General features: G+C 36.2%; 4 protein-coding genes and 1 long non-coding RNA gene across 7 annotated transcripts in view; 4 read left to right on the top strand and 1 right to left on the bottom strand.

Annotated features, from left to right (window-relative positions):
* hop (tyrosine-protein kinase hopscotch) overlaps window positions 1-26,616 on the top strand; it is a 27,729-nt gene extending 1,113 nt beyond the window's left edge. The window contains exons 3-22 of the mRNA XM_074097356.1: window positions 6,068-6,226; window positions 8,596-8,773; window positions 9,726-9,880; window positions 10,154-10,246; window positions 10,333-10,452; window positions 11,471-11,619; window positions 12,135-12,269; window positions 12,436-12,563; window positions 12,841-12,977; window positions 13,439-13,636; window positions 14,155-14,305; window positions 14,635-14,773; window positions 15,592-15,666; window positions 15,808-15,923; window positions 16,410-16,625; window positions 17,095-17,247; window positions 17,711-17,884; window positions 19,063-19,235; window positions 19,605-19,754; window positions 20,191-26,616. Of these exons, the coding sequence (XP_073953457.1) occupies window positions 6,068-6,226; window positions 8,596-8,773; window positions 9,726-9,880; window positions 10,154-10,246; window positions 10,333-10,452; window positions 11,471-11,619; window positions 12,135-12,269; window positions 12,436-12,563; window positions 12,841-12,977; window positions 13,439-13,636; window positions 14,155-14,305; window positions 14,635-14,773; window positions 15,592-15,666; window positions 15,808-15,923; window positions 16,410-16,625; window positions 17,095-17,247; window positions 17,711-17,884; window positions 19,063-19,235; window positions 19,605-19,754; window positions 20,191-20,329 (2,938 nt within the window). The 3' untranslated portion in view covers window positions 20,330-26,616. The remainder of the gene's footprint in view (window positions 1-6,067; window positions 6,227-8,595; window positions 8,774-9,725; window positions 9,881-10,153; window positions 10,247-10,332; window positions 10,453-11,470; window positions 11,620-12,134; window positions 12,270-12,435; window positions 12,564-12,840; window positions 12,978-13,438; window positions 13,637-14,154; window positions 14,306-14,634; window positions 14,774-15,591; window positions 15,667-15,807; window positions 15,924-16,409; window positions 16,626-17,094; window positions 17,248-17,710; window positions 17,885-19,062; window positions 19,236-19,604; window positions 19,755-20,190) is intronic.
* A 25,290-nt stretch (window positions 26,617-51,906) lies between these two features.
* On the top strand, window positions 51,907-71,663 carry LOC141434889 (uncharacterized). Its single transcript, XR_012452104.1, has 3 exons — window positions 51,907-52,074; window positions 52,150-52,213; window positions 71,652-71,663. It is a non-coding gene; the product is annotated as an uncharacterized lncRNA (long non-coding RNA).
* Window positions 57,460-62,682, top strand: LOC141434887 (serine protease SP24D-like). Its single transcript, XM_074097377.1, has 5 exons — window positions 57,460-57,722; window positions 58,469-58,681; window positions 58,869-59,031; window positions 59,793-59,971; window positions 61,972-62,682. The coding sequence occupies exons 1-5, from the start codon at window positions 57,494-57,496 to the stop codon at window positions 62,370-62,372; spliced, it is 1,185 nt and encodes a 394-aa protein (XP_073953478.1). The 5' UTR covers window positions 57,460-57,493; the 3' UTR covers window positions 62,373-62,682.
* Window positions 71,664-72,289: 626 nt separating the features above from the next.
* Window positions 72,290-110,766, bottom strand: LOC141434885 (G-protein coupled receptor dmsr-1-like). 3 transcript variants are annotated; one of them, XM_074097373.1, is made up of 8 exons: window positions 110,607-110,766; window positions 92,662-93,065; window positions 85,343-85,501; window positions 84,015-84,151; window positions 83,693-83,795; window positions 83,028-83,608; window positions 81,334-81,381; window positions 72,290-79,250 (listed from the first exon to the last, which is right to left on the bottom strand). In XM_074097373.1, the coding sequence occupies exons 2-7, from the start codon at window positions 92,941-92,943 to the stop codon at window positions 81,357-81,359; spliced, it is 1,287 nt and encodes a 428-aa protein (XP_073953474.1). In that variant the 5' UTR covers window positions 92,944-93,065; window positions 110,607-110,766; the 3' UTR covers window positions 72,290-79,250; window positions 81,334-81,356. The 3 variants fall into 3 exon arrangements, with proteins under 3 accessions (XP_073953474.1, XP_073953473.1, XP_073953475.1); XM_074097372.1 differs by having other exon boundaries at window positions 110,611-110,766; XM_074097374.1 differs by lacking the exon at window positions 81,334-81,381 and having other exon boundaries at window positions 110,611-110,766.
* A 14,451-nt stretch (window positions 110,767-125,217) lies between these two features.
* Window positions 125,218-128,910, top strand: LOC141434888 (factor V activator RVV-V alpha-like). Its single transcript, XM_074097378.1, has 5 exons — window positions 125,218-125,538; window positions 125,707-125,898; window positions 126,353-126,512; window positions 127,003-127,181; window positions 128,359-128,910. The coding sequence occupies exons 1-5, from the start codon at window positions 125,316-125,318 to the stop codon at window positions 128,754-128,756; spliced, it is 1,152 nt and encodes a 383-aa protein (XP_073953479.1). The 5' UTR covers window positions 125,218-125,315; the 3' UTR covers window positions 128,757-128,910.
* The last annotated feature ends 15,269 nt before the right edge of the window (window positions 128,911-144,179 follow it).

Below are 144,179 nucleotides of genomic sequence, written 5' to 3'. Positions count from 1 at the left end.
TAAATTACTCTTTCAAGGTGTATTTAATTCCTCTATTTATTACCAACGTAAACAAGTAATCATACTTTTTATATTCATAAACCTTAGTCATTAAAGAAGTATTTATATATTTGTCTTTGTATAACCTCTATGACATTGAAGTGGTACTTATGAATAACAGGACTGCTGATGTTATTATTTGGTCAGTCTTACAACATTTCATTCCTGCTAGGAAAATATCTAGGTATATTTATAATCTAAGAAATTGGTATTATTTTGGATCAACATTACTAGAATGTATGTTTATTTTTTATTCCCATGGTAAATAATAAATAACAGCTTAAAATAAATGTAACAAAGCTTGGTAAACACTTGATAAATAAACATCAAAGAATCCCCTATTTTAATTAGAACTAAATTTATTTTGTGCAGAACACATGTAAAGTTCGATTACTAAAGGAATTTTCACAATGGATGTGTTCTGCATCCTGAACTCTGCTCAAAGTGAATCTGTGAACACCACTCGCATCTATTTTATGTATATTTTGTAACAAGTAGGATGACTGCAAGGAGCCTCAGATCGGCAAGAGCAGCATAGGGTGTCCTATCGAGATGAACAGATGACATGGTTAAAGCTGTGGGTTCACAGTGGATGCAGGCCGCTTCCAATCGAAGCAACTGCAAGTCTATGGTCCTATGGTTGATATAATGATGATCAGGTTGAGAGAACAAGCTGTGTTCAATTTGGTATTTGACTATTTTTTATATGTTTTATAAATTAAAACTTCACAGTGCAGTTTTTAAGCTACCTTTACAAATAACAATGTTATAAAGGTTTGAAATTCAAGATAAGACAGAGAAAGACATACTTGCATGTGATGTTACACGCAAGTAGCACCATACTTGCTGCATAGAGAAAAGCGTTTGAGAAAGAGACAGGAATACTTATTGATTTTTGAAAAAATCACTATAAATCCAATTTTCAACTGATTTAGGTTTTTTCTTCGTTAAACACTGTCTGTATGTCTATATTTTCATAATAATATAGAAGAAATGGCAAATTCAGGAGTTTTCAAATACCATATTTGACAAGCTAGCTGGAATAGAATAGAACATAAACAGTGTTACAAATTGTTGTGCATGGGTTCCTAAACTTATTCCAGCTGTGGCGCACCTATAGGTTACTTACATTAAAATGTCATTGAATAACTCTTTCAGTGGAGATAACTAAACATTTCTATACTTAGTCACACCTTTGACTAAGTATCATTATTTTTTTGACTAAGTATGTGTTGAGCTAATCATGTTAGTTTAACATATTCAGCACATAATCCATAAGTTCTCTGTTTGTAGAGGCAGTCACATTTAATATGCGCTACCCAGACAGGAGGATGCAAAATGCATTGTGTGACAAGGCCATAAACCTAAATTTGTCCTTTATTTCGAATGATTTAAATAAATTTACAATCATGAAAAGGAATAAGTATTTTTTGAACATGGCTCCATGCTCATAAAATATGTACTTATTGTGGGATTTGTATAAATACCTGTAAAGTAAATTATCTTAAAAAAAATGAAACAGTTTATTTAGATGTTGTCTTTTATAATTCAAAAGATAATTAAATTCCAACACACAAGGTCCATCTGAAATGTTGCATGTTAAAAACATTTTATGATCTTTGAAACAGATAAAATACTAATATATGTTTACACATGTCAGTTAAAATAAATGTCGAATGAGTATTATGTCACAGAGATATTTAATTTGCAGAGTGATGCCTTCATTACACATGCCATCACTAATGTTTGTATATGTATTACAGCTTCATACTACAAAACTAAAATATAAGACAGAACAATAAAATGTTTACTCATTTACAGTCTTCCTTGCTTTTTGATAAGATGTTTTATTTAGGATTTAATGATAGCAAATGAATGGCTAATGATATTAAGCATAATTTTGCATAAACACTACAAACTAATGAGAAATAATAAGTGCAGCGACTAAAGTTTTATTTAGCATCCGCAACGGAACATCTGTTTTTGTATGTAATGTAGTTGGTTCTATTTTTGTTATATTTTTTTTTCTTTCTTACAAACTTTGTTGTGTTGCTGGAAAAACAGAAACATAAAAAAGTTGTAAAATTCCACATTTTATTTTATGTAGGTAATTTTGGAATCAGCATGAGACAAGGTGCGGCCGTTTACGACTTATAATATTATAAAACATTATTTTTTAAGTTTAGGACTGTGATACATTATTTTCATGTTAATTTAGTTAGGTTAATGTTTATAAAACGTCTAGTTGATTTAAAGAAAGGAAGGGCCTCTAATGGAATTTAATTGAGCCTAGAATCAAAAGGTTTAGGAACCAAGCATAAAAATCAGCCTACAACAGATCATCATCATCATCATCATCCCAGCCTATATGTATACGTCCCACTGCTGGGCACTGGCCTTCTCTCAGAGTGAGAGGGCTTGGGCCGCAGTGCCCACGCGGGCCCAGTGCGGATTGTGAACTTCACACACGCCATTGAATTGCTTCGCAGGTTTGTGGAGGCTTCCTCACGATGTTTTCCTCCACTATATATTCCCAAATATAGCCCAGCCTGGGATAGCACTAGCGACGCGTTCCGCTTCATGTCGCTCACGCAAGGTGTCCTTTACCCACTGGGTTAATAACAAACGCAATGAGAGACATTACGACCGAGAAAATTGCATGTCTGCTAAGCGTTCACATATACTTCCTATGATGTACACTCGAACCAACTGAATCGTGATCATGACCCACTGTGAAACCTTTTTGTAGAAAAAGACATAGTGACATTGCATTGATTGACAAGGGATTTTTTTCTGAAACTTACTGTGAGAACGTTCTATGGTGGGTCAGGAATGAAATGGATCGACTGTACTTCTGGATAATACATTTTCATATTTATATTATTATTTTTTTGAAGTCGGTTTATAAAAGCCAAAATTGCTATAGGTGTGCCTTTAAAATTTGAGGTTTGCCCTCGATTTCCCTAGGATCCCATCATCAGATCTTCATTTGGGACAATGGGACCGCCTCAGAAGAATACTGTTTCGAATAATGAAAGAATTTTGAAAATCGGTCCACAATTGACTGAGTAATCGCTGAACATACATAAAAAATACAAACATTGGAACATAGAACCTCCTCCTTTTTTGAAGTCGGTTAAAAATGAATAGCAGAAAAATAGCCATTGATTGATAGATTGCACGATGAAAACGGATATATGGTATAGATAGTAACATATGTTGTTAATTATTATTGTGTGCGAAAATAGAGAGCCGCACGCAAATTTACGTCGATAGAGCCGTAAGTTGCCGTCCCCTGATTTGAGACAGTTAGAATAGGCTTCAAAAGTATTATTAATTTATTAGCCGAGTTAGATGACCATAAAAAAGTCATCAAATGATTGCGACATCAAATATGAAACGGTAAGCAGATATTAATGATAATTATGCGCGTTAATTAAAAACCACTTGGTGAATATTAGCAAACATTCTCATTATGAGTAATTAGTTAATTTGTATGCAATAATTCTTGGTTAATTGTGTACTTAATAAAATATGTTATTGAATTTTTCGATAGTAACATAAGTATATCCTGTTCAGTGGCTCTAGAGCGATATAATGATGCCCTATAAAGTTTAATTGCTGCTAGAAGGAAACAATGCAACGCCTTAATCATACGCATTACCGACCAGTCTTCATTGTTCATTTGTAATTTGTGAACGGCTTGTGAAAACAAAATAGTACTTAACGTGCACTTCAATGCAAAAAAAACATTTGCTCCATAAACAAACACTACAAATTTAACATACTGTCTTTCTCTTTCAACGTAAAATAACCCCACCCTTACTGACGTAAAAAAGTTGAAAAAACCCCGACATTATTTTAAAGTTAAATTATCTTAAAAATGGCTGAACTGAATTTAATGAAACTTAGCTAGCTAGGGTTAGGACCTATCTCGATCAGACTACCTTTCGATTAAAAAAACCGCAACAAAATCGGTCTATACGTTTCAGAGCTATGATTTCACAGACGCACACACGCAGCGGTCAAACTTGTAACACCCCTCTTATTGCCGCGGGGAATAATAGTAGATTGTTCAACAAGGGACTAAAACAAGCCATAATGACGCGAGATGTTTAGCCACCCGAACAGAGCGAGGCGGGTTTTCTTTTCTTTTATTGTTTGTGAAGTGACGCTTTAAAAGCTTGCATATTTAGCCAACAGTTTCAAAATTTAAAACTATTTTAAAACTAATATGCACAATAAAATGGGCTATGTACAATAAAATGAAATTTTTTAATATAATTGAATACATTCATATTCGTAATCACTAATTGTGTTTCACGAAATTAAATCGTGTTTTTTAATATTTTTTGCACAGTTGTCATTTTGAGGTTATTTCCTCGCCTAAAAATCCCCCATTCACAAACACCGTGTTGGCTGTTTAGGGGTTTCCAACGTAAATTAAAAAATATATACTTTAATCCCTAGAGAATAAAAAGGAGCTTTAGTCCCGATATGCAGAGACTAAAGTAGCATTTTAAGAGCATGAAGAAGAAAAAATATTATGGGACAAGCTACACCAATTGACCTAATCTCAAGCTTTATTCTAACTATTAATTATTTTTAATGTTTAATGCTCAAATCAGGCCCTTATTGCATATGTCACCAGCGATATTATTCACGGTCTACATCCCGTAGCAAATATATCGAGTACATGTCTCCATGTTTCCATGTTTATCTTTCGATTGATATTTTGATTTGCGATCGTATTTTTAAAATTGATTTCGGTGCAGCAAGATGGTTTTAATTCAGCCAATGTTTTTGTTATGATGATACTTTAGTACATTGTGTCTTAAGGGCGGTAAATAAGGAATTACGAACGAGAGTCTTTTAGAAGAAGTCTGCTGCTGCTGCACGATCCGCAGGAGGACCTCGCGCACGCACGTCAGGCACATGCTGCGGAGGGGGAGGGGGGGAGCTGGCGCTGTCAAGAGCTACGCTAGAGCATCGGCAATTTTTGTAAAAATAATAGTTTTTCTTTTACAAATATAAAATATTACTCGCAAATGTGACGATTGTACGCATCAATGGGCGGTACTAAAATTACGAACATCGACTCATTAAAGCCCTGTCTTCGACTTCTAGTAGACTCGTTGGTAATTCCTTATTTACCGCCCTTAACCGCCATGTACTATTAATACTTTTTTTTGTGATGATGGTTTTAAACACATGTACAGACATAGCTATCTTGAGTGTGTGTTATTGGAGCAGCAAGATAAAAGGTTGTAGTTCAATTAACACTAAAGGTAAACGTCCACTTGTCGGTATCGTACGCATCGGACGCATCGCACGCAACGGATCGTAGTATTCTTTGTATAGAAACTCATATAAGTGCGTCCACCTGTCCGCATCGTAAGCATCGCACATTTCTATACAAAGCAACAAATCCGATACGTCCGAAGCGTACGATGCGTATAAGTGGACGCCTACCTTAACAGATTAATTCACTCTTTAGAGCTTAAGACTTGATTAGAAATTAAATCTTCCTAAAATTATCTTGATTGCGAACGTCTTGGCCGAAACGATGAGGTAATTTAAGCAATATTTAAGTGATGAATGAAGTCATGAAAATTGCGAAAGAATGAAAACGGTATGTTTGATTGAAGGCGATTTATATTTACTTCGTTTTTTTCAGAAATAGCAATGTTTTCACAATCTTGCTTGACCTGTCATTTAAATCAAAAATGCTTTTTAATGGTTAATTACTGGTACAGTCACCTGCATTAACATCTGCCACAGCGGAGCATGCAAACATTTGTGACACGTCCTACTGTACTGGCACTAGAAATAGAGTCATATCCGTATCAGACAGATATAATTTATGCACGCTTTTTTGTGTCAGGTATCGATGCTCGTGACTATACATAATATTGTCACGTCATAATTAATTGTTGTTTGCTGTTAAATATATGTAGATATGTACAAGAATATTTTTGTTTTGTTTGTAATTATGCGTTTCCACTAACTTTTTGTTTTTTGTTTACAGGACCCGAGCAGTCTTAGAGAACAAAAAGTCACAGAGCGAGGTGATAAGGAATTATAAGAAACATATTCCTAAAGTAATAGTGAGGAAGCACGGTTCACATCCTAAAAAGTACGCGTACGACTCGCTGCCGAATTTGATCTCAGTCGGGAACAGCGTCAAGTGAGTTCCTAAATGTTGTTTGTTTTTAAATTTATGTTTAAACTATTTAAGTTTCATAAATTAAGGATAACAGGAAAAAGTTTTTTCACTTCTCATGCTCGTAAAGTTGATGTTTATGTTGGATCTATGCGTCATAAAACTGTTTTTTATGCTCTAGTGCATATAGTAAAATCTTCGTCTGAGACCAAGGTAATCAGGTCTCAACAGCCACAAACAAAAAAGTTTCTATATATATTTTTAATAACTTATTTTATGTAAAACTAAAAATCAATCATATTAATTAAAAAAATGAATAAAACAAAAAATATATAATCATACCTATAACAATCATGAAAAATAAAAGTTACCTAAGTTAACTAAGAAAGCGAACTGCTATTTAATTTCCTCTCAATCGAAGTGAAAAGCAGTGTACAACTCGAGCATTAAATCCATTTTCCCCTCGAGGTGTCTATCCACCCTCGCCGTGCCGGCTCAGGTGGTTATATGAACGCCTCGGGTAAAATGGCTCGTTTTATGCTCTTGTTGTACAATCTACTATCTATGTGCATGTTTTCCGTAGAGAGTTTTTTTACTGTGGCCCATAAAGTCCTAAAGTTGGGTAGTTTTCTGGGTAAAAAAATATTATATGTAGTCCGTCAGTCAGATTATTCAAACAATATTAAACACTATTTTTTTCATTTGTCAATCAAACAAAAAAATTACAAAGATGAAGGCGCGTCAAAGTTTGGGAGTGGGAGCCCGCGACATCACGCCACGCCGTGCCAAATAGTGTCACGACACGACGTGACGCCACGCGGAACTTTAACTGGCTATTTATCTATTTTATTGAATCAGGCGTTACCTACTTTGCCCATATGGACCCCTTTTGGACCTCCCCATATCAATGAACTAAAACAATTACTTTGCTTACCCGCGATTTTTGTTTTGGTTCATGGCAATAATCTTCAGCATTTTTTGTTTAATTGACACGCAGTCCACATTTATTCTGACATTACCTACATATTTTTTTTAGGTGATAGAATGTCTCAAATAGTCTGAATAAAGTTTTGATGAAAAAAATTAACTACCTAATAAAGTTCACTGTGCTATTCAAGGTCATTTTGAACACGGAATCCCTTATATATTTTTTTTGTTTTTATAAACATACTTCATAGAAATTCAATTAATCTTGAACTTTACAAATAGTATTGCTATTGTACTAATCTTTTTCTGTACACGAAAGTTATCGGAGCATAAACTGTGAATGAACTGTCAACAATGGTTGTTTATTGCTACACACAGCGAATCGACTTGACGCTAAGTGTGGTATAAGTGGGCAAGCGTTATATTGCACCGGCGTCTCGATAGGGGGTATCAGTGCCTCCTCATAAGTGCTTGTGGCTAAATATAGTCTCATTTCCTGCCGTTAACTTTTCAAGTTGTATAGTCAAGTGCAAAGATATCGACACGGCCAAAGCTTCAAAAATATGTATGTGTAGACTTTATGCGCTTAACATTAAGGTCGTGTATACATATTTTTGTAACACATTTTAAAACATACTTTAAATCGATACGTAGTAATTCTGAACTTTATGTACAGTAAGATTTACCTTAGCTCTGACGGGTAACTTTGACCATTGAAATTAACTCATTCCAGGTTTTACTATTGAATTGCTATATGGTTGGTTACTTTTAGCTGACTGCGTGACTGCCTATGCAGTAGTCTTTTTTATTAGACCCTTCTATGTGTGGTATTCATATGGGCCAAAGCTACCCTTTATTGGGTCAAAGTACCTTCCCCTACTTTATGGTAATAAGTTAGGTAAAATAGGTAGGTGTAGGGAGCGGGGTGTAGGGGGGTAGGGGTTAGGTAGGCGTTAGGTTAGGTAAATTAGTAAGTCTACGCAAAAAAATTAGTCAAGTATGATATTTTTTTTAAGTCGCGAAATTTAAGTTTTAATTTAAGATAAACCAGATGTTCTAAAATGCCTGCTTTTTTATACGACTTTTGCTAGCTGTTTCACGCAACTGTGCTTGTGCTATGTTTGATTTTATACTTTTTGGGATAGAAAGTAGTCAATGTCACGTTGTAATTTACGACTCCACTAGAGATGTGCAAGGAATGAGTTTTATATAAAGCAATAGAAACATTTCATTGACATATCCAAGTGTATTATACAATAATCATTCCTAGCTTACATTCTTCCCACTACTGGACACAGGCCTCTGAGAGGGGTACGGAGCTACGGCTGTATTTCTTACGCATACCCCGTGCAGATCGGTATCTTCACACTCACCATTGGTTGAACTGCTTCGCTGTGTCGGTTTATCAGTGGTGTTTTCATGAGAATGAGTTGAAACGAGTGTTTAACGTACAAATATGTTTTCAGTTACGTGAAGAAAGTATACCTTCAGCATCTATACGGTTTGGCGCCAAATTATTTGGCCGAAGAGTTTGACAATGTGCTGTGGCAGAATGGCACTGACGTTGTCTCGGTGCAGATTGTCGTTACGCCTTTCCACCCCCACGAGCCTGGAATCAGGCTTTATAACAATGTCACGAGAAAGGTAAATTTATCAAATAACAATGACAGTTATCTAACGAATATCACGAAAATATTAGTCGCGGGCTGCGTGGCCAAACCTGATAAGTCAAATAATTTACTGTTGAAAAGTTTTTACGATTTAAATCTAGTTATTGGTTTAGACCACACAACCCTTTTGAGCTTTTTGTAATGTTTATTGACTAAGAGAACAAAACTTGTCATTGCCAAAATACATCGCCTTGGAATTATTATGTTTATGTTTTCCTCAAAATTGAATACTTAATTACTTCACTACACATAATAAGTGTGAAACTATATGCATCCCTGTTTGTTGTCGTGTCAACAGGAAAGACGAGATTCTAAAAACCGGTGCAGGAATAACCTAATCTAACTTATAATTAAAAAGAACCGAAAGCGGAAAAAGTTCATATGATATCATTTTTATATTTGGGATTTTTTTTTACCGCCGGTTACCTCGTAAATTAAAATAATTCGACTCCTAATTATTTGAATGGCGCTCATGCGATAAAGATGGCTTATTGTCTATGTGATGAAATAAATCGTGATGCAAAAAAAACGTAGCTAGTGTACTTTATACAATATACCCAAGAATGACCCAGGATAAAATGGGCACAACTTAATCTTTTCGTGGAATAAAACAATAGTAATCAAATAAGTTTATTCAAGTGTTATGCGATTGACGTCATTGGTTATAACCCGACTGCCCGAAGGAGGGTTTTTTTTATACATATCTTTGCAGCAACTGAATCAAGATTATTAATGTTGATGATTATGTTTTGCAATGTTTTGTATATGCCACACTATGATTGTGAACCCCTTTACATTATTATTAATCCAGTAAAGTTGCAAGTTAACCTTACGTATCTATCTGTTAGTTTAAATAGTGCGAGATAGATTTGAAACTAACGGTTTACACAATCATGGAAATTATTTAACCGAAATTTTATTTCCAGTGGTTCCACATGTGCACTATAGAAGAATTAATATATTTGACGCGAAATGGTGAAAATTCCTTAGAAGTTTCGAGAAGAGGCACGCCTTTGTTCTTCAAATTTAAATCCGAGGAACAGCTGTCTTCGTTTATCTCAGTATGTGATGGATACTACAGGTACTTACTTAAATTGTATTAAAATAAGTTAAATGTTTAAACTCAACCCCACAAAAAAAAATTTGAAAAATTATTTGCCTGGAAAGCAGCAGAAACTTTTTTAATAAATATATATAACCCCAAAGCTATCTAGCTTAATATCAGCTGCGTCGGTCGGGGATAAAAGTGTTTTAAAAAATTAAAAAAGTAAAACTACCCTGCAGTGGGAGCTATAAGCCAAGCTGACGATGATGATGAAAACTAACTTATTAATTTATGCTCGTGATTTTCTAGGTTGATGGTGAAGTGGACTTTTAACTTGTCCAAGGACGATGAAACGCCATCTTTGAAAGAATTGCAAAGGATAAAATGCCACGGACCTGTAGGGTAAGTATATTGACTGTTTTACTAGAAGCAATATGAGTGATAAATTTATACCTAATAAAAATCAATAATTTTGGTCTACTTTACAGCGGTGCGTTTTCGTATCGGAAACTCGAGGAAAAGCGAGCAAAGAAACATGGTTGTTATATTCTAAGACAATGCCAGGACGACTACAATCTTTATTATTTAGACGTTTGTACAAAAAATAGGTAAGATATTAATTTGATTTATGTTCGTAGTAAATCCTGACAAGTTCCTATTTAGCCCTCGCTATGTTGCGGATTTTCAGTGGAACTCATCCCAGCCTATATACGTCCCACTGCTGGGCACAGGCCTCCCCTCAGAACAAGAGGGCTTGGGCCATAGTTCCCACGCGGGCCCAGTGCGGATTGGGAACTTCACACGCACCATTGAATTGCTTCGCAATTTATTTTAATGGCAATGATTTTTTTTGACAACAAACGTTGGAAGTCATTGAATGTCACCAATGTAAACAAATCGATTTTGCAATCAAAATGCCCAAAAAAGTTCACCCTGATGCAAAAAATAATAATTTTAAATACATTCAAATGGTTGCGGCAGAAAAAAGACGCAAGATTCAGCAGCATTCCAATAAACAATGTTTTGAAATTAGTTGTTGACATGACGGGTACTGATATTCACAGTGCGGTTGTAATGAACTGGTTAGCTTGGTACTAAATATGTATATTATTTTTTTTTCTCATTCAAGGCGTCTGTAGTGCTACAATCAAAAATATATACAAAAAGAATGAGCCGTTACCGTCATTGCCACCGATACCAAAAAAAAAACTACCAAAAAAAAGAATATTTAGAATCGGATTTTGACGAATAGGTAATTATTCATATTTCAATTACCTTAAAACATAGTTTCACAATCTACAAGTACATAATTGTATATCTCACTCGTTCTTGCACGATGCACATACACACTGTCCCGGCTATTCATGACGTACACGTATTATTGCCATATGTAAGCTGTTTGTAGCGACACTATATCAGGGCTAAATAGGAACTTGTCAGGCTTTACCTTTATGCGGTTTTTCTGCAATGAGAACTATCTTTCATTTAGAGCTAACTGAACTAAAAAGGCCCTAATGCATCTTTAGGACTATAAACTCAATCTTCGCCAAAGTTTTACTGAAACTCTCACTTTTAACCTCGAAAATGTAAGAAGTAGAATACTTATTTATTTTCATAATTTTTCAGCACGACGGAAACGTACCGTATTGAGTACCATGGTCACTGTTATGTGTTCAATGAACAAGAGTTCACAAGTATTGAAAGAATAATTGATTACCATCAAAATCCTGACGGAAGAATATTTTTGAATGAATGTATACCACCTTCTGAGTATGGTAAGTCAGATGTAACAATATTTTCTCTTCTGCATTTAGACTCTTAACCCTTTGACCGCCACGGTCGGTAAAACACGACAGCTGAAAAAAGTGCCATAGTGGCCATGTCGGCATTTCGTGGCGCATATGGAACAATTTCAGAATTTTTTTGTTCCGTGGCGGTTAAAAGGTTGAAATGAGAGGCTCGGTCAATTACCTACCATATTAAACTAGAAAAAAAGAACAAAATATTCGTGTCGTAGAGTTGCTTTTATACCTTGATTGGTATTTAATTAAACAATTAGTTTGCCTCCAAGGTCTAGTATAATGCAGGCATTGAACACTGATGAAATCCCAGTATTAACCTCATTACATTCCTATCTGTGAAACGAAAATCTGATAACCGTTTGTCGGCGAAACATTAGCTATTCTTCAATGACTCTTGTACTTCTACACATACTATATGGTGTACTTCTACACATACTATATGGTTAGCAATATTCATCAATTTCATTTTTCCATTGTCCCATAAACAGACAAATCACAGTTGCTGCTTTGTGGCGAACCGCAGAAGAAGGGTGTGAGGATCGACCAGGCAGAGTTGCAGGAGATATTAAAGGACAACAAGAGCCCACGCTGTCTGCCCAGCAAAGATATACTGCTGTACACAGGTAACGAAACAAAATACATATTTAGCCGATAACCTGTCTAGCCTTGAATATCTCTTCAAAACACCTGGGAAGAGAAAGACGTCCTGCTACTTGGTGATCCAATTTCGAAAGGGCAGCATCCATTTTCATTTTAATCTTAAAGATCCATAATTTATTTTAATTTTAGGGTCTGAAAAAATCGGATCCGAGGGTTTAACAGCGACGTTCAAAGCGCTATGGAGACTGGACGAAACGAAGAAACTAGTTGTCGCATTCAAGACCCTACAGAGAGAAAAGACTAATGATTATTTAAAGGTAAGGCTTTCTGAAATATACAACGCATCTTGTAATCCTTATTTGATTACATAATTCTGTGATAAAGATATAAATAAAGAAAGGTTATTTTAATTTGTAATCATTTGCTGTATACGTAGAAAAAAAATAGCAGTAATTTGCTAAAGCACGATTTTGGTTAATGAATTCTCACTTTGGATTGTGTCATTGCAGTTTAAAATTATAATAATGTTTTGGAATAATTTTTGCAGTAGTTCTGATCACAACTTGCATCTGAGCTAAACTTCTTTCTTTGTAGGATTACATAGAGTTGGCCAGCAAATGGGCGTGTGTGCAATCCTGCGCCATAGTTCGGCTATACGGAATCACGCTCAGCTCGCCAACCGCAATGGTGCTCGAGTACTTACCGTATGGACCTTTCGATGACTACCTCAGGTAATTAAAACTTATAATCTTTGAAGAAAATATTTGAGTACTAACTAGCCTTAACCGCGGCTTCGCCCGCGTTTACTATTTGATCTGGCATTTGAAACATTCGTAAAAATTTTGTTGCATTAAAAAACACTCATGCCAAACTTGACGTCTCTTAACCAAGCGGTTGAGATTTCAGCATTATATACAAATCCCTGCCGTGAGAATGTCAGCTAAAAACGAATAGGCCATGGAGGAATAGTACTCTAAATAAATAATAATAAAAGTAAAGAAAACCTTTCCTTTACATTCAAAACAGTACAATGTTTGAGAAAAGCTCTATTTTGGTACACCTGGGTCGGAACGGCGATTGCCGGTTTCGTATCATAGACGGATTCTACTTCCTCGTCCAGCAATCGCCTACGTTGCAATAATGTACTATTGCGTCATATTTACTGGAGATGTGACGTGTTATGTTGTATCAGGGAGCACGGAGAGACGGTGCCGGTGCTGGCACTGAAGAAAGTATCTGCGACCCTGGCGCGCGCGCTGTGGGACCTTAGCGAGGCCGGCGTGGTGCACGGCTACATCCGGTGCTCGCGGCTGCTGCTCGCCGCGCGTGACGCCTCACGGCTCACCGTGAAGCTGGCCGGGCCCTCCCTGCATCGCTACACGCAGCGAGAGTAAGTTGTATACATCCCTGGGGTCAACCACTTTAGAGTAAGAACAATAACTTTGCTTGCCCGTGACCTTATGATAGCTACGTCTATGCAACAAATGTTCATGCAGCTTCCCACCTCCACACTGTAAGAACTTATACAAATCACACTAACATAAACTATTACCACCACCACTGACCGTTTCGAACTCGACCAGAGTTCATCCTTAGAGCAACACAACCGAGTCAGAGTTTGGACGCGCTGTGGGACCTTAGTGGAGTCGGCGTGGTGTACGGGCTACATCCAAGATTCTCATTGTCTGTTGTGTGCGACCTAGTGACGTGTTTACCTCAGCTAGGGCCAAGGGGCACTTACCCGGGGCGGGGCTAGTCGCTATGTATGAGTAACAGCCTAGCTTTACCCAGCTGCCTTTCTTCATCGTTACTTTTTAATTTAACCTTTCTAAAGGAAATAAAACTAGCTTAAGATACCTGTCTTTTATCGTTAAAAGAATATTAATAAAAAACTCTTGCACTGTGTAGTGTCCACTGGATGCCGGTGGAATTCTTCTCGGACATGAGCCTGGCGAAGAGGTCGGTGGTGGGAGACATATGGGCCTTCGCCACCACTTTGTGGGAGGTGTTCTCTTACGGGCAGTCCCCTACCGACACCAATCCCGTACTTACGGCGAGGGTAAGTGTTCTGGACTTTAAAAACATTGTGTATTTGAAAAACAAAAGGCTTACGCAATAAAAATCAAAGTATAATATTAGAGTAAACCCCTCGTATGCGGGAGCCGTTTCAGGATTTGACTCCTCGGTGCGGCTACTTTATGTCAGAACAAGAGTCTGTGTTACATATTTTTTAGTGTTGTTGGAAAAAAAATCATTTTTACCTCTTGGTCAATGGGACAGAATAACAAACTAGAAAATGTTGATTGACCCATTTAAATGTAACACTAGTAGGATGAGTAGGCTCTAGGTTCTAAGTCTCTGATATAACAACGATGACATGTTCCGCAGAGCTACGAAATGGGCGAACGTCTGCTGCGGCCGGTGCGATGCCCGAGCGAGGTGTGGGCGCTCCTGCGGCCGTGCTGGCAGCCCGACCCGCCGCGCCCGCAGGGCATCATGCGAGACATCAACCACATGCTGCACGCAGGTATTAAACGAAATTAAAAAAGTTTATTCGGGACACAGACAAATATTAGCACGCGACGACGCGACTCCTATGAAGAAGGGTTACAAAATTGCCCGAAACATGTCGAGCTAAACTCGATTTAAGACTTGAGTTGCAGCATGAGCATTTAATATGAGCGAGTCTCACGGTAGTTTCATGTTCAAAATATTTGTTTGTGTCCGAAATGGTCCCGCCTCAGAATAAAATGCGGACTAAATATTAATTGACTCTGTAATCTTCACAAGATCTTTTTGTCAATTTCAAACAAAAGCGACTCGACTTTCGAAGCGAATAGCAAGTTGTAAATTCGTAGTTCTTGAATTATACCACGTCATGTAAGATTTATCGGCTATCTCATATCTAAAAAATATTGCTTTTTTTGGAAGAAATAGTCTGTTTTGCCTTTAACCCGGTGCAATAGTCGTGCTTCTGACAAAGGTAAATCAAATTAATTCTTTTGTTTTCTCCATAAAAAAACCGGCCAACTGCGAGTCGGACTCGTGTACCGAGGCTTTTGTGCGTGCATCTGGATGATTAATTAATTTGCCAGGATGAATAGCAATAGCAGTACCAATTTGCACGTGAATAGCTGTAAACCAACTATGGAGACGTGTAATTACATTCATTTTCAATATATGTAAAATATGTATTTCCAAAAGTATTGTGCCTAAAATCAACATTTTTACCAACCAACTAACGTCAACATTTTGATCTTTTATGTGGACGCCTTTTGAACTTTTTCTATTTTTTGTGTTCATTTGATAGGGAAGTGTGGTTCTGATCATATAATTTTGTTACAGAATATTTGCCAGTGCACCAATACGAAGAACCAAAGATATCACTGAACAATATGGACCACGCAGAGACCGTTTCAAGTAAGTGATATTCTAAATAATTCTTAACTTTTCAAAAATACCTTCCAACAAAATTTTTAAACAACAGCAATAGAAACAACACAACAACAGCAATATGACTGTTTGTAATTTTTTTATCCAATATTGTATATTCCTTTGCAGGTGACAGGTTTATCCCGAGTGAGAGCGACGCGGGGAGCAATAAGTCGCTTATCTCGGTGGACAGCAGCGGCGTGCCTTCGATGAATGGCACCATGTCTGACCAGTACAATAATTCTGTGAGTTCAAATTATATATTGCATCAGGCGTTACTTTGCAAAGGTCCATATCAATGAACTAAAGCAACAATTACTTTGCTCACCCGCAACCTTATTATAGCTACATCTATGCAAAAATGTGTGTTCATGCAGCTCCTCCACTTCCACACTGTAAGAACACACAAATATACAAACAATTATTACCACCACACTACACTGACGCGTTCCGAACTCAACCAGAATTGATCCTCAGAGCAGCACAACCGTTCAACATGCTACCAGATGTTAGATGTGTGAGTCTACTCTACTAACTGTCGGTGTGACTGATCTGTATATTCATGCCAAATTACAGGTTTCTAGTACCAACGGTCTCTGAGCTTAGCAGCGGACGGAGAGACAGACAGACAGACGGACTGACATGGCGAAACTATTAGGGTTCCTAGTTGACTAAGGAACCCTAAAAATTGACATGTGCATCAGGAGGTTAGACCGTGTCGCATGTTCCAGTTCGGCGACAACCGCAGCTTGGCGTCTCTGGGCAGCATGGCGGGGCTGGCGGGGCTGGCGGGGCTGGCGGGGCTGGGGCTGCGCGCGGGCGGCTCGGCGCGCTCGCTGCCGGCCGCCGACGACGACGCGCTGCCGGGCGCCGCGCCGCGCCTCATGGAGTCCATCGTGTCGCAGGGGAAGACTTACCTCGTCACGCTCAACAGGAAGATAGGCAGCGTTAGTACTTTGTTATTATTACTGCGTATCAACAACTAGCTATTGACGGCGATTGCGAACAATTGAGAATATTAGGCAAAACTCTGCGCAGGAGGCGAGACTAGCACAAATCGTAAACAAACCGTCGTGACGACGTCAGTTCTCTTTATAGTTTTTGCCCATGAGGGATCATGACATATTTATTAGTTATTAAATTAATATGATAGTATGGCAACTTATAGACATTTCTGCACTCTGCCAGCAGAACATTGCAGTAATATTCCCTATTCGCTCATCTGCAGAATGCTGTTTATACACGTTACAAATATAACTTTTGGTATAATCCTGTATCATTAAACGAGCAGTTCTTGTATATCTATTTGTATCGAGGATCTCGAAAATTACAATTATAAACTTAAATAGTTTTACAAAGAGAGTGACCCCTTACCTGCAATCGTAACGGCGACACTTATGGGCGGTGTGTGCGCAGGGTAACTACGGACACGTGTATAAAGGCGTGATGGAGTGCGACCACCAGGAGTCGGACCGTAAAGAAGTGGCCGTGAAGAAACTCACCCGCAACGCTGCCGAGCGGAATTCCACGCTCTATGACGACTTCAAAAACGAGCTGGAAATCATGAAGGTATGAAAATACGTTTTTTTATTTACCAGCAACACAGGTAGATTCACAAGAGCTGGCACGAATGGATTGAATGAGTGAATGAAAGTATCTGCATGTTACTTATTTGAATACACTTCACATAAATATGAAAATGTCATGCAAAACTTTCGCTTAATCCATTCGTTCATTCGAAATCTAAAAAAATAATTCCTGCGCGTCAGATATTGAAAGGGGATGTTAAGTGAACCCTAAAAATGCTCCCATACAAAAGACTGACGATTCGGAAGTGGCTGAAGCTCGTAACATTTAAAAAAAATTGGCCGTATTTTATATGAACTTATGGTACGTGTACATGGTAGAGATACTCAGTAGGATGCCAGTATCCCTCTTTATGCTCATCTGACACGCTTGAGTAAATCCCAAAGTCCCCCCGGGCTCCTCTACCACAAAGCCGGCACTAGCTGATAGTATTTTACGTCCCCAGTCCCTAGTACACGTGAACATCGTAGAGATCCTCGGCTACTCGTGGGTGGGCGGCGGTGACGTGCTGATCGTCATGGAGTATCTCGAAGAGGGCTCGCTCAATTACTACCTCAAGTTCCAGGGCGACAAACTACGCACCGCACATCTCCTCAAATACTGTCTGGACATTGCCTCCGTGAGTATTATAACTGTAGTGCGATTGAAACTGTTTATTAAAACAACAAATGGATGTACTGAACTACTACCTAAACGTAATACGGGCTAATTAATAATTAACGTAAATGCCAAAACTAGGGTGGCTGAAGTACCCTGTATCTTAGGCAAATAATATGTAGGCTTAAAATACGACTATCAATTTATTACTTCGTGTTTTGCAAATAAAAAGGTAAAAATGAAGCTACAAACTCGAGTACTGCCTTTTCGCAACGTAACGTTTGGCAACCTGCTTCATTTCGCAACTTCTCATTTCGCAAACTCTAAAACTGTAAATATTTCAGGATTTATTTCAGGGCCATCGTGTAGAACCCTTTAGGTTAGGTTAGGTTCATCATCATCATCCCAGCCTATATACGTCCCACTGCTGGGCACAGGCCTCCTCTCAGAACAAGAGGGCATTTAGGCCTTTAGGTTAGGTTAGTTTTATAAAAATCCTGAAATATTTACAGTTTCAGAAATATTAAACAGATGGGAAATGAAAAGTTGCGAAATGAAACAGGTTGCCAAACGTTATTCGCCGAAACATTAGTAAACCCTAAAACTATATAAGCTATAAGCAGGTTTTCAGTTTTCTCGTAAGGCAAGTTTTTTAGCCACTCTATAGTTGGACCCATAGAAAGGGTATTTGTCACCACCGTAAACAATCTGAGATCTGACGTCACTTATTTACTTGATTCAATTAATTTGAAAGCAATGAGGGTTTCTTGACAGGCGAAAAATCGCTAGATGGCATTAGTATCGAGAGGCCTGTTTGACGTTACAGTCATGCTTGCGATTGGCTCATTTAGTATTTTGTTTAAATTAGTGGCTTCTGTCCAATGGGAGCTCATTTAGATATCCAAATCACAAACGTGACACAAAGGTTAAAGTTGTCAAACAGACCCTAAGATGCTAGCTAATTTTATAAGTAATGGAAAATGAATCTGATTTCCAGCGCTAGAATAAAATATCTAACTCACAAAACATATTTTTAAAGTTTGGAAATTATTATTATGACATTCTGAAGTTTAGTGATAAATATTAAAAAATCGTTATCGCATCACGCGGTGCACAAAATAAAAACAATTTTAAGTTAAGAAGAATCTATTATCCTGTCTATTCTAATCCACTAACTAAATATAACTTTTAAACCAACAGGGCATGGATCACGTGTCTTCTAAAGGCATAGTGCACCGTGATCTAGCGACACGAAACATCCTCGTAGTGAACAAATATCACGTAAAAATATCGGACTTTGGCCTCGCTCGGATCCTACCGCGGGAGGAGAATGAATACCGCCTGAAGACGCTGCGGCTTCTGCCTGTCAACTGGTCAGTATTAAATTAAACATGAATGGCGCGCGTTTTCAGTTCTCCATACGCATCGCATTAAACACTTCACTATTCCTTGTCTAAACTCATAACTGCTTCCACTATTTCACATCGCAATTGTTCGAAGAGACATGTTTTACGGCCGATGACGTCATCGAGTTCCACTCGTACTGTACGAAAAGTTGCGTCAGCATTCCATTCGTTGACTCGTGAGCAGTGTCAGCAGTTATTATTGAAATGTATATGTGCTAAAGAATAGCTATGCGACTAAATATAATAATATTTTATTACCTGTCTGCCAAAAAACTCGTTTCCAAATGTATAGTTCTACCCTGCAGTTCCTAACCTTGCATTTCTGTTCCATCGCAGGTACGCACCAGAGTCGGCGGTCGAGCCGTACCACTTCTCTATGAAGAGTGACGTGTGGTCGTACGGCGTCACGGCGTGGGAAATATTCACGCGCGCTAGCGTCGAAGTACCCAAGTTTGACTCCGAGAGACCGCAGGAAAGGGCGTCTTGGTATGTCCAATGGCATTATTGTTTTGTTGTATTATTAAAAATTACATTTTAATACAAGCTTCTTTACTGACTGTACTTGCATTGTCATCCAACTTATGTATACCAAATTTCAAGCCAATGCGACCACTGGAAGTGGTTCAAATTGAACTTACAAAAACAACAACAACAAACAGGGCAATTTAAATAAAAGCTTGTAAAACAACAGTAATATCTGCCATAACGGAGCAAGCAAAAATATCTGACACGCCCTACTGGCCCTAGAAATAGAGTCGTATCAGATATTTATGTACGCTTTGTTGTGTCAGATATTGGAGCTGGTGACTGTACGTGTCAACGATGGCGATGGGCAAGTAGTCTATTGTATGGATGGAGTGACAGCACTGGCCCTGCATTGCCTGACTCAAGGAATCATATTAAAATATTAAGTTTTTCACAGTTTCCCAAACCCGAAGGACTGCCATTGGGAGATATACGAGCACCTCATGAAAATCTGCTGGAAGCTCGACCCGAAGCAGCGCCCCTCGTTCATAAACCTTGTGCATACCTGCAAAAGATTCATGGAAGAGTACAAGTGAAAGAGCATTGCATCGCAACGGCCGTCACATCATGAACCGGCAATGTACGTGCGCCGCGGGCGACCTAAATATATTTAGGTAACATAAAGGATAACATAGTAGAGAATACGATTAAGAACAGCCTTCACTCATCTGTTTAATGGAAAAAAAATATTAAATGCATTTTGTTGTAAAATTTTGTACGAAGAGAAAAATGTATCGAGAGCTTCATACTTTTGATTACTAAAAAAAATATTCCTTAAATTCTTAAGTGGGATATTTAATTATTTTTTAAAATATTTTTTATTAAATTATAATTTCGCCAGATTTTTTTTAGCGAACCCACTTGCGATATATTTTTCACCCCTTAAACAGATGGATGCAGATCCTCTCTAATTCGGATCTTAGACTAATAGTAGGTAAATGCATTTACAGCGTTACCATCATTAAGTAGATCCGCGGCACACTTAAACAGGCCTTAGCAAATACGGTGTCTAGATCAAATTTGCCAGACTTGCCCTAATATTAGCAGTGTATAGCGCGCATTGGTTTGGTCTCATTTTAAAATCAATTGGCGCTGATACGCGAGATTTTGAGTAAATCAAGTTCCGGCTTTTTGATGCCGTGTTTTAGTTAAAAATGACACCGGCTCGTCACGTTTGCGGGCAACGGATTTTAAAAACAATTATGAATATACATCAACGGGTAAATTATTTATTAACTTATACACATTAATTTTGAATACAATTTTGAGAACAAATTCACATGAATCATGTATTTAATTTGCCGTTGCATGTTTTAAGTTACTATTTAATTGTATATTTATCATTTTATGGTTCCTCAAAGCATTTCATTGTGTATTATTTTCATTGATCATTTATTATATAATGTATTTTTAAGTAATTTACTCATAGTGTTTCTTGACATGATTTAAGTGAAAGAATTGTTGCAATATAGTTTTAATTTATAATGAGATCTAATTGTTAATATAGTTACAGTTAAGTATTTGTATAGGATGAATGGCTTAACAGATGTCATTTCAAATAATTTATTGAATCAGGCGTTATTTATCGGAGGTCCATATCAATGAACTAAAACACTTACTTTGCTCACCCGCGACTTTATTTATGTGTGTTCATGCAGTTCCTCCACCTCCGCATTGTAAGAACACACAAATCAAATCTCACAAACCTATGTATTACCACCGCCACACTACACTGACGCGTTTCGAACGCAACCGGAGCTCATCTTCAGAGGAACACAACCGTTCACCATGCTACCAGAGGTTAGACTGCACGCACTGCATGAACACACATTTCTTGCATAAACGTAGCTATCATAAGGTCGCGGGTGAGCAAAGTAATTGTTTCAGTTCAAAGATGTAATTTCATTATACGGGCGTTACAGCGTCAGCGTCGGTCGCGTGAGTCAAGACTGTTCAATAGATAGAAGCATGCCCATCTAATTAGTAGAGGCTACGTTAAGTCGTTCACCCAATATTTTATTATTAATCAATACTATATTATACTATTGAATTTTAAATCTGACACCTGCATTTTATTAATATATTAGATGTGCAATTGTTATCGGTGTCCATATATTATGTGTTGTATTGACGACAAGTACCTACTTGAAAATATTTTACTAAAGAATTTTAAAGTTGTACAAATTACGTTATCTTGAATGATTAAAATTTAAGACGAAATTAATTAAGCTTAAGTATGTTTTGGAGGAGACTTTTCTCATAGACTAGTAGTGTGTTACACACCCGTGTGGCGCCGTGAAGGTACCTGCACGTGACATATGTCAGTTAATTACGACAGAGTTTGAAAGTGCTTAAGATTTTTAAGGTTCCGTACCTCAAAAGGAAAAATCACTAAACCGAGAAAAATACTTTGTTTTTCATACAAATAATGTGATGTACAAATTATGTTTTGCTGGCAATCAATAATGTACGGAATCCTCAGTGCACGAATTCGACTAGCACTTGTCCGGTTTTTTAAAGTTTTGGACCAAGAATCCGTTCCGGTCTTCCGCTGGCCAAGAATTAAAAAGATTATAATTAAAACATTGCACTGTACAACATCACAAAGTAGAACATCGGGATAGAGTTGGTGCTAGTTTATGATGAGAGTTCCGGTGCGGCTAGTATGAGAATGGCTCAGACTCGTTTTCGAAAAAGATTCACGACAGCCGCAACACGGCCCATCATACTAGCTGTTCTGAGCTGTGTTTGTTTACTAATTAAATTACACTAGTCCAACTGTACTAGAAAAATCTCTGCAGTCAACGTAAGAATTGATTTACAACACTTAGGGCTGTTTCACCATCCATTGATTAGCGTTAACCAACGGTTAAATGTGATGCCGTCTCCGTCTATTCGAACAAAACAAATAGAGACGGCATCACACCTAACCGCCAGTTAACACTAATCAATGGATGGTGAAACAGCCCCTTAAAAGTAATAGTGTAACCCTCCTGACCTTTGTATGACATTAACATTAGTAAAGAAAGAAAGAAAGAAAGAAAGAAAATGCGTTTATTGGCAACAATTAGGTAGGTATATAATATGACACAAGAAGTACATACATAAGTAGTACATTGTATAGTGCTAATTCGAAGTCTCACCTACGTGTGCCCTGATTCGTCCAAATTATCTTACCTGACGAATAATTCCACTCATATGTATGAAGCACAATCATCGATTTAGAATACCCTAGATACCCTGCTAACGCTTATAACGTGTCTCGCTACAACTGTGCTCACAAGGGTCGATCAACTTTTCCCTGTACCGCGTTGCCAAGGTTACGTCCCCTGGACAACTCTTTAAACTCATTAAAACATTATTGTTTTAAATTAACTTCAATAAGTACCTATCTTCATTTGAACGTCAAAACCGTCAATTTGTTACTATTGTCACGCGGCGTAAACTGAATTCAACTTTTGATTGACTCAAGGTATACTATTGTTTAAAATAATCTTGCCTAACGACCGAAAGCGTGATGGTCTTATTTTGTAATGTCATAACCGCCAATCGCGCGCATTCGAAATAACATCTTAATTTTCGTGACATAAGTGTGAATATTGAAATTTTCTTAAGAACATTATGTGTTTTTGATTTGCCTTAGTAGTAGACGCACGCACTTGTCGATGGGACATTTTTGTGACTTGATATTTCTAGGTGATAGCGTATCTAGTATTCTAAATCGATGAGCACAATGCCCTTATCCGATCGCGGCGTACGCTACGCTGTCTTCATTCAACAATAATACGAATAGGGTTGGTTTGTCATTTGCTAATAGCGTCCAGTTTCTTGAAATGTAGCAGCCACGTAGTTGCGAATGAAAAATACGCTTAGAAATACCGCTGGCTTGAAAACTTAACAACACATGACGCTGCGGTGGCCTAGGCAAGCTAAGGTCACCTAAGGTTGGGATGGTTACACGAACTAATCATACCAAAGATGATATTAAATGATCGTTTAGTTACGAATATAGAACAAATTATTTTTTAAATGATATTAAGTGTATATTATTCATGTTGTAATATTGATCAATTCTGCAATTTGCTATTGTGAGAGTTTCATGTAGGTAAGCTTTTAAAGTAATTAATTATAGGTGTGTTTTGTGACAAAACATGTATTGTTACAATTTGTTCGCAGTTTTAAAACGGTTAAGATCGGCTTAAGGTAAAAAAATGATGAGGTGGTTTTTAAAAATGCAGACTGAAAAATTAAAACGAATAACGGTGCTAATGTTTGGAAATTGGGACTTAAAATTATATTTTACTGTTGAAGAGATACAGAGGGGGATAGACAGACATTACGCGGTGATTGTTGTAATGCACGAAATATGAAACCATCGGAATAATTTGTCGATCAGACATGAAAGTTGAGATCAATAAAGTTGAAAATGGTGTATAATTTCTTAAATTACTTGTTCACGGTCCAATTGTTTCATAAGCTTTTAAATTTTTGTTGTATAATTTCCACGCTTTACTTTGGAGATATTTTGGGGCTTAAGAAAGGCCTTTCGTTTAGGTTATCGTCGGTGAATGAAAGAGATAAATGTACATTGTGATCCCCATCTGTACAGTTGCTGGGTCAATTTTAGGCCATGCCTTAAGAAAATTTAGTGTGATGACCCCGCTTTAACTTTATCGCAATGGATTTAAGCTTTATTATAAAAAACTAATTTATATTTGAGATTTGTAATTTCTCAAGTTCGAGAAAACTTGTTCATAGTTTGTACATTTTAGATTAAATTCGAAACTTGTGGACGTACAAGTTTTTCAATTGTCAACAGTTAATTAAGTTGAGAGTTTATATTAGCTTATTTAATGGCATACGAACAAACTCAATAAAACAATGCTAGAAATTCTTTTGAACCACAGTAATGGTGTTGTTAAGCAGCTAGCAGACTTAACAAAGCCTTGGAAAAGTGACTTAGTTTCATCAATTCATAGAAATCCCAATTGTGCTGCTTATTACTTAGGTACCGCGACGACAAACAAGCAATAAATCTCGCTTGATGGCTTACTATCGCATCTTAGATATGTTAAAGAGGGAGAGTGATAGTACTCTGCATTAATGGCCTTAGAAAGTAAATTGCGACAGAGAAGACTGGATAAATACAGATGGACCAATTAAAGGCCGGTATAACCAACGTAGATAGAGATAGAGCGTAGGAGTGATAGAGATGAAAAAATGTAATCGTTTTAATATTACCGTTTCTATTAGAAATGCTTTGAATGTGTCCTTTTTTCTATTATAAATTTTAATTGATCTAGCCGCAACCGTACCGACAATCTTTCGGTTAAGAGCGTTTATACCTGCTGAGCTGGCATCGTTGCATTTTTGTTAGTTTTTCTCGATTATTCCATAAAAATTGAAAGTCTATAACGAATAATTATTGGAGTAGACACATTAACTTATATATTAAGAAGTGTTCTATCAGACAACATTTTTAATTTTCATTCAATTTTTATGGAATAATCGAGAAAAACTAACAAAAATGCAACGTTGCCAGCTCAGCAGGTATAAACGCTCTTAAAACGTGGAGATAATGTTTAATTTTTAACTCGAGCAAATGTTAATTACTGAAAAAAATGACATTAATGGAACAGGAACAATATAATTTTGAGAATTTGGCAAGTGTCGTGATTCAGTCTAGTGTTTCATGGGAGTAGAAAATACTTCTGATTACAATGCTCCACAATTAATGTATTTGTAAATATTCAGTCCCCAAACTTTCAATGTTAGTCAATGCTACCACTCTAAAAAGTAGATTTACCTTTTGCTGTTAAATTATTACCTACCTAATGTTTGTGTAAAACCATTAATTGTAAGTGATAAGGCGGAGGAGTTTCCTTCAGTGTAAAACTCATTAAATTTCTTATCTTACTTTCAAGCGGCTTGGATTGCAATATTTAAATAAATACATAATACACACAACTGTAAAAAACATAATTGTAATTGCATATCGTCACTACATTGCCACGTTAGATTTAAATGACTTACACCTTTATTAAGAACAATTAATACGACACGGTATATAACTATGAACTAGGTAGGCTCTACAAAATAATGAGCGCAAATTGGAATAGTATTTTTTTAACAATCTTCCATTATTTAAAAACTCATATCATCTTAAATACTAGAAAGGAAATAATCCTGATCTGTATCTGTATAACAATTTCGATTCACATTATAAACCACAGGATTTTTTTCATGTTTCATCGTATCGCTCGCTTGCTTCAGGGCTGAAATGTTTCATAATGTAAATTCAATTTAATACTATATTGAAACCAAGTTTAATATAAAATAAAATATTTATTCTTTAGAGCAAACATAGGAAAATAAATATTTGCCTTGAAATATCGTCCTAGCATTGTCAAGTTTTCCTTAAAGTAAAGAAACAGTGGAGTCAAATAAGATGAAAGTGTTTTAAGTGTTTCTTAAATCAATCAATTATAACAAATCAAATTATGTATTTTTAAATACATTATAATTATAACAAATGTGACATGAGTGGATGTATTTAACTAATGCAATGCGTTTGTTTTGTCTGCAAGTAATAAATCAAGTTAATATGTTAATAATGATTATTGTATGCAGGAATGCAACAATTGACCCATTGGATGCAAATCTGTTACATCTTGCTTTATGATTGTTTACTGTACAAGTGTTCATGCCTTACACATGTGGCTTGATTATATTAGGTTTTGATTGTGTTTTACACTGAGCGAAATTGCACCATCTTTGTTATTTGCCATACATTTTAAAATAAATCTATTAATTATTAGTACAACCTGTTTTTTTTCTTGTGTTTGATAATTATAATCCACTATTCTGTACCCGCGGCTTCACTAACGTAAATCATTATTTCTAGCAGTCGAACTGAAATTAGTCCCGTGTTAATTCTCTAAATTTACATCGTGGTCTTCATTGACATTGTATCACAGAATAGATAATAGTAGGTACAGTCGAGTTCATAAACTTGTGAGCAAAAATTTGATCAAAAATATCTGAACACGACTCTATTGTTAAGGGCGTATATATTTTTGATCAAATTTTTGCTCACAAGTTTACGAAGTCGATTGTACAAGATGGTAAGTACAAGTATTTTATAAAGATTACCCATTCAAAATTTCATGTTTCTAGACTAGACCGTGGGAATCGGGATAAAAGTAGCCTATGTGCGTCTAGTGCGGGTCGTGCTCGGTCCTGCGGGGCTACTACGAAATTCGAAAATCGAAGTTCGTATCGTACCGTCAAGCGTCAGAGGACGGTCCGGTACTCGAATTTCGGAGTAGGCGCTCTGTTTCATGTCATCTAAGGACCTACGCTAGTTGACGCGGTTTGCACGGAGCGGGTGGACGCCTATTGAAAAGGACGCGTCGCGTGCGACGGATTCTACTTGTATAATAATACCCGCGCCAGCTAGAGCAGACCCTAATGGAGCAGCTCACCCGCCTCACGCAGCGCTGCTCTATTGAAACAGCACGCCACGTGGGCGCCCGCGCCGTGCACCCGCTTAGCGCAGCGGACGCACTATGTGTTGTTCCAGACGCTATCTAAGTTTTAAATTTCGTCCACAACTGTTCAGCAAGAAGGAGTAACAAACGCACGCATGGACATACGAACTTTCGCATTTAATTTTGGCCCACCTTTTAGTGCAAGCGGAGCGGACTTCGTACAGTCGCCATCAAATATTTCGGAGCGGCCAAGGTGATCAAAAATATCGTATAAATATATATACATAAACTCTAATACCTTAATAATAGAGTTCATGTGCCGATATTTTTGACCACCTTGGCCGCTCTGAAATATCTGATAGCGACTGTACCTACGAAGTCCATTTAACTCACAGTGGCGAACTGCATAGAATGTGTTTCAACTGATGTAATAACCTAACCAACATAAAGTTGGAAAACCCCCGACTTTGTCACTTCAAAGTTCAATATTTCAAAAACGGCTAACCCGAGTTTGATGAAACATGTCTAAGAACCATCGCTAGAAAACCTGATTTCAAATAAAAACACCTGCATCCAAATCGGTTCACCCGTTTAAGAGCTACGATGCCACAGGCAGACACAGACACACAGCGGTCAAACTTATAACACCCCTCTTTTTGCCTCGGGGGCTAAAAATGGGATGTTATAAGTTTGACTTCAATGTCTGTCTGTCTGTCTGTGGCATAGTAGCTCTCATACGGATAGACCGATTTCGATGCGGATAGACCGATTCAATGAGCATGATTGTGTTCTACCCACTACTCTACTGCTATTTTATTATTTACGTATAGTTGTTTAAACTCTATGTATATTTGAAGCTTTTGTTAACAAAAATGGTTATTTATTTTATTAGTTTCCCAATTTGCTGTTTGGAAACTTTTCTTTTTACGAACTAGCTGGAATATACTGACTGAAAACAGTCGTTAATCATTTTTATTTATGCCTCTGAACGATTTAAGTTCGTGCCAAAAAAGTAAACTGAATTGTGGTTTTAAAGAGCAGACTCGCTGACTTCAGTTTTCGTTATATTTACTTCTTTAAGCCACCTTTGGTTTTGGTGTTCTGTAACGCTACAAGTGTGAGGGAGCAACGAATCGATGTGAAATTACAAGTTTTTCTTAAGCTTGCTCTGTTTATTTATTTACTTATTTGTTTGTTTATTTGTTTGTGAATCATGGAAGCTAAATTTGACCCACTTTCAGCGGTCCGATTGACTTGAAATTTGACATAGGTACTTATGTAAATTTGGTGACAATATATTAATCCGGTAGTGACAATCTTGGTGGTCCTGCCAGGATCGTTTCTGCATGAGGGAACTCCTCAATGGTTTATAGTACCGGCTTGAAATTTGGCACGGATATGCAATTCAGATGACAATGCAAGTATAGTCAACACAAAGTATTTTTTTACATAGAGACGGTTGCAGATTTCTAAGTGCTACATAAATAAGTTCTACATAAATATCCATTCTAAAATAAGCTTTATTGCTGACGGTATTTTGTTTTGGCTGTACTCGCATTGTCATCAATTGTCATCCAATCTAAGCAGATTGGATTGAAATTTGTAGTTAAGCGTAGGTCTGCCTACGTACGCTATAATATATATCATATATCACATCTTTAATTATATAAAGATCCTAATAATGTAAGCTGATTCCACATCTACTTAATATATAAAATCCTTATGTCACAGTAGGTATTTGTGACCAAACTCCTCCGAAACTGCTTGACCAATTTTCTTGTTTTTTTTTTGTGTATATTCGGTAGGTCTGAGAATAGGACGTTAACTATTTTTCATACTTCTACGCGGACGGAGTCGCGGGCAACAGCTAGTGTAAGTATTATTATAGTTAGGTACCAAATTTCAAGTCACTCCGAGAGCCAGTGCTCGATTTTAAATATTTGTCACAAATAAGTTGTAAAGAATAGAAAGCAAAGGTGTAAGCCAAAATTAAAAATTATATCACTGGCTTAAAATTATTATTAATGAACTATGAACGATGCCTTTAGTACCTTGAGTTTTTTCGTGCCTAATTTCACTGACTAGCGAAAATAACGATATTTTCGTGGAATTAGGTGGCCATGATTCCTCTCAATGTTGGATACTCCCACAAATGGACATAAAATTAATGAGAAATGACCAGGATAAAGCGTTGACAAAATGATGCCAACATCTATTTGTATGGACGCTGGCGACAGAAAATGAACAAATCGATCCATTGTTACTAACGAAAATACGAGTTTTTCCTTAAAAGAACATTTCGTGGTAATCTTAATTGTGCAAAAAAAGATTTATATGTTATTTTGATTTATGACTCGCATCATTGAATAACTCCAATTCAAATCTAAGATTGCATTCTTAAATATGCATTAGGTAAACGATGGATTGTAGATGGCTTGATTTGTGAGGGAACTTGATTTGGTTTTTAGGAATTGTTAAGTACCTATTCTGGTTCTGATGACTTTAGCTAGTCATCAAGCAAATGATCAGGAAATGAATAAAAAATTTCGGATGGGAATAAGCGACCTGTTATTTTTGATTTTCACTGTAAGTATACTTAATAAAGATTATTTCGGGTTTAAATCAAGGTAGGTAGTTAAGGTAGCCAATGAATTAACCTAGAATTAACCCATCGTCTGCGGAAATTAAAAAAATACTGCATTTGTCTGTTTTATTTTATAAGTACAAATCCTATTGATTTCAATTAAAAAAAAAACAATAAGTACTTAGTCTTAAATTTGGTTCTGATCCTTATCAAACACAAGGGGGTAATTCTAATAGGTAGTATTTGCCGATTGGGAACCGAAATAATTTTCTACTAGGTAACTAGGTACACATTTAACTGCCCTAAGGTGAAATAAGTAAAAACTATTTGATGAAGTAGTAATTAATGTATCGTATCTGAATCGTGATTTACCGCGGCGAAGACCCCTTTCATAGAAAATGACATTTTGACATCATCGCATTGCCAGACAAGGAAAATCATTATACCATTTACTGTAAGAACGTTCTTCGTTCGGTGAGGAATTAAATAGTTAAACTTTACTAAGTAATTAATAAAACTAGTTATTTCCAGCCACAAAGTTTGCAGCAGATGAGTAAACGAAGATGAGAATGAATGGAATGCAAATACTTGTAGAAACGCAGCGCACATTTATTATTTTTTCCATCGTTAACTTTGTAGTTGTAAATTGCAGTGTAGAACAGTGGACGTGAAATATTATGACACCTACCCCGAGTTCACGCAAGATTTGTGGCTGTCCTAACAGGATTAGGTACCTGCTTCTGCTTTGATGCAGGTAGAGTCACTGCCCCCTGAATGTTTCCATTGCTATCAGTGATGGCGGCAAGAACAAGGGGTAAGTATGGTATGTTTGGTTTATTAAAATGAGCTACTAGGTTATATGTAGGTATCTACGTAATGTACTGTTAATTCACTGTGAAGTAAGAGAACAACTGATAGGTATGTATTTATGTCGCTATTGTTGTTTGGTCACCTTAACGCCCATAGTTAAAATTAGTGTGAAAGTTTTCCGTTGTGACATGATAAATAACCACATCATTGCATGAATCATTTTCGTATCACAACGGAACTTTTTCCAGTGGAAACTGAATGGAAATGCCATTTAACTTGGTCCAACTTTCTCGTCCGTTTCCACCTGTGAGCGTGCAACTTAGGTATTATGCTTCCTGCGAGGCGTAGTTTAAACGTAGGTAGATTATGCATTTTAAAATAGCTTTATAAAGTGTATCTAAACCGAAAATCATGCTTTGAAAACTTATTTTGCCTTTGATTTCGAGTCTTAGGTGTTTATAATAGATATGCATTCACAATATTATTATATGCAAAAAACAATAAATAAGTATACGTTAGTACAGAAGCAAAGAAAAATAAAACTAAAAGTAACATATTTTAAGCCTAAAACATGCCTAAAACGTATATTATTTACAAAACTTATTGATTTGTCAAGTAAATCTACGCATGCCGTTATCTAATGTTGAGTTAACTAAACTAACTAAATATTACAGTAGAGTAGTTCATCCGCTCATACATCGTGCAACGTATGTAAACAAAAAGTAACTGACATTTTAATAACCTGAAAACGTATAATCTATGAGTTAGAACACAAATATTATTATAACCTTGATTTAGCAGCATTAAATGCAGTTATTTGACGAAGAAGGCATCAGAACAGGTACCTACACAGCGAGTTACTCGAAGACGTTAACGTCATGAGTGTTTACTAGCGATCTAAATATGCCCGGCGGATGTAGAAGAGATAAATTGCAAAGCGGATTCACCTCGCATCGCCTGCACGTACAAAAGTTTGCTTTCAGGAAAGGATTAATTCATGCTGACAAGCATACAGCCTGTGCGTCACTCCAAACAATAGAGTACTGTCCACCGCTATCGCTGATGTAGTGATGCTATTCACGTTGGCAATAGCCACTCGAAAATGGGCTTTGGCTGGTACAGTCGGAAAAACTGATTCATGAACCATGGCGGAACATTTTGTTCTACTAATGTCATGTTGACATCCCATATTTTTGTCAAGGAAATCATAGTGAAATTGATTATTAAAAGTCATCATTATCATCATATCAGCCATAGGACGTCCACTGTTAGACATAGGCCTCCCCCATAAACCTCCAGTTGCCTTGGTTGGAAGCGGCTTGCATCCACCGTGAACCCACCACTTTAACCAGGTCATCCGTCCATCTCGTTGGTGGACGTCCTATGCTACGCTTGCCAATCCGCGGTCTCCACTCGAGAACTCTTCAGCTCCAGCGACCATCTGTTCTTCGTGCCATATGGCCTGCCCATTGCCACTTCAACGAGCTAATTTGCTTGGCTATGTCGGTGACCCTTGTTCTTCTACGTATCCCTCATTTCTGATTCGATCCCGTGGAGAAACCCCGAGCATAGTCTCTCCATAGCTCGCCAAAAAAAAAGGTTATTAAAAGATTATTAGGACGTATATAGGCTGAGATTTTTTATTCATCAATAATCAAATTACAAGAATAAAGTCCACATTTTACCCGGCATCAACATCTTTACATGACGCGTGAGAAGGAACTGGCAATATCACAAGTTGTCTTTATGTAAATGTCACTTCACGCATGAGTGCTGACGTGTTCTTCAAGGGTGTGTTCTTGGAATCTCTATTGTTTCAGGCAATTTCGCCTACTTTGCATCGCATCGCATTGAATATATCACAAGTTTTTCTTTCTCTAAATCCATATTAAATATTTTCTCTTCTATATTTTCCAGTTTCAAAAAAATACATGCCTAAAGTGTCTTGGGATCCATCACATAGAGCGTACGCGAATGATCGTATACATTTTTAAAAATATTTTTTTTGTCTATGTCGGCGGCCGATAGTTAAATCCGCTAGATCACGAAATTCCTAGGCATATCGAGAAATGGCGCCATTTCATGAATTGGCTAAGGGACATCTGCCATATCGTTCAAAACTCACCGTTTAACGATTTGCTTAGTGACGTTTAGGCGGATTATGAAATTCCTAGGCATATTATCATGAAACGCCGCCATTTTATGATTTGGCCAGTTTAGGCAGATCATATAGTTCCTAGGATTATCGTGAAACGCCACCATTAAATATAGGTTTTGGCACTTCGCCGGCCGATGCCGCGGCACGCTCGCTTCGCTCGCTCGGCTCATGGGTTGTGGTCACATTTCATACTAGCCACTCCTAGCTTCGCTCGTCGTACATTGTTTTTTCTTTTTTTCGGCATCTCACGATGTGCCTGGTATAGAGCTGGGAATATCGACGAATGCGTTGCTCTAATCGATCTGCCGTTTTGTTTCTCAGGCACAGGCGCCATTTCATGATATGCCTAGGGATTTCGTGATCTGGCCGATTTTACGATCGGCCGCCGACATCTATACTTCCAGAAGAAGTTGCGTTGAATAATCAGTGACTTTTTTGAATTAAAATTAAAAATAAATGTCATATATGTATTAGTAGGTACGTACACGTTACAAGTGTCGGTCGACCTACACCGATCAAGTAGCCGAACGATTTTTTTTTTATCTATCTAATATCTTTAAACGAGCAATTCTTGTATATACAGGTATACGAAACGAAACGGGGAACGAATATATATAGAATATCGATCGATATATCGATATAATCAAATTCTCGGAAACGGCTCCAACGACTTTGATGAAATTTGGTATGTGGGGGTTTTCGGGGATGACAAATCGATTCAGCTTGGTTTTATGTCTGGGAAAACGCTTATTATCGAGTTTTAGCCCGAGCTATGCTCAGTCGCCCAGGTACTAAAATTTGTGAATGTTTTATGACGTTGCTACACACTAAACACACTCCTCGCAACGCATCCTCAAACATCTCTGGTGGATATACTAATATATAGAGATACAATTTGCGGTTTGTCTGTTTATAGAGTTGTACTCGTAACCTCTGGCACTACCGCGCCGACTCGAAAATCTTCACAAATAAAAGACTACACTAGATATCCCAGATTGCTTAATCCCGGAAAAACGCAGTCTCTGCAGGAGGCAGACGAAATTGCGGGCAACAGCTAGCGCAAAATAATCCGGAAATCGAGTGCGTGAGCACGGTGGAGGGCTGTCCTGTCGGTCCACTAATAATCATCAATCCTGTGAAGTGCTGACATGACAATAATTACGTTAGATAACAGCCTATTCACTCTAGCCTTGAGGAGCCCAGTATATAGTCTTCCTGAAAATGCAGTTTAAGTGGGTAATGTACTCATTTTATCTCGCAGTCGCAAACCCTTGAAATTAGTAATAATTATGTATACCTACCTAATTCGTATTATACATTGAATGAAGAACTCCCATACAAAAGATGTTTCTGGAATAAGTGGTTGAGAACTTGATATTTTGGAATTTTCCATGTTTTGAATGTTACTTACTACACCTCAATCTCCTGGGAGGATTGTCAAAAAACTTTTACTTAGTTACAAGGGTATTCGATTGAACTAACATTAACAAAAATATTCTGGATTCATTTATGATTATGACTAACTTTAGCTGGCGGCTTCGCCCGCGTGGTATTCGGTTATCGGCGCTGTTTCCTCGGGAACTGCATTTTTCCGGGATAAAAAGTAGCCTATGTCACTCTCTGCCGCTCCGTTTCAACGTGAGAGACGGACAAACATACAAACACACACACACTTTCGTATTTATAATATTAGTATGGATGGATATTTTGTGTAGATGCAAAGTTTTCTCGTTTGAGACAAATACGTTCCAATATTTAAGTTTATCCAATGCATAAGGTAAATGGAGCGAAACCGCGTAAGAAGGTAATACGTAAAACAGGGACAAGCATAAGCTTTTATAGACGTTTTTGAACGAACCCTAGAGACGCTTAAGTGCATAAGTAAGCGCAAAAGCGTCATCAAGGGATTATGTAACATTGCTAGGAAACCCTGTGGGTTATTGTAGGACGAAGAAGCGCATTGTTATCCAGAATTCATGGCCCATAAAAAGGACAGTTATCACTTCCATAAATTCCCATTTGCAACGTTCAGAAGCCTTCAACAGTTTAGCAAGTGCCGGCATCTTCATTATTAAATTTTTCCCTTTTAAACTGAAAAATTGTCAAGCTTCATTATTTACTTGGCAACTTTATAACTCTTGATTTTTGATAACTGGGGTTATCTGGAAATTTATATATATTTAGTAAGTTATGTACCTACCTCATGTTCGCACCATTGTATACAACCCAAAAGAAAGTAATTGTTTCATTGGTAAAGAGAAAATTAATTTTTAACAAAAAAATTAAACCACCGAAAAAACTAAATAGCAGAAAACAATAAACCTTTTGAGTGTTTCGTAGTCAACTAGGAACCCTTATAGTTTCGCCATGTCTGTCCGTCTGTCTGTCTGGCTGTCCGCGGCTAATCTCAGAGGTCAACCGAGTTCAAACTAGTTCCTAGATTAAGGTTAAAACAAGGTTTATTATTTTCCGCTTTTCAGTTTTATCGGCGGTTTAATTGTTTTGTTAAAAAGTCTTTTTCATACTTTATTGGGGTATTTTTTTTCCAAATTTATATACTACCAGCTTCAGGTATACCCTATCCTATCCAATAAAAAAAAGAATTATCAAAATCGGACCGCTCTGTAAAAGTTATGCCTGGTCATGCATTACAATCAGTGACTGATCAATCAGCCATCCCCTGTTTTCCTACCCTTAGTTAGGGTAGGATTGTTTTCCAAATTTATATGGGACCACCGTCGGGGTATACGGTATTCAATAAAAAAAGAATTATCAAAATCGGACTACCTTGTAAAAAGTTACGCGTGGTCATACATAATATATATATATATATACGCGTCGACTTGATAACCTCCTCCGCTTTTGTCGTCATTTAAAAATCCAACATAGAAAATACTCTCCGTTCAATTAAATGTATTCAGATAAGTACATACATTTTTGATTTCATTTTATCGATAAAACTCAAGTGGCCCTTATATCTTTTTGACTTATTAGGTACCTTTTATTATTGATGCATTGCTAATATAATTACAAATATTTAGTTTTATTTCATGTAATTTATATTTTATTTATTTAAACATTTAACAAATTTAATACAAGAATATGCATCATTCTACAATCAATTAATATAACAATTTCTCAATTAAATACAAAAAACAACTCTACAAAGAATCACAATTATCAAAACAAATTACAAAAAAATATTAAAATTACAATTTTTTTTTTTACTGTATATTTATGTGTTTTTTCACTTATATCCAACCGATGCATGATAAAGCGGCAATGAAAATTAAGCCAATATGACGGTGTAGTCATGGACGCTGGCAGAACTATTTTCAACAGGGTGCATTGCATTTGGTGGGTTGCATGCCTATCTATCCTTTATTTAGTTAAAGGTTTCATTCTATATTTTAGTCTGTTTTGTACAATTTATTTTTTAAGGTGCGTCGCCTGGCGCCTTTTATTTATCCCAACCTATATACGTCCCACTGTTGGGCACAGGCCTCCTCTCAGAATGAAAGGACTTCGGCCGTAGTTCCTACGCGGGCCCAGTGTGGATTGGGAACTTCACACTCACTATTGAATTGCTTCGTAGGTTTGTGCAAGTTTCCTCACGATGTTTTCCTTCACCGTAAAGCTCGGGGTAAATTTCAAATGTAATTTCGCACATGAATTTCGATAAACTCAGAGGTGCGAGCCGGGGTCGGAACCCACGATCCTCTGCTTGAGAGGCCATAACTAGGTCAAACCACTAGGCCACCACGGCTTCCCCTGGCACCTAAGTTTACATTTACTTAATTATTGTAGCTATCCTGTATTGTACTTACCTACACTCATTTTGTAATCTACTTTGAACGAAACTTTCCTCGTTACTCTGGAGCCGTAGGTACAGAGGCACAGTGGAGGGAGATACCTATACTTACGGCTGCCGTCGACTTTAGTAATCGAAGAAACAGCTCTTGATTCTCGAATTTATACCTACATACAGTGGTGCTGTGAAACGTCGATAGATACTGCGACAAACAAAAAAGTAAATACTCGTATTAATATCGCATACTAAATCCAGGAATGTTACAAAAGAATCCTAACCTAACAATACTATGATGGTCGACGAAAACAAATCCGTAATGATTACGCATTCTCTATATTACAAAACCAAGCACCTACTCGGTGAATTCTAAATGAACCCAAAGCGTCGTTTCAGGAGTAGAGAGTGCTTAATAATTTCCAGGAGTTGAAATCCCCAGTCTAGCTCGTAGGAACCTAAGGGATTGTCTCAGTAAAACAATAAGCACCCATTTAGTTTACAATTAATTGCTACTCATTACTAGGAACGATTCCCTGCCACACCTGCGCCAATTAGAAAGTGCCAGCGGAACGAACCTTTAATCAATAATTACTAAAATATGGTTGTATACATAGGCCCAGCTGATTGAATGGACTGTTCATTTAGCGGTAATAATACGAGCAGAACAGGAAGATCGTTCTATGAATCAACAGAGGATATTACTGATTTTACATGAAATTTATATTCAAACCAGTTTTTTGGTGGAGATCTGTATTATAAGAGAATACTTCCTGATGGCTGTCTACATAATGTTTATTTTTCGGGTGCCAGCAAAGCAGCAGGGCTACTACGAAACTCGAAACTCGAAGTTCGTATCGTACCGTCCCTCTCGCTCTCGTATTAAATAGTATAAGTGTCACAGGGACCGCACGACACGAACTTCGAGTTTCGAGTTTCGTAGTAGCCCTGCAGAGACGGAGCAAAAAGGAGATAGTGAAACAACTTGAACTACTTGTTGAATGCAATCTTTAGTTGGTCTCTGATTGACTGTGTACCCCTCGGGGAGCTAGCACGCGCGCCATTTTCTCACTGGTCGCTCATTAACTTATAAATTTCATCCATTTCGATATATTGGACATAATATAATTCCATACTGAATCCGAAGCTCGTACCGAAGTAATCATTGTTGAAGAGGTGGGTGGTGATAAGATCAACCTTCCCGCTATAGGCATCATGGTTTGGTTAGTTAGTTTTTTTAAATGTCTCTGAATTTTTCCAGTGTTTAAGTAGTGGGTTTTGTTCGGTAAAAAAATCTAGAAAACAAAATATGAGAGGTAATGCTGGATGAACGATGATTTTAATGTTAAGTATAGTTTAGTTTAAGAAACTACAAAGCTTGCTCCCTGGTAGAATCCATTCTTGTGAAAATTTGCCTACTAATTTTGGGATCTGATGGCCACTTCCTTGTGTTTGGACCTAATATAAGGTAAACGTACGAGTGGTCGTCACTGTCCCAATAGTTGGTATTTATAATTGTATGTCATTCATTAGCAATACATAGAGATAACAGCAGTGTGTCGTCTATTGGGTATTAGCGTGCCGAGCACTCGGACAGTTACCTCAATGGATGGCGTGACAAACGTCTTGTTTAAATAATATTGTGTGAGTATCTACCATATTTTTTAACTATAGGTAGATACTTAATAAAAGTGAGAATACGACTCTTGTCTTAAGTAATATAATAATGTCCATTGATTCTTGAGTTATTTCAAGTCAGTGTCCGTTACTGAGTCATTTAGAAAAACATTCGTTAATTAAAGTCCTACGAAACAGCCCCTAAGTAGGTATGTAATTAAGAATCTTCTTCTAACTCGTCCCTAAACAAATCCCTTGATCCCTATGAAACCTAATATTGTACTTTAATTTTGGCCCCAGGCCTCCTAAAGTGTAGTAGGTACGCGAATTAATTCGATCTTTACAAGCTTTTATACCTAGTGCCATCCACGAAGACGCGTGTTTTTGTCAAAATTAGCCATTAATGATATTGTATTACAACCACGGCAAGCGTCATCGTGAATGACTCTACCTATATTTAGTTTCATCTGTCGTCCGTAATGAAATCTTAGAAGTCGAGTTTGACTCACTTTCAGTGGTCAGATTGACATGATGTTTGGCATACTTATGAAAAAATCAGTATAGTAAAAAGTAAGTAGCACTAGTAAAAAGAAGTGGTAGCATAGTGGTACTTGTTCTTATAGGTACTATTACATTCTGGGCTAGTGGTTAGACCTATAGCCTCTCACGCAGCTGACCACCCTTTGAGGTTTTCGGAATCTAGGTACCTACTTATGTGTGTAATTTTCATTTTTATTACGGTGAAGGAAAACATCGCAAGGAAACCTGCACACATCTGCAAAACAGTTGAATGGTGTGCGTGTGATTTTTTTTAAATAAAAACTTTTTACATTTAGTGTGTATCTAATGCAGGAATTAACTGGTGTAAAAGTCCCTCCAGCGGTGTACGGCAGAATCGGTTTTCGCCAGAATTTTGATTGGACAGAATCGTCTTATGGCAAAAAATGTACACTTAAATTAAAAAAATATCGTCATGTAAAGGATTTTAATACTTATTTCATTGTAACTAACCTCAAGATAGCATAATTTACAAATAACAAATGGATAAAAAAATATTAATTAACATTCACTCAATTAAAAAAAAAAAAATTAACTGTTTATTATAAATCAGAATATCATTACAAACATTTTATAATTACTTAGCTAATAATCTTTATTATTCTATTTGTAAATTTCTGTGCGCTTCACAACAGCCAGTCGTCTTAAACAATCTAATATAGGAAAGTCACCATCTAATAAACCTGCTAATATAATTTTAATTTTTTCGTATTTTCTCATGACTGCTAATCTTTGTGACTGTTTCAAATTTTTTTTTCCTGAAATATGGCTTCTTTTTCCAATAATTTTATGAAATGATATATAGAAGGTTTTGGGGGAATCCTTGAATTAATTCTTCTATGCCACCCTTCGGCAGCATTCGAGGTCATTGTCGATGATAAACAAAGAGGTCTCATGCATTTGCACTTCAGTAAGTGGTGCATAAACAATAATAAAATGAATATACCTACCCATTAACATATACTTCAACTCAGTCCTTTTATATTTTGTGGAACTGTACTTCTGCCGTAAAACGATTCTGGCCAAAGCCGAATCTGTCCAATCAAGATTCTGGCGAAAACCGATTCTGCCGTACACCGCAGATGAATAATATCTACAGGTGTTCATCTAATTATTTCTACCTTCATATTCAACTTCTACTCATTGTGTTCTTGAGCGAGGAACGAAGATCTCAACTTTGAAAGGTGGAAAAGCCGCAAAACTGTTGTTTGCGAAATATAATTGGGTATGATTTTATTGATCACCCAAAAAATGCATTTTCGGCGACCTAATAAATAATTATGATTGTTTTTTTGGAGTCTTTTTGTATTTTTTATCAACTCTAAATTCTTTCTTTCTTCTTCTTCTTCTCTATATTTGTTACTTTTACCGGTATCCCGTGAAACCATATCGAAAATACAAACTGAGACATGGATGCACAGAAAAACCAGAAAAGAGACCTGCGCTGACCCAGGTCCTCAGCAATCCGTGCTGCGTGCTATAACCCCTACACCACCGCTGCACAGGAATCTAGACACGATTTTTTCCTATGCATACATATCTCAGGTTGCTTTTTATCTACTTTGCTACTTAAGCAGCAGCACTAGCGACATCTATGTTCCGCTCTCATCGAGAGACGTCACATTCTATCGGAACTAACCGCTCACCCAGACAAGAGATGTCGCTACTAAGCAATCAAATTATGATTGGTTTTTTGGAGTCTTTTTGTATTTGTTTTCTAATAAATAATATTTGTTCCTAAAATAGTAGATCTGTCACCTGAATTGAATCACCAAATAATATTAAAACGGTTTTGTGTCACTTTATATTCAGCCCCAGTCTTATGCTCTGTACAGCTCTTTTAGTTCAAAATATTGTGCCAGAAATTAAACAGGGAAAAACTTGGCCTATTCAAACAATGTTTACTTGTTAGGGAATAATGGACAAAACAGAAAACAGGTTACTTTGTACCGCTATCACGTTTCGACGACGATCGAGTTAATAGAAATGTTGGGTGCAAGACAACAACAGTGTGTATACAAAGTGTAATATTAATAAAATTGCAAAACAATGGCAATTAAATTTGTTAGTTGCAATTGTTATTTTAAAACGATTGAAGAGTAAAATAGAAACGTAAAATTGAGGGTACGTTGAGCTTTTGTTTTGCGCTCTGTGCGGGTGGAAATTCGTCGCTATGTTTTGAAATAGATTGTAAGCTCGATTCATAAAGCTCTCCATCCTACGGCCGTAGTGGGAGTGGGAGACATATTTTTGTACTTTCTTTGTGTTGTAGCGATAAATCATCTTCTATCTTAAACCATTATTAAAGTAACGAGTGTTTATTTTTCCAACGTGGATATAATTATAAAGTTTACGTTTTATAAATGGTTTTTTAATTAGCTTTTTTCGTTGTTCACCCTACAAACAATTGGCGAAGCAATCAGTGTGAATTTAGATTTTTTTCTCATATACGGATATCAAAAGGACTGTAAATAATAAAAATGTACAACGTCGTCAATATTTGGTGTAGGTTTGCGGATCAAAGGATTGTTTATATTTGTATCGGCTAGGGTTTGGATCAGTATCTCTCGTTACCATGTTGGCATCGCATTTATTTGATGGAGTTTTGTTTGATCGTGGATGGCCAGTGGTTTTGGTTTGGCAAACTAATGTAAAGCAAGTGCCCAACCAAAATTAGTTTCTTTAACTGTAATCGTATTGTTCTATTAGTCTGTCGAAACTTTTATCTTTTTTTTTGTACTATTTTGTATAAACTCGGTTTAAAAGATTGTAATATTAAAAATGGCTTTTATCCGGCGCGGTGCTCTCCGCGATAGATGTGCGATTCTTTAAGTATTACTGTATTAAAACACCGCGACGTCGTGTTCTAACTCAGTAAGGTTATGAGTTCCATGTTGTTTGGTGGTGCGTGGTGATTTTGCTAATAAAAATTACGTAGGCATATAAAATGGCGGCTTTCGTCAACAACAAAAAAGAGAACCTTCTGTACTTGTACTATTATCTATTATGTGCTTCTATGTAGATATACTAACTACTGCTTCCGGCTTCATCTGTGTTCCGTATAGAATATTTGCACTTTTCCAAGGAGATAGCACGGTAAATGTAGTAAAATATTTATAATAACTAGTAGACAAAGGTATTAACTACTACATCCAAATTTAGTAATTTATGGGACAATTACATTATTTGGTTGTCCTGAATGTCCTGATGCGTTCGTCAAATTTGTTTCAAACTACTATACGGCTAACGAACGTCTTTTTCACGTCAATCTATAGATTGATGTGAAAATGAATATATTCGCCTGCTGCGGCGGCCATAAGGTACTATTGTTCTATCGTGTTTTTTGGACTTTTGTGGTCACCGCACATTTTATATAGGTCGATCGATTTAATGTAATTGTCGCATTACCGACACTTAAATAAAAAAACCGGCCAAGAGCGTGTCGGAGGACACGCCCGAAATAGGGTTCCGTAGCCATTACGAAAAAAAAAGTGCCGAAACTATAAGAAAAAAAATAGACTTCGTACTTCGTAAATTACACAAGAAAACAAAACCAAACAAAAAAAAACATTAAGTAGTAGGTATTTGCGAAATCGCGAAGCGGTCTCAGCAGGGCTACTACGAAACTCGAAACTCGAAGTTCGTGTCGTGCGGTCCCTCTGACACTTATTCTATTTAATACGAGAGCGAGAGGGACGGAACGATACGAACTTCGAGTTTCGTAGTAGCCCTGCAGCTTAGCATAGTGTTGGTCGTAGAGGCCAACGCTGGTCTTCCGCTGTGACCGCTTGGCGACTTCACAAGGGTTCCGTTTTTGCCATTTTGGCTACGGAACCCTAATAAGGGACAAAGATTATCTCTAGATTAAATATCAGGTTGGATCTTGACTTCAAACCCAGACTCGCACCTATGTGTTTTTCAGAATTGAGTGCGAAATTTAATTTTAAATTTACTTATTTATTTGATTATAAATTTTGATTGTGATTTAATTTCTGGTTTTCACATGTTGTATCTATATCATTTAATTATGTTTAAATTGTAATTAAATTATAGAATAAGATAATGGTAAATAATATTTGGTATAGATTGAGTGTAAGATGTATTTAATTTCGTCAGGTAATTTACTATTAATTATGTTTTATGGTGTGAGCGACAAAAACGGCGGAGTATCAGGGCTGATCTGGAAAAGCTCAATTTCCTCGGTAAACTGATTAATATGCGAAGCTGCCTCCAGGGATTGTTGCCACCGACGGTAAGATGTTTACTCGGTATCGATTCAGCTATTTTTAATCACATATCTAGCCATATGTAAAACTGCTGTGTTCGTTCGCATTGAAGTGATTTCTGAAGAAAACTTTTGCCAACTACTCTTTATATGTTTATGTATATTTTTTCTTAGAATCAGAGAAAAATATTATTAGGACTATTAAAGTTTTTTTTTTATTCGACTGGATGGCAAACGAGCAAGTGGGTCTCCTGATGGTAAGAGATCACCACGGTCCATAAACATCTGCAACACCAGGGGTATTGCAGATGCGTTGCCAACCTAGAGGCCTAAGATGGAATACCGCAAGTGCCAGTAATTTTACCGGCTGTCTTACTCTCCACGCCGAAAAACAACAGTGCAAGCACTGCTGCTTCACGGCAGGATTAGCTAGCAAGATGGTGGTAGCAATCCGGGTGGACCTAGCACAAGGTCCTACCACCTGCAAAATCCTTAATGTTTTCGAAATAAGGGAGAAATAATGATGAATATTTTTTTCGCTCACAATTTTTTTTTCAAGAAAGTACTCTATTGTCACCGGAGCAGCAGAAATTGTACAAATTTAATATTATCTCGGTATTTCACGCCTTTGACCATGACCTTTCTGAGTACCTATATTTATTGTTTTTCAGTCACAATACGGATTCGAAAGATCATAACATAAATCTCAAAGCTATCCAGACGTCACATTACGTATAGGTTATAGACGTGCTGGTAGAGGCAGTAATAATCATAACATCAAATAAACGTCAAGTTTTATTGAATCCACCTCTCACTTTGATTTTACGTGAACGTAACGTGACGTGACATGAGAGCCTTCCTTTAGATTTCTTGCAAAGCTTGGAGATTTGGTTTTGAAAAACACAAAGGCGTTCGATTTGAGCTCCAGCTGATATCTGGTTCAATAGTTCTGTCACGTATCGTAATAAGTATCAACAATAGAGTCGTCCCATGAGCCCTCTTCAAGACGAAATTCACTTTCGATCGAAACAATGTTAGTAATTTGACGTCGCGTCGTAGTTGCTTCGCAGGCGTTGATTTGTCCTTCGGGTTCCCTTCGCCGGCTAAACTTAGTTTAAACTACTTATATTACTCCCGTCCGTCCATCGACAACTTGTTACAGTAAAGTTATCTGTAATTGGTACAAACGGGACCCATTCTGTGAACAGAAGACTTAAAACAGTTTTGAAATATATTTTGCCAAATCTACATTTTATTTTTGACTGAATTATGATTTAATCTAAAATCCGTCACAATTTCAGAGCTAACCCGACTACCATCGGAGTCAAAATGAATTTACAAAATTTAATTACAAACTATACCTACTTTTAATAACACTGGGACAGCTGAAACAAGTGCAAACTAAATAATACCTTGTAGAAGGGGTCGTAATGTCGGGATTTTTAGTTATTAAACGCGATCTTATTCAAATAGGAAGGTACATCTCTAATATAAAAATCAATCTTAGGTAATCACGAAAATACCTATCAGAACATAAACATGTCATTGTTGTAAATTAAATACTCACGTTGTCCTAATATATATAACCCCCACCATTGTATTAAAATAGCCCAGTAAATTCCCTTGTATTAAAATAGCCCAGTAATGTTCCTTAATTAATGAGTCTAACAAACCCGACCCTTGTTCGAAGTCTATTTATATTCTCGAAATACTGTAACGTGATTTATTTTCAAATAATTGGGTAATTGTAATTATGACAGGTTTATAATGTCTCTATCAGCACATTCAACGCGACAAATTTAATTTCAAATTTACGCGTTGAGATATAATGAATGCCTGACGAATTTGGATCTCTCGTTTCACAATGCAGCTATTTATATTTGTTGTAAATGTTTATTATTGTGTATTGTACCTACATTATGTATGGTTAGTTTTATGTATTTTGTTATTGCTTTAATCTAAAATTTTACCACTTTGTAAATTTATTCCATGTATATTGTTAAGGTTGCCTGGAAGAGAGCGCTCTGAAGCGATAAGGGAGCTTATTGCTTACTTTGATTTTTTTTCTTGTACCTCTGTATCTGTGATGCTGACTTTATTGTGATGGACAATAAAGAGCCATTGTATTGTTGTGCGTTATACGCATGGTGTACGGTTGTGTTGCTCTGAAGACGAGCTCTGGTTGAGTTCGAAACGCGTCAGTGTATTGTGGTGGTGGTGATAGATAGGTTTGTGTGATTTGTGTGTGTTCTTACAGTGTGGAGGTGGAGGAACACGCATATCTTGCATAAACTTAGCTATCATAAGGTCGCGGGTAAGCAAAGAAATTCTTTTAGTTCCTTGATTAATAATTTGGGTGCTAAAATAAAAAGATGTTTATGTCTTACTTTGCTATTTCGCGATGATTTGATTGAACATATTTAATCTATACAGAATTTGGTTATTGATATCCCGGTCTTAACATTAGGCTGTATTTAGGTACACCCGTTCAGTTTATTGCTACCTAAGTAGTTCTCGGTGAGGAACGTAAACATCGTCCGTGACGAGTATTGTTTTCGCAGGTGGAACGTTCACTCGACGTTAATTTTAATGGTGTGTGCTTTGGTTGGGGGTTCTCGATGTAGTCGTAGAGTAGATTCGTGGGTCCATGTATGCACAACAAAGATAAATATTACCCTAGGGACTGTACAGAGGCCGCCCTAGTTTTATGACATAGGAGCACTTTGACAGTTTCCTTCACTTCAGTTTTCAAAAGTTAGAAAGTGTTGGTAACTTTATTTTCTCCCCTGAATTTTAACCAAGTTAAAGATAGCTTTAGTATTTTTAAGAAAAGTGTTAAAAATGCGTTTTTTAGGTACCAAAGCTTTAATTTCAAGATATTTTTAGTACTTAACATCGTTAATATTTTCTATATGTTTTGTAGTGGTGAAAATATTGTCTAGATATTATAAATGCGTCTATATTTTTTCAAAAATTTACTTTTATGTTTAGTTTGTCTATAAACAGTTAACTTTTTTGTCACATCTAGAGAGCGGCACCGAACGAAACATGGTATGTACCTATGTAATCCCGGTATGGGTAACCCTAACATCACAGAATATATTGCAGCATTACAACGCTGCATGTGGGTTGCGTGTTGCATACTTTTTGGTCGTTTTCCATGCGTTTTCACTGGCCGGTTTTGTGCTGGCTGTTAACGTTTTAATGCTATGTAGTTGATTTTCGGTTTGAATTTTGAAATTTAAATTCTGTGTTCTGGTTGTTCTTTTGGCGTTTTTGTTTCGGAGTGATTCCTTGAACATTTGTTGCTGAGTGCGGAGCATACATCGCCGTTTTGAAGTGCTATTTTTATTATAGTAATATCCAGTGATCAGACTTGGTTTTTGTGCCATATTACCAGTGCCTTTGTGGAGTCGTTGTGTGAAAGTGCCGCTAGTTGGTGCCACAACTTTTTACCTTCAAATACTCGCCGTATTTCCTGCTCGCCTGTGCTAAAGAGTACTTTTTCAGTATTGCCGATTTTTCATCGGTCCGACCTTTACCCCGGCCTACCTGATTCAGGCGTCAACTACTGGGTTTTCCGTCCACCTGACCGCAGAGGATACGAGTGCGTTGCTACCATAGCACTGCGGTTTTTCTACGCAAGCATTCGGGATCCGTGCAAGAGGAAAGGATACCTATAGAGTCCCGCTTTGGTTCGATTACGCATTTTGATGAGTGCCTAGTTTTCTGGTTGCGCAAAACCTTTTTTTTAGTATATTAATAATTTTATAATACATATGGTACTCTTAATTTACTTCAGTGTGAGTAATGTTACTTTTCCCCAAGCTGTAGGCTAGTTTCTGCGTATATACATGCATCTAGGCATAACAACTAGGTCTCTACAGTTAGGATTTACTGGGTAGGGTTCTTTTTGCTCCTTATTTTTGAGTGCCTTGCGTATTAATACTTGTTTACTTTTTCAAAATTCTAATTGAGGCTTCGCATAAGCGCTCCTATGTGTTAGGATTTATTCGGTTAGTAAATTTGTTTGGCTATAACTTGGTAAATTCTCAATTCCTGTTACACTGATCATATCCTTACCGTTCCGCCTCGCAATACGTGTTCTTTGACTGCGTTTATTTTTTATATAGCTTCCGGTTTGTTTTTAAGTATATAAATTGTGTTTGTGATTATTTTCCCTTTATTGCGCGGTATAAAGTTTAATAAATAATATATTTAATACTAAATTCTACGTTGTTTAATTTATGCCGGCCTGACTAAGGTCTACGGGCACCTTAAGCGCTCTTGGGCTTTTAGTTTTGCTGCAATATATATTATATATAATAGTACTAACGTACATAATGGCCACGCTCCGCCCCGCACCGGTTCGAGTTAACCCACCCCTCAAGCGCAGATTGCAGGAAAACCGTAGGAAAGCAGTCGGGTGCGCAACGCGAAGTATGTCGGCCGCACGGTACTAAGTTCGGGTGCAATTATTTTGCGAAATGGCAACGGTACTCACCTACTTCCTTTTTCTAAATAAATAATGATTTCTGAAATAATCGCGATTAATACATGAAATAACTACCTATAGAATAATTAGTTTAAGTTTGTAGTCGTATATCTATTGTAATTGAAAATAATAATGCTTAAATACACACACAGGCACATTTTAATTAGGTTTAAATAAATAGGTAAGATTAACGATTACATTGATTTGCACTATCTAAGCCATACCTACATATAAGTGCCTTTAAATGTCATTGGTAGCACTTATTAGGGTTTTGCGATAGTCAGCCTTGTGTATCTTACGCACACATTGACGCGTGTACAGTCGTCGTCGTGCCTATATAGATTTAAGAACGCGTATTTTGTACGGCGTGGCCGCCGTGTGCTACCGTCAAATAGTTAGTGGTATGGTTAGTGGCAGTGGTTATATTTTTGACGTCTTGATAACGTGAGCATATTTATGGCTTTGACTGTAAAGGTGGCCACTGACGAGCCTTCCAACAGTCCAAATAGCGTGGCTGCATTCCAAAATCGGTCCGTGAATGTCGAAAACGTATAATGTTTTTTAAACGGCATCCTGATCGTGGATTTCCATTTGGATTGAAATCCAGCATGCCACTCCATTTGGACGTATCGGCGTGGCGACTGTGCAGTGACCGTCAATGCTAGAAACGTAAGTACACCAAACGTGCGCCACGCCATCTGGACGCACTCCAAACTAGACATAGGTAATCTCAACTCCGCGAAGTGATCTGACTCACTACTCTCACTAGATCCAGCTCCGGTGTCGGAACCGAATCCGCTTATTGAATCCGACTCCTTTATTGACTCCGGTACTTTCGAGCAATTATTCATTTATCTATGGTCGATCCGGCCCGGCTCGGTTCGGTCGGTACCAAGGTCAAGGTACTGAACTGAAGTACCGATTCGTCGCAATTACCTATTTTTCGTTGCAATTTTTGCTTAATATTTCGTGAAATTAAGCGTAGCCCGCTCCGGTCATATTATATTGTGTTTTAATTATATCTAATTTCTTTCCAAAATAACCGAGCGAGTAGTCCGAGTACCGACGTAGGTACCGGCTCACTCAGCGCCCGACCAAACGTAATAAGATCCGATCCGATCCGAGCCGAGAGCGAAAGCAGAGCGAGTGAGTGTGACGGCGATCACGAGCCGCTCGATCCGGCCGGACTTGGTCGGAGTTAGTAACTCCGGAGTCGATAAGATTTGAAAGGAGTCATTAAGGGATTCGGATCCGCTTGAGGATCTGACTCTTTTGAATCTTCAGATCCGGATCTACCCATCTCTACTCCAAACGCTCCGTGAATGTGCAAAACTACGTCCATTTTTAATCAGTCTGCATGGCGCTGCCACCAAGTAACGACGCGACAACGAATTCATCGTAAAAATGTCAGGCCGAGACTTTGTGGGAGAGGCCATGCCGTGACAACCGAGGCTAGTTCATTTTCATTTACCAACTACCTTTTGCCCAGCAGTGGGAGTCCATATATAGGCTACATAAAAAAATATCTACCAACTGACCGACTGGTCACCGCTCAAAATCGGGGGGGAGGCTTTTATACCTAGCAGTGAGCCATCTCCAGGGTAATTATTAATAACAATTTTAACAACTGCTAAATACTTTTCACTAGCACGCACCAGTGAACTGTTCTAAGAAAAGGAAGACATAATTTTAGCATAATTAATGCCGTTGCAGATCGATAGTCATTATAATTAAGCCATTGCTTAGAGTAAGGATTATTCGTACCTAATACGAGTATGCCGAAAGATCCCGTTAGGTAAGGGGTGACGGTGACGGTGACACGTGGTATTTCCCAAAGCAATTCGATCAATGATCGTGGTCATGCACCGTCATTTCTCAGGCATTTATCAAGGAAATGTAATATAATAACATGAATGGGCAGGGCCCGTTTGACCAGTGCTTCTGAAACTTAGATAAACAGGATTTTAAAATACAGGATGACTCAGGAGACGTGAGCAAGATCAGCCCTATCGGATTCAGTTAAGACTACTATATCGTATACCAGTATTAGTTTTTTTTTTACAATATAAAGCGTTTACAAAAATACTTATTGTTAAGACGCGCTACAGAAACCTGTTAAAGGCTTATAATACAAGATTTTTCATGACTCTAGACCCAGCGGTTGTTACTTCGAGATTTTGTCCCTATCCCGTGGGAATATCGGGATAAAACGTAGCTTATGTGATAATCCAGATATCCAACTATCTACGAGTACATACCAAATTTCATGACTCTAAGCCCAGCGCTTATTAGTTCGAGATGTGTTATTTCAGACATCCAGCTATCTACATACCAAATTTCATGACTCTAAGCACAGCGGTTGTTATTTCCAGATTTTATCCCTATCCCGTGGGAATATCGGGATAAAAAGTAGCCTATCTGTTATTGCAGATGTCCAGCTATCTACGTACCAAATTTCATTCAAATCCGTCCAGCCATTTTAGCGTGAAGGAGTAACAAACATACACACACACAAACTTTCGCATTTATAATATAAAGTAAACATTAGAATTTATAATTATAATATAATAAGTAGGATAAGTAGGATTAGTAGAATAGTTAGTCACCTGCTTATAGATCTAGTGAATAATATCGAAAATACAAACTGAAATATAAATGCACAGGAAAACCAGAAAAATAGACCAGCGCTGGGAATCGAACCCAGGTCCTCGGCATCCCGTGCTACGTGCTATACCACTAAACCACCACTGGACAGGGGTACAGACTACTACAGACACGAATATCTCCTATGCACCACATATCTCAGCTTGTTTGTTTCTCATTTAGTCACTTAGCAGCGACACTACCGACATCTATGCTGTAGCCTGTAGCCCTCATTGAGAAAACGGGAAAACCGTAAAACCAGATGACCGTAAAAGTAACAAAATTTGGAGGTGAAATAGAAAATATAAAGACTCCAAAAACCAATCCTAGTGAATAATGTTTTTTCATCGTATCAAGATACCTAAATACGAACTTTTCCGACAAAATACATTATTAATTACTTCTGTACAAAAACAGTGATAATAAAAAATTACAAAAGGTTTACGAACACTATTTCTTATGCATATCTACAAATCTGCAACTGGAGTGCCGAAAACGCCGATGGGCGTCTAATTTAGCTATCTCTGGATGACGCTGACGCCGATGATTTTGAATTTGAATTTTGAATTTGAATTTTTTGAATTTGAATTTGAAACACTGGCAGATAATAGATCGCTCATTTTTGGCTCAAAATTCGAACTTGTGATTTTATTTTGCTCAATATACAACACCCAATATCATATTTTCTCAAGTTTTTTGCGATTCCCAAAGTCAAAGAATCGAATTTCTTTAAAATTCCAGAGAAATAATGCGTTGTTTGGGAGAAACGTGTCAAAATGGTGCTGTAGAGCGCCATCCTGATCTGTCTCGTTGTTTTTTTCCGTTCTGGCGGTTCACTTTTATATTATTAAATATTATAGATATTATAGATAGTAGGATAGGATTTCATACAAATCCGTCCAGCCGTTTCAGCGTGAAGAAGTAACAAACATACTCACTAACTCAGTCACCAACTTTGGCATTTATAATATTAGTAGGATAGGATTAGTTCCTACTAATCTCATGATCCTTCATGAGATCCAGCCTGGTGACAGATAATCTACGGTATTGAAGCAGTCTTGAATATGAAATGATTTATTTAGATAGGTAAGGATTAATACAAAGGTATGAATAAAATGGTCTGATTTTAGTCGGCATTTCTATCAATTTTTAAAGTGTAAAAAAGTAGATATAGTGACATAACTACAATAGTTGGACATATGGTATTGTGAAGTTTTTTGTAGATATTGATATATTCTTTGATATTGTACATTTTTTTGTTCTATCTTTAATAGTTTCCGCAGCACATGCGACGAAAGATATTTAATGACTATTTTTTTTGCACCTTCCTTGGGTTACATTATTGAAGATTTAGTACGGATCCCTATTTTTTTTTACATATAATGATATAGCCTATGTCACTTGCAGATAGTGAAAGAATTTTTAACGGTGAAAGAATTTTTCAATCGGTCCAGTAGTTTCGGAGCCTATTCAATGCAAACAAATAAACAAACAATCAAATCTTTCCTCTTTATAATATTACTAGCGACCCGCCCCGCCTTCGCATCGCATCTTGAATATAAAACTATTTATTTGGATAGGGATTACTAAAAAGGTATCGTGATATCGCGGGAATGGTAATTCTTAGAAAAAAAAAGTATAAAGACCATTTATGTAGATAATTTTAAGATCTATAATTTTTGCCTCGATTACTTTTTGGTAAAACTTATGGTTTTCGGGAAAAAAAAAACAAATAACCTCAAATTTTGAACTTTGACCCCGAATAACTTTTTGCACACATGGGATCAATGGGGACTTTTGACACTTTATTCCTAATGGTGTACCCAAGGTCTCCACCAAAATTCAGCTTTGTCGGAATTTATGGAAATTGAAATGTCTATATTGAGCGGAGTAGAGGTTGCTCACATAATCTCGTATGTCAAGGTGTTTCGGCAGAAACAGCCTTGGCAGACATATATTCCGGAAATGAAGGTTCATACCTACCGACTGGAATTGGTTTCATGCTGGTATCAGATGGGTATATTTAGGGGTCCTGGTCACCTTTGGGAGCGTCTGCCGAGCACTTCCGGCAAAAAAATACTGACATATTTCGCTTTTCTGTATCTACCAGTAAATTCCTAACTGATGCCATGACTATTATTTCAGTATCAGATGGGTTAAATGACGCCCCTTTTTTCGCACCGGAAGTGACTATTTTTTTGGTACTTTCGGCAAGTTCCGCCGTGGCAGACTATCAAATTCGGACTCAGCATCAGTTTTATGGGAAACCATTGTGCGTTACATAGCGGTATCAAGTAGGTACGAAATTATGCAGTCCGCTCTCCGTCTAGTAAGAGTACATACTTAAATACATATTAAACATCCAAGACCCGAGAACAAACATTCGTATTATTCATACAAATCTCTGCCGCGGCAGGGAATCGAACCCGGGACTTCAAGCTTCGTGGTCAGGTTCTCTAACCACTTGGCCATCCGGTCGTCTTTTCTCGTCTTTTTTAATATTTGTTACCTCAGAACTAATTATTTATGAACCGATTTCAAAACTTTTTTTTTCGTCTGTCTAGGAATGCTTTCAATTAGGTCCCATAAGCACCAGATCAGGATCCGATGATTGAATCCTAAGGAAATCGAGGGAACTCTTCAAATATTGTAGAGACACCTATGGTAATTTCTATATATTTAGTAGTAACTCGTGCATTTGCTCTTGAAAATCATCATTTGGTGAAGTGGAACTGATGATGGAGACCATATTTGACCAACGGACCGACTACTATAACAACTATAACAAGTACCTCACGGGTTGAATTTCAATTACTTTAACACAGTTGATAAGCAATTTAAGCTCACCGACTACAAAAAAACCATGAAAATAATTTTGTACTAGTCTGAAGTCGGTGCCTCAGCACGAGCCAGCAGGTGTGATTGAAGCCCAATATACGCGTATAGTATGTAGGTGAGGTAGACGACTATAGGTCTACTCCTGCTGGCTCGTGCTGAGGCACCGACTTCAGACTGGTAGAAAATTATTTTCATGGTTTTTTTGTAGTCGGTTCAATTTTTTTTTTTTTTTCTGAGTAAGTAAAGTACCTGCGAATTTAGTAAACGATTGAGTCTCCGTCACCACGCACTACGCATTGAACCCGGCATGTTAACGAGCAAGGGGTGCTTCAGTTGTAAAAATTGCAATATAAAATACTTTATGTCGCAATTTGCATAGCGCTGGCGTGACGACAGTAATTTATACGGTGATGATGTTGTCGCCGACAACCTCGTAAAAAAACCCTAAACCCCTAAATCGTACTATTACGTTACACGAAGTAAGAAAACAACGCTTTAACCATTTGCGGGTGGCAGCACTTTGAAGATCGTAACCATCAGTTTCTAGCTAAACCTGCCACCAAGCTGCAGTGCTTGCAGTACAGACTGGGGGGGCTACTACGAAATTCGAAAATCGAAGTTCGTATCGTACCGCCCCTCTCACTCGCGTATTTAATAATATAAGCATCAAGGGGACGGCAAGATACGAAGTTCGAATTATGCACTTCGTAGTATATAGGGCCTGGACGCTATAGTGGGTACTTTGGCGGGCAGCGGAGCGTCGAGTGTATTCTCAGCATTATACCCATACACACTTAATTAATACTTTTAAGATATTTAGAGCAAGGTACCTAACTAAGGGACCCCCTACATTCCTGCAAAATCTAAATATTTAACCCATGTTATCTTTTATCTCTTATCTTTTTGTAACTTAACGCATAAACTGCCACCGACGAATATGCGTTTTTGGAACTTCCCCCCAGTGCCGCCTATCATAATGAGGGCTATCGCGAATGAATTCGCCACTAGAGGCGCTAGTGTAGCGTGAGGTCTCCGAAATGTCAAATCTCATAGTTTTTGAGTGAGCTACGCGGGTTTATTTTTTATTAGAAAAATTTTGTGAATATTTTGTAATATGTGAAATTAATTATGGCAAATATGCGTTCCGGGGCAATGAATGTCTGTGTTTTGAGACAGTTTTGTCTTTCGGAAACCTTTGTCCTCCCTTTCTTCCGAACAAAACGGGGACTATGCAACACTGTGGCATGCTCGATATTTTTATGATACGGTTTTAAGGTGTATTAAATATGATTTTAATCTAAACTTTGTTTTCACGCTCGTAATAAGAGACTTTGAAAGCCATACTTAAAAACCTCACGCAACAGTGCACCATCTAGTGAGACAAAAAACGATAGCCCTCATTATTATTCATTCATTTTGAACGCACATGTGCGTCGGTGGCACCTGTGGTCAGTCAAGTCAAGTCAGGTGGCGTGAATGCTTTGCTAGCTTTAGTAGTTGAGGGTATTGTAATAATTTTTATTTTCAAAACAATTATTTTCTGCCAAGTTTCTTGCGGGATATTCTTCTTGGCAATGATGGTATTTTCAAAAGCACTGGTAGATTAAAAAAGTGACATGCAAACAGAGCCCTTTGCGGCCTTTTTTAACGCGAGCGAAGCCGTGGGCAATGGTTAGTTGTTGCTATAAAGTGGCCTTGGCGTTTTCCAAATAAACGCCACTAATTTGCAGCACGTCGCGTTGTCACAAGGAAATGCATGCAAAGAAGGTAAACTAAAAAACCCAAAGTTGAATAATGTGATTGTGATGCATTTTATTGGGGGAAGTACAAGCTTTCAAATACTAATGTCTATTTTTTATATACAAAGAAGTTAAACTAAAAAATCCAAAGCTGGTTTTTAAAAAGAGGCTTGGCCGTTCCACTGGTGACCATAAGGCTGGCTCTTTCCTCGGTCAACGTATTGGCATTGCCATCTCATCCCAGCCTATATACGTCCCACTGCTGGGCACAGGCCTCCTCTCAGAACAAGAGGGCTTGGGCCATAGTTCCCACGCGGGCCCAGTGCGGATTGGGAACTTCACACACACCATTGAATTGCTTCGCAGGTTTGTGCAGGTTTCCTCACGATGTTTTCCTTCACCGCAAAGCTCGTGGTAAATTTCAAATGTAATTCCGCACATGAATTTCGAAAAACTCATAGGTGCGAGCCGGGGTTTGAACCCACGACCCTATGCTTGAGAGGCGATAGGTCAAACCACTAGGCCACCACGGCTTTTTTGCCATACGAGGAAACGCAGCCAGCCTTATGGGCACCCTGCCCAATAGCAGCGACTTGGGTGATATTTGTAAATATAGATTTTTAGAATGAGAGCAAGTTAGTTTTATATAGTTCTATTTTTAACCCCCGACGCAAAAAGACGGATGTTATAAGTTTGACCACTATGTGTGTCTGTCTGTCAGCGTGTCTTGTATGTGGCATCGTGGCTCTTTAACGGATGGACCGATTTGAATGCGATTTTTTTTCATTTGAAAGCAGGTTTTCTAGAAATGGTTTTTAAACTCGTTTCATCAAAATCGGTTCAGCCGCTTTTGAGATATTGAACTTTGAAGTGAAAAAGTCGGGTTTCCAACTTTTTGTTGGTTAGGTTAGGTTATTCTCTTCCGTTTTGTTAATTTTTGTATTATATTGTGTTAATATTTTTTCCACGAGTAAAAAAAGGAGGCTTTTGTCCAGCAATGGGATACACTATAGTAAAAAAAATAAGATGAATGAGAAAAAGAATAAGAAAGAGTAAGACGTAAGAGTAAGGAGGGTACAAAGATAAATACCGGGTGTGGCCTGTAATACGAGCAAATAAATAACACATAGATCAACAAGATTAGTTCAGCGGCTTTTAAAAATAATGGATTCTTTGGATTTTCCTTTTTTCATACAAATCAAATACTGAACACAATGGCGTAGCCATGTAACCAAAGGCCCTGGGGCAAAAAAAAACTAGGGCCCCAACTAAACTATTTAAAATCGTTTGTTCCGTATTCGTTGTATTCCGAATTCGACGTACTCCAGATTTATCATTTATAGTTTGTAAGTCAGAGTCCGAGGGGCTCCCTGAGCTTGGGGGCCCCGGGGCACTGCCCCGTCTAGCCCTCCGGTAGCTACGCCACTGACTGAACATGAAACTACCGTGAGACTCACTCATATTAAATGATATTGTAACGGATAACTCACGTCTTAAACCCATTACATTAGACATTGACAATAAAAATGACGATAAAAATGCGGGTAAATCAAATACTGCTATCAATGTATGCCATCCTAAAACACAACTGACGTGGCCTGTCACGCAACAAACATCCAGCATTTTTGCTTTACATTGCTTCTTCGAATAAACTTTCAAGTGTAATAAAAATTAAAAAACTAATTATTTATAAAAATTGCTGAACTAATGTTGTTTATTTTGACGAGTATGATATAATAATATGTTTTAATTATTTGCTCATATTACAGGCCACACCCAGTATACTTAGACCAAAGATTTTTTGATCAAACATTTCTACTACCAACTAGTTGCTTTATCTTGTAGATGTAACATTATAATACAATCCCATCAAAAACATTTAATGTAAAATTGGCGGCCAAGATTACAAGGTCATAACGCTTTTGCTGTAAGATTTCACTTTACTCGTATTAACCTGAAATTACAAATGAAATTATTATTATTTTTACGTCTTCAACATAGTAATAATATTAATCTTAATTTCTTACTATATCGGCTATACGGTCCGATGGACTTATATAGGAGATTACGTCACAGGACTCATGAATAGTTCTTCAATGTTATGGCATGCAATATGTAGATCTAATCTATGAAACAGCCAGGCAATACTTTTTACACCAAGGCGTAGGGTTAGTAAAGCTAGGGTAAGGGCTTGGCTTTTCCTGAGTTTTAATAACTTATTTCAAATCATCGTGTTATAAAATAAGTATCAATGAAATCTAAAGTATGAAAGCTAAATTAATTACTTAAACTTATTTTTTTCTGTGAATTTGGGTTCTCTGGTGTTACCTGGGACGAAACTACGAGGGTTTGAAAATGAGACGAAACGATTCTAGAAAAGATAAATAGATAGGGCCGTGCCTTCATTTTGTTTCTTTTGACGGGGGCACTACCGTGCCCCCAGGTAAGTACCTACCTAAAATACTAAAAGAATCGATAAAATTAGTCATGCATTATGTTATTGCCTAACAGGAAAGGAATACCGATTTCGTTAAAAGATCCGTTCGATTTGTTAGAATTACCTATGCCATTTTTTTTCCTGTTACCTAATTTATTCTTTATTTAGCAGAAATGAGGTCACCTATATTTAATCACGGAACAAAATTTGTTTAAATACGATGAATCCTATCTAACCACTTCATTATTATTTCAAACTCAAAGCAGATCAGTGACTAAAGTAATAAAGACAATATTTAAAAATGTGCCTCAAGCGTAGAATTCAACTATTATTAGTTAGTTTTTTACTGACAACAACTGCTGAAGGACAGTTAATTGAAAGATTAAGGCAAAGGGACCAAATAGGTTTAGAGAGATACCCAACTGGAATCAATTTAAGTTCCGGAAGTGAACAATGTGAACCTATGACATTTTCTCTCCCGAAACCAGAAACGGGGTGCTGTGGTCTTCACAAGTTTGATGAAACTAACTGTAAGTACCTAAACTACACTATGATAGGTATACGTTATTGGCTTTATACCGACGCTTTATTCCCGTAGAAAAATAAAAATTGGCTAATTTCCCGTGGAAATATCGATGAATAATTTCTTAGTGCACTTCTATAGCTCCCAAGAAATATGTCTGCCATTCAGGTTTCTAGCTCCAGTGGTTAGTTATTAAGACGAATCTGCTCTCCTGCATTCCGTATGCCATAGAAATTTGGGATAATCCTGAAGCTATTATAAACACTTAATCAAATGCCAAAACTGAAGTTTCTAATAATTATCGTTATGGAGATTAAGCCACACACTTTTATTCATTATCCTTTGGGAATTTGCAGAAATCCCTTGAAGTCTCTAGTTTCAGTGGTTAAGCCTCCTGAGTCCTGACATTTTTTAACAAACTTAGTGCTTAAGACCTAGACGTGGTTGACCTGTAAAGTTCTTAGAATTCTTTATTCTATGAACAATTTGTACTTTATAAAGTACATTCAGCCGTTGTTCTTAGTGTTAATTGGGTTCTTTATAAAGGACGCGAGAACTCAGGAGGTTAGACTGTGCATTGTCTGTTAGCCTGTCAGTCAGTCACGTACCTACCTATTAGTATAGATATACTAGTTAATACTAAGAAAACGCAATCCAAAACCAGCCCAATGAATTTCTCGTATAATGATTTATCTCTATTAAATCGTAATTTGAATCAAACCCCCTTAAATTTACTCTCATGTTTGTGTTTAGTTAGAGCCGGTAAGAGGTTATATAAAAGAAATGTTCAAGATGAAGAAATATATGAAGACGGAGAAATGTCCGACGGAAATGACAGTGAAGACGAGCATTACTACGAATACGAATACAATAGTTCTGAGTTGAAAAACGATACACTTCCAGAATCCAGGCGAAAACGAGACATAATTGACGGATTCATAAACCCACCAAGCAAATTCATCGTTGGTATGTAGTTATTGCAATTTCTCAAATTTGAAATAAAAGTTTTTTTTTTTTACCTAAGCCCAAACCGCGTTTGATAAATTTGGTCATGTACCTTATGGGACATTTAACTCGAAAGCCTGTTCTTATCACTTGCTATATTAATGGTGACTTTCATCAATTTTTCTAACAAAGTTTGTATGTTTCACAGCTGGAAGTACCGCTGATATATCCTACTACCCCTGGATAGTGCATCTGGAAATTCTTATTAGACGAACTAATTATATTTCAACCTGCGGTGGTTCATTGATCAACTCTAAATTCGTGTTGACAGCTGGACATTGTATGCCATTAGAGTTGCAAAGTTTGAATGAGTAAGTGATTCTGTTTTGGACTTGGTACATACTTCTTTGTCATCTTTAGGGCCTACGCTAGCTGGCGCAGGTGCACTGCGCGGGCGCACGCCTGCAGGTGCGGGTGCAGGTAAAATCCGTCGCACGCGACGCGTGCAGTTAGCGCTGCTCATACTATTTTTCAATAGACGTTCACCCGCTCCGTGCAAATCGCGTCAGCTAGCGTAGGCCTTGGCCTAGGTAGAGTTCCTTAAATTTTAGTGTAATTTTCTTCATTACTTTCGTTAGTTGAAGGATTCAAGTTATCAGTTTTTCTGTTTACGAGTACTTCTTGCATGCACGCGCATGTTATTAGTATATTCTGTTGTGCTGTTTTGTCAACGTTCTCTTACTATGTATTACGTTCACACGATTAAAATTGTTTTTAATTCCCGATGCAAAAAGAGGGGTGTTATAAGTTTGACCGCTATGTGTGTCTGTATGTGTCTGTCTGTCTGTGGCACCGTAGCTCTCAAACGGATGGGCCGATTTAAATGCGTTTTTTTTCGATAGCAGGTTTTCTAGCGATGGTTCTTAGATATGTTTTATCATAATCGGTTCGGCCGTTTTTGAGATATTGAACTTTGAAGTGATAAAGTCGGGATTTTCCAACTTTTTGTTGGTTAGGATAGGTTATTGATGAATACTCATCGCTTTTCCTAATTCCAGTGACAAAATTTTCTTTATTTTCCTTTTTTTAATAGCTAGTATGTAGTTTATCAAAATTGATATTTCTATTTCAGTATCAAAGTCGTATTAGCAGAATACGACACAAGGACTCCGTCAATGGATTGCATAAGCTACTCGAACGGGGAAAGGAAATGCGTCAACAACGTGGTGATGAACCCTGAGCAAATCTTCAGGCACCCCCAAGGTCATGACATAGCGATATTAAGGCTACGAGGAATCGCACCGTACTCAGGTAAATAGGAAGTACAAATAAAAATAGTTTATTTCTGAAAATATTAAAAACACAGTTACATTTATGCTCACCCCCACACTAGGCATGGCCTGTCCCGTGAGGTAAATAATACGGTTTACAAAAAGCAATACGTAGCGGCTATTGGCAACTATTTTTAGGGAACAGAAAAATAAAAATAAAAATTTAACGGGCTCTAAACAAAATAAACATAAGTGAAACAAGGTAAATTATTTAGGAAACATAAAACATAAAAGTATAGACAACATAATAGTACAGTCAACGTCATAAATAAGTGATCATTTCTGTACCTTGTCGCTTTCAGTCGTTACACAATTTCGAATGGCTTTTCAAACATGACGTTATAAGTGACAAGGTACAAAAGTCATCACTTATTTATGACGTTGACTGTACTTGTAGTTAGATGACTGCCAAAATCGATGGTGTTTTTTTTACAGTGGCTTTAAGGTACCTTCCTGGGTTACCAATATACCTATACAGTAGACTTGTCGGAGTCAGCCTTAAGAGCAGCATTTCCCAAACTTTTTAGGCAGCGGAAAAATATTTAGTGCTAAAATAGCTAAAAACACCTAATTTTATGGGAGATTGTCCTCCGCAACCTTACGGTGCACCATAAGTCCTATTCATTTTCCGCAGAAGCTTTGCAGAACGCCGGGACTGAATTAGAGAGATCTTACAGAATGGCTGCCATAGAGACTATAAAAAAGAATTCTTACTAGGTTCCATCCATTCGATTGGTACTATTAAAAAAAAGAGAGCTTTAGTTGTGTGATTCATGCGTTACTTTGCGGAGGTCCATATCAATGAACTACAACCTTTTACCTTGCTTATCCGCTACCAGCCCCTGTACCACAAAAGTTACAAGTGCGCTATAATTTGACAAAATTGTCAAAGTGACAATTATGTCGAATTGTAGCACTTGTAACTTTTGTGGTACAGGGCCCAGACGTTTGAGACGTCTGTACTACATATCATCATCATTATCATCAGCTGGAAGATGCCCACTGCTGAACAAAGGCCTCTTCCTTAGAACGTCACAATTAAAGACAAATCGCCACTTACATCCGCCGGCACACACACACACACACCATACGACACACATAAATGTCTTTTCTGTATGATCATTTTATGTAAAAAGGGTTTCGTTTAATCATAACCACGATTGATAATAAGCGAAGATGTGGGCTAAGATGGAACTCAATTATTTAGGTCATACTACATTAATGGATGGATGGATTCATGATTGATTAATTTGATAATTAACTCTAAAGTGTGTATGTACATAAGTAAGTTAACTCTTTATTGCACAAAAGGGAAGAAACATACTTACCTACAATTAACAAACTTTGAGATACACTGTGCTGGTATGTAGCAAATGGTTTATCTATATCGTGTCGATAGATTTGGAATGCTGCGGTGTCGACCTCACGCGCGATCGATTCAGATAAATCCCACAATAGATTAAATATCTTAGATATGTTCTTGTATGTAAGCTAGCATGTAATAATGTGATTAAAATCAGAGCAGAATCAGAGCAGTTAGAGACAGTTCAAGTTAAGCCGACAAAGGTGCTTTTCTTCCACCGCTCAACTTTCCCCAAAATATTTACATGTACAAAGGTGAATTTATTCCTGTAAGGGATCTTTTCAGTGGATGACAGGTGCAATCAGTTGGGGACCGACAAAGAGTGAGTTTATAAGTCAAATCAAAATAGTGGAAGCTGCAATACAATGATGTATCCATTCAACGGTTGACTGGTAGAGATTCCTTAAAGGGATAAGTTCGTCTTTGTACATGTATCTCAACCATACTTCAACATTTGTGAATTGTGTTTGTTTCTCTATTTCTGTACAATAAAGAGTTTACATAAGTACATATATACAATGCTTTAAGTGGCTTTAATCAATATAATACGTAAACTCATAGGAATAAACTATTAAAATACAAATAAATAAAGTACTATAAAAGTTTCCTGTTTTCAGAATTCATACGACCAATATGCCTTCCGCCGTTCAACATTGATACTCCACGTAACCGAGATTTAGAACTAGTGGTGGCTGGATGGGGCGCCTTATACGAAACCAGCCCAGGGCATCCGCTGAAACAATTCACGACGGTCAATTTAGTTCCCCTTCAAGAATGCAGCTTACTAAGCAATGTGCCTCCAGAAATGATATGTGCGATTGGTCATAATGGGCAAGATGCTTGCTACGGGGATTCAGGTGGTCCTCTCATGGCTTACTACAATGGGAACTACATATTGGTCGGGATTGTTAGCGGTAAGCATGTTGTAGGGGCTCATTGTGGGTCCCAAGTGCCCACGTCTTACGTGAATGTGTATCTGTACCTTAACTGGATACAGAGTGTCATGAAACCGTATTAAACGTATGTATTTGTTCGCATTTATATTATTTCTAATTGTACCTAATAAGTACAATACAGTGTAATAGTATTAGATTAGTATTAGAAACTAGGTACCATCAGCCAAATAAGTGGTCTATCATTTTTTAAACAAGTTCCTATCAAATAAATATGTCGCTAAAGTCGAACTTTCAAGTTGACAGACACGTCTATTGGCATTATTGTTTTATGACATGCAAGACCACATATTTGGCTGATGGTACAGTGACTTTGTGGCAATAATAACTTATAACTGTTAGGAATTAATTGTACCTATTATTTATTGTACTAGTTTTTAAATAAAAACTAACATTTTCACTAAGTATTTTAAAACTTTTTTTGCACTTATCACAAATATAGCTTAAAACTTGAAAAATAAAAAGAGAAAATTTATCTAAAATGTAACTATCCATTTAGAAAAGTGTAAATAAGACGTGGCAATCAATACGAATAATAAGTACATAAGTTATGTCCAGGTTAGCTTACGAGAATATATACACGTCAATGATATTAATACACGTAGTTTTATTCGTTAGGTTTATCATTATCACATTTTTCAAATTAACACTTGCTAGAAAATTTCAACAAAATTTCATTTAAAAAAGATTCATTGCTCTAAATGTCTGTCGTTTCGGGAGACACGGCAGTGCTCCCACCAAGTTGTGCGTGCGCGAGGTAAACTGTCCTACCATATTTTTTCGAATCATTTAGGCGTGTTGTCACACCTCTATCTTGCAGCACTGGTATATTAAAATGCTGGAAGCCCGAAATTCTGTTCATTTGATGAGCTAAGGATACTTAAAAGAATTTAAAGATTATTTGTTTAGAAGCTACCCTATGGTGCTATGGAGTTGCAAAGTTACGTAATTTGATAATGATTGACTAATTAATTAAGAATCATCAAAAGTGAACTTACTTACTTCCAGAATACCCAGAGAGCTGAAACTTGGCACTTGACATTAAACAGATCAGTAAGAAGCGCAAGCGCACATAGATATATTGAAATTGTATGGAATCCCATAACAGGCCCGATTTTAGCCAATTTTTTTTACAAATATCTCCTAGCCTGGGCTATTTATGCGTTTTGACTAGTTTCTACAAGCAAATCATCTCAATCCCGACTTGACACATTTTTTACAGCATATTTTTGTTGGGATTAGTTTCAGAAGGCTATTCACACGATTATCTCAGGTGTTCTATTATTCAAGAACAGTACATACCTAATCACATTCATCGTGGCATTGGTAGTTTGTTAAACGCGAAGTAAACGAGTGAAGCCGGTAGACTCGTCTATCTACTCGTAGCTTGATGTAGGTAACATGGCAGACCCTTTGTTTCATGACTTTGACAGATGATACTAAATGTTTCAGGCCTGTCAAACATTTGTAATGAGGTCTACTCAATGAAAGAGTTTACACTGCAACATTTTAATACAACCAACTTAAAACAAGGAGGTTATGTATTCGCCACTATGAATAGGTATTAATTAAATAACTGAAAACCTAAAAGTACTTTGAAGCAGGTTGTGTTTTTGTTTCAATCCTTTGTTTAACTGTGCCCAGTCTAAAAGTTACAAATGCAGCATATGTAAGTTCGCCAAATAAATGTTTTAGCAAGGTTGGTTGGTCAATTTCAAATACAAATGAATTACATACCTAAATAAAGTAATATAAAATAAAAACCTAAAACTGAAACAAATTACTTAAAGAGTAGGTACCCCTTTGGCAAGGTCCCGAAGATGCTGGCAGCGTTTCCTCTTTGAACATCCAAGATAATTCTTTGTCCGAGGAAGCTGCCAGCTCTTCGGACCCCTGCGACGTCTACTAACCTTTTAGAAATTTCTTTAATAAGTTTAAAGCGCTAGGACCCCACGGACCAAGGGTCTCGACACCGAATGGGACAAAGTCGTATGTATAACTAGTAATATGTACATATATAAACAGAATAAAATAGTTGCGCCCGTCATAGCCTTGAACTCTAGTCCTCCAGTTTACAATTCCAACACTAGTCCACCACATTGATCTTATTGTGCATGATCATTTCACAAAAAATAGTGTTATGAGAATAATTCCGATAGACGCATTTTCCCAGGGAAAGTACTTACCAAGCTAGATCGATTGTTCGCCCCCGAAAGCTCCCACGTAGCAAATTTCGCCGAAATCGTTACAGCTGTTTTCGAGAATACCGATATAAATAAATAAACAAAAGTACAAAAATTGCTCGTTCAATGGTTAACATAAGATTGATATTTAATTTTATTTACACATATTAGAAAACCTTAATTTTCGCATAATTATTATATAATTGTAAACATAATGTTCTCAGACTTTTTTGCCAAAATAGTATGTACCTACTTCATTTTCCTAAGACATCAAAAATAGTATATTATAAAATCACCCGGTTGAATCGTTCGACCTTACCTTGTACTCTGAGATACCAATACGATGGAGAAACACATTTTCGAGGCTACAGTACCTAGCTAGGCTTAGCGTTCCCACCGCAAACGTCTGAGGAGCGCACCGCCCACCTTGTGATAAGGGCCAAGTGGGCAGAATGGGCCATTTAATGCGGCACCAGTACATGACCCCATTTCTATGAAAATGGTTGCTTTACTGCGTGGGTAAGGAAGTAAGGAAAGCTGTACCTTGTCATGAATGCTGAGGACGAAAGGAAGAATGGAAAACATGTAGATATTTAGGCCATGAATTGCTTCGTAGGTGTGTATGGGTTTGCGGGCGATGTTCACGAAATAGCATAAGTAGATTAACTTAACAGGAAAGGACAAAATGTACACGTACCTACTACAGAATCTATTTTTACCTCAGGGACGCATGGGAATTTTCCCTGCCCGATCCTTGCGTTGCGTTGATTGTGCCAAATACTATTATCATTATCAGTGAAGGAAACGGGCACGTTCAAGGAAATATCAACACATATCTAACTTATATTATGAATGCGGATTAGCGTAGGGTAGGTATGTTATTTGAATGTTACGCTCCCACGTTTAAAGTAATAAACCAATTTAATTAGCAATAACAGTAAATAAATAATAATAATAATTTTATTATTAATATTAATAAAAAAAAACAAATATTCGCGTCGACTTGAGCACCTTCTCCGTTTTTTTTTCGTCGGTTAGGTAATAAAATAATAATTATCGCCGTAATGAACTTATTTAATAAAATTGAAAGGGGTAGTATTGTTAATTCATAATTGTTGAGTAGTATTGACATTATTTATGAAAACAAATCAACAATGTCTATAATCATGTTCATTATCTGCACTATAATATGATAATAATAATAATATAAATGAGTACTTTATAAATTTATGGTAATGTAATTAATTGTTTGTTTAAAAAAATATAACAGATTCATTAAATGTTTAATAGTAATAAAAATTCAATTGAGTAATTAACACATTTACGAGTCTACATATTACTTATAAAAATATATCACTAACATTTTCACCTCACTAGCTCGAAAAAGCTTTCTTTATCTTTCGAAATCTGCGTGAAAAGTCGCTTTTTATGCTTTTGGCTGGAAAGAGTTTTTGAAATTCGAACGTTATCGTATCATACCATATCGACCGCTTACTTTCACAACCTCGTATCTGGCCACAAAATTGCTTTAGAATCATCTTTATGCTAAGTTCTATAGTGTTGATTTGTTGTATACAATTCGGTTAGACACGAGGTTGAGGAAGTAAGCGTTGAATAGTGACGTGTTCATAAAGAAAGTTCGTTCGTTCGTTGAAGTAGGTAATATTTAAATCTGTTATTTTATTCCTATTACTAAACATTTATTTGGTAATAATAAAGCTGATTTCAGTTATCTGAACTTATTCCAAATGCGTCTATAATTAGAAAAAATTACAGAACAAACAAGAAGAAAATAGATATCAAATGATGGAAAGAAATTCGGAAACGCACCCGAAAAAAAGCACAATGACACGTTCTGTGTTTGGTCTTAAATTATTTCATGAACATAAATGCGTTAGTGTTTTCATTCTTGTTGTGATTGTTTTTATTTATTAAGACCAAAAAAATAAATAACATTTATTTACATTTTGTTCTATTACATAAGTTTTTCATCTTTATTCACAAAAAATAACGATAAATAGGTAGATAGACATGTGGTCAAATTCAGAACGCACCTACCGGAGGGAAAAAAGTTCACACTGTCAATATTACCACTTCTAGTAATAATTATTTTTAACTTTAAGTAGGTTTAGCTACTTAGGTTCATAATGAAATGTAAAAAGTACTAGCTAACTCACTTATCAACGTCAGACAACGTCCAACCCAAACCCTGGATCTAGAGAGCTGAACTTTTACTTGGACTTCGAAATTATCTCTTTTTATGGAGACAGGAACGTGAATTGTATTTTGAGACATTTCCATGGGATGAGAATTCTGCCATTTAGAAAAAGCCACTGGCATAAGCTAGCTAGCATAACCTGAAACTGATTTATAAATACGAGTGTTCAATTTATTTTCTTCCATCTACCTACTATTTTTCTCGCTGTCGTGAGGTGAAATATTGTGTGTTCCGCTCGGCTGTAAACATTGACTTATATTCTACCGAGTACATATATATCGATGGCTGTAAAATTGTTTAGCATTTCGTGCCTTTAAAACCCTCGACTACGCTCAGGATTCTTCTTTTGAACCACTCGCTTTCGCTTGCTCAGGTTTCAATATAAGCACTCGTGCCAAACAGTCACTTTCCAGCCTTGCATAAAAAATAACTATTTTTTCTCAACACGTCATTTTTTAATCGACGAAAAAAAATGGAGGAGGTTCTCAAGTTGGACTTCCACGCGTATATTTTTTTTATGTATGACCACGGCCACGAATAACTTTTTACAGAGTAGTCCGATTTTGATAATTATTTTTTTTATGAAAAGGGTACCTCGAAGTTGGTCCCATATAAATTTGGAAAAAAAACTTACTCTAAAGGTGGGGAAAAATTATAAAATAAAAACTTTTTAACAAAAAAATTAAACCGCCGAAAAAAACTGAAAGGCAAAAAATAATAAACCTTTTTTATTTAACCTTAATCTAGGTATCAGTTTGAAGTCGGTGCCTCGGCACTAGCCAGCAGGAGTGGACCTAATAGTCATCTACCTGATGGGCTTCTATCACTCCTCCTGGCTCGTGCTGAGGCACTGACTTCAAACTGGTGCCTAGATTAAGGTTAAATAAAAAAGTTTAATTATTTTTTGCTTTTCATTTTTTTTCTTTTTATTTTTTTTGTTAAGAAGTTTTTTTTCTTCTAATCGATGGTGGTAAACTTAGATACCGCAGTTCATCATTACGTTCGAGTTTCAAAAACCTTTTCCCCGCAAGAGTCTCACGCGGATTTCGAAGGAGCAAGACAGCATTATGGAGTTAGTGAGGTGAAAACTAAATTTTTCTAGTGAGTACCATTACCCTACCTCTAAGCTAACCTATCTGTTGAATAAAATTTAAGAAAACACATAAAAACGTGTGCACATAAAGTTATGCAACGTGAAGGGAAAAAGCAGCGACATATTGATTCTGGAAGCGAAATCAAACGATGGCATCTCCATTCCTCTTGTGTTATTAGCTTTGTAATGTTTTTAACCCCTGCACTTTGACCACGATTGGTCGTTGCACTACAACTGAAATGTCGATATGAATAAACATGCCTTTCGCGCGATAAAGCCCGTTTCAGTGTTTGACTATGGTGTTGACTATGTCGAACATTATGGAGCACTCATGACATGCTAGCAACCTTGCAAGGCCAAGCGATAAATACGTATAGTTTTCTGCGTAAGAAAAAGTTTTTCGTAAAATTTTAATTTTTAATACAAACTTTTTTGCTGACTGTCCTCTTTGGCAACTTAATTTGCATTATCACCCAAACTAAATTTGCATACCAAATTTCAAGTCGATGCCGTTAACCGTTGAAGAGTTCCGTCCTGCGGAGCGGAGACGATCTTGGCCGGATTACCAAGATGTCACTACCAGATTATTGTATTGTCACGCAATTTACATAAGTATGCCAAATTTCAAGTCAATCTCGTGTCGTGTTTTAACAAATAAATATTTTTATCTTTAACCGACTACTGGAAGTTGGTCAAATTTAACTTGCAAGATTTGATTACAGACAGAGACAGACAGAGACAGACAGACAGACAAACTACGGGACAGGTGAAACTAAATAAAAGCTTGTAAAAAGTAAACAATGTCAAAAAGTCTTTTTATTGAAAAACACTTTCTAAAATGCAGAAATTGTTACTTATCTCACCTTTAAGTTAAGCCTTTGAGGCGGTATATGTACCTACCTAGGTAAATACACTTGGACCGCCGCGTCGATCAAAAAATCGAAATATTTGTGAAACTCGTACTCTCATAATTATGCTGAATTAAATGTTTACCGGGATGTTCAGTCAGACTAATCAAACCATCGCTGAAATGAAATGAAAATATTTATTCATGATTTACTTGAAAAAACAGCACAAATATTATATTATATTAGGCAAAACATTATAAAAGCGAACTACTCGCACTCTATGCTTCAGTATCTAACCAGCAACGGCCACCATCAAAATATAAATAGACATATTTTTTTTAGTTCACGTTCTGATGTAAAATGTTGACGCAATTTTACATATTCTGGTACTTACATAATAAACAACCAAAATTGAATGGACGTCAGATTGATAGACGGGGAAGAGGGCCGGGTTATATTAAAGGAATCATAATGAAACCCGGGAAAAGTAAAGAAATCAATTTCATTTTGACGAAGAAGCGACGTAAGATGTAAAAGATTTTTCTTACGACTGTTATATTCATTCTGAGTAATAAATACCTACGATACACCGACCATTCATTCAACAGCGTTTCCAAGATGTTTTCGAAATGCCTCCGCTAAGCTTTTAGGGTAGAATTTGTGAACTTATTTTTCGCAGCGGCAAGCAAAACGTGGTAAATTACAAGTTTCGTTGACTAAAGTATGTACCTACTGAGTTAGGGGGTGTTTCTCTACTATTCCGAAACGAACGTTGGCTTTCGGATTTTATTTTAAGTATGGAGCTTTACTAATTGTAAGGATGGTCGAACGAAGCGGTTTTCTCGCATATTTAGCAATTGCCGTTGGGGCATTTCAACAATTCATGTAGCACCATCATATATATCGTTATAACATAAAGAAATCAATTTGCATTCAGGTGGTGGAAGTCAAAAGTAAAGCCATTCGGCTGCGTTGACGGAGTACCTAGAGTGCGTTTACGCAGCTGCGGAAACCGACTGACCAACGATTTGAATTAAGTTTTAATTTTAAATTATATATAAAATTTTATTAAACTTGCCATGTAAATAAGTATGCGTGTACGAATCAAATCTTGCAACTGGATTTGGACCCACTTCTAGTACTCGTAGATAGATAGATAGATATAATTATATATATAATTCCATACATAATGTCAAAATATAATGTATTCACAAAAAGATCGTCAAAAATAAAATTAGAGTGAAAACATTGATCCAAATAAAATAAAAAATATAAATTTTACAACAATACGAAAATAATAATATGTCAGTAGTTAGATTGACATACAATTTGGCATAGGTACGCAGGACGGAACTCCTCAATGGTTAAAGGCATCGACTAGAAATTTGGTACGGAAATGTAGTTTAGATGACAATGTACTACCCTATTTTTATGTTCTCGCTCATTATAAACGTATATGTTTAATTTTAAGTTCTCATAATAAGTGAATTGTAAATTCTTAATGAGAATAAATTATCTTTAAGCCAATGTAAGTACATTCAACAAAAAGTAGGTACAGTTAGGAAAAAATCTTGTATTAAAAATGAGATTTTTAAACAAAAAAAATCTTAGCTTAAAGATGTCATTATACAATACTTTGGTAATAAAATCCATAACAACTGATCAGCTGAAAACATAGTGCTTTTTAGGATTCATTATGCTAGAGAAAATTATCTGTTTCATCTAAGCCAATGAGGGCTATCGTTTTTTGTCTCACTAGATGGCGCACTGTTGCGTGAGGTTTTTAAGTATGGCTTTCAAAGTCTGTTATTACGGGCGTGAAAACAAAGTTTAGATTAAAATCATATTTAATACACCTTAAAACCGTACCATAAAAATATTGGGCATGCCACAGTGTTGCATAGTCCCCGTTTTGTTCGGAAAAAACGGAGGACAAAGGTTTCCGAAAGACAAAACAGTCTCAAAACACAGACATTCATTGCCCCGGAACGCATATTTGCCATAATTAATTTCAGATATTGCAAAATATTCACAAAATAATTCTAATTATAAATAAACCCGCGTAGCTCACCCAAAAACTATGAGATTTGACATTTCGGAGACCTCACGCTACACTAGCGCCTCTAGTGGCGAATTCATAGGAGATAGCCCTCATTGGGATGTCCCAATTTTTGACAACATAAATCGAAAACCATTTGGAGAAATAGGCTTTGTGAAGCGTTTTCAGAAATCAGATTTCAAAAATGTGATAAACTGAATTAAATAAACAAAATTTAAGTAATGACCCTCATTTGACCCCGGCAGTGTCTCGTCACAAAGGCAGTTATATAAAGCAATTCTACACTCTTAAGCAAATTGATAGTTTGAAATGTTGCTGTCCTGCTTATAATAGCAAAGAGTGACAAAGATAGAACTTTAATCACATTATAATGCGCACCCGGCTTTAAACAGTTGTCATTTATCGTAAAGTCCGAAATGTATACGAGTATTTCCAATGTATTTTTACAAATTAAATTATTAAATTACTAACGTTACAAGTAAATATAAAAGAATTAAAATAACAGATTTAAATTAAAATATCTATTTACTATCACACCATTAAACAAACATAGGAATAATCGAAGCTAAAAGAAGAGAAATAAATAAAACTATTTGTCATGGTTCATTTAGGACCCTAAGCCGTGCTTGAATTACTGTCGTAATGCCACAGATTATTTTATGTACGACCTGAATTTTTCTAGGCAATGGAACGTGGCTGTCTCACTGTGACGCCATCCAGCGTATTTCGTAAAAAAATATAAAAAATTAAATACTCATCCAAATTAAAAAAAAAATGAAAATGGTATCTTAAAATATCCTATTCTTTCCAAAAATAAAATAAAAACTATAGATTATTTTTTTTGGTGCATCCCAATTTCTTTCAGTAGGTAATTTGAAACATGTCAAACTTTCATACTACTTAAGTACCTATTCAGTTACCTTTGAGCAAAGAGGATGGAGAGACACCTTTGAGCTTGAATGTATCTAGGTAAGTACAATGTAAGTATGCCCTCATGTTTCATTCTGTCCCGTAAAATATCGGGTAAAACAAAAGTGTGCTTCAACATTACCTATAATATACACACAAGTACCGCAGTATTTAAAAATTCCCGCCCGGATAAATATACCGTTCCGGGTTCGATATCCGTGTCGGGGCAGATATTTGTATGAAAAATACGAATGTTTGTTCTCGGGTCTTGGGTGTTTAATATGTATTTAAGTATGTATCTATCTATATAATTATATTTATCCGTTGCTTAGTACCCATAACACAAACTTTGTTAAGCTTACTTTGGGACTAGGTCAATTGGTGTGAATTGTCCCGTGATATTATTATTATTACCATTCCGATTCGGCAGAATACTGGAGTGATAAGATAATCGGACGGATGTCGGGATAGTAGACAAGCCCGGATATTTATTTGTTTTAAATTATTTTGAATCAGCTGATACTTCATTCCATTCTAATTTAATTCTTGCTACTGTGTGCGATTGGGCTTCGTTCATTTGTTTATTTTAATATCTACTGAGCTTACGAAAAATTAGCCAGACCCGTGGGGTATTTTTTATGGGGATTAAACATACAAATTGTACATGGTAAATGTTTATTGATTATTACTAAATATTATTACATTGATTTCATTGTAACTTTACATGTAAGAGTGGTAACCATCAAAAGACATCGGTTTTTCATACATTTTTGGTTCTAATATAATATAATTGCCGGCCTAAGAAAATGATTATACATTAATATTCTAAAATAAATTAATGTAACTTCTCTTCTTGCGTAATTTATTTATGACAGTTGACAGTCTGTAATGATTCACAGTTATTTACATTAAATATGTTGGTTATTTGTAAAACATACAGTATTGAACATGAAACTACCGTGAGACTCACTCATATTAAATATATTGACCCGGATAACTCACGTCCTAAATCGAGTTTAGCCCGACATGTTTCGGACTAATCCGTAGCCCTTCGTCTTCGGAGCAACGCGACTCGAAACATGTCGGGCTAAACTCGATTTAAGACGTAAGTTATCCGGGTCAATATATTTAACATACAGTACATTTTTAAAGTCATTTGTCTTTGTTTTTATTACGATTGCAAATTTTAGATAATAATAGATCCGAAGAAAATTGGACTAATAACGTGAGCATAAGGTATAGATTACTTTGGGGGCGTGGCCTGGACGGATCCGTCACACGGCAGACGAGAGGTTCTCGCAATACTGTGTGGTTTCACATGCCGAGATTGCAGTCGCCCCCTTATTATCCATAAACACTTTTTAGTTCTTTTATAAAACTAAATACTTTGTAGGTATACAAGGTTCATAAGTGGTAAATGAGTTTAGACTCACCGTATCTTACCAAAAGCTGTTTAAATGTCAATATGTGTATAGTTAAGTAAAACAATATCTTTTTTTTTGGTAGTTAGTGAACAAAAGGTTTTCAAAACAATCTGTACGCTTTTATTTACCTACACTGTGCGTACATTGTACGTTTGTATCTATTAATAAATGATTGATTATCTCGGAAATGTACCTACGTAAGTCGTATGATACTTCTTAAGTATCTGTAACAACTTGTATTTTTAACTGATCTGTAACAACAAATGAGTCTCATGTACTTACTACTTATTTGGGGTATTAAACAGTGTTTGTTGAAGCCTATACGCGTGTTTGAGACATTAGTTGCGATAAGAGCGATACTTATTCGATAAAAATGATTGAAAGTTATTTACCTCCGAAAGTTCTTTCCATAAAAACTGTCCCAGAACTTTCAGTGTAATTTAATCTGGCGTACTTACACTTTTGTCTTTGTCTAGGTTCTTATTAGTCTTATTTTTAATTGCACGCCAAAGTTAATTTTCTTGTCAAAAATATAGATATTTAGATGCTTATAACTTTTGTTTTAAACAATATTTCTTTAGAGTGAAAAAGTACGGCCTTAGTTCTTCATTATATCTATAACATATCCAAAAAATATTAAAATTGGACTACGTTTAAGGGGGGAAAACGTTATCGCTTTTTGTATGACAATTTATAGCTACACAATCCTCTTAATTCATTACCCTCATTATCCAAAAGCATTAAGACCTCCAAGCTCATAATTTATAAATACTTGTACAATTCTCAGAATTAACAAACTTCATTGATGCGATAGAATTTAAACTTTCTAGTAATTTTGTTGAAAAATGATATTTGTGAGTTTATTTTTCAAGAAAATTATTAGCATATGCTACTTATGTCTTAATTTCAAGACGTTCTTAGACTACGCAATAAGTAGTAATATAACTAGCCCCAACCAGCATGATCATGTCATTGTTCTCTTGAAGCAAACACGGAATTTACAGTACTATTAAATATTTGATAAATTGTTATTCCTGACGGAAGACCTCGTATATTGGACATGCCCGTTTTCGGAATAGGTAATTAGACAAGCAGAGCTACCACGGGCGAGCCGTGAGATAATGAGTCGGGTAATGTGGAAATGTTAAAGGAAAAGTGAACTTCACAATCGGAATGTCTGTCTACCGAATACGTTATTCACCTCAAAACTGGTCGCTAGTCTGAACTTTAAAAAAAAACTGTTAATATTATTTGTAAAACTAACTTCATAGGTACCCTAAGTAATTCTAACTAAAAATAAAACGTAAAAACTTTCATCAATGAGTAGAAATTAAGTTATGGCCCCACTGGCCCAAGACTTGGTAGAGCGAGTGAGCGAGGCTGTATCTTGGCGCACAATTTGTACACTTCCTCAAACCCTAGAAGAGCGATTTTGTTTAGTGTAGATTTTTTGTAGTGTTGTTAGTACCTCCCCGAAACATTGATTACATATAAATTACTAGCTTTTGCCCGCGACTTCGTCCGCGTGGAATAGTAACTTTGGAAAGAATTTAATTTATTTAGGGTACCTATTCTGCCAATAATAGCACATAGAAACTTCTACGGTTTACTGAAAATAACCTATTTTAATACATTGCTTTATATCTAAACTAATCAAAAAAAAACATAAGTATTCTACCCTGCCAACACAAAAGGACTAATTCTTCATAGTGAGCTTTTGACATCTTACGTCCTTTATTGTAAGTTAGGAGGGTAGGATTATAATTAAGACGGCATTCTTACTAAGCATTGCTACACATATTTCCGATAAATATACTTATAGTAAATTTGTTTGGAATTCCTTACGAACTTTCATCCCCATATTTTCAAATAGGTATGAAAAATGACGAAATTTGAAAAGAGCCGGAACAAATGTTTTTTAGGGTTCCGTACCTCAAAAGGAAAAAATGGAACTCTTATAGGATGACTTTTCTGTCCGTACGTCCGTCTGTCTGTCAAGACCCTTTATCCCGTAAACGTGCGGAGTATATATCGAGTTGAAATTAAAACCCTAAACTCAAAAAAGTTATAGGGTACTTCCGGCTGTCCTAGAAACTTGAAATTTTGTATAAAGGAAGCTCTTATAGCAAATTTTATTCCCTTTATAGCAAAATAAGTAAGAAAAATCTAAAAATCATAATTTTTCATGTCTGACTGTCTATGTTAATAAGCCATGTAAAATGACCCCACATTGCGTACATTTTGCTTATGAGCTTGGCTCTGCTAACACTTGATATTCATTACCTATGCACGGAACCCTTGATGCGCGAGTTCGAGTCGATTTTAACCGGTTTTTTTTTGTTCTTATCGAATACCTAAACACAAAGATTCATCGATTTATCTGTGATAATGACGACGTTCCATATAATTTTTCATCCTATTTCATCCCCTCGCAGGTAAAATTTTCAAAAACCCTTGAACAAATATCTATTTATTTTTCAAAGTGCCCAAATGCCAAGTTTCATAAAGAACCATCGATTTATCTTCTACAATGTCGACCTTCATATAAACTTTCATCCCCTATTTCACCCCCACACAGGAATAATTTTTAAAAAAATGCGCGAAAATATATCTATTTATCTCTTATCACGTGCCCAAATGCCAAGTTTCATAAAGAACCATCGATTTATCTTCGAAAATGACGATTTTACATATATAAACTTTCATCCCCAAACAGGAAGAATTTTAAAAAACGCTCGAACAATTATTTATCTCTTATCACATGCCCAATTACCAAGTTTCATAAAAGAAGCATCGATTTTTCTTCAATAATGACGACCTACCATATGAGGTTTCATCCCCTATTTCATCCCCTCACAGGTCGAATTTTCAAAAAAGCTAAAACACATACCGACTTATTTCTTATTAAGTGCCTAAATGCCAAGTTTCATGCTTTTATTTCCGACAGCGACGAACTTCCACCATATAAACTTTCACCCCCTATTTCAACCCCTTAAAGCCTTTTTTTCGCGATAAAAGATAGCCTATGTTCTTTCCCATGGTATATTCTATCTCTGTACCAAAGTTCATCCAAATCGGTTCAGCGGTTTTTGCGTGAAAGCGTAACAGACAGACAGACAGACAGACAGACAGACAGAGTTACTTTCGCATTTATAATATTAAAGTATGGTTGTCGTAGTTACTAAGTACGGAATACGGAACCCTATACTGCGCGTGGATCGACCGGTTTCTAAACCGTTTCTTATTTTTCTTGTTGGTCCATATATTCCATAATAAAATTGATTTATATATCTAGGTCATATAATACATTGTCTTCACTTAGAGCCCTTGTCTTAGGCAATTAAAATTAGGTAACAACATCAAGGACTAGAATATACCTATTACACCCTTCAACTTCAATCAAAATAAGCGAGGATGACTTGAGCTTTTAAGTATAATGGTTTACCCTTGAAATGTCGACAAACTTTAAATCGAATATCAGTTAAAAGTCAACGTTTTCTATTTTTTCATTTCATCGAATATTCATTACCTCGAATTATTAAAACGATTTTTTTAAATCACCGATTTTTAATTTCTAGAAATATTATTTAATAGATAGTTTATTTGGCAGAACTTCATTTCATATTTTATTATTTCATACTTTTTGAATGATATTTATTTTTGTTGGGGTCGCAGTTCTAACCTAACCTAACCTACTTTCCTGGTAGCGATTTATTTTTGTTGGGGTCGCAGCTCTAACCTAACCTAAACTGTTTTTCTGGTAACGTTTTATTTTTTTTAGGGTCACATTTCTAACCTAACCTAACCTACTTTTCTAGTAGAGATTTATTTTTGTTGAGATCGTACTTCTAACCTAGCCTATTTTCTGGTGTTCTATAATAATACGTCGAAGAAATAAACAGTGATATTTAGTAGTTCCGTCTCATGAATAGTTGATGAAATTTATTTTTAAGCAAATAATAATCGTTATACTGTTGTTCTAATATTTGTTTTAATATTTAATGAATAGTCGATAAAGTGAAATTACTCCAAGAGGAAATATTAGTATCGAATATTCGATGAATTGTTTTCGAATTAGGTAAATGAAATTCGATAAATAGTTCGTCGACATTTCAAGGGGCACCCTCTTATAATATACATTGATTTTTTCTTTACTACTTATATGTCTAATAGATTGACCAGCGAGTCATTTCACTAGGCAGCCAGTCAAGCTCAAAAGTAGCTTAACCTCTTAGTACATTGTAATTGTCACACATCTCAAACATTCTGAAACATTTTAAACATTCGTGATTGTCACTCATAATTTTTATCTCCCTGGATACGTACCGCAATGTGTTCGAAACATCGAGGCAGTTTTAGCGGTTTTAGCAAATAAAAGTCGTGATTATATTTCAATATTATTGTTTGCTACGACGAAGCAGGTGTTAATAATATGGGGTTTTGCTACTTTTGAAGTTGACCGTTACCACGTTTATATTCAGAGGTTGGAAAGTGTGTCTTTTGAAAGATTGCATACGGTGGACATGTATTGTCATATAATGAAATTTACCCCATAGGTAAGTTAATTCGTTTTTTTTATTCGACTGGATGGCAAACGAGCAAGTGGTTCTCCTGATGGTAAGAGATCACCACCGCCCATAGACACCTGCAACACCTGGAGGATTGCAGATGCGTTGCCAACCTAGAGGCCTAAGATGGGATACCTCAAGTGCCAGTAATTTCAACGGCTGTCTTACTCTCCACGCCGAAACGCAACAGTGCGAACAATGCTGCTTCATGGCAGGATTAGCGAGCAAGATGGTGGTAGCAATCCGGGCGGACCTTGCACAAGGTCCTACCACCTGCAAGTTACAAAATAAATGCTTTTTCTAGAATACCTTTCCAAGCAAGACTACGTCACCGTAACTCGTCGTCATCGTCGTCGAAAGACTTGACGCCCTACACTTCAGTCTACTCGTGACCAAGGCCACTGTAATGAGGTTGAAACGTCGAGGTAAATATGACTCGTGTGTGTTTTAGCGTGGTATTTTGACGATACGTACTCGTACGTTGCCATTGAGACGAACGTGAGTGAAGCCGACACTGCGAGAACTTGCGTGCAAATGTAGTCATTGCGGTACTTGTTAGATCAACTGAATTCATTGTCCCTGAATAGTCCGCAATGTAACGAAACTCGTAGGCAAGTTCTTGCATCGTCTAAGGTCGTGTTCAAACCAAACTGACAGTCAACCGCCGACGTTACATTACACAGTTTATTACCTATATTTCCATACATTATTCACTTTTTCGTTCACATCTAACCGACAATACGTTATAACGTTAATACGATACGTTATCACAGTGAGCCTGCTCACATTCGGCGGCTTACAGTCGGCAGTTTGGTTTGAACACGGAATTAAAGTAGCTTGAGTTTGGGTCTTCGTCATTCCGATTTCGGTATTTTAGATTTCGATTGGTCCATATCGCACAGCTCTCTGCTCACACTTTAAACATTATCCCACAGTGTTTAACACTAATAATGACTATCTATTGAAGAATACATTACAAAGAATTTAGAAAATTTGCTCATCATTAGAATTATGATGATGAAATAAACGAAATAAAAATAGCTCACTCTTTCCTACTTTTGGCATAATTTAATAACTATGGCTAAGTGTTCATAGTTTCAAAAGCAACTACCTCCAAGCTCCTCGCGTTACCCATTATCTGGCTACATGTATAATCTTATATCTATAAGACAACCGTCTTTATTACTGTCTGGTAAATCTTGAAAGTAAAAGTTCTTTTCCCTCAAAAATATAAAACCTAACGGAAAAGGGTAACTCGTTTCATTATCTCTGATTTATTTACGTCCCATTGTTGGACACAGGGCCTGTACTACGAAGTGCAAACTTCGAACTTTGTATCTTGCCGTCCCGCTGACGCTTATATTATTTAATACGAGAGTGAGGGAGAAGGTACGATACGAACTTCGATTTTCGTAGTAGCCCCCCAAGTTTGTCTTGCGCAAACTTGGAAAAATTTCCTCTAGTTCACAAAAAAAGGAAAAATAATCCGAAAGGGTAAAATAAGCTGCGCACGACATACGATCGAAGTTGCTTCATATGATTCAGTCTGCATTCGTCATTCACAGTTAGAGGAAGTGTTCCTGCACTGCCGGAAATTTCTCCTGGACGGCTCGTCACCCTCAAGGCAACGAGGTTTTGGCTCTGCAACAAACGACCAACATTAAATATGAAGAGAGGTATCTATCACGAAATAATGACAGGTATAAAACAATTTTTAGAGGCAATTTTTCAGATGTTATAAAATATAACTTTAAGGGTTACGTTTCTTCTTTTTGAAGTACAGAATTCTAAATACCTACCAATGAAACTCGTTGTTACATGATTAAGCTGGTCCTGTATTTCTTTTGATCAAATGAAATTTTATCATTCATTCGATCAAAAAGAAGAACTAAATGTACCAAGTTGTACCAAAGCAAGTTGCAAGTTGAACTAAGTAGAACCAAAAAAACAGTTAATTTTAGATAACCTGGTAACAAAACCTTCTCGGCATACCAATAGTTTCATTTTGTAATTTGTCTCAGACTATGTTAACGTTCCGTACGGAAGATAAAGGTATAAACATATACATCGGAATAGCTAGATTTCGCAACTTATCCTTTACCAACCACGTGTTGGTATGCCCGACTTTATCCATCGCCGCTCGCGTCAGTCTAAGTTACCTACCCAGGCAGGTGAGTGACTTGCTCGGAGTTAACTTGACATTACAATAGTCTACAAGCAAGCGTATCGAGTTAACAGATTAATCTAAACTGACACAGATAGATCTTGGCTTCGGTTGACATCATAATTATGTTGTCTGTTATAATAATTTACATAGTGAAGCCATTCAGCCATAAAGGGATCGCATAAATAAGCTGGCTATATAGTTACTTCTAAATAAGATAAGAATAGAGTAGATTAAATTAATATTAATGAGCAAATGCTACCACTAGCAGGTGTGTACAGGAAATGCTACTATTGAGCATGCTTTTTAGTGGCATGCTCTCTAATAGCAGGCCCTGCTATTTTTGAGCATGCTAATTGATGCGGGGCGGAAGGGGGAAAGGTAATAAGCAAGTGTGAACGCGTTTGCTTAATGAGCATGCTAGTATTGGTAGTGCCACGAGAGTTGCAAGTTAAAGATTACAAAAAAGGGAATGAATGAATTTAAATGTACTTTTAAATAAAAAGTGAGGCCATAGGGCTGCAGCCGTAGGCCGTGGATTTTGAGATTTTGTGGCCTGAAAGCCGTATAGAACATGGTAATTGCAGTAACATTGCGTCGGTGATACTGTAATACCGCGTAACTAGCATTTTCCATAAGGTACAATTTTCACTGCACTAACAGTACTGACATTCAATTTGTACTGTTCTGATCTGACAGTGAAAATTATACCTTATGAAAAATGCTAGTTAACGCGGTATTGCAGTATCACCGACGATTGGCAACACTGACTTTGAACTGGCAGAGAGCATGCTATCAAAAGGCATGTGTATCGGAGTGTTTGTTTTGAGCATGCTCATTTGGGAGCATACTCAAAACTAGCACGCTTATTGCTAGCAAATGTAAACAGTCCATGAGCATGCTCATTACTGGCATGCTCATAAGTGTAACAGTAATGTGTAGCAGTAGCTTTATGCTATTAGCTGTCTGTTTGTCTGTCAGTTACCTCTTCATGCTTAAGTGCCTGGTCCGAATTAGATGCAATGTGGTATGGAGATAATTTGAGACCCCGGAAAGGAAATAAGATAGTTTTAATCCTGAGTCATTGCGTACCTCCCACGAGAAAGCGATAAGCGATTTTTTCACAGGTAACAGCTAGTATCAAATAATTTAACATTGATAAAAATTAAAATGCTAAGCTTTTTAAGTTTGTCCAAAACGGGCACTGCACCACACAAGCCTGAAAGTGAAATGAGCAATGTATTTGTCTCCCTCACATCAGCTCGCTAGTTTAGCTAGGAAATAAACAGGGCGGCTACTACAAAATTCGAAAATCGGAGTTCGTATCGTACCGCCCCTCTCACTCTTGTGTTAAATAATATAAGCATAAGCGGGACGGCAAGATACGAAGTTCGAATTTTGCACTTCGTAGTATAGGACCAGATGCTACCTTTGTAACGGCAGCAAGCATGGGTATGAATTGGCGTAACGAAATAGGAGCAGAAATGACAAAACGACATGAAATGATTAACTGGACAACTAATAATCGAAACTAAAAAAAGTAAAGCTCCGATTACTCACGACTAAAAGCAGCTGTTGTGGAGTTATCTTTTAATCTTTTCCGTGCACCTGCAGGGGCAAGAAAAATCTCATGTTGAAGAAACAAAACATTATGATTAGAAAAAAGAACATGTTGGGTATTCAAATTGAAGCTAATAATTTTGATATTGGCTAAATATTATAACAATGTTTCTTAATGTATTTTTAACGACACTGCTCGAAAATGTGGCCAAACATAACCTAAATCCAGTACCCAAAAGTTCAAAACTGCCTAAATATATATATACATATGTACATTTTCTCGAACATGGCATGAAATATTGACGTTGTGTTGCAAATAATAGGCCGGCAAGTAACGTGCTGCAAAGAGATTTCATACAACTTTCCCGGCAGCTGACCGGCAATGCGACCGTCTTTTATTTTAACCCTTGCCCGCTGCCAGCAGCACCGCCTGCAGCTGTCGCGCCAGCAGCCAGCGCGACACGCGCGCACACAACAGGGCGACAAGACAAGCGTCCCGCCAGCTTGATTTCTTGTTTTTTTATTCTATTTCATGTCATGTTGGAGAAAAGTACTATACAAGCCTCGGCCGGAACGTGGGGTTGCCGGCCGCCAATCCTTGTCCGCTTAGCCGGCAGCCCCCTAGGTACTTCCCGGCCTCTACTACTTTCCCGGGCTCGCAAAACACGACGACTGCTGCATGTGAAATTAAATTGACCTATGATAATGCGTCATTTAAGACTTCTATGAGGTGTTTTTTTTCTTAAACGCATAATATGCACAAAATGCTTTAATTTTTTAAAATATGAAATAACGCCACAGCCTCGCAGCAGGTCGGACATGACTAGTATGTCATTTTTATTTTTTAAATATGTGGTTGGGTACTGGTTACTAACAACGGACTCGTTTAAAAAAATTATCAATGAACTAAAATAATTTCCTTGCTCAAAGCAAGGAAATTATTTTAGTTCATTGATATGGACCTCCGCAAAGTAACGCCTGATTCAATAAATTATTTAAAAAAATTATGTCACAAAAGAAAATCTAAAATGGGCGGCAGCAACGCAGACTTTGGACTGTTATTGTTTGTTTTGTGATAAATGTTTTTTATTTCCTCGCAGTGGTCGTTAAAAGCACAATGTTTAGTCTTGGTCAAATGTCCAATAGATGAACTCGTATTATCGAAAGCCTCCCCTTCGGGTCGGCCTTCAAACTAACTCGTTCATCTTTTCCTTACTTTCCAGCCTATACAACAATTCACTAGGCGTCTTAATTCATAGAGGATAGTTTTGTGGGGTCGCCGTCATCGAAACCGATGAGGAGGACTATATATATATATATATATATATATATAGATATATAGTCCTCCTGATATTTCTTGGTACTTTTATATCTTTACACCGTTCCCTGATAGTTCAATTTTCTTTTGAACAGCATACGATCTACGACATAGGTAGGTACGCATCTAAGACATGCGATCAGGGGCATGCGAGCAAAACAAACCAGGCATGCTCGGTTAGCAAAAATTAATTGCAGAATAGGTCAAATTTTCAATGTTACGAGAATCAAAAAAAACTTCATTTGTTAACTCAGCTATATTTAAGGCTAGCACATCAGCTAGTACAATGAAAATTGCAAGTTTTATCAAAATATAAAGAAGTTTAATAAAAAGCCTTTCTCAATTTCAATCATTAATCATACTGTATTTAACATACGTGTTTTGAATGTGTGTGTCAGAGTGGGACGCCACCGGAGGTAACCATCGCGCCAGCGGCGGCTGCAGCACCATGTGGCGGAAGGTCTGTCGGAACTGCCGCGACATCGAGCAATACAGCACGAAGTTAATAGCCCCGTTCAGCAGAGCCAGAAAATCCATCAACTCCCCGAATAAGTCGTAGCATCTCTTGAAGAAACACCAACCGAGCAAACCGCTCATCAACCCCAATATCCCTTGAGGCAATTCGGTCACCAGAAATAATAACAGTACAGCTAGAAGCATCTTTGTCGTCCGATCCGTTCTCTTGTCAGCTTTCAACTGTCTTTTAACCATTTTTTCCGCGGCCGGACAACCGCTGTTATTTCTCAAGTTCTTCTGATGCCGATTGGCGCTGTACAACGCTCGTATAAGCCATATACTTATAACTGTTAGTATAGAACATGGCAGTAATTTTATAATGACTCCATGCACCCAGAAATTAGCTTGGTATAGCCTTCCGTTGAACTCTGGGTCGACGTGATAAGCGATGCCTGGATTACCGTGTGCATCAGTAATATTTTTTGTGTGAATGTCGAACACCTGACAAGAAAATACAATGAATCATTTAAGCGTCCACGCTTATAAATGATGTGGTCACCGAGGGTCGAGGTTCGTTGTACTCACCATAAAAGTAGGTGCGCAGAGGATCGGTGGCAATATAAAACTAGTAAGTATAGCGATGCTACACCGCCTCTCTGTGCAAAGTATATGACTTCTGTCAGAATATCTGAAAAACAACAAAAGCAACGTAAGCTTCTGAACCCTCATTTAAACTTCTCTTCTTTCACAAAATTAATTCGCCTCAGTGATACAGAAACATTTAATTAAGTAATTTTCTTAACTTTTTGATAAAAGGATTAGTCTACCGTATTTGGAACTCGTTTAAATTTTTATTAATCTCTTAAAAAATTGTGAGTTTATACTTTCCTGTTTCATCAAAACTTACTTTATAGCTATGTATCTCCATATAGCTAAGGACAGGGTTAGACATATTGATGCGGTGTGCATAATTTGGGCAAAATGCATGTGGAAGAGAAGATACATCGCCCAGGAGTATGGGAAGTCTAACTTCTCTGGAAGTACCTTTAAACAAAAAAATAAGATTTATATTAAAACTTTGTGACTCAATTTATAAATCTATTTTTAGCTGACTGTACTTGAGTAGTCATCCAAACTTTATATCCGTATCAAAAGTCAATCCGGTCACTAGAACTGGGTGAAATTTGACTTGTGCGTTTTCACTCGACAAACAAACATTTTAGTGTAGGTAGTTAGGTAGGTATTATAACTTTTTGAAGTTAGCAACAATTCCTGGGTATTGTATTATTTGTTAACTAAAAATTACATAATAAAAGAAATAAACAACTTTAACCATTTTAATTACGTGATCTTGTTTATCATACGTACTTACTTATATAAATAAGCTCAATTAAGCTGTGAAACAGACTAATTAGATTTCTTTCGACTAAGAGTATGTAATCGAGAGATCACACGATCACACTCACTAAGAAGTATTTTTCTTTTTCGTGAAATCCAAGTCTACAGAAGTATCTAACTTCTTTGGACTTCACGGCAGCAGATTAAATTCTCACAATTACCTCGTCACCAATTGCTGAGTGCTGAAGAGCACAAAGAAGCCATTATTCAATTTAGATCGTTAAAGGTTCTTTCTGAACTAAATAACTTGTTTCGTCTAGTACCTACCCAAATAATTCAACCCATTGAACGTCATGCGGGTGGTTACGCCACAGGGGAGCTGTTTAGTCTAAACTGTTCAATGAGATACAATAAACAATATTCTGGAATATTAAGGTGCTTGGAACAGTATTCTACGAATCCAGGGCGATCAATAATTCAGCAGGCTGTATATTTATTGAGAGTGTATTTTTCGTCGCAAGGTGATAAATTGGAATGCAATAAATCGCAAGAGAAACTGTTAATAGCGCACTAGCGTCATTCACATTCTTTACAAACGAGTGGCGGTGTAAAGTTGTGTACCTAAACGTTATGTACTAACTAGGCACATGTTGCCTATGCTACGTTTACTATGAAAGGTATATCCAATACGTAAATCTTACCAAATACGTATTTGGGTTTCAATTACGTATTTTAATTACAAGTTATTCAAATACTGCCCAACCCTGTTTGTACTTTCATACTTTACGGGTACTTTCTGTTGACATAGAATTATGAAATGTCTGCCCCGACGGGGTTCGAACCTGGGACCCCTTAGCTTCATAGCCAGTCTATATATACTTAGAGAGTGATAGTTACCAGGTATCTGTAAATAGAAAAGGGAACGTATTCGAGCATGACAAATACGTCGGCGACGGCGAGCCACTTGAGCAGTCGGTTGATGGGTGCTGCTGCCATGTCCTTCCTGGTCAGTACAGCCACATTCATGCAGTTTGCTATCACGCCTATTGTGCACACCTGAAACAATAACAAGGGTCGTATACGCCTGTTGACGTCATAGGGGGCCAAACTGTTTGAAGAGTTCCTATTTGAACAAAGAAACTGTTCAAAGAAAGAATACTGTCGTCATCTTCGGAAGCTTACCAAAGCAGCGCGAGTATTAATCTATGTTTTTAATTTATCTATACAATTTTACAAAGTACTCGTATCTAGCAAAATTCTGGTTCTCAATGTCGCATAGTAAATCTTGCGATTTGGTTTCATGACTTAATTTTAGTAACTTAATTACTGCTTCGGCACAAATTAATCCTGGCAGCATCGGATTTCATGCATATTTAGGTAATTACAGAAATGGCAAATAAGAGAAATTGCAAAACAATTATAACTTTAAATGAGTGCCTTTGACTTTCATTCCTGAATCAGCGATTCAGATAGTGAACTTTGAAAAAAGAAATCCGATTTTCAATTATCATCTTTCGCTACTGAAAATACCTATATGGTTTTGTTACTTTATGGAGACTACGGAAATCAAAGTTAAAAGTAAATGGCGAACAAAGACTAGAATAAATAAATAAATAAATCGAATTCATATAAACTATATAATTAAACTAGCTTTTGCCCGCGGCTTCGCCCGCGTGGAATTCGGTTTTCGCGCGCTCGGGAACTGTGCATTATTCCGGGATAAAAAGTAGCCTATGTTACTCTCTGGCCCATAAACTATCCCTATGCCAAACATACAAACATGCAAACGCACACACTCTCGCATTTATAATATTAGTATGGACTATTAAGACCCTCTTTTAAACAAGCAAGGATTTAATGATTGTTATGAATGAAAAAGTTCAACTTAATTCACTTTGATACAAATAAAATCGGCTTTCGGACAGTAACTTTTCAAATAGAACAGGTAAACAACTCTGTCAGTCAGATCATTTCGACGTCAATTACGCAAAATATGCCATGGTAATATTTTTAGCATTTTCTAGCATTTTATTTCAAAAATGAAATAAATTGCACGTGTTCTTATAACTGAAGTTTAAGAGGTAGGTGAAGTCGAGTTCGAGTATTGTGTAGGTACAAAGCATATTTATCAGTCAGTTATATTTGTAAAATATCTATGTGTTATTTGTGTAAATATTATTATTATGTATGTGTGTGTGTGTGTGTTAATACTTCGCTTAAAATTTGCACTTGCTTCTCAAATTTCTGTGGGCTTTGTAAAGTTACAAAAATAAACGAAGGACCTAAATGTTGATGTTACGAGTAGTAGGTAGCCGTCTTACATCTTAATGTTTAGTAAAATGGTTTGCGCCAAAGCTTATTTCGAATGTTTGAAATCCTGAATGGTTTATATTATGAAAGATAACGACAACATTAATTCATTAAAGTAATAAATATGTATAAAACTTTGTGATTAAATGAATTTCTGTTTGTTATACCTTCGCAAATGTAGATTTCATATTAAATAAATAAATATAAAATAAATATCACGGGACAATTCACACCAATTGACCTAGTCCCAAAGTAAGCTTAGCAAAGCTTGTGTTATGGGTACTAAGCAACGGATAAATATAATTATATAGATAGATACATACTTAAATACCAATTAAACACCTAAGACCCGAGAACAAACATTCGTATTTTTCATACAAATATCTGCCCCGACACGGGTATCGAACCCGGGACCTCAAGCTTCGTAGTCAGGTTCTCTAACCACTAGGTCGTCTAAATATTAATAGTGCGCATATTATTTTCACTGTAATGGATGGATGAATTGGTGGCAAAAAAGGAACGAATTGAAGGAGTGTAAGTAACTTGTATAAAATGTGAAACTGAGTTGTTGTTTAATTTTATCAAAAAACCTCAACGAAATAGCGTGTAGTCGCATCAAGCAAAACCTACATTGAATATTCTAATTTAATTATCGACGTCTCAAAGATACAAACTGTTTCATAGCAAATTGTTTCTTATTATTTTAGGCATACAATGCAATTTTTCTTACAAGCGTGTTCGTAAACATTTAGCGTTCGTTGATTAAAATAATAAATTACAAATTGAATGAAATAAACGGCTACCGATCATTGACAGTGTAGAAGAGACGAGATTGCTTGCAGATGTTAAATTTGAAAATGAATTTGATCAAATAATTTTATTCTATCCTGTTGTCTGTTATTTTAGCGGGTTTGCCAACTGCATTTTACATGCAATAGGGCATATTATATTGTATTTTAATCCAATTTATGAAAAGTGTAAACAAAGACGCCATAAACCCGACCATAGACATTTAGTGATATAAAAAAACCTATTGCAAAATATTTAATATGTTCAGTAAATCGATTAATTTATTAATTGAATAGATTAAAGTATTTTTGTCTATTTTATTATTTAAAATACTTGATTTAATTCCAAAGACTGTTTATTCAATTATAAAAGAAGTAACTATTTTTAATTTTAAGGTAATTAAATAAGAATCGCTTATTCACCCGAGCATTAATCGATTTTTAAAATATAAAATTTTCCACCATCTCTACGCTAGTCTATGCTACTTCAGATTATACACATGTTTCATGCAAGAAATAACGTCAGAGTTTGTAGAAGTTTTATCAGATAAATGTGTTATTGATTCGATCCAGTGGGTGTTTATACAAGAATTTTGATGAAATCGGTTTGCTTACACTTTTAATAAATTGGATTGATATACCGTATAGGCAAAGCTTTGCGCAGAAGGCGACACTAGCGCAAACATGGAGGTTTACGGTCGGAATACGACGGCACCCGAAGTGCCAATCATTCATCGTACAGTCGAATGCAAAAATATATATACAGCCATAGCGTCAAAATACGTATAAGTACATCGACCTTATTGTTGATTAGTGGCATAAAGGTGTAATAGTTATTTGTGCAACAAGAGAGCAAAGTTGTTTTTTGTTGCGAGTGTTGATTTTGAATCCCGAGTAAGCGAAGGATTCTACAATTGAATCACGAGCGACAGCGAGTGATTCTAGGTTAGAATCATGAGATCAGCGAGGGATTTCAAACACACGAGATGCAAAAAAACTTTGGTCTCGTGTGACACATACAACTTTTCACCTGAGCAGAACAAAACTACATATATTTAGAAGACAAAAAATATCAAAAACTTTAAAATATAATTCGACTGTTTAGAAATAAATATAGTACCTACTTACTTAATCATATTTAAAACTTTTTCTCGAAAATGATTCATACAGTCGCCATTAACTACATCTTTTAAAAGTCACTGAAGACAACGATCAAAAGTCTCCAGTAAGTAGACAGGTTTTGAATATGGAACGAAAAAGTATCCAGTATAAAAATAAACCTTTAAATATGATTTTATTAGGATTTATATTGTTTGAAACATGAATATAAATAGATTACTTTCAAATTCATTCAATTTGACAAATATTTGATCCAACTTTAAGAGATAGGCAGTATACGGAACGAATTTATTAAAAAAAAAGAAACAAGAGCAGCGGCTTTCGTAAAACGAGGTTGCATACTTTATTAAAAGAGTGGGAAAATTGTAACATTTCGGAAATATTTCGCTGTCATTTATAATTCACTATGTTTTTGTTTTTTAATGTTTCCTTATTATAATTAATTCATTTTTGACATATTTTTAATGCTTCTTGCTTAATTAAAAAGTAAAATTGAGCGGGATATTCGTTCATTTATGCTCGTTTTGTTTGCTAATTTATCTTTGTAATTTTTAGTTGAGAAGAGCACCGTACAAGCTTCGAGCAATAAGTGCTATACTAAAAAATTCCTCTAATAATGCTCTATATACCTACTTAATATAACAGACGTTTTGTAATTTTGCGGTTATATTTATATCCGAACGTTTGTTTGTTTCTTTTTAGGGCTACAGAATTTGAAAATCGAACTTAGTATCGATTCATAAGTGCTTGTTATAGCCTAAATTGAATAAAGATATTTTGACTTTGACTTTGACTTTGATTTGATACTAACTCTCGCTTTTTTCATAGTGAAGTGAAAGTGACAGATCAAAGTCAAGTTCAAATATTTGGCATTCAGTGAGTGGACCCAGCACTGTCCTCAGCATTTAAAAAATAATTAAAAAGCTACTTTGTCTCACGGAGTGAGCAAAATGCGATTTTGCTCACTGATTTTTCATAGCAAAACCTGCCTGTTTGAGCTGCTGAGGTGAAAATAGATTTGTTAAAAGTTCATTCAATTTAACAAATATTTATTCCAACTGTAGATGCAATATACGGAATTCTTTTATAAAAAAAAACAAGAGAAGCGGCTTTCGTGCAACGAGGTTGCATATTTTATTAAAAGATCGGGAAATTTTACATTTTGGAAATATTTCGTTGTCATGTAATTTTTTAGGTATCGATATATTTTTAATATCAAAAATGTAATTTAAGATTGTAATCAACACATTGGATCCTATTTCTCGCTTTTTTCGTGTTAAAGTGAAATGACAGATCAAAGTAAAGTTAAAATATTTGGAATTCAGTGAGTAGACCCAACACTGTACTCAGCATTAAAAAAATAATTAATAAGTTACTTTGTCTCACGGAGTGAGCAAAATGCGATTTTGCTCACTGATTTCTCATAGCAAAACCTGCCTGTTTGAGGTGCTAAGGTGAAAAGATATTTTTGACGTCGTCTTGGTAACTTATATATACCGGGTGTGGCCTGTAATACGAGCAAAAAATTAAAACATAGATCCTCCTCCTCAAACTGAACAACATTAGTTCAGCGACTTTTAAAAATAATAGAGACTTTGAATCTTCCTTTTTTCATACAAATTAAATACTGCTATCAATGTACACCATCCTAGAACACAACTGGCGTTGCCTGTCACAAAACAAACATCAAGCATTTTGCTTTACATTGCTTCTTCGAATAAACTTAAAAGTGTAATAAATAATTTTTTTTTCACGAGTACAATATATTTTTATTTAACACATAATTATAAAAAATCAAGCCATATTTATGAAATAGACTGTTTACCCCTTCATGTTAGCATATAAATAAGTAAATTTGAGAATACATTCAACGAAAATAAGAGCTATGAAAATGGTACTTGTACAATCATATTTACCTGTAAAAATTTCATTTATTTTTAAAGATTAATTATTATTATCTAGACACATCATAAAAAAAATCTAACTAACTATTTAAACTTTTTTACTAAAAAACTAACTGAACAAATCGCTGAACTAATGTTGTTCAGTTTGACGAGTATGATTTATGTTTTAATTATTTGCTCATATTACAGGCCACTCCCGGTATTTATGCCCTTGACTGTAATAAATGAGTAACATTTTCATATCCCATAATATGGAAGTTTATTATTTAGTGTCAGATATAATTGCCTGAACTGAATAATAATTGCCTGAACGACTCGACTGCCCTTTCATAAGGTATTGTGTTGAGACTGTTATGAAAAAAAATATAATAAAATAATTTTGTAATTTTAATTTTATTATTTTCTAATTTTAATTTTATTGTATTTTTACTTGTATTATAACCAACAATTAATTTAATAATTTCTGTATTTTACTAACCATACTATGGATCGTTTTTATAAGGTCTGAAATAAAGTTTTTTTTTAATGAAAAATGTACAGCTGTACGATGGGTACTAAAGCTGATTGAAAGAGCACGATAAAATGCGACGGAAAACGTTTATGAACAACATCTGTAAGCAAATGATTGTATTAGTTTTATTGAACACGCCTGTGAAGACTTACCCAGTATATGTATAAAGTACCTACTCTGGATTTACCATCAAAAAATGTATTCCAAATCAAACTGCCTTTGACGCGTAACAATTTAAATAGCGATAAATGTAAAAAAATATTTGTCAACTAATAAAAAAAAATCTGAAAAACATCTACGGGGGTATTCCATCAAACTAAACCAACCACCTGCTGAAAAAATCTGGATTATCTTATTTTTAAAATATCTTATATACCTACTTGTCTTAGAGTTCGGTAGTAATTCATTTACATTTAAGAGGAAAAAATCATGTATTTTAAAGTATTTTCGATCTGAATATCTGAGATTTCATAATATGTACTTACCTACCTAACTGTAAACTGTCTGTAGAAAGCTAAATCGCAGAATCTAAATTAGCTATCGTAATGCATAAAATGGAATTTTATCTGAACACGTGCCAAACGTGCACTTTTATGTGTAGGTACAGTTGCAAATAACCGCACGGAACCGTCTACATACTTAATATCGACTTGTAGCTATGCTGTCAAATGTTATATACCTAGTCACCAACCAAATTGTTAGCAGCAAAGCTGTAAGTATTTAAGCATAATTTTATCTCTAACGTCTCAGGAACGTTTAGGTACAGTCAAGGAAACTGAAGCACGTACCAGGGTAGAACCTTTGTGCTACTAATGTCATGTTGACATCCCGTACATCTGCCAAAGAAATCGTAGCGAAATTGGTTGTGAAAAGGTTCCACCCACGTGATTCAGTTTCCTCGACTGTGCAACGTGATATTTTTGATTTTCGTTAACTTTAAGGGAACATTAGGCCAAATAAAATTAATATCTGTAAGACACTGATGGATTAGGTAGCTCTTACTCGATTATCAACAAGAAGTGATAGTTTAATTATGACCAGTAAAACTGTGTGAAGGTTTTTAATTTATGACGCTTTTTTAAATTCATACATATTTCGCAAAAGAAGGTAAAAAAGTGAGTTTTGTTATGCTTCTCTTATGAGTCACTTATCAGGCACCAGTCAGTTTCTGAATTTTGACTGACTGAATTTATATTCTGCATTTTTTTTTCGTGTTGACCAAAAAGTTAATTACGAGGTAGTTTCTATCAATAAACTGAGCTATCTGTCAAAGTTAACGGAAATCAAGAAAAACACGATGTATATTTATGACTTACAAATACGATACTGTATAAATTAAGTGAACAAGATAAGCGCCTGCCTCTCCGTAAGCTAGCATATATTTTATCCCACGGGAACTTCGTATCAACTCATGAATTAAAATCTCTATCCCTTCCTACGTTAACTATCGGATATTGAATGATTTTTATTATCCATCCAAGCACATTTTACTCGGATATCAAAGGCTAAAACAGTGTATTGTGTTCGCCTTAACGTGTTTACTTACCATTAACTTTTACTAGCGGTTAAGAAAATAGAACTTACCAGAAGACTGACGTATCCATGTGTCCTGTTATATGCTTGAATGACTTCTCTGAAGTCCCCATCACAGTATCCACAGGTATCGGGAGTGAGTGAGAGGTTAAGCCGATTTCTGGCATCATTCATAACCTTGAACAGTAACGACTCCAAATCGTCTCCACCAGCACTTGCCTGCTTCCGTAACACCGATACTATTTGAGACTGATTCAAGCTATCGGAAGAATTCCCCGACGCAGCGAGAATGTCTTGAAATATTTCCAAAAATGTTTGCGGTTTGGTCGTCATTGTTACAGATTCCCTTTACCGCTTTACCATCGTCTATATTTTATGATTTTATCTGTTCCTGTTTCACTCCATGGTTCATTTATCAATGTTTTCAATCTGTGCCATACTGTGTATGTAGGTATCTGTAAATAAAAAAATTATGTAAATATTTTTATTTATTTAATTTATTACTAGTGTTTACCCGCGGCTTCGTACACGTCAATCATTAGGTCCAGCAGCTGAATTGAAATTATGGGATTTTAAAAGAATCCCGTGGAAATTACCAAAAATATCGTTGTTTCGTTGACGTTACACCATGAAACAACCATGGTCAAATTTCATGACTCTAAGCCCAGCGGTTGTTGTTTCGAGATTTTATCCCTATCCCGTGGGAATATTGGAATAAAAAGTAGGCTATGTTTTATTCCAGATGTCCAGCTATCTACATACCAATTTCATGACTCTAGGCCCAGCGGTTATTACTTCCAGATTTTATCTCTATCCCGTGGAACATGGGGATTAAAAGTAGCCTATGTGTTATTCCAGACGTCCAGCTACCTACATACCAAATTTCATGACTCTAAGCCCAGCGGTTGCTATTTAGAGATTGTATCCCTATCCCGTAAGAATATTGGGATAAAAAGTATCCTATGTAATCCAGTTTATAAACTAACTTTTTGCAAAATTTCATCCAAATCCGTCTAGCCGTTACAGCGTGAAGAAGTAACAAACATACTCACTCTCTCACAAACTTTCACATTTATAATAATAGTTGGATAGGAATTTAGAGGGCCCTCTCCTTCTGAGAGGAGGCATGTGCCCAGCAGTGGGACGTATATATAAGCTGGGACGATGATGGTGATTTATTATTTATAACGTAAGTATAAAAAATTTGAAAATACGACGAAACGGTTCGAGAAGGTAGGTAGTGGCCCGCCTTTTTAACTATTGTTGCCAAGACGAAAAAAAAGATGACGTGGACTAGGTACCAGTGGCGAAGCGTCCATAGAACTCTATTCCCACCGGCTTGCTCAATATTTACAAAATAGAACAACAAAAAATAAGTACAGAATTTATGAAAGATGTACCTAAGCGATCTTTGCTTCGGCTTTACCACGGAAATATCTGACGCCACGCCACCGCTATTGTGTATTTCCAAATGTTTTATAACGTTATATATAACACTTATAACAGCCAGTGTGAGAGCACCATTACACGCTTTAGACTTTGTTGCTAAAGCGACATGGCTAGGTATATTTGTGAGTCACATTCGTAACAATAAAGACATAATTTAAAGAATCGTGCCATTTAAATTATCATTTCAGAGCTCGACCATTGGAATCGAACATAGATTGGTAACACTACTCAGCAAACAGATGCAAATATATCAATCTACAAAATTAGAGGCTGGTGTCTAATAAGGCAAAACTTGTAAAAGTATTGTTTAATAAAAATCGGCTAAGAGCGAGCTGGACTCGTGCACCAGGGGTTCCGTACAAATTTGTAGGTAACTATGAATATTCAGTGTTAGTAGAGCCCTGCTCCTAAGTAATACGTATGCAATGTGGGGTCATTTTATATTAACTACTGACATAAACAGACATTAAAAAATAAAGGTTTTAAAGGTAAATTTATTCCTTCCTTCGGTCTATATTGTAAAGGTTGCCTGGAAGAGATCGCTCTGAAGCGATAAGGCCGCCTATTGATTACCTTGCAATCTCCATTGGTATACCTGTGTTTTCTGTACTGCTTACTATATGATGGTGTTCAAGAAAGAGTCATTGTATTGTAAAATTGTTTTCAGACTTTTCTTTTACAAGGGCTACCTTTGTAGCGTAGGTAGTGGGATAGAGTGATAAACAGTCAGCAGCAGAAGTCAAAATGATCTTACACACGACTCTACTGCCAAGGTAATAAAGAAACTACGGACCGGAACCCTAAAAAAAGAAATAAAGAACGAAGACATTTATTCACTAATAAAGAAGACACATCAATGCAATAAAATTTATACAATAAACCAAAAAAGAACATGAAAACACACATGAAAATAATAAGTTAATGTGATGACCATCATTTTACTTATGACCCTGTCGGAACTAGGACGGTTGTGTTTCGGTATGGAAGGTTCACAGCCGGGGACATTACTGATGCAAGAGGCATTTCACTAACTCTTAATGCTGTCAACGAATTTGCTATTAATATATAAAAAATATGCTTTTTCATTAACGTTCAATAAGCATATTAGGTAAGTAATTTATACGAAAAATGAAACGCCTGAAAAGTTGCTCCTTATGTAGTAGATACTTAGCGTAAATTTAAGAAATGACAATAATTTTCCTTAATGCCTTCAGGGTTTTAGGTTATTCAATACATATTCAGATAATTCCATAAAAAGACTAGTAGCGTCCTGAGAGTGTATTTTAATGTGATAATTTGGTCATTACTATCATTAAAAGGGCCATAAGAACGTAGTAAGAGTCATTCATTATCCATTAATTAGTTACGATCGTAGCAATAACATTCCAGTAGATACTTAGTTTATTGGTTTCATGTCCAGTGATCTCAGAATATTAAATCAACCGACGACGTCAATGACGAGTTACTCTTTTCTAACAAGTTTATGACAAAATGTCTTAAGGAATAGGGTAGTGTTCTAAAAATTTTATATAATTAGTAAATAAATATTGGACACGTATTTTTTTTGTTACTTAAACGCAAATGGTACATTCCGCGAAGCAGGTTCTTACCATAAGATGTTCTTTAAACACTCCTAAAAGTCCCATGTCTCTTTTAACTACGAGTATTAGCGCTATAGGTACCTAAGACCATCATAGCCAAAAATAATGAGCCATAGGAAACTTGGCAAAAAGTAATTTACTATATAAAATATACACTCAAAAAATTGTTAGTATCAGGTGGTGTTAGCCGAGGCAGTCACTTAATATAAATGCAGAACGGCAATTTATTACAGTTTCACTGTTTATTTTGTATGTTCATAAAGCGCCTTTTGACTAAGTTCATTAAATGGAAGGCTCTAGTGCTTTGTGAACTTCAAAGGAAGACTGAGAGATAGGTTTCTACTAAAGAAATTGAAAAATAAATGAAAAACAGTATCAATAATAGTAAACTTTTTCTCTCTCGTTCCGCTTACCTCTAGGGGCTCTAGGTCTATTAATTTCTGGAGGTCCAAATAATATAAATGAACTTTTCCTTTAACCTTGTTCTTCACCTATCATAAATGCAAGATAGACTTGTAAGATAGCTATATGTCATCGAAACGGAAGAGCAAGATGAAACGTAGTAATTCTTTCATATTAACTTGAGGTATAGTACACGAAGCAACATTTTCTGTAAACTAGCTACGTAGTGGGTTTGTTTTGAGTCAGTACCATTAGATGTCACAACTCAGGATAGCCAAGTGGTTAGAAAGCTGACTATGATGCTTGAGGGCCTGGGTTCGATCCCCGGCCGGGGCAGATATTTGAATGAATAATGCGATGTTTGTTCTCGGGCCTTGGACGTTTAATCTATCTAGTACCTTTAAACGAGCAATTCTGGTATAATTAGAATACAAAAAAGAAAAAAAAAGAAAGAAAAAAAGGATATAGAAAGGTTAAGGTATACCGTAGGCGGCAGGCTAGCAACCTATCACTGTTTTACCTTTTTTTGTCAAACTTAAAACCTAAAATTGCTAAAAGTGGCTCCGAAGCGGTAACGTTTCGTGTGTTCTGCCTACCCCATTTGGGAATACAGGCGTGATGTTTGTGAGTGTGTATAATCAGAATCTCGGAAACGGCTCCAATGATTTCAATGAAATTTGGTATGTGGGGTTTTCGGGGATGACAAATCGACCTAGCTTGGTCTTATCTCTGGGAAAACGCTTATTATCGAAGGAAACAAAGAAAAGAAAGAAATAAAATAATTTATTTATAACAGCAGTGCACATTACACAGGTTAGGATAAATAATAATAAGAAGTGTTGCCGCTATAAAAAGATCCCGGCTCAGCATATCGCTGGTTTAAAACCAGCACTGGTCTTCCGCCGGGCCACAGAATAGTGAAACTACGCAAAGTCACACAAAACAAACACAAAAACAGCTACGAGACTAAAATATTAGTTTAAGTCCGAGCAAAGCTCGGTCGCCCAGGTACTATGTATTTATACTATCAGTATATTATATTTATAAGTATAAGTATTTATCTGTTGCCTAGTACCCATAGTACAAGATTTGCTTAGTTTGCTTAATAGTGTCAATTGCCCCATAAACCATTTTTTTTTTAAAAAAAAACCTTCTCAGGTCAACTCCATCTAAAACTGCTTTGAGCCAGATAATATTCATCATAAAAATTTGCTTAATTTATTAACAAAGTGTTATAGTGTCAGCCCGCTGGGCCCGCGTGGGAATTATGGCCCAAGCCCTCTCATTCTGAGGGCAGGCCTGTGCCCTGCAGTGGGACGTATATAGGCTGGGATGATGATGATGATAGTGTCAGGTAGAATCTCAACGTGTTTTTTATGTGGGCCGCGAATGTGTTGTATGTAGCGCCGCTCGCTTTAATTAACATTTTTTATTTACCAAGCTGATTTGCATCGACGGTTAGGCGATACTTCAAGAATTTCGTTATCAATTTCACCTAATTTTAACAAACTTGGAAGGGTTAACTTGCCATGTTAGTATGGGTAAAATCATGCAACTTAAATTTGACGCATTTCCAGTGGTCAAATTGACGTGAAATTCATTTGGCATAGCTACTTATGTAAATCTGGTCACAATACAATAATCTGGTGGTGACATATTGGTACCTATTGGTGGTCCAGCCAGGAACGTCCCTGCAGAACGGAACTCCTCAATGGTTAATGGCATCAACTTGAAATTAGGTACGTAAATGTAGTTCGGATGACACCTGCAAATACAGTCAACAAATTGTACAATCATCAAAAAGCTTGTATTAAAAATGACACTTAACAAAAACTTAGGTGTTTATTATTTAGATGATATTGGTCGAGTGACGTCAAGCAAAAAGGGGCTATTACCTGAACAAGAACATAAAAACGTGAATAGAGTGAGGCATCCTCTTTATTGACCGTAAATAAAGCAATTTGGCGGCATTTCGTAATACTGACGCCGCCGAATCTAAACACATTAAACTGGGCTAATTTTAACGCCGCAATTTGCTCACGCAAGTTATATTTGCCATTTTTACTATGTCCTTTAAATTCATTAATGAAGTAAATTTTCAGTATCATTATCATCATCTACAGCCTATATACGTCCCACTGCTGGGCACGGGCGTCCTCTCAGGTTGCGTTAATTGTAACTAAAAATAGGTAAGTACTGAATAAGGCGCTACGTTCAAACATCTACTTATAAAAAGCCCTTAAGTCTCCGATCCTTAAGTAGTAACATCTAAATCTAAAACCCAGCACTAAAAATACAAACAGAAATTATTTCATGAAATTTCCGACGTTGACGTATAGAGTAAGCTAGGTATGTTTTTATAACCCATCTTTGCGCTGTAACCTTTGAGTTAATTGATGTAGACCTCCGAAAAGTAATGCCCGAACCAATCAATTATTTAAAACTCATCCATCTGTTTAAAAAACGGTTTCCACCGCAAACGCAGTGGACTCATTAATGACTTCAATGTGGTACCTATACCTACATAGAAACAAAGGAGATTAAATTATTAAAACTACCTATCCTAAACTTAAAATACCTACATAAAGTAAAATAAAATAAAACTAAAACTAATTAGCTGCTGCTGGCCAAGATAATTCTTTGTCCGAGGAAGCTACCAGCTCTTCGGTCCCCTGTGACGTCTACTAACCTTTTAGATTTTTTTTGAAGTTTTAAAACCTCACGGCGCGCTAGAACCTCACGGACCAAGGGTCTCGAATGGGACAAAGTCGTATTCGGTGCCAATATTTGGACATTTTTGATTTTTCAGCCGCTTCAGATGCTGCATCGGCTCTGAATGACTTAGTTCAACTTACATCGATCAACTTTATAGAGGTTCGGAGTAAGTGCTTTTATGGAGCCGACCGTTGTACGTTAAACTGAGTCTGTACGGAGTCCGCCTCACTCGCAATGTAAATTGGGCTTAAGAATCGCCTTAAAAAGCCAGTATTTATTTAAAAATAAATGACACAACGCTATAGGATTCTAAATATAGCGCCCTACCCTAGTACGAGTTAAAGAGGTTATCCCAACTCTCCAGATGTGCCCAGATCGTTGCCATACCGGATAACAAATTAAAATATAGTTTGGGCTTACCTAAGCGTTTCAGGTGACGAGGGATCATCCTTTAATAACTAAAGTATTTTTAGACTTAATAGCATATGCCCTCGGCTTCTCCATCACGGAACAAAAATAAAGCTACTTCCCTATCCCGTGCAAATTTCGAAAAATGCTTTCTTATTGCTTCACTATGATTATTATGAGTATCTCTATGACGGGCGTCTCATTCTTCTTAGCCTTTTTCAACCATCTTGGTATAGGCTTCCTTCAGATTCCTCCATTTTCTTCTGTTCTGTACCATTTATTACGTTAATTTAATCCCTTGCTATAACATTACTAGTAAAGCTTTAGTTTTGAAAATATTATGTAAGATATTTGTAGTATTTGCCTACTCTATAAATTATACACAGTAGAAACACGATTACTTAGTAGTTCATTCGATGGATCCCAAAGGCGTCTCTGTAAAAAAAGATAAACCCTTATCATCAGCCAGAAGACGTCCACTGCTGAACAAAGGTCTCCCCCTTAGAACGCCATAATGAACGACAATTCGCCATTTGCATCCACCGGTTACCCGCAATTCTCACGATGTCGTCAGTCCACCTAGTGGGAGGCCTGCCAACGCTTGTCTTCTTGTTCGTGGTCGCCACTCGTGGACTTTTCTCCCCCAACGGTTATCTGTTCTTCGAGCAATGCGGCCCGCCCATTGCCACTTCAACTTGCATATTTTTACAGCTATGCCGGTGACTTTAGTTCTTCGACGAATTCCCGTATTCCGGATTCTATCGCGCAAAGAAACCCAATAAACCCTTATAGTACGGCGTAAATATTCCGCGGCAGGTCTTGAGTTTTTGAATTATAAAAAAAACTAGACAATTTAACGTTACATTTTTGAAATACGTAAGTATTTGTTTCAGTAATACAAAGAAAATACCTAAAAACTACCAACCTATCTTGAGCCGCTGCGCTTGTCACTTCACTTGTTAATCAGGGATGTATAATCGTAGCTTTCTATTTTCAAAAGATTTGTTTTAAAACAGTTGCATAATTTCCAAGACTACCCACAAGATATACCTACTCGTATAAAGCAAATAAATAAAAAAAGTACATCAAAAATCGAAGATAAAGTGACTAGCGAAGTGATTTCTTAAACTAAGGATATTCCTTTTTAACCCCCGACGCAAAAAGAGGGGTGTTATAAGTTTGAGCGCTATGTGTGTCTGTGTGTCTGTCTGTATGTCTGTGGCACCGTAGCTCTTAAACGGGTGAACTGATTTAAATGCTGTTTTTTGTTTGAGAGCAGGTTTCCTAGCGTTGGTTTTAGACATGTTTTATCAAAATCGGTTCAGCCGTTTTTGAGATATTGAACTTCGAAGTGACAAGGTTATTAGGACAGTAAACTTAGTTTAATGTCGGTTGTTTCCTGTCTTACAAATCCTACGGCTCTGAACAGATTATGTTATTTTATATCTGTCAAAAGTGTATCTCGTAAAATTTAATATCCTGTTAATGAAAATCGTGAAGACGAACAAGCAATAGCTCAAAAATTTAAATGATTGAGTACTTGAGCGTTTTTCATTATTAACGGGTTATTAAATTTAAGTTTGGCTACTTTGGCTACGTTTTAAAGAAAGGCTCTACCGTTCTGCGCCTATCTGGTATTTGATTGAAACCCTATTAATTACATATTTTATGCGAAAGTGGTTGCGTGCGTGCGTGATGTTCAATCCATGCCAAATCTAGAGACGTGAAATGTAACCTGTGGGTTCTTTATACAATGTAAATGTAGACAATGATGTTATTACAGGGAACTCCAAAAACTTTATGCTAGCGAAGCCACGAGTAAAGGGTTGTTATCAATAATTTCCTTTGAAGACAATAATTGGCAAGTGCTAATTAATAGCATCACTGTTAAATCAATTACCTATTTGATTTATCGTGACTCTGTAATAAATATTATAATCATTGCTGCTGTATAGATATGATTAATTAATAATAATACTGTAATAATATATAATAATAGCACCTTGTATAATAAAAATAATAGTACTGTGATATTTAGTGTAGTTTTTTTTATTGTTTTGTATTAGATATTGCTTTAGATTTAAGTTGAAAATTTGTACGCTGTGTAGGTAGATCGCAGAGAACTTTTTCTTATTCTATTGTACGACTCAATGTATTTTACCTGTGTATCACAAATAAATAAATAAATAAATGGAAAGTTGCAGAACATTCCCAAAACGTGGAAACATTCTCCAGAATGTTCCGGAAACATTCTTACAACATTAAAACTTAATATTGTTTAAAAAAGAAAATGTTCTTACAGTAAAGTTTAAATGTGTATAATAAATGCTCCATATTAATTATGTACATATTTAGTGTGTCCAATTAATTATTTAGTTGATAAGTGATATTTTACCAATAAGTTGCATAATGATATATACCTTCATCGTATCACCTCTTTAACTCTATACCTCGTTACTCGGGTATTGCTAGGTTACTTACCTTAGTAAGTAAATTACTTATAATTTGCTTAATTAACACGTTCAACACTTTTTCAGAGGTGTAAAACCAACCATTTTGCTTTGCTTTAGGTGTATTGCTCCTCTAAATAAAAAAAAATTAAAACACCAAGCAAATGTCAATTTGAATTCTTTCATTGGAACTACCACCGTCTCATTTAAGCAGAAGGGCCGCAGAAACTAATAAAATAAATTACTATCAAATTAGGTTTTGTCAGTTTTCATAAAAAATATGAAACGTAGGCCGCGGACCCAGCTTTGGACAGCCCTGACGTACTGAATTGGAAATAAGCCATGAGGCCATGACCGTGTACCGACTCTTCAGGCAGTTTTGTTTTTGCACTTTTTAGGGTTCCGTACCTCAAAAAGAAAATAACAGAACCCCTTTAGGATCATTTTGTTGTCTGTCCGTCCGTCCGTCCGTCGTTCTGTCAAAACCCTTTATCTCGGGACCGCGTGGTGATATCCATTTGAAATTAAAACCATATTATACTCAGGTCTACAATCCCTTGAAGCAGTGAAAAACAAATTTTTAAGTTAAGGTAAAAAAAGTTACGGCCTTTTATGCCACAAAAACGTACCTATATTTCGACACTCTCAAGGGAATCAAAATTTGTGGGGTATTTTCCGTTGGCTTAGAACTTTAAAATTCGGTCTGGATATTCATATTATTACCTACATATTTGTACGGAACCCTCGGTGCGCGAGTCCAACTTGCACTTGGCCGGTTTTTACTTCCTGCTTGTTACCGGAACATCATAGTTTTACTGCTCTTTTTGCTAGCTCTACCTACAGAGTGGAAAATACACATTTCAATTTCATCTGCAATAATAAAGGTAGGTACGGAACGCTTTATATGGTATTTTAAAATTATTAAGGAAAATTTAACGGCATAGTTGGGTTCGTTTGACTTAACTCACGATGTTCACTTTTAATAAAAAAATTACGTGGTACCTTATTGAACTGCAATCAAGATAGAATTATTTGCCAACCACATTTAAAAAATCCACAGTATAAAAATTCGCAATTCAAGAAGTTCTAAAATATTTCGAATTAATTTTAAGACATCTTGTAAGTATAGAAAAGAAAAAAAAATTATATATATATTTTTTAATTTAAAGATTTTTTTTCCGAATTTTAAAATATAGTTTTTTTTAAATATCCGATTTTTATAACTCCGAAGAATGAAAAGTACGAAATGTTATTGGCCCGAAGTACAGTATTCCGATTATCAATTTTCCGAAATGACGTCGCTAATTCGGAAATATGACATTCAGCAAAATAAACTTCGTGATTTTAATAGGTAATCGAAATCTTGATTTCAAATCTTAAATTAACATCAATCAATTTAGATAAATTGACCTGCATACTTAGGTAGGTGAGGTTAGAATTGCGACAAGACGCGAAGCGCCATAGCTGTGCGGAATAGGAGCTCCTCGAAGCGGAGCTCCGTCGAACTTGTGTCAAATTGCTGAAAATCAATAACAGTAAAAACTGTTTTAGACCAATCTAACCTACATATTATTGATCGGATTTGGATTTATTATTGATCGGTGTAATGATATTCGGAATTATAAAAATCAGTATTTTAGTAATCGGAATTCGTATTTTTGACATTTCGGATTATTATTAAGTCGGCCTTCTTATTGTTTGGTTTATTAAAATTCGGAATTTTCAAAATCGTAATTTAAAACATTAGGTATTTTTAATTTTCGGATTTATAAAAATCGGATTTATGAAGAATCGGAATAGTCATATTAGGAGTTTTAAAACATTTGGAATTATAAAAATCGGTATTTTTAAGTTCGTGATACCGACTTTCGGAATTTCGTTTTTCGTATTTATGTAGTGTTCCCACTAGGTACAGACATGATTTTCCTGCTCATTGATCACAAGATAGATAGATAGATATAGACAAGAGAATAACACAAAATTACCAATGACATGTACGCCAGCAGGGCCTCTGATACTTATACTGTTTAATACGAGAGCGAGAGGGACCGCACGACACGAACTTCGAGATTCGTGTTTCGTAGTAGCCCTGCAGTCGCGTGCATATAAATAAACCACATACTTACATGATATAGGCACTAGGCAGGCCCGTGACATTGCATACAACCGCCCGCGCGAGATAGCCTGCTACTACTACATAAACAACATAACGTCTGTACACGCGCCAAATGTGTGCGTAAACTATGTAGGGCCGTCGCTCGCAGTCACTTGTGGGTTTGTATAAGTATGACGTCGTTGAAAGTGGTTACGTTTTTCTTATTTGTGGAACGAGTGTACTCATTCAACCAGATAAGAACTTATATTAAACAAATTATACAAAAAATATGTGATACCTACCGAACAACAGCGAACCATTTTTATTCTCTGATCAATTACTTTCACATGTTTCGCATTTAACAAAGTATAATTTAATATTAGAGACAAATTTACAACACGCGCACGCAGTGAGTGAGTACCTACTGACAACCGTGTGACACAGTATATAATATATATATAAGCAGTATGTAAGCTACGAAGCTACGATCGAAACGGATACACTCACACAGACGCGCGCTCTACACGGCCTCTAAGGGGGTCTCGCGGTACTGCAGCTGTTCGTAGGTTACATACTTCTTTAGCTTATATATGTATATACTGTGCGTGTGAAGCAAGCGCGGTATAACTTCCTCGTTGACTGCCTCGTCAATAGGCGACGATATTTTGGCGAGGGGAGGTGAGTGTCACTTCTTTACGTAGTAATAGTTAGTATTCTTTGATATAAGTATGATGTAGGTAAACACAATTAGGCAGAAAAGATGAACATAAGTAGCTCCAGGCCTTCGTGCTTGCTGGCGACGCACCCTGTTTGTCCTTGACTTTTGGAAGGTGTGGTCGGGTGGAATATGCTTATCGTCAGCATCCCAGCCTGTATACCTAAGACCTACTGCGGGACAGACGGGAAAATGAGAGTTGCTTGGGCTGTAGTTCCCACGCGGGCCCAGTGTGGATTGGGAGTTTCACACACACCATTGAATTGCTTTGCAGGTGTGTGTTTGATAGGTACTTAGATAATCGGCGTGTATTGTAAGGGTTGGTCCACATTTACATTACTCTAGCGTACAATGTATTTTCATAGCGTTGTGTCATGATCGTTAGTATTGCGTCGCGTATCTTTTCACATCAGAAATAACGGCCACGATATTCATCAACCGACGCCACACGAGATATTACACGCTAAAATTATACAAATGTAGACTCACACTTACGAGTTTACTCGACGTGCATTAGAACAAAAGTTTTGAATGCCTATTGTAGAAGAAGAATAAGGAATTTTTCAAAATCTTCACGGGACAGGGGATGAAAGAGATTTCTATTTCGAATCTCCATACCTATAATAAGAGACTTCAATTGTGGCTAACAAGTAGGCAATTGGTTATAATAATTACAGATTTTTTGAAAATCCCACGGGATTACGATTAAAAAGGTTTTCACTTTAACTATCTCAGATACCGCACTGGAGCTAAGACTAAAGATTTGACAGATATATAGGTAGGCACTTGAAGATTATAGAGATGCACTAAGTAAGGATTTTAGTCCAAATTACAAAATTTGCTACTCGGGCTTGGATATAAAAAAAAACATAATAGATATAACCAACAAAAAGTTGGAAAACCCCCGACATTGTCACTTCAAAGTTCAATATCTCAAAAACGGCTGAACCGATTTTGATAAAACATGTCTAAGAACCATCGCTAAAAACCTGCTTGTAAATAAAACAAACCGCATTCAAATCGATTCACCCGTTTAAGAGCTACGGTGCCACAGACAGACAGACACACATAGCGGTCAAACTAATAACACCCCTCTTTTTGCGTCGGGGGTTAAAAATTGGCAGCCAAGAGTCACAAGCTCGAATAACGCAATCGCTGTAAAAAGTTATCAAATTTCAGGAAAAGCCAACCTTAAGCCCTGACTTTACTAACCTTATAATGTCGGTTTAAAAAAGATGGCTTGGCCGATTCGTACATCTACGAGTACCTAGTAGGTATTTCATGTCTTATTAAAGACCTAGTGTCGTAATTTGCTACCGCAATTAGTCTACCAGACCAGCCGGTCAGACGGAAGAAATTAATGTTATGTCTCCATATTATTATAATATTAGTCTTAATTCCTTATCCAGACGGTCCAGCGGGCTTATTAATGGTAGGAAATTACCTCACAGGCCTTCAATGTTCTGATATATGAAATGTTTTTGGTATGTTCCAATTACTAGCAACACATTTGCTAAAACTAGATTACGTTTTGACGTGGTCAGCTGCAGAAGTTCGGTTCCGCCCGACCGAAGTTCAATTGTTCGACTAAACTTGGCATAACTTTGGCAGTGTTGATGGTCCCAATTGTCGGTCTAAACGATGAAAATTTTCTGGCGTTTGCTAGTATCTTTGAAAATTAATCAAGGAGCTGTAAAATACTGATTAGGTACTGACGAGCTGAGATTCGTTTTATCGTGTTATAGATTCATTGAATGACTGCTCCAATTTATTGGTTTTACCTATAATTCAATAGGAGCATATTTTTCGCGAGTATATGGCATCTACGGCTCTTACGGCAAAGCAGTCGATAGTTATCGCAAACAAACCCAGTCATTATTTTGCATTGGTTGTTGTAAAAAAATGCAATTTACCTACTACAATACCTCTCCTTGCAGTCGGGTAAAAACATAAACAGGCTGCATCAACGTACCTATTACATATTTTTACTCATTAGTTATAATTAACGTGTTTATCAACGCGAAATGTATAAATATGGTGGTCATTCCAGAAATACTCACCATTAATTAGTAATCAACGGCCATCAGGCCACCACTCTAAAAGTTCTTTGTGAAATCCAAACCATAAAAGCGAAAATGGTATCGGTAATTGATAGCTAAATAAATAGGTATATATCTGGATACTGACAGAGTTGTTGTTCAACGCGGTACTTATCCAGAATAGCTCCTTCGATATTGTTATTGATGAAATGAGATTTGTTCTTCGAAATAAATTTTATTACAATATAGGTAAAACTCAATAAGTAATACATTATTTGTTAACTGTTCTGTCATATTTAGTTTAAGAGACACCGAAAACGAGAAAAATTAGGCGAAATTTCGTGGCATGTAAAAATACCAATTTTATTTTATTCATGAATCATGCGTGACCATCTGCTATAATACCTAAGTAAATATAACTAAATAAGTAAAAAATATTGCTTGTATTGTATTTTATGACTCTATAATGCACATAAAACCTTCCAAAATAACAAATTATATTGAGGAAAAATGTACAAAGGCGAACTTATCCATTACTTATATTAATTAAGGCATCTATCTCTTCCAATAAACCTTTGAATTATTAAAAATAAATCATGGGACAGTTTTATACCAATTGACCTAATCCCGACCCTACCTAAGCAAGGCTTGTCCTCTGGACACCAGACAACGGGTAGAAATTCGAGTACATGTATAAATAAGTACATATTTAAGTAGGTACATAAAAAATCCATGACTCGGTTACCATTATCGGGTATCAGGTATTAATTATGTATCCATCGCACAACACTGACGTTACTGGGATTCAAATATGGAACCTCTAGCTTTGAAGACAGGGTAACTAGCCTATCCGGCTGTCTTTAGACGTCATCTCAACCTATTTGCTGTTTGGCGTTTTAATTCGTATTTAGTATTTGCAATCAATTTAATTTAAACCCAAATCTTGCCAACACAGTGGGTGGTAGGTACATAAATATTCTTACCATTAAAATGTTTATTGCTTCAAGTATTTCAAAATGTTGTACAAGGAACAGTGAAATCTTCTTTATTCCAAACGACTCAATTCTAAACTTCGCAAAAGTGTTCTACGTTCTTGCAAAGATGTTTGTTGGATCTTTATTTATTTATTAATTAAGGATCACCAACAGATAATACATCATACAAAAACATAAATACAAGTAGAAGACATTCTAGGTAGATGTTTATCTAATTATAGATAACCAGAACTAACTGTTGAATCGGCATAAAACATTCATATTCACTATTTGAGTTTAATCATTCTGATTTGTTGATTGACTCATTACTATTTAACAGCTATTTTGATATTTTATGTTGTCCAAAAAATAGTAGTTTTATCTCAACAAATCGTTAAATTTTATGGATTTGGCACACGCTGTGATTTACGAATTTTGCAAATATTACTTATATTTTATGTGACTTATTATTGCAAAGTTGAGGATTATGGGCTTTATTTCCAATTAGATGTGCTCATTTTCTCGCTTTTATGAAAATCATAGTAAAATTCACAGTTAAAGTTTCGAGGCGACAGATGAAAAGTTTTCTATGTATGTAGATGAGTGTGTACGCATACCTACCTAAATTTTGAGGATAGAAGCAAGCGTGTTCCATGGTCTTTGCCTGCCCTAAATAAAAATATGAGTAAGTAAATATGTTGTTGTGTCAATGTTCATGTGCAGTGGCTGAAATGTCAATAATAATATGAACATCGGTGTTTAGCTGCTTGATAATTATGTACGGCCATGAAACTGGATCGCATATCAGGGTGGACCTTTGTGCTACCAATGTTATATTGATATTCCATACATCTGCTAAAGAAATCATAGCAAAATTGATTATCAAAAGGTCCCTCCCTGGTACACGATTCAGTTTCTTCGACTGTACAAAGTACCTGAAATAATTGTCTTTTTTATAGACACAGCAGAGACCTGCTGTGTACAGGTATACAGAATATGCAGTATACTGTATTTACATAACTATCAAAATTAAACATTACATAAAGTAAGAGGTATACTTTGTTCTTTTATTGGTACGCGAGTTTTTTTAAGCACGTGGGATGTGACTCTGAACTCTGGACTACTGAACAGATTTTTAAAGCTCTTTCTCTAACGTGAATGTACATTATCTCTGAATAACATACTGAGGATAATACCCACGAGATGCAGACAAAGTTTTGGGTGGAGCTAGTTATCGATATAATATTTTCTTTTCTATCCTTTATCCTGTACGAGTATAGGTACTGTACCTTCTTTATTTGTAAATACGGAGTTGTGTACGCAATTCAAGCTATAAAAGTATGTCTTGGAGCACTTTAAGAGGAATACAAATAAAATTTGTTCTGTTTGTGACATTTCGTGACAGCCCTTCCTCGAGCACCGAGCGTCACAGAATAAGCAAATACAACTACGAGCATGCCCGAGGATATCTTTACGAATGTAACATTTAAATACTTACCTAAATATTTACTATCTAAGGAGTTAAAGTTCTGGGTTTGTGTTTCCTGCTCGTTGGGATGAAAACGAAACTATGTAGGTATATTTCCATATCCCATCTCTCAACTTTTATGCTATCGTCAACATTTAAGTAGGTAATAAAAAAGGTAATAAGCTAATAGGTTTCGAGAGTGGTAGAACATTTGATTATTTGAGATCTGCCAAGCAGCAGTGTTTGCGCTGTTATCTCAGAAGAGAAAGACGCTGTGATAATTATACTGTCCAATTTAATTTATCTTTATCTTAGTCTTCTAGACTGGTAATGCGTAGGTAATAATTTGAATTTGCAAGTATCCATGGGTAGAGGTTCCCATTTACCATCCACGCACTCCAGGTGACTATCGTGTTCAGTTGCCACCCAATTTCATAAAGAAATAGACATCTATAACTGTCTATGCATAGGGCATTCGAATCCGTTACCCGTACAATTTAACCGGCTGTGGGTGCCCCAGCAAGATGTTGAATTTCTTTAAACACGACACTTAGTACAATTTTGATTTAATTATTCATTAAGACATTGACGGAGTTTCATAAAAATAACACGTGTAGTGTGTACTCCGAAAGTTATAATCGTATAATCTCTGAGATTGATAACGCTTTTAATATAAATATAAACAATAAACATAAACGATACTGATCTTGACCGCAGATAGAAACTACCTATGATATTGTTGAAAATCAAAACGTTATTTCAATGGATAATTTTAGGCTGTCAATTAGTTGTTACTCAAAAGATCAAAACTACATCTTCCGGTCGTCCAACTTAAATTTAAGTCCAACTTAAAACGTTAAATCACTAGCTCTATCTCGCGATTCAGCTCTAGTTTGAGAATTAAAAAACCGGCCAAGAGCGGACACGCCCGAAATAGGGTTCTGTAGCCATTACGTAAAAATTAAGTAGTATTTTTCTAAGGATTTCGTATTTTGTACGGAATATTCCAAGTTTAGGTATATTTTATACCTAAGGCTGCTATTTAGTCTTAAACTACTAATAATTCTCAAGAAAACTTAACCGTTGTAGTTTTCCTTGTAACTACCATTCTCTTTTTTTTCAAATTTTTCCACCCACCGGTTCACATTTTAGAGAGGGGGGCGGGGGAACCTCGACTTTAATGAAAATTTGCAATTTAAAGTTGAATATTTTGCTAAAAAAAAATACTGAATCGAAAAATCGTTCTAGCAACCCCCTAATGGTTTCAGAAGACCTATCCAACGATACCCCACAATACAAGATTGGATAAGAAAAAAAATCACTCCCACTTTACGTTTATACTCTAAAAAAAATTTTAAATTCCGATTAAATGCCGATTTTGTATTAAGCGGTAAACTAAAACTAAAGAACTTTAAAAAATAAATAACTGGTTTGGCTTTAGTAGCGTTTTCATAAATTGTTAATTTTATAAGTTTATTCTGTTACTTTTAAATTTGCTTAATACTATGTACAATTTTGTATCGTTTATTTATATCTGCAACTGATTTTGAGGAAACGTTTTAAAATTTTAAATATAACATTAAAATAATGGCAACCAAATTAATCTACTACCTAAAACTGCCGTTAATTAAATGCCAAAGAATCATAAAGTGAATGCAAAATTAAAATAAACTTTTAAACTTACGTTTGATAAAAGTTCCTAATCCTTAAACACCGATCAATCACTTAATCACAAGCCACGCCTGAGTTAAAGTTATCCAAACGTTCGCTCGGGATAATTTCCGCCGGTTGCGTGTCGTTCGGGGGAACAAACGATCGAGACTGATCAGTGGGAACGTGCGCTGGGCACTGCCTTACTGGCGGGCTGCCAATTCGAGCCCAGGTGCCAAGAGAAACGTCTTTGATTGGGGAGCAGAAACTATTCCTAAGTGTTGTGTTAGTTACTCGGGGACACTAACTTGTGTTAATACGCTAACGGGAGCATTGAAGCTTTGCCACAACTTCGATTAAAGTGTTTGTTTATACGTGGAATAATTATTATTAAAAAAAACTCCATAACCCATCCCCCCCATAGACCTCCAGTTGCTACGGTTGGAAGCGGCCTGCATCCATCGTGAACCTGCGGCTTTAACCAGGTCATCCGTTCATCTCGTCAGTGGACATCCTACGCCTATTATAGGACCTACACAAAAAAATAAAGTAAAGGATAAGACTTTATAGTACATTGTGCATATAGGGCCGTAAGAATGGGATTACTAACGAGAGTCTATTAGAAGCCTGACGCCGAAGGCGGAGGGCTTTTGATTATTCGATTTTTTAATCCCTTTACTGCCCATGATACTTATACATAATGATTTTCATCACATTGCGAGGAAAAAAAATGCAAAAGCAAAAATAAGATATCAAGTATTTTGTGTCTAAACAAAACACTTCACAGCTCGGCAAGAAAAAGACGCCAAGAAAACAACTGAATAAAATAATGGCTAATGCGAAATTCGAAATCGAAGTTCGTATCGTACCGTCTTCTTGTATTAAATAATATTAGCGTCAGCGTATGATACGAAAGTTTATTTTCGAATTTCCTAGTAGCCCCCCTGATTGACACTTTTTTCAAGTGATCTTTACCATAAATAATGCTAAGAACTGTGTTTAGTTTAGAATTCGATTGGTTATACGGCCAGATTCTTTCAACATGCTAAATAAATATTTACTAAAATTATTGCAAAACAATTTGATATAAATTGAAAATATAAAAATAGCGGAAGTTTCATGAAACGTAGGTAAGTTTTGTGGTGTAAAATTGGGTCATAGCTAAGTTTTACAGATATAAATAAAACGTTGGCTAACTTGGAACCTCTTTAGTCTGAAATGACGTACCTACGTACTAACGTGTTTTCAAATTTAAAAACTAAACTTTTCCTCTCTCGGGAGAAAAATATATACGTAAATCCATTATTCCCGCGGGAACAATTTAGGCCATTGCCCTTTAGTATACAATACAATACAGGCATGGAATAACATCATTGACGAGCAAGTGTGATCAAAAGAATAGCGTGTCAAGCCAAGTTCAAGCTAACAGAACTGGCGAGCAGCACCGTGTGTTATTTTACCCGAACCATTTGGAGCCAATTTTGACCCCCTCATAACTCAAAAACTATTTCACATAAACATGTCAAATTTGGCTCATTTATTGAGACTTGTAAGATACATATGTGCTCAAAATTTCATAAGCACACCTCAAATGGTTATTTAGATATCAACATCCAAAAATCGACATTTTTATCACTGACTCACCTATAGATCAAAATTCTAACCCAGTTCCAGATGACCTAGAAAGTTCAAATTTGGCATCTATGGGTAGGTATATAGGTAGTTGGGTGAATACAAAAGAAGAAATCAGAAAGTAGTACATTTTTATCATTGAACTAAAATAATTTCCTTGTTTACCCGCGACCTTACGATAGCTAAGCTTATGCAAAATATGCGTGTTCATGCAGTTCCTCCACCTCCACACTGTGAGAACACACACAGATCACACAAACCCATCTATCACCACCACCACACCACTCCACCAACTGCTACCAGCAACTGGTAGCATGGTGTACGGTATTGTTACTCTGAAGATGAGCTCTGGTTGAGTTTGAAACGCGTCAGTGTAGTGTGGTGGTGGTGATATAGATGTCGCTAGCGTCACTGCTTAAGTGGCTAAATAAGAAACAAACAAGCTGAGATATGTGGTGCATAGGGGAAATTCGTGTCTGTGCCGTTGACCAACATTGGTGTAGCGGTATAGCACGTGGTACGGAATACCGAGGACCTGGGCTCGATTCCCAGTGTTGGTCTAATTTTTCTGGTTTTTCTGTGCATCTATATTTCAGTTTGTATTTTCAATTTAGGTTTTACGGGATGACCGTAAAAGTAAAAATTTGGAATTGAAATAAAAAATACAAAAAGATTCCAAAAAAACAATCTTAATTTACTTAGGTTTTATATAATTCAAAATAGAATGTCAAGAGCATTGAAGAGGTTTTATTTATTTTGTTTTCTTGTAGTGGCGTCTTTTTAAAGATTAAATAATGTTTTTAGTATTTTTTCTCATTGTGTATTACTCGTACCTATTAATTTCTATTTTAGGATAATGCGTGACTTATTTCTAGATAATGAGTACTTTTAGATCCTCGAAGGTGATATGTGTGGAGTCATCAAGGTGCTTTAGCATTTTTTTATCGAGTGACTTGTCGAAGAACTAGATAAAAATACGATTAAAATAATTCAGACACCATTCTTTCCAAGCTTAAAGATTATGACATCTGTGCCGCCCCGGTCTAAATGAGTGTTTTATGTACAGTCATAGCGGGACAATAAATCACCTTTTTTCGGAACGCTGGTTTTGCTCGGCGGTGAAATGTCACAGGAAGTTTTGTTACGAGTTGTTGAGCACGTATATTCTGGTGGTCATTAAAAAGCGTTACCATTGTGGGCTTTCCTTTGGGTTTCTTGTGAACAAAAACATTATTAATTATGAATGTGCATAATTGCCAGGTATGCAAAAAGCGAGGCTTAATTGATTATGTATTTTTTTCAACTACCTACGATCTTTTAATTATATTGTTAAGTAAAAATTCTTTTCACCTGGCAGGTTTTGAGACCAAGTAACTTTTTAATTATTTTTTTTATTCGCTGAGGATAGTGTTGGGTCTACTCACTGAATTCCAAATATTTAAACTTCACTTTGATTTGTCACTTTCACTTCAATACGAAAAAAGCGAGAGATAGGATCAAATGTGTTGATTACAATCTTAAATTAAATTTATGCTATTAAAAATACATCGATACCTAATAAATTACATGACGAAGAAATATTTTCAAAATGTAAATTTTCCCGTTCTTTTAATAAAGAATGCAACCTCGTTGCACGAAAGCCGCTTCTCTTGTTTTTTTTTTGTAAAAGAATTCCGTATACTGCCTCTACAGTTGGAATAAATATTTAATTTGTCAAATTGATTGAATTTGTAACAAATCTATTTATGTTTACGTAATGGAAATCTTACAAAATAGTACATTACTGCAGAGGCCATGAAGTAAGGGATTGATGGACGAGTTCGGGGTAGACGGCCGAGTCGTAGACGAGGACTTCGCATCGCTTCGCATCGCTTCGCATCGCATCGCATCGCATCGCATTCGCATCGCAGTATCGCAAATGCTTACAGAGTAGTGGTGGTTGGCTGTTCGTAATTTTTCCTTTGTCAGTTTAATGTTAGTAAGCAAAATTAAAAAGTTAGAGCAGCGGACAATAATGGATTTTCATAACATACTTCATGGCCTAGGCCAAGAAGTTATGTAGGGAGGTGTAGGGATCCATAAATGAGAAACTTCATGTCTCCATTTCGTGACATTAACGCATACATTTCCGAGCATGTTTGAGAAAACATATTTAAAGGTTCAATAACATTTATGATAAATTATACGTTTATTGTTCAACCTTTTTAATGACCCAAATATGAGGCTTTTTGCAGTATTAAAAAATAAGTACTTATGACGTATTTTACAAGAAGTTGTAAGTTCAAATTACAATGCATGTTGATCCTTTGCGCTGTCATCGTTCATCCACCATTACCTCTCATATTTCGTTTACTAGAATTTTTTTACCGTACAACGGCAAAAACTACTAGACACTGGCAAAATTGTCCTCCGATGGACAGAGCCATATTTTTTTAAAGAAACAACAACAACAACAATGCATGTTATGAGTATGAAATTTGGATTGTACCTACTGGATACTTTTTCCCTCCGAATTCAAAACCTATTTATCGCTATTCTCCATTTACCGCCTTTCAACAATGATAGCAATCTTAACTTTTTGGTGACTTTTTAAAGATGTAATCGCGACTGTTCGTATCATTTTTGAGTAAGGGTTTAAATGTGATTATTATATATGTTTCTTAGTAATCGGATTTTATAAAATAAAACCGGCCAAGAGCGTGTCGGACTCGCCCGAAATAGGGTTCCGTAGCCATTATGAAAAAATTAAGTAATATTTTTCTAAGGATTTCGTATTTTATATGGAATCTTCCAAGTTTAGATATATTTTATACCTTAGACTGCTATTTACTCTTAAACTACTCATAATTCTCAAGTAAACTAAGCCGTTATAGTTTTCCTTGAAAGTTTGATATTCTTACTACCTTCCTGAATTGTTTCAAATTTTTCTACCCACCGGTTTAGAGATGTTAGAGGGTGGGGGGGGGGGGTCGCTCGATTTTAATGAAAATTTGCTCTTTAAAGTTGAATATTTCGCAAACAAATCACTGAATCGAAAAATCGTCTTAGCAAACCACTAATAGTTGGTGGAAGGTCGATTATTTGTGTACATTTATGTGGTCAGTAAGAAAATGACCTTAAGAATTTTTTTAACAAAAAAGTAAAACCGACTCCAAAAAAATACGGGGGTTGAAAAACATGGAAAGCAAGCTTAGCCACGCCTGATAAGTAAAGAATAAATTATATTTACTTGTATGTTCGGCCAATATTTTTTCTTCTTTACTTCGAAAGTTTTGAAACGAAAATTAGTCTATTTACCTATCGCTAACTGTTCTCTTCCAGCCACTTTATGTTTCAGTAAACAATTCGATTGATTGTACCTAATTAGTGAAAACCAAACACAGAACATTTTACCTAATTGCGAATAAAATAAAATGTTTTCTATTTCTGTTTATTTAATTTTTCTAATTTATGAAATTTGAGGGGGTCTGAATAATATTTCCTCATCAAAATCATTTTGGATTGACGCTTAAGTTAAACCTTTCTTGTTTGGCATTAAGTCTACATCAAGATTGAATTTGAAATGGAAATAAGCCCTTTTTCTTATATATTGGGAATAAGAAAGCATTCTGTCCAATTGCTTAAAAATATTAAATTCATCAAAAGCAAACAATTGAAATCTTTGTATTTCAAAGAACATGTTAAAAATTATAAAAAGCGTCTAATCTACTTTTGTACGCAATTATGCCCAAAACTTCTACATAAAAGGTTCCATTTTAAATCATAATTTCATAAATCACATATTATATTTATATATCTAAATATATATATTTATTTATATTTATTAAAGTGAATACTTTGCGTTCCTTGGTATCGGGTAAACGTTTTACGTGAACGTTGTTAAACTGGTTTATGGTTTTTAATAATGTATATAACAACCTTCATCAACTCTTGCATTTTCCCTTATGAGTTACAATTTTCCTCCCAGCAAGGGTTTTTTCGAATTGCAAGAGTTTGTAATCACAAAAAGAGCTCATTTAAAATAATTTCATATTGTGGACATCCACCAATCAACTACATGTATAAATGTATGTATTTTTCTTACTGTCACGAATATTATATATTTATTTATAATAGCTAATGCTTCCTCGACAGCGATGCGGTACCTAAGTGTCTAAGCCTACAAATATTATTAAAGCAAAAGTTTGTGTTTGCGTGAAATATTAACAGCTGAGTCTAGAGATATGAAATTATGCAAACACCTAAATGAAAACCGAGATATCGTTTTTGGATTTTTTATTACAGTTCAAGCCTAGAATATTTAGAACAGTTATTTAACAAGTCCACAAGATGAAGTGCATGTCATGTTGTCGGATATTATAAAAGCGAAGCCTTGTACCTATTCACTCAATCGCGGTATAACGGCAGGAAAAAAAGCCCCTCGTGGATTAGTAAGTACCTAATTTTTATTCTTGGGCAATATTAAATTCCCGGGAGCTGGAGGCTAAACTAGGCCGGAAAAGCTTGTCAATAACATGATTACAGAAAACACTTGTTACAGAGAAATAACATCCTAAATACTCCGCCGGCTAAATACGGACTCGTGTTTCAAAACACTCGGCGCCAAATCGGAGTTCCGAATTTTCGAGGCCAGCGCAAAATTAATTATGCTACAAGTACTTCCAGACGGAATCCGAGCCCTTTCCTTGAACCGTAAACACTGGAGTTTAATGATTTCCTATTATAGACCACAAAAATGTCAAATCAATTTGTTCAAGATGAAACTTCAAGGGAGCATAGATAATGCCAAGACTACGAACCGTGCGCTGTCACTTAATACCACTGAATACAACAAAATACTTCCCTGCTGCTATCATTGACAGTAGGTATATAGGACCTTTCCAGTAATCTGTGCCCGTGTTGAAGCGTAAGTATTGAAAAACCCCCAGCGCCAGTCTATTTAAAATTTTATACGTAGGTACGGGCAAGAAAAATTGCTAAAACTGTACAGTGGGGAGCACCATCCATTAAGTTGGTGTTAAAGAAAACTACTAAAGCGAGTAGTAGGTACAGCGATATATCCTTAGGTACTATCCTTACTATAATAATATAAAAAAATTAAGCTGTTTATTTCAAGCAAAAAAAACAAAAATCATTTTACAATAATTAAAGTGAGTCCTTAATCCTAATTTTAAGGATTTTGCGTGGCCTCGGTTAGCGAAAGACTGAGTTGCTCACGCGTAATTAGTCTAAGTATACATGCGAGTAGATATAATATATAATATAATATTAATATATTAATTATTAATATTAATGTATATTAATTATTAATAATAAATAAATCCTCCTTAAATAAATAATATTATAAATGCAAAAGTAACTCTGTCTGTCTGTCTGTTACGCTTCCACGCCTAAACCGCTGAACCAATTTTGATGAAATTTGGTACAGAGATAGAATAGACCTTGGGAAAGAATGTAGGCTATCTTTTATTGCGAAAAAAGGCTTTAAGGGGTTTAAATAGGGGATTTAAGTTTAAATGGTAGAAGTTCGTCGCTGACGAAGATAAAACTATGAAACTTGGCATTTAGGCACTCAATAAGAAATAAGTCGATATTTGTTTGAGCTTTTTTGAAAATTCGACCTGTGAGGGGATTAAATAGGGGATGAAAGTTTATATGGAAGGTCGTTATTATCGAAGATAAATCGATAAATCTTTATTAAACTTGCCATTTCGGCACGTGATAAGAGATAAATATAGATATTTGTTCGCGCGTTTTCAAAAATTCTTCCTGTGAGGAGGTGAAATAGGGGATGAAACTTATATGGAAGATCGTCATTTTCGAAGATAAATCGACGGTTCTTTATGAAACTTGGCATTTGGGCACTTATAAGAAATAAAGAGATATTTGTTCAAGCGTTTTTCAAAATTTTACCTGCGAGGGGATGTTAGCAGAGGGGATGATGCAGTGTTAGCAGAGCCTTCTAAGCCCATAAGCAAAATATAAGCAATGTGGGGTCATTTTAGATGGCTTATTGACATAGACAGTCAGACATGAAAAATAATGATTTTCAGAATTTTCTTATTTATTGTGCTATATAAGAGCTACCTTTATGCAAAATTCCAAGTTTCTAGGATAGGAAGTACCCCATAACTTTTTCCGTTAAGGCGATTTGTATGGAAACACCTTTTTACTGACTGTAGCTTTTGATTGCCTTGACTTAAAGGTTTGATTTTTTCACAGCTTTCGGGACTATTTAAACTCGATACCTATACTCCGCGCGTTTACGTGATAATGGGTCTTGACAGACGGACGGACGGACAGCAAAGTGATCCTATAAGGGTTCCATTTTTCTTTTTGAGGTACGGAACCCTTAAAAACATTTGTTCCGACGCTTTTCAAATTTCGACCTATTCACTTTAAAATATGGGGATGAAAGTTCTTAAGGAATTCCAAACAAATTTACGATAAGAATATTTATCGGAAATATGTGTAGCTATGCTTAGTAAAAATGCCATCCTAATTATATTCTTACCCTCCTAACTTACAATAAAGGACGTAAGGTGTCAATAGTTCACTATGAAGAATTAGTCCTTTTGTGTTGGCAGGGTAGAATACATGTCGTATTACTAAAATGTAGCTACCCGCAAAATATTTATGTTTTACCAAAGAACTTGGATGGATGGATGGATGGAAGAAAAAAAAATTGTTTATATTTATGGCAATAGTAAACCGTAGAAGTTTCTATGTACTATTATTGGCAGAATAGGTCATCATCATCATCATCATCATCATCCCAGCCTATATACGTCCCACTGCTGGGCACAGGCCTCCTCTCAGAACAAGAGGGCTTGGGCAGAATAGGTATCCTAAATAAATTAAATACCGTAGAACGGGGCTATTTAGCACGATTTTTAGACAAAAGTGTCAATAAATCCTTATTTTATGTCTTTACCTAACGTTTTATATTTTTAGTAGGTACTTCCCAAAGTTACTATGCCACGCGGACGAAGTCGCGGGCAAAAGCTAGTAAATAATACAGAACGAACTCTTCTAACGGATTTATTTATACAGAGGGTGAATATTCGAGTGTTTTGATCGGACGGTTAAACGCCATTAACATCCCACCTTTATCAGCATACCGGAAATTTAAATCACAAGAATTTTGATCGCGCTAGATTTAGAATCGGTATTTTTTTCTTTTTTCTCTTTATTGGGGAATAAAACTTATACAGTCACAATTATTAGCAGGAGTAAATTAAAATATTGCGATAAGTATAGCCTACATCCTAAAACAATTCCCACTAAGACTTATTGGAAGACGTGGCAATGTAACAATAATGAATGGTAACCTAAAACTAATATTGTCTTTAGTTTCATAAAGATTTTACATTGAGCATTATTTTTTTAAATAATATTTTCCAAATCGGAAATAAGGAAAAAAAGGCCGCAATACTGCCACAAGTAGGCCACAACGCTGATTTAAACCGAGGCTGGTGCCTAAATAGGTATTTATTCCTAATGTGAACATGCATGCCTATAAACAAATTCTGTTTCATTTAATTATGCGTTACATATTATTTGTGACGGAAAAATGTTTAGCTCGGGCAGCGAATATTTATTACTATAGCATAGCAGTAATAGTTATCCAGTAATGAAACTACCGAAATGAACTAATCGCATCGTTAGTGGCTTTGTTGTTTACCTATATGGGTTTATGTTACGCCTCAGTTTGACATATGTTTGTATTGGTCTCTCATCTCCAATCTACATACGTCACACTGCCGTAGGTACACGGACCCTCCTTTCGGAATGAGAGGGCTTGGGCTATAGTTTCCATGAGGGCTCAGTGTGGTGTGGATGGGATACTTTACTTCTTCGACATTTTACATAAATAAAGCAAGTATATTAAATTAAAAAGAAAAATCTTAATCGATTGGCTCATCAACGCCGATACCTAACACTTGGACCTATAGAAAGCTGGATTTTTGCATAGCGATTCCCTTTATAAGAAAAAAAGGAATAAGGACCAATAAGTGAAAATGGCTGAAGTATAGATCTGCAAATGATGGTGAAGCGCAAAAATTAGTACTATTTATATTGGATGACATCCAACATAGACGATTTGTTCAAAGACAACATTGAGTTATTGCTTTATTGCCGAACTGGTCATTGACCTCGTCTATCGCTCGTTGTTACAACGCTTGCCAGCTTCCACAAACCGCAGCAGTTTCCATAATATGTTGCATTAGTTAGCATACAAAGTGCCAGTGTGAATTGAACAATGGAACGATTCATTTATTAACAACTACAATAGCATGCTCGTGCTAATTGTTCGACGTGTATTTCAAATGCGGCCATTTTTACGTCATATATCTCAGTAACTTATGAAAGTTTTTTTAATAGACCATGCAAATATGTGTATTGTTATAAACCGTGAATCATTAAAAATTCATATTGAAGAAACAAACGCACACTTAGGTAGGTACTTAAAATGTGAACAAAAAAAAACCGGAATACAATCTTTGAATCTATCGGCGAAAATGCAAAAAAAATGTATCTACATATAAAAATGGATATAAAATTTGGTAATTTTGAACATGAAACTACCGTGAGACTCACTCATATTAAATATAATGACCCGGATAACTCACGTCTTAAATCGAGTTTAGCTCGACATGTTTCGGGCTAATCCGTAGCCCTTCGTAACGCGACTCAGCGGCTGCTGCAACACGCGCACTGCGCGCCGCCGCTCTGCTCGCGCGACTACCCGAAACATGTCGAGCTAAACTCGATTTAAGACGTGAGTTATCCGGGTCATTATATTTAATATAAAATTTGGTATGTAGATATTTGGATCTCTGGAATAACGCAAACTACTTATTGTCCCGATATTCCCCATCGGGATTCACACATGCAAAATTCCTAAATCTCGACCGCTCAGTCTATCTATCTCTGAAGATTTGCCCGGATTTTATTCATACTATTAAAAATGCGACCGGATAGCATAGGGGTTAGAGAAGATGACTTAACAAAGCTTGAGGTCCTGGGTTTCATCTCCGGATCGAGCGAGGCTGATGTTATGCATAAAAAACTGGCCAAGAGCGTATCGGACCCGCCCAAAATAGGGTTCCGAAGCCATTACGAAAAAATTAAGTAATATTTTTCTAAGGATTTCGTATTGTATACGGAATCTTCCAAGTTTAGGTATATTTTATACCTTACGCTGCTATTTACTCTTAAACTACTAACAATTCTTAAGCAAACTTAGCTGTTATAGTTTTCCTTGAAAGTTTGATATACTTACTACCATCCTGAATTTTTAAATTTAGAGCTTAGATTTTAAAGGGGGGGGGACGCTCGATTTTAATGAAAATTTGCACTTTAAAGTTAAATATTTTGCAAACACATCACTGAATCAGCAAACCCCTAATGGTTTTAAAAGACCTAACCAACGATACCCCACACTACAGGATTGGGTGAGAAAAAAAAATCACCCCCACTATACGTCTATGGGAGGAACCCTAAAAAGTTTATTTTTTTATTGTACCATTTTGTTGGCATAGTTTACATATACATTCGTGCAAAATTACAGCTTGCTAGCATTGATAGTCCCTGAGCAAAGCCGCGGACGGACGGATAGACAGACACACAGACAGACAGACATGGCGAAGCTATAAGGGTTCCGTTTTTGCCATTTTGGCTCCGAAACCCTAAGAAGTAAATACGTAGGTTATACAAATTTAAATTCATCTATGTAGGTATACTTATACTCAATAATATTGACAATAAAGTTAAAAGTATAAATAAAAAATACAAAAAGATTCCAAAAAACAATCTTAATTTGATTGCTTAATAATGAAATCTCTTGTCCGGGTGAGCGGTTAGTTCCAATGGGGTGCTGAAAGTTTCTCGATGAGGACTTAGTTTAGCTACTGCCATGAATGATCCTTTCGGCAGGTTTTGTTCATTCGAGCTGCGGGCTTGTGAGTTGGCCATTTAAGGGCATGTTCCCAATGTTTATTAAGGCTGGTCTCATTTAACCTGCAGGTCAGCTCTAGCAGGGCTATGGTAGACCTTTGTTAACTATTCCTGCCTAGGTAGGTTAGTCCTAACCTCAATAGGAGGGAGGGATATTGTACTAACCTCTTGTGTCCGTTGATTCGATGCTGGCAGCATAGTTCCATTTTTGAATAATAATATGGAACGGACGCAAGGGTGTTAAACAGAAGAATTGTATCCGAGCTGCCAACGTAGCATGTTGATTGGAAATACACATGAAAAGATCCTAAAGACGTGTTTTTAATTCAAATAGGGCCTTTTTACGAAAAATAGCTTTTTCCGATGCAGAGACGTTCATTATTGAGGAGTCCTGGTGCTTCATCACCCGTTCCTTTTCATTTCATTTAATGACGATGAGATTAAATTGCTTAGCAACTGCGTTAAAGTAATTGAAATTCAACCCATGAAGCATGATGTTATTGAGTAGTCGCTCCATTGGTCAAAATTGGTCTTCATCATCAGTTCCACTTCACCAAATGATGATTTTCAAGAGCAAATGCACGAGATACTCCTAAATTCGAAATTACCATAGGCGTTCCTACAATATTTGAGGAGTTCCCTCGATTTCCTTAGGATCCAATCATCAGATTCTGATTTGGTGCTTATGGAACCTAATTGAAAGCATTTCTAGACGAACAAAAAAAAAATTTCAAATCGGTTCATAAATGACGGAGTTCTGAGGTAACAAACAAAAAAAAAACAGCCGAATTGATAACCTCCTTTTTTTGCAGTCGATTAAAAATGGGGTTTTAAACAATACTTTGGAAAGACTAAGATGTGAAAATGTGGTTTAAAAATGTGGAAAAAGTGGTCGGGATATACTTATATGAATAAAGACAAAGAAGTATGAAATTTAGCACGCGGGTGATCTTCACTTCATGCAAGGTAGGTAAATGAAGACCACCATGAAATTCTCATGGGAGTTTAGAAAAATCATGACATTTCAAATTAACAGGAAGATCTAATGGTGATGTGAGTGAAACCGCGGCAAATGGGTAGTTTTTTTGATGACGTGGTCTTGGCGTTTTCAAAATTACGCCACGCTACCTTGTCATTGGGAAATATTCAAGTAAAAAATGCGAAATGCAAAAATCCAACTACGTGCCGATTTCCTTGTAGGTAGTTGAGTTGGTACCTATATATGCAATTCTGATTCATTTCACAGTGGAAAGTACAAACTTTCAAATAATATTTTTTCTGATAAAGGCTAAAAGAATGTGTGTGGTTACCTATTTGTTTTTCTAGCTACGGGAAGGTACGAGTTGATTCCTATAAAAAAAAATAACAAAAAAAAATTATAACAAAAAAATTTAACCGACTACAAAAAACCATGAAATTAATTTTCTACCAGTCTGAAGTCGGTCGGTGCCTCAGCACGAGCCAGCAGGAGTGGACCTCTATAGTCATCTACCTCACCTACGCACTTTATATTGGGCTTCAATCACTCTTGCTGGCTCGTGCTGAGGCACCGACCGACTTCAGACTGGTAGAAAATTATTTTCATGGTTTTTTTTAGTCGGTTCAATTTTTTTGTTATAAATATTTTTTTTACGCTTTTTAGTGTAAATAATCTAAGATACAATAGTTTAATATCAGCTTGATACCTCCACGCGCGAGACAGACAGACAGACGGACAAAAAGTGATCCTATAAGGGTTTCGTTTTTTCCTTTTGAGGTACGGAACCCTAAAAAGTAACATTATAGTACAGTATGTACATACCACACTTAACAATGTCCAAAAATTGCGTCACACAAAGTATTTTGCTATCGATTTCCTCTAAATTAATTAGGTATTCTGAATGTGATGCATTCTTCCTATTATTATACTAATTCGTAATTTAACTAACTAACTAATTAATAATTTACTAATACCTACATATAAAAATATTCTTATGTTAATTACTAATCCTTAATATCGTTATTGAGTAATATTAGAAATGCAAAAGTCTTTGTGCGTTTGTCACACTGTAACGCTATACGAATAAGTACCCAAGCCAGCGTGATGAAATTTGGTATGAAGATAGTTTGATACCCTAAGAAGGACGTAGGATAGTTTTCATAACACAGACGAAGTCGCGGGAAAAAGCTAGTGTATTAATATTTTTGACGACGTTCACATCAAAAATATCAGCGATAGTGATGAGAATAGGCTTCTGAGATGTCCTGTGTGCCCGCGACTGCGTCTGCGTAGAATTTGTTTATCGCTATCCCGCGGGAATAATGCAAATTTCCGGGGTAAAAGCTATCCTATGTCCATCCCCAGGACTCAAAATATCTTTATACCGAATTTCATCTAAATCAATTCAGTAGTCTAGACGTTATAAAGACTAGACTTACAAACTTTCACATTTATAATATCACTGGGACTAGCCGGCCACCCCGGATTCACACACACATTATATTAATTAACGAGTCTAACTAAATCTACCCCGAAAGCATTTTTGCCTCACGCCCTCAATTTTTGTGCCGAGATTTTGAAATACGACTTATATACTTTGGCATACAATTTTTGGCCAAATTTTATGTCACGTAAAAAACAAAATTGACTTAATAGGTGCAGAAGTTTTCCTAGAGATGGGACCTAACTAGATTGACCGTTCGCCCCTGAAAGCCTCCAAATAGCACGCTGAAATCGTTAGAATCGTTTCCAGGATCCCATATACACGTAAGTATACAGGAATTGCATGTTTATGGGCGGTGGTGATCTCTTGCCATCAGGAGACCCCCTTGCTCGTTTGCCATCTAGTCAAATATAAAAAAAAGTACATACTAGATTGGTATTCATAGATATCTATACAAATTTGTGCGGAATCCTCGTTGCGCAAGTCCATTCACACAATGCCCGGCATTTTTATTTATAAAGGTAGATTCATAATAACAAACACTAATTATATCAGTATTTTACGCTTCGTTACGTGAAATGAGGTCACCTTTATTTAGTCACACAAAAATAGGTATCTTTGTTTAAATACAAGGGTTTCTATATAAGTCTTTCATTATTAGTTCAAGTTCAAAGCGGATCAGTGACCTATTAAATAAAGTACTCAATTAAGTTAATATTCCAAAATGTTCCTCACACGTACTGTTAATTTAATACTAGTTACTTTTTTGTTGACAATAAGTGTTGAAGGCCAGTTACTAGAAAGGTTAAGGAACCAAATAGGTCTTGAGAGGTACCGGTCTGAAAACAACTTAATTCCCGGTAGTGAGCAATGTGAACCGATGACATTTTCTCTCCCAAAACCAGAAACTGGATGTTGTGGACTTCACAAGTTTGATAAGAGTACCTGTAAGTATTATACTATGATAGACTTACGTAAAATATTAGTTTGTACTAATAAAGCGCTGTCCATACAACGCCTTGGCATAAATTTATCGTACTGTTATGTGTATAGCTTAGATCGTAATTTAAATTATAGTTAGTCCTAAATCTATACTCTTTATGTTTATGTTGTAGTTAGAGCCGGTAAGAGAATATACAAAAGAAATATTCCAGATGAAGAATTACACGATTTAAACATGCCCGACGAAAATGACTTGGATAAAAGTGAAGATGAAAATCACTATGAATACGATGCACTTCCAGAAACAAGACGGAAACGAGATATAATTGATGGATTTAAATACCCACCGAGCAAATTTATCCTTTGTGTGTAGTTTATGCGATTTCTTCAATTAAATTAATGTCAACCCTTCTAGCCTAAGCCTAAAAACTGCGTTAGATCAATTTGTTCATTTAACATGCTATGTAATATGTAATGTACCCTATGGGATATTCAACTCAGAAACCCTTCTTTCCGCTTGCTAGAATTTTAATGCACAGTTAACCAAATCGATTCCTAGGCCCACCCTAAGCCACTATAGTAAATTGTCATCATTACATTTACGTCTCGATAACCATTCTTAAAGATATTGACTATGATTAGGTTATGATGGCCTAGAATTGAATTGAAAGTCTACCATTACTGGACATAAAAATTTGCCTACGTTTTTGAGGGCGTTTACAACTTTTTCTGAAAACGCCCTTGAACGACCTTGTGATGTAAAATTTCACTGATGGTGCAGTACATAAAATTTTCTAACAAAGTTTGTATATTTCACAGCTGGGCGTATCGCTGATATATATAACTACCCTTGGCTAGTGCATTTGGAAATCTATAATAGAACTAGCCAAGTCTCATCCGGTGGTGGTTCATTGATAAACTCTAAATTCGTGTTGACAGCTGCACATTGTGTTCAATTGGAATTCGAAACTTTGAATGAGTAAGTGGTTTTTTCTTGAATCTGGTACTTACTTTAATTGTTTCTCATCTTCAATCGAGTTCCTTATTACTGAGTTGTTTTTTCTTACTGCTGCACCACTTTCGTCACTTCTTTTTATTCAATATTTAATTTTATTTACTTGCATGCATGCCTATTTCATTAGACTCTCTGTTGTGTTTTTTTATTACCTTATCTCTCGCTGTCTCGTTTTCGCACGACTGTAGCTGAATTTGATGAATTGTCATCCATTTTCCCGATATCAGTGATAGATTTTTCTTTATTTAATTTACTTCACACGCGTAAGTCATTAGACCTAGCAATGGAATTGAAATACCGGAATTTCGTAAAAAATCCTGAGAGAATTCCCAAAAGAAAATTAAATATCTACTACTCGAACACACCTACAACAAGATTCCAAAGCACTATCGTCTGTGAATAAATTGTATTATAAAAGTGAAATTGTTTCATGAAAATTAATAATTTATTTCAGTGTCAAAGTAGTATTAGCAGAATACGACACTAGGAACAAGACAATGGATTGTGTGAGTTACAGCAACGGAGCAAAGATATGTGTAAACAACGTGGTTATGAACCCTGAGCAAATCTACATGCACCCTAAAGGTCATGACATAGCGATGTTAAGGCTAAAAGGAATCGCACCGTACTCAGGTAAATAAAATATTTATACTTAACTATTGTAACAGACTTTCAAAGCGATGAAGAAGTTTTTTGACAGCGGCCTTTAAGGTACAGTCGAACCATTTGATTACTGACCCACCGTAAAACATTCTCACAGCAAGTAAGTATCATAAAAAAAAATCCCTTGTCAAGCAATGCCATGTCACTATGATTTTTTCTACAAAAAGGTTCCACAGTGGGTCACGATTCAGTTGCTTTGAGTGTACCTGCCTGGCTAACCTTTGTAGCTACCTATGTTAAGTAAACTACCTTGATTTCTCAGGGTCATCTCTCAGAGGCTATAAAAATAAGAGTAGAGATCTCTAGTATGTAATAATGAGAACTCCAAATTTGTTACTTTTACGGGTATCCCGTGAAACCATATCGAAAATACAAACTGAGACATAGGTGCACAGAAAAACCAGAAAAAGAGACCAGCACTGGGAATCGAACCCAGGTCCTCAGCATTTCGTGCTTCGTGCTATAAGCCCTACACCACTGCTGGACAGGAATCTAGACACGAATTTTTCCTATGCATACATATCTCAGGTTGCTTATTTCTACTTTGCTACTTAAGCAGCAGCACTAGCGACATCTATGTGGCGTCGACAGACGTCACACTCTTTCGGAACCAACCGCTCACCCAGAAAAGAGATGTCGCTACTAAGCAATCAATATGATTGGTTTTTTTGGAGTCTTTTTGTATTTTTTATTTCAACTCCAAAATTCCCAGTGCTGGTCTCTTTTTCTGGTTTTTCTGTGCATCTATGTCTCAGTTTGTATTTATCGGTATTTTTTTTTGCACTACTGTATGGAAAACGAGCAAGTGGGTCTCCTGATGGTAAGAGATCACCACCGCCCATAGACACCTGCAACACCAGGGGATTGCAGATGCGTTGCCAACCTAGAGGCCTAAGATGGGATACCTCAAGTGCCAGTAATTTCACCGGCTGCCTTACTTTCCACGCCGAAACACAACAGTGCAAGCACTGCTGCTTCATGGCAGGATTAGCGAGTAAGATGGTGGTAGAAATCCGGGCGGACCTTGCACAAGGTCCACCTGCAATTGCTTCTTATTAAGCGAATATGTGGTTTAAGATGAAGCTTAGAGAATTAATTGGGTTCATCATATTCATGTATTATCAACTGGATTTTTTTCTGCTTTCAGAATTCATACGTCCAATATGCCTTCCGTCATTCAACATTGATACTCCACGTAACCGAAATCTAGAACTAATAGTCGCCGGATGGGGCGCCGTACACGAAGGCAATCCGGAGTATCCCGTCAAACAATCCACAACGGTCAATTTAGTTCCATTTAAAGAATGTAAGGTATTAAGCCCGGTGCCTTCAGGAACGATGTGTGCTATTGGCCAGCACGGGGAAGATGCTTGCCGCGGGGATTCGGGTGGTCCTCTGATGGCTTACGACAATGGGAACTACATATTGGTCGGGATTGTCAGCGGAAAGTATGTGCCACGTCCGTGTGGGTCCCGAGTGCCCACGTCTTACATGAATGTGTACCTGTACCGTGAGTGGATACAGGATGTCATGACGCCTCATTAAAGAGAATTATAAGTATATGTTGATAAGAAACTAGAAGTTATTAAACGTAGGTAGGTACTTTACATACTTATCCGTTCGCATTGATTTCATTTATGTAAATATTAGAATAAGATTACTGGCTGAAGTGACTTTGTGACACTAGTAACTGGTATAACTGCTCACAATTAATGTACCTGTTATTTATTATACTATTTTTTTAAATATAAACTAAGGTTTTCATTATTTTACAACCTAGTTTAATTTTAAACCTACCAACTCTTTGACAAAATAACAACATATACGCATCTTAAAATTGCCTATGAAACGTGGTTGTAGCAGATAACTATAAAAAACATAGTGCCCTATGTTGACTGCGTTACAAGCTAAAAAACTTATTTGACGAAATTTTCTTTGCGTCATATTTTCCTAATTTAAACATATACTCCATTTATTTTAACATTTGAAACTTAACGGTAAAATTTGCACACGTTTTTGAATGAAACAACTAAACTATTTAAAATTGTGTTAACTTCTGTAATAAAAACATAATAAATACCGCTAATAAATGTACATCTAGGTATTTTTAGTCCATTTGTGTTCGAAATACCGAGAAACGTGTGTTACAATTTGACCGTTAATTCAAATCTTAAATTAAACGGAGTATAGTTATATTTAGTTGTACCTATAGTTGCTTAGTTTGTTGAATTTTCAAATTTACTCTGTAAAGAGAACAACCGTATGAATTCATTTAAAAAGGTTCATTGCTCTACGAGTAGATGTCTGTTGTTTTAGTTTTGTATGTACAGAAGTTCATTCACACGCTTAGGAACATATATTATGATGCCAAGTGTTTTAAGAACAAATAAATACCTACTTAACAATATTCATTATGTCGCTGGTAGTTTGTTATAATAATTATAGCTTGTAAATTTCTATCATATCACTGAATGTGTCTAGTGAGAAATGATAAAACGAGTTAACTTTCCGAGTTCGTTTCGTCAACTCCGTGACTCCGTGACAACTCACTGACGTGTTTTAGGAATTTTATCAAATCACTAAACAAATTTGATGAAATAAAAAACAAGTTGCAAATTTCTGTACAGGCTGTAAAGTAAAGTAGCAAAATAAATAAACGAAGAAAGTTTCGCTTAGGGGAGGCCTTTGTCCAGCAGTGGACGTCTTTCGGCTGACATGATGATGATGATAGGAAAATCTCGCCCGAACGAACGCTGGCTTATACTTATAACTAATAAGAATGGAAATCGCCTTCCAATACTTTATAGTATAACGAATAGACGTACAGTCAAAACCGTTTACAACGACATAGAGGGGACAGCAATATTTGGGTTACATCCGATATGTCGTTTATCGATCTATAATTTACATTTATTGTGTATTTGTATTGTATATAATGGTTTGGTTAGTTTTATTAATTGTTGATATTTATTGCTCTAATCTACTGTAAATTGCAACACCTGCTAAAATATATTCCTTATACTATTGTCTATTGTAAATGGCGCGTGGAAGTGATCGGTCTGAAGCTCTTAAAAAAAAACTTTATATATCTGTGTTTTCTGTTCTGCTTACTATGTGTTGGTGTTCAACAAAGAGTCATTGTATTGTATTGTCCTTAAAACTGGTGTCGCTATATAAACGGTTTTGACTAACACTTGAAGGAAACTAAAGTTACAGGTACAACCCCCTGGGTCCTGACATTTTTTTAAAAACTTAGTGCTTAAGATCTGAACGTGGTGGACCTGCTTTGTTATTTTGGATATTATTTCAAACATCTTAGAATATAAAATAGAAATCAATGAACAATTTGTACTTTATAAAGTACGTTAGGCCGTTATTCTTAGTGTTAATTGGTCCTTTATAAAGTACGCGAGTACCCAGGAGGACAAATATATAAATGAAGTTTATTGTTTACGGTAAGCGACATAAGAATGAATTAACTGTAGACGACAGCAGACAAAGAATAATAACAATTAAAATATATAAAATATACACATATCAAAAGTGGCCAGGGTGTTTAATTAAAAAATATATATATACTCAGCGGCACAAAATTTGGCCCACTCTACATACAAAATTACCTAACTGCATATACATTTGTGGGCCAGATTATTCGCTCAGTATATAAACAAAAAGGTTTAACAGTAACTAGTTCGTGGTAACCCGGATCCTAATACCGCTGTCTTTAAGATCGGTTTTTGGAATCTTTTTGTATTTTTTATTTCAATTCCAAATTTTTACTTTTACGGTTATCCCGTAAAAATAAATATTTCAGTTTGTATTTTCAATTTACCGCTGTCTTTGCTTGGAGCAGGCTGTCACAGCCTAAACCCGGGGCAGTATTTCCCTTTGCCTAACGTTTCTAAGGTTTCTGTCGCTCGCGATCGCAATCAAATGGCAGTTTTTGAATGCGAAATCTGTCATTTGATTGCGATCGCGAGCGCAAGAAACGTTAGCCAATACGGCCTCCACCCCAACATGCCTGCATTGGAGTATAACGAGAAGGAGAACAATATTATGATTGTGTATGCAAGTGTCTGGCGAGAGGTGTTAAATAGACGGCGCTACAGTAATGTACCCTACACGTAAAGGAAATTTTATAACGATAAGTACAGTAAAATCACTCAATAATGCTTTTATAAAATCACGCAAATTTAATCACCGTCCACGTTTTGTCGCAGTCAGCCAGCTTTCATCTTCAAAGCAACACAACCGTTCACCATTGGTTTTAAAAATTCAAGTATTTTCGTGAATAACAATATTTTTATTCAGTTTTCCCAGAAGGTCATATAGGTAACAATATTAAAAAGGTCATCATCTCGGCCTGCATACTTTCCATTACTTGATTCAGGCCTCCTCTTAGAATGAAAGGGCTTGGCGAAGCTCACACAATGTTTTAGGTTTAGACAAGAAAAAAAACAGGCCAAGAGCGTATCGGACACGCCCAAAATAGGGTTCCATAGCCATTACGAAAAAATTAAGTGATATTTTTCTAAGGATTTCGTATTTTATACGGAATCTTCCAAGTTTAGGTATATTTTAGACTGCTATTTACTCTTAAACTACTAATAATTCTCAAGCAAACTTAGTCGTTATAGTTATCCTTGAAAGTTTGATATACTTACTACCATCCTAAATATTTAAAAAAATTCCACCTACCGGTTTAGATTTTAGAGGGGGGGACGCTCGATTTTCATGAAAATTTGCACTTTAAAATTGTTTTTTTTTTTCAATTTTTTATTATACCATTTTGTCGGCATAGTTTACATATATATCCGTGCAGAATTACAGCTTTCTAGCATTGATAATCCCTGAGCAAAGCCGCGGGCGGACAGACAGACAGACAGACAGACATGGCGAAACTATAAGGGTTCCGTTTTTGTCATTTTGGCTCTGGAACCCAAAAAAATCGTAGCGAATAGGAGGTATATTTTTTTTGCATGGTTGATCTTTATATTATGAAATTAAATGAGATAATCGTATTTTATAAAATTCTAAGTTAAGCCGTTGACGGACGGATGGACGGACATGACAAAACTATAGACGTTCTTTGTAGAACTATAGAACCGTCAAAAGGCTGAGGCCATACTTAAGTGAAAAAGTCCATCACATTGTAATTTATTTCGTGAACGTGCTACGTGTAATGATTATGTTATTTTCGGAGTAGTGTTAGGTTTGCGGTTTGCCTATAAGCGTATTTTTTTTTACATTCCCACGAGCAGAAAGTAAACAAGAATGAAATGAACTTGAGCTTTCTTGTATGCATTTATTCTGCCAGCTACCTCGTTCTTTTGTAGGTAAGTGGCGGCATTCAGCTGATTACTGGGATATTGAGGACATTGCGAACATTGAGGCTTAATTAGGTTAGTCACGATAAGGCAAGTCAACTCAGCGCAAAAGTTCAATTTCGTGCTTACCTACTTTATTTACCTCTAATCAGTCTTTTCAAACTACGCAGTAAAACAGTAGCAAAATAGTTCTTTCTCACAATTCTATTCCGTATCGTAAGGGACAGAGATAAATTGTATGGTCCAATCGAATTGACACTTTCAGGCGCATTGAATATACCCGAAAGAACATTTCCCTAAGGGTAAAAGATAACATTTGTTGGAGAGCCTGCATTACTTTTATTTGACGGTATAATACGGTCTGTTCGGAAAATTCCTCGATATAAGCTATTGACAACTTGGTTGCAAAGGTCAGGGTGTTTGTTATTTCTTGTTTCACTTTACTTGAACATTGATATGTACCTTTGATATGTAAAATCATGGATTTTGTATGCAATAAATAAATCTTTTTGGGCGACCGATGTAAACAAATCTGAATATTTATTCTGAATTGAATACTGAAAGATGCTAAATAAACAAACATAAACAAGGTGTTTTAAATAAATTTGGAAAATTTCAGTAAATGGTTGGTTTCGTTTTGACTAAATACCCCTGTAACTGTTATTTCATCGAAATTTTTGATTTAAAATGTAGTATGTGTAGGCTTTATAGCTATATACAGATGCTAAAAAAACTAGAGAAGTCCCTATGAATACACCAAATAACAACGACTCGGTACCACCTTTCACAGAGAGCGATGTAAAGCTATCAATTAAAAATTTAAAATCAGGAAAAAGCCCAGGACCAGATGGGGTAACGAATGAAATGATGAAAGCAGGCAAAGCTCACATTCTAAAACCTCTTACTAAGTTATTTAAGAGAAGTTTCCCTGCCGGCCGCGCGGCCGCGTTAGGTATTCGTTTGGGATATTGCTCTCTTTATCGCTCGTGACATAAGCGCTCGCAGCCGTCCCCCCCATACCTTCCGCAACGACGTCCGTAACTTATATCGAGTTAGCGCTGTAGGCTTTTCAAGATTTGGGCGGTTGAATTTTGAGTTTCGTTGTCCTAATATTATACGAAAAGTATAGCACAGAAATTAATGATATTTTACAATCAAGATATTCATTATATATTCTATCCCTGTGGTTTTTAGATTTTTGTAAAAATGCTTTATTAGTCTGTTATTCTCGTGCAAAGTTGACATATTTTTTTTTGTCGACTTTTGAGCTCATGTAATTCTGATATTACACATTTATATGAAAATCTGAAAAACCACAGGCATAGATAATTACGTCTAGTCCATACTTACAAAACTTCATCTATTTCTGTTGCCTAGTTTTCATATAAGACCGGGACTACGTTTGTATTCTTTTAACCTTATTCTGTATGAAAAAACACTGTCTGAATCTTGGACACTTTCTGAGATAGCTCTACTATACAAATAAGGAGACCCAAAATTAATTACGAACTGACTTACGTAAGTAAAACTTACAGGTGTAAAGGCGGCCTCAGAACGTCGATCACTCGAACATTTGTCAGCCATAATTAAAAAACCCTAAAAAAAACAAAAATAAACGGGTTAAGTTAAATTTCACACAATCATTAATTTATTCAAATATTCTACATTAATGTTGTGACATAGTGTTTAATAGTTTAATATAAATAGTTTAGTTTAAAGAGAATAATATCTACAAATTACCTATGTTAAGTCTCCCATATTTTCATAAGCGCTTATCAAACCAAAACATGTTTCGTAAACAAAAGTTCCAAAACATGTTTTGGCTTATCTCTGTGTTTATTTCATTTGAAAATATCAGAGTTAAGGTCCTAACTAACAACACAATTAACTATAATTTGTCGCAATCGTTTAATTCATTTGATGATGATAAATGTAGGTATGAACAATTTGAAATCGCCAGTTACTAGGTATTATTTAGGGATGCATTTAAAAGCCCAATTGAGATAACGAGAGATAAAAACTCAATATAACTTAATCTAAACTTAAAATAAAAATCTGCACTGGCTATGATACCTCGTCGTTGCAAAATAATTAATGCTAAGCTAGGCTTGAAAAATTATTTTGATCAAAAGGAACTCTTTTTATAAATTTAATCTATCGTTTAATTTACTAACTTGTTCTTAAACGCACAGAATCGGGTAAAGTGTTTAGTAAAATAATTAAAAGTCCAGTGAAAGGGCTGAACAGTAGGTGGATGTGGGCCGATTTTATTGATTTAAATGTAGAAGTTGGCATTTAGAAGTCTTTTATTTACTACCTAAGTATAATTTATGAAGTATTGAAAACTGTCTTAAAAATTTTAGTAGATATAGAGAGAGATGCTTGATTTAGGGGCTGTTTCACCATCCATTGCTTAGTGTTTACTGACGGTTAAATGTGATGCCGTCTCTATTTGTTTTGTTCGAATAGACGGAAACGGCATCACATTTAACCGTCACTTAACCTCAATCAATGGATGGTGAAACAGCCCCTTAATGTTAAGATCATAATAGAGTAACGAACATAGTAGAGATAATTGAACACGAACAATCTTAAGATACGGCATATTTTATCTAAAGGCTTACTACCATAATTGTTTTAATACATTATTCTAACATAAGTGCACATTAAGATGTCTTAGCTTCGTGGCTTTGGTCTATTAATAGGGGTCTTTAATTAGATTTCAGAAGATCAAGGGGTATCCTTTCATGATCGAATATCAAAATACATATGTACATATACATTCTAAACAGGGTCGTGGATACCTACCTACACTGTATTAGTGTAATATGCCGTTCACTTTCACCCCAAATTTAACTAAGACCTATTATTTCGAATATTCATATTTATCAAGAGTATTTTCACTATTAGCTACGCGGACGGAGTCGCGGATAACGGCTAGTTAATTACTTAAACGAAGTGTATACTTGGGGAATTTCCCGTAATTACTAGATCTTACGTCAATATTCGTCTTTGTTTGACGATGCCAACTAATAAAAATAAATTGAGGATCAAATTTTGACTATGAATTTTATGCATATTATAAAAGATATTTTATGAAATATTTTTTTTACAATAAACAGTTCTTTCCATGTATCAGGCTCTGACGTGACCGCTATTACCTAATTACAGAATTCGACACATTGATATCTTTATAAGACTTTATTTCAACAAACATAATCCATACTTCCATACTAATATTATAAATGCGAAAGTGTGTTTATGTGTTTGTCCGTCTTTCACGCCGTAATGGAGCGACGGATCAACGTGATTTTTGGCATAGAAATAGTTTATGTGCCCGAGAGTGACATAGGCTACTTTTTATCTCGGAAAAAATGCACAGTTCCCGAGGGAACAGCGCGCGATAACCGAATACCACGCGGGCGGAGCCGCGGGCAAAAGCTAGTATAGTATAAAAATAAACGATAACAATTATATAGATTAAAAAATATCTAAACTCTGTATCTCTCCTACCCAGGGCATCGTGTCTAGCAGCTTGCGGCATCCCTGGTTGCACGTCCGCACGGCTAAGCTCAGCCTCTGGGCGAAAAAAGACCCGGCCCTGGGGTCGCCAAAGACGCCAACAAATTAATCCGACACCTCGCGAACAAATTTTTTGGTGTCGGACGACCCGACCCTAAAGTTTCTAACGCAAATGCCGCAAATATGTAATCATCTGATCACTTATTATCATCGTGTAAGTATTCTTTTATATTTTTTACATCTGTTTATAACTTTCATGACACCTAATAACTTGATAGACTTCTATTAAATTGTCCAAGATTATTTTTATCCCAGGAAAGTCCAGTTCCTTCGGGGCGCAATTGAAATTACAGGTGCCGCCATTACGGTACCGCTTCGGAGCCACTTTTAGCAATTTTAGGTTTTAAGTTTGGTTGCTAGCCTGTCGCCTACGGTATACCTTAACAGTTTGTAATTTATATCCGGATTCCTACAAATTTTTGCACTTCATCTAATATGATATGGTAATACCATACTATACCATATTACTACCATACCGGGCATGCCATATTATTACCATATTAACATATTGTTACAACGCAAATTTACCTACAGACTGTTACGTCACCGCAAGGAAACTTTATAAGTGAATATAAAACTTTACTTGTTTTATTAGGTATTAATTCATCTCCCTTCAAAATATGTGTGCACGTGCCTAAACTCTAAAATATGGAAAAACGTTAGACTACAGACAGATTAAGTACATTATAATACTTAAAAAGTACTAACACAGTCAGCAGTCGATTACTAACACAGATTAATAATTACAGTAAACGTGCTCTTCTTATTTGCTTTTTACCCAAACCCGTGTACTTGTACACTTCTAACTCTTCGGGACAGCTGTTCTGTGCGCCTTGCGCATTTTAGCACAAAGTTCGGGTTTGCGAGTCACATTCGCTCACATGAGCGAAGCAAACCGATTTAAATCGTAGAAGGGTTCGCCGTCGACGAATACGTCGTGGAGGATATTATCATCATTAGCTTTCTCCATATGTAGTCACCATAATGTTAAAAATGTAGATTTCTTTTACACCTGCAATATTTTTGTAGGTATGTATGGAAACTCTTTATTATACAAAAATAAAGAAACAAACGCAATCAACAACCTTTGAGATACGTCTACAAAGGCAAACTTAGCCTTTTAAGGTAATCTATGTCAAACTTTGTGTGGATGAGAAGAGCAATCAGTTAGGGACCGAAGACACCGATAAAATTTTCATTGCTTTTGTGGCTAAAATGGTAAAAACAGGATTAATTGGTTTGTTTTTTGATTTCTAGTTGTGGAATTTGCTACCAATTGTAGTACCTACTAGACGTGTCATGTCACCCCGAGTTAGTGTAAAGGAGTATGAAGAAACATAGCATCAATCACCGGCTAACGCGACGTCGGAAGCAATGCGTCGCTTCACTTTGCATGATGGATCTCCTCGAGACTATCAATAACTCAGCGTAACAAGGTCGTAAAAGTCGAGCCCCATTACTGCTTTTACGACATTTAGCGGTTGATGTACCTTTTTAAAACATGGAGCCGGATAACATTGGCTTGTTGGGATGTTACTAGGTTTAGGTTTCTGTATGTCTTTTACGGTAGGAAAAGCTGATTGATTATACTTTGTACAAGGAAAGGTACCCAACTGTCTTACTCCGATTTGTTTTATTTTTATATAATATAATATGTTAGAGAGTAGTCTAAAATACCGGACGCATATTTTTTTAGCTGCCCAAACTCAACTTATTCGGAGAAATTGATCTCCAAAGTACTGTAAGTACGAAATTCCTAGGCATATATGAAATGGCGCCATTTCATGATTTGGCCAGTTTAGGCAGATCATGAAATTCCTAGGCATTTATCATGAAATGCCGTCATATCGGATTTTGGACTTAGAAAATTTCAAGCAAAATTTAAGTATGGACTCAGTCAGGTCTTGGAAAACTTTGAAGTACATTTTGATCAAACTTCGCCGCCCGCTGCCGTGGCACGCTCGCTTCGCTCGCTCGGCTCGTGCGTTGTGGTCACAATTCATACGTTACGATGTGCCTGGGAAACAATACGGCAGATCGATTAGAGCAATGCATTCGTATATTCCTAGCTCTATATATTATTATATAGTCCGTACAAAATACGAAATAAAAATATTACTTTTTATTTTTTTCGTAATGGCTACGGAACGCTATTTCGGGCGTGTCCGGCACGTTCTTGGCCGATTTTTTAACAATAAAATTTGCTTTTATAAGCAATACTAACAAATCCTGGTTATGTGAATAAATATTAAATTAAAAGAAAATAATAGATTTATTCGCCAAATTTCGGCACAGCAAAAAGAAAAAAAATACAATTAAAAATAAGACAACCTTATTACATACTCTTCCAAACTAAAAAAGAGAGAAAAAGAAAAAGACATTGTGCCGAAAGAAGCAAAAAGGGCCATACTCAGCGTGTTGCCACGGCAAGCCGCAGCGCTGGTTTTCAGTATGATTAATCAAAGAGACAAAAATTACACATAAAAAAACATTTACAAGAACATGTTAAGCACATGCCTATTTATCCGACTAATTGGCACACGTAAATCCTTACATCCAGCAATTGATTGACATTCCGGGATTTTTAAAAATTCCCGTGGGAATTCCCGAAATTTAAATCGTGGTTTTCATTGACGTTACATTAAAAACATCATGTCAAATTTTATGACTCAAAGCCCAGTGGTTGTTATTTCGAGATTTTATCCCTATCCCGTGGGAATATCGGAATAAAAAGTAGCCTATGTTTTATTCCAGATGTCCAACTATCTACATACTAAATTTCATCCAAATCCGTTCAGCCGTTTCAGCGTGAAGGAGTAACAAATATAGTCACTCACTCACAAACTTTCGCATTTATAATATAAAGTTAGGATATTAGTGCGAAACTTTGTAAGTCTGTTTGTTTGTTTTACCTCATCACGTCTAAACCGTTGAACCGATGTAGATGAAATTCGGTATACAGATAGTTTGAGTCCCAGGGAAGGACATAGGAGTTTTTATCCCGGAAAATTTCATAGTTCCCGCGCGATAGGATAAATGAATTCTACGCGGACGGAGTCACAGGCAACAGCTAGTAGAACATAATTTCTTCTTTTTTAAGAGCAGCCGGGTAAAAAAGTAGAAAAAAACTTAAATTTGACTGCCTGAAATTTGCGGGGGGTAGAACTTTTTGCAAGGTTCATCTGTAGTGATATTTACCACCATTTTACTTGTGAAGACGGTCGCCAAACAGCAGTGCTCGTGCTGCAGTGTTCCGCCGTAGGGAGTAAGACAGCCAGTGAAATTACTCTCGTAGTACATGAGGTATTAACTCTCTGTAACGTATCTATAAGTACAATCCTATTACATGTGTACTTGGATGAAAGCGATTATTTACCTACCACCAAACGACCCAATTGTTCGATATTTTTATTTTATTTCTTAAATAAAAAAAAACTTTGAAGTCGAATCTGAGTGAACGGGAAAAAGGAAAAAATGAAAATTTTCCTATAGAACGTTAAAAACACGGCTCTGTCGTAAAGTGACGCCCCCATCTGTTCCGTCATTTCAATACCCGCACTGTTCTTATTGCTCAGCGTATTGAATACCTACAGATTAAAGGTAGAGTTCCACAATAAATCCCGTGATAAATATTATTTATTAAGGAAAATTCGTACCTCTTTCGTTTTTTAGTGTGGAATTTTTTTGCTTCTAAAGTTGACTAAGCCATAATAATGTAACGAGAAATTATTGCAAAAAATTAATTTCTAAATTCATATGATAATGTCAAATTAAAATTGTGGCAGAAAATGGAGGTTGCAAATTGAGCCTTGCACTATGGTCCAAAAATAGTGCGGTAGTTCGATGGAACCAAGAATTAAGATATGTCGTATAATTAATCAATTTTGTAGGGATGTATAAAAGGCTAGAAGCAAACTTATTCCAAAAATAATTTAAAATAGGTAGTGCAGCACTAGCCTATAATTGCAGCCGCGGCAAAGTTTGAAGGCTGAGTAATGCGAGGCGCTCGAAAGGAGAGGCGATTGAAAGACGCTCATCTTTCAAACTTAGACTGAGAAATACTAGTTGCTCCTTGAGCTGTACACCTCGCGAGTCTGTTTTTTTACTTTTTCAAACACCATGGTTTATGAATAAAAATCATGTTTATTGTACTGTTTTAAACCAGTTTTTACGCTTTTAACCCACAAGGCTTCGCCATTTGAAAAAAAAAACAGAAATTGAATCGATGAAAACATTTAATATTATTATTATCGAAGCTGCTCACAAAATTTTACGAATATCGGTTGAGAAATGCGACCTGTAGAGGAGAGATCAGACAGCCGGACATACAAGAACCTTTTTGTCCAAGCTAAAACGGAAATATTCTGCTCGCATCGCACTTTGCACGCCGTACGACCAATAATTGTACTCGTATTAAAGAGATTGTGTACAACAGCACTTCTCATCTGCACTATTCTAAGACCAAAAACGCAACGATACTTTTAAGCTGGCGCTTGCCATTGAGCATAATTTTCAATAGGTCTGGAAAAATTATGCAGACCGTGCATAAAATAATAATAGAACCCACGCGAGTGATATGAAAAATGAAATAAGTAAAAAAACAGCCAAGTACCGGGTGGACATGCACAAGAAAAGAATTTCTATCTGCCTATTACCATTGCAATTGTTAAGATTGAAAAATTAAAATTGCTTAATAAGACACGTGATTAAGGCTGCGTTCCCGCCAGAAATGTGCAAAGATGTGTTGCGGCACGTTGCGAGAAATGTGCTGTTCATGAACCAATAGAAACGCTTCATTTACCTATCCTCGCACAGCACATCTCTAGTGGAAGCAGCTGAGCGGAGCGAGCGTTTTTCAAATTTAGGACAATTTTTAACTATTTTCGTTACAATAGTGTTTCCAAGTAATTTGGTTTCAAAAGACCGTCTCCTTAGCCGTTTTCTGATCTTTTATTTGTATGTGCAATATTAAAAATAAGAAAAAATCCAAAGAAAAAAAAAGATCCAAAGTTACGTTTCAACATCAAAGAGTCTAACGTAAAGAGAAATAATAAAAAGGAAAGTAATAGGTAAGTATACCCATTATAATAACTTTAAAGTGAAGGTGACATCTGTCTGAATATTCAACAATGTTATTGCTCTTGTTCGTCTGGGGAAAGACTACCTACAATGGGATTAAGAAAGATTTAAAAGACAGATGAATAAAAGGTGAACCAACTTTTTTCTAAAACCATGTTTAGAATGAAATATTGGTCTGATTACATGATGTTTTTGCGATGAAAAGCTAATATTATCAATCTAATATTTTTGGTTTATTGGAAGCGTCTTTTACACCATAAAGTTAAAGGAATAAGTCGTAAAAATAAATCGTTTTTAGGGTTTCGTACCTAAGTGGTCTGGGAGTGCGATATCTGATGCTGGTCTGTCTAACAGCTATGTCACGGGACTTTTGAACTGAAATAAGCAGATACCTATTCAAGTTTTGACAGAGGGTGTGAGAATTTTGAGATAACTATGCTATGTCCAATACAATAACAAATAATAAAAAATAAAATAAATAAAAAAACTGGCCAAGAGCTTGTCGGATACGCCCAGGATAGGGTTCCGTAGCCATTACGAAAAAATCAAGTAATATTTTTCTAAGGATTTCGTGTTGTTACGGAATCTTCCAAGTTTAGGTATGTTTGATATCTTAGGCTGCTATTTACTCTTAAACTACTAATAATACGCAAGCAATCTTAACCGCTATAATTTTCCTTGTAAATTTGATATATAAATTTACTACCGTTCTGATTTTTTTCAAAATTTTCCACCCAACAGTTTAGCTCGATTTTAATTATACTTAATTTGCACTTTAAAGTTGAATATTTCACAAACAGATCACTGAATAGAAAAATAGTGTTAGGAACCCCTCAATCGTTTTAAAATACCTATCCAACGATACCCTACACTATAGGGTTAGTCGAGAAAAAAAATCACCCCCACTTTGCGTCTATGGGAGTAGCTATACACTTTCGTACTTTGTCATTTACACTGGTCATTTACAACCACGTTCTAATGCGAGTAAAAAAGTGATCCGCTACTTTTGATGCTGACCTTAAAATTATTTTTTATTTTACCACTGTCAGCGTGACTGATATGTAGGTATATTAATGCTAAATTACAGCTTTTTAGTACTAACGGTCTCTGAGCTTAGCCGCGGACGGACAGACAGACAGGCATACGGAAAGACATGGCGAAACTATAAGGGTTCCTAGTCATCCCAAATGGGAAATGTGTATTCGTACTGTACTATGAAACCCTTCGGGTGCGAATCCAACTCATACTTTGCCGGTTTTCTAGTTTTAAATAAAGCGAGCCAGGGAAAAAGTTCGTAAAATAATAACGAACCGGAAAATATGTTTTCCGTTTGATTGACTCGATGGGTGGAGGGATTCATGGGACGAGGCAGACGTTGCCATGAGTTCACGGGTGCACATAAAAAATGAGAAAGATAATGTCAGCACCGACGTTGACTACGATAAGTATTAGTATAAGTACCTATATGATGCGCACATTTTATGATTTATGAACGCCATTCTCAACACTTTTTTTAAGCCAAACCTGCAAAAAAAGGCCTGGATATAGGCTACGCATCATTTCTTGTAAGTACTTACTGTTAATTCTGAGTAAGTACATAGGTACAGATGAAATATATTACATAATCATATCAACCCTCAAGCCAAACTTTCTTTCAACATATAGAAGAGCACTAACGACGGGTTTTTGGATATTCAACCCTTAAAAAAAGGTGAAATTGTCAGACATAAAGCAGATGAGGTTGCGCGCAAAAACTAGTCGGGAATGAATAAAAAAGCTTCTTTAATTTTGTCCATCATCCGACGGAAAATATTAGTAAAAATGTAAAAATGATTGCCGGCACTTAACAGGAAGTGAAATGCTTTGCGGGATTAAATACAATGGGAGCCAACGATTTCTTGGTACAATGGCGCGTAAGGCGGGGTGCAGAGCGCTAAAGACGTTTAAAACTTTTGACGAGCGAACGTTTCCTAAACTCGAGCACAATTTGACAAGTTGAGCTAGAGATATTTTTCATCAATATAATTATATCACAAAATAAAGGCAACCAGCCTAAGAGGCACCCTGACCAATAGTAGTGATCTGGGTGATATTTGTAAATGTAGGTTTTTAGGCTCAGAATAAGTTAGTTTTATATTTTCTGTGTTTTTTGTAAAATGTAGGTATTTGTTAATTTTCGTATCTATTGTGTGTAAACATAATGAAATAAATTGAAATGAAAATAATTTACATCCTATAATTTCATTTTATATATTATTGTTATAGTAACATACACAGGGTGTAACATTTAGATCGGTCAGTATGGAAAAGTCTGAAACTATAACTACAACTATAACTAACTATAACTATTTAGTTAAGGTATCTTAGGTAAGTTCTCTTTGTCTTTTTGTTCATAAATTTAATTCATAATTATAATAAATCCAAAACTTGTCGATCTCCATAAATCTGTTTGATTTCCATTGTACGAGTATGTACAGTCAAGGGATTTAATTCATGGGCCACCATGGAACCTTTTCAAAGGAAAAGTCATTACGACTTTCCTTGTTAATGAATGTGATGTCACTATGACGTTTACTGTGAAATGGTTCAATGGTGGCCAATGAATTAAATTCCTTGACCGTACTAAGTTTAATTCTGTACTACATGAAATTAACAGATTACATGAAAAACATATTTGCAAAGGCGTACCTCAGTACTTATCCTTTATGGGAATCTCTTCCAGTTAATTTTAAAATAAGATGTATGTTCATTAACTCTGCGCGCAGAAAGACTCGCGGCTTAACCTCTTGAGTCCTCGCGTACTTTATAAAGGACAAATTAACACTAAGAATAACGGCCAAATGTACTTTATAAAGTACTTTTTCATTGAATGAAGAATTCTAAGAATTTTGAAATAATATCCAAAATAACAAAGCAGGTCAAACGCGTGTAGGTCTTAAGCACTAAGTTTTTTTAAATATAAGGCATCCATTATCTACTT

This window comes from Choristoneura fumiferana, chromosome 14 (assembly GCF_025370935.1).
Source record: "Choristoneura fumiferana chromosome 14, NRCan_CFum_1, whole genome shotgun sequence".
In the NCBI taxonomy this organism is placed as follows: domain Eukaryota; kingdom Metazoa; phylum Arthropoda; class Insecta; order Lepidoptera; family Tortricidae; genus Choristoneura; species Choristoneura fumiferana.
Note: the sequence above shows the minus strand (reverse complement) of the source record. Positions and strands in the feature narration are given on the sequence as shown.

Excerpts from the sequence above, each read along its gene's own strand:
- LOC141434887 (XM_074097377.1), top strand. The coding sequence starts at position 57,494 with ATGTGCCTCAAGCGTAGAATTCAACTATTATTAGTTAGTTTTTTACTG. Across the intron at positions 58,682-58,868 it reads ACCAAGCAAATTCATCGTTG|CTGGAAGTACCGCTGATATA; the intron begins GTATGTAGTTAT and ends TATGTTTCACAG. Across the intron at positions 59,032-59,792 it reads GAGTTGCAAAGTTTGAATGA|TATCAAAGTCGTATTAGCAG; the intron begins GTAAGTGATTCT and ends TTTCTATTTCAG.
- LOC141434885 (XM_074097373.1), bottom strand. The coding sequence starts at position 92,943 with ATGACGACCAAACCGCAAACATTTTTGGAAATATTTCAAGACATTCTC. Across the intron at positions 84,152-85,342 it reads TTTCTATTTACAGATACCTG|GTACTTCCAGAGAAGTTAGA; the intron begins GTAACTATCACT and ends TTTTGTTTAAAG. Across the intron at positions 81,382-83,027 it reads GACACACACATTCAAAACAC|GTGCACGGAAAAGATTAAAA; the intron begins GTATGTTAAATA and ends TTGCCCCTGCAG.
- LOC141434888 (XM_074097378.1), top strand. The coding sequence starts at position 125,316 with ATGTTCCTCACACGTACTGTTAATTTAATACTAGTTACTTTTTTGTTG. Across the intron at positions 126,513-127,002 it reads GAATTCGAAACTTTGAATGA|TGTCAAAGTAGTATTAGCAG; the intron begins GTAAGTGGTTTT and ends AATTTATTTCAG. Across the intron at positions 127,182-128,358 it reads AGGAATCGCACCGTACTCAG|AATTCATACGTCCAATATGC; the intron begins GTAAATAAAATA and ends TTCTGCTTTCAG.